The following is a 144,179-nucleotide window of genomic DNA, read 5'->3' as shown; positions in this document are numbered from 1 at the left end:
CAGCATGGTACTGGTACAAAAACAGGCACATAGACCAATGGAACAGAATAGAAACTCCAGAAGTAAGGCCACACACTTACGGCCATCTGATCTTTGGCAAAGCTGATAAAAGCAAGCAATGCAAAAAGGCTCCCTATTCAATAAATGGTGCTGGGATAACTAGCTACCCAGTTATGCAGAAGATTGAAACTGGACCCCTTCCTTATACCATATACAAAAATCAACTCAAGATGAATTAAAGATTCATATTTAAAACCTAAAATCATAAAAATCCTGGAAAATAACCTAAGAAATACCACTTTGGATATAGACCCTGGCAAAGATTTCATGTCAAAGACGCCAAAAGCAACTGCAACAAAAATAAAAATGGACAAATGGGACCTCATTAAACTAAAGAGCTTATGCACAGCAAAAGAAGCTATTAACAGAGTAAACAGACAACTTACAGAATGTGAGAAAATATTTGTAAACTATGCATCTGACAATGTCTAATATCCAGCATCTGTAAGGAACTTAAACAAACTTAGAAAAACAAACATCATCATAAAAAAGTGAGCAAAGGACATGAACAGACACTGTTCCAAAGAAGACATACATGAGGCCAATAAGCATATAAAAAAAAGCTCAACATCCCTGATCATTAGAAAAATGCAAATGAAAACCACAATGAGATACTGTCTCACAGATGTGGAGAAACAGGAATGCTTTTACACTGTTGGTGGGAGTGTAAACTAGTTCAACCATTGTGGAAGACAGTGTGGCGATTCCTCAAGGATCTAGAACTAGAAATACCATTTGACCCAGCCATCCCATTACTGGGGATATACCCAAAGGATTATAAATCATGCTACTATAAAGACACAAGCACATGTATGTTTATTGCGGCACTATTCACAATAGCAAAGACTTGGAACCAACCCAAATGTCCATCAATGATAGACTGGATTAAGAAAATGTGGCATATACACACCATGGAATACTATGCAGCCGTAAAAAAGGATGAGTTCATGTCCTTTGCAGGGACATGGATGCAGCTGGAAACCATCATTCTGAGCAAGCTATTGCAAGGACAGAAAACCAAACACTGCATGTTCTCACTCATAGGTGGGAATTGAACAATGAGAACACTTGGACACAGGGCGGGAAATATCACACACAGGGGCCTGCTGTGGGGTAGGGGGCAGGATAGCATTAGGAGAAATACCTAATGTAAATGACGAGTTAATGGGTGCAGCAAACCAACATGGCACATGTATACATATGTAACAAACCTGCACGTTGTGCACATGTACCCTAGAACTTAAAGTACATATTAAAAAAAAAATTGGAGATACCATCTCACACCAGTCAGAATGGCTATTATTAAAAAGTCTAAAAATAACAGATGCTGGTGAGATTGTGGAGACAAGTAAACACTTACATATTGTTGTTTGGGAGTATAAATTGGTTCAACCATTGTGGAAATCAGTGTGGTGATTCCTCAAAGAGCTAAAAACAGAGCTACCATTCAACCCAGCAATCCCATTACTGTGTATATACCCAGAGAAATATAAATAATTCTATCATAAAGGCAAATGCCTGCAAATGTTTATTGCAGCACTATTCACAACAGCAAAGACATGGAATCAACCTAAATGACCATCAGTGACAGATTGGATAAAGAAAATGTGGTACATATATGCCATGGAATACTACGCAGCCATGAAAAAGAATGAGATCATGTCTTTTGTGGAAACATGGGTGGAGATGGAGGCTATTATCCTTAGCAAACTAATGCAGAAACAGAAGACCAAATATCACATGTTCTCACTTTTAAGTGGGAACTAAATGATGAGAACTCATGAACGCATAGAAGGGACAACAGACACTGTGGCCTACTGGAAGGTGGAGGGTAACAGGAGAGAGAGGAGCAGAAAAAATAACTATTGTGTAGCAGGCTTTGTACCTGGGTGATAAAATAATCTGTATAGCAAACTCCTGTGACATGAGTTTACCTATATAACAAAACTGCACACGTGCCCCGAGCCTAAAATAAAAGTTAAAAAAAAAACAAAAACAAATAAAGAAGAAAGAGACTATCTTAATAGCAAATGTCCAGAAGAATGGGTTCTTCTGGCTCTCAAAACTCTGACTTTTGCCAGCTGACCCACTGAATTGTTGATAGAAGTGCAATTGTTGGCCACTATGGGTGACTGCATCCTTGGGGTAGGAAAAGGAAAAGCAATCCTTAAGAGGTAAAGGACAGCTGGAACTGTGAGGATGGTGCAGGCACCTTGGGAAAGAAAGACAAATCACTAGGAATAATCAGGCAGCAATGACTGAGGATTAGTTTCCATTGTGTGATTGTGTTGATATTTGAAAATAAGAAGGTATTTATTTTACACGCTGCGGTAATTAAGCAAACAAAAACGTATACGACCAAAAAGTGAAGATTGATACATGCGTTCATTGAGAGCAGGGAAAATTACACTCGCAGAGGAAAAGATTCCATATGTTCTCCAATACCTAGGCACAACTGGGTGCCGCTTTAATGACTTTCCAAATGCACCCCGTTGCTCTTAGGTATTGAAGAACATATGGCACGTTTCCCCTTTAACTGTGAATTTCCTTGCTTTTGTCAGTTGGTGTCTCAAGCTTAATGTATTTTAATGCAGCTTTTGTGGGTGTGAATACAGTCCGAACTTGTTATTAGAGAGGCCATGTTAATAGTATACGCAGATGTTATCTCTTAGTCTTCCCCAAATATGCTGCGAAAATCTAAATATACAGGTCTAACTTTGAAATTGTTAATAAAGGCCCTCAAGAGTTTCCAAATCATTCTTCTCAGCTCCAAACTTAGCATGGATGATAAATGACCATTTAGTTGCCAATATAGCACAATATTTCAATTTCCTGCCTTCCCAAAGGTATTTGAAAGGTTGTATGAAGTTCATACTCACAGTATGTGTTGTCTACAATGCTGTGATCTCCGACTGGCTAACTTTAACCAAAACCTTTTCAATTAACTCAACACATTCCTGGATAAAACCAGCCCACTCTAGGCTCTGTACAAATATGTCTTTATTGATTTTCTTGGCAAAGACTCCCTAAATTATGGTGAAATCTGTTCTTTCAGGTGATATAGAAAAGGGAACATTGGCAGTATAAGGCAAACGCTAAATGAACAGAAGATGATCAACATTTTACATCCGAAAATACAGATTTAACTGTCTTGTGTTTTTTGTACAAGCAGCCTCTGAGAATGTTAATGAATCTCTAAAGGAAAGGAAAAACAAATCCTCATTCATAGTCCTGCCACCCCCCGCAAATCAAATTGTTTTCATTTTTTCCTCATCCCCGTCTAGTCCTTGTCAATATGCATACATAATTTTTACATAATTACACTTCCAGTGTAGAAGAAATTTTGTAATCTGCTTTTTTTGTTTCTTGTTTAAAATTATAGCAATAGGGTTCTAAGGAAAGCTATATAGCACATTCTTGTGGACAAATAGAGCAGAGCCCATAGCAGAAAACTGAAACTCATATACTGAGGTTTGCTGGGCAAATAAAGCCCAGCATTTCAAAGTATAGAAAGTTCCCTGAGTAGACTAGGTTGGCTCATTGTTTGCTTTTGAATCCTCATTGTAAGTGGGGGAGCCAGAAGAGGGCTGCATAAGATTGTCCCATTATTCTGAGAGCCAGGCCGCCCAGAGAAAGGAGCCCAGTGCAGGCCAGTCGACAACTCCATTGGGGGCTTAATATCATCCTAATAAAAGGAAACAAGGCTGATTTCTGGTGATCCACCAGAAGGCTGACTACAGAACGAGCATTTTTGAAGTGTGTCACTTACAGAAAAGCTATTCCTTTCTGTTGACTGAGGACCTTAAGCTCACTGCATTGAGGCCAAGGCTGTGAGGCTAAGGCTTATTTTAGGCATACTGAATATCAACAAACACACTGATTCCTGTTGCAGATGGAAATTATGATCAAAAAGTGATTGGAGTGACAGAAATCCTAAATAAAGGTTTATACATACAGCTAAACCTACAGTTAGTGGATGTAACACTTTTAAAAAAGGATATAGTTATACAAGTTTAAAAAATCATGTGTTTCAGTTAAAACTCAAGCTTTGCTTAATATTTATTGGTTGGCTAAGTCAAGCAGTAGTTCACTTGAGGCAGAGCAAGAAATTTCTAATGTTTTCATAGAATTGGGAATATGAGAGGAATAATTAGTATACAAGTTTGCAGATTCTTTCTGCAAGTCCACATCACTGAACCAATTCTCTCTGTTCTCATTGCAAGATTTAACATCAAGTAATCCCTTCTGGATAATAACATATCCCGTCAGCTAACTATGATGTTAGCCAGAATGTAGATGGCAGCTGTTGGGCTGTGATTATTACCAGGGCTATGATTATTACCAATGTCTGGAATATCAGATTTGGTAGTCATTGCTTAAAGAAATGTAGCCTGTATACTATTTTTTCCAATTTTGATTAAAAGTCTAACTTACTCCAGATTTATAAGCAAAAGCTAGCTGACAAGACTATTGTTTGTGAAGTCATGACAGACTGAAATGTACATAAGAATTTAGTGAAACTTTCGAACAAGATGGAATAACCCTATCTGGGACATAATATTGCAGAGTTTCTTAAACTCCCCCTCCCCAAGTGTCCCTAACAACAGAGGAGTGTGAACACTCCAGGGGCTCAGAAGCTGTCTGTTAAAAGCTTGAAATTTCTTTGAAGATTCTGTTTTATCTTAAAACATCACGGGCCTTTGCATACTACTTCATGATATGTTCATGTTTGTTTTGATTTTAAAAAATATTTTACATTGTCACGCAAATTATATAACTTTTCCTTCCCAATCTTTAAGGAAAATAGATGTTCGAGGAAGGTGTATTATGTTTATTCTACGGCTCAAACTGGTTGCATGTGTCTGTTGAAAAGCATAACAGAACTATTTTAAGATCTTATTTTCCAACCATTAAAAGTCACTTTAGAATTCATTAAATACCAGGGAGCAATTGTCGGAAGCATTTTACCACTGAACTTCAGTCCGCCAGATTACTAATATGAGATAATACATGAGAAAATTATTTCAAACAGTCCTTGGTGCTGTATTTGTGTTAGGTTCTAGCATTTGTTGATTTCTTCTTCCTCTCTCTAGAGCTGTGTACTTCAAGCTTCCCCAGCTAATGCATTTGCCTCTGTGAAGTTTTCATGTTAGGGTTTTAAAATGCACTTTGAAGTGAAACAGGCCTACATTCAGATCACACCTCTGCCGTTTCATAGCCTTGTCAAGTGGGAATCATAGTATCCATTTTTGAGGGTGGTTGTGAGGATTAAATGAGGCAATGTATTTAAAGAGCATAGTATGTAGAAGGGGTCCCAATAATGCTAGTTCCCCTTCCTATGTACCTGATTGTCTTATAGTACATGTGAGCTGGATTTACTAACAACTCTTGCTCCTGATCTCTGTGAGTTGGTATAGTTGGGTAGGGAAAAACACTCTAGGTATCTTCTGCTAGCATTTTCATTGCTCTCCTGTCTCAATGAGCGGTGTAGGATACTTTGTTATTTGACAGCAACTCAGATATCTGCACCTTTTTCATTCAAAAAACAAAGGCAATCTAGGTAAGAGATGTATCTTCCTAACCACATTCTGTGCCATTTTGAAATTCTCAAGATTCTAGGATTTTCTTTGGTTGATGAATTTTTTATATTAGAATATTAAATGTTCCTTATCTGATCAGATTTTGATAATTTCTTCAGAAAATGTAGATTCTTTGCTTGAGATGGATTTAAAGATTTCATTTGCAGTCCAAAAATACTTGAATCACATAATAATATCAAACACTGACATTGTCCTAGACACTGTTTGAAATTTCCTATGAGGCAGATGGTCTTACGTGTATGTGTATGTGCATGTGTGTATGCTCACACATACTATTTTTTGAACTATCTATTTTTCTATGTATCCATTTGCACTAATGTCCTAGGTAAATGGTCTCTTTGTTTTCTCTTTTTCTTAGTGTAACATCTGGTGTCATGCTGTCAGTGTTCAAATCCCAGCTCCATTATTACTTAGCTTCACCTCAGTTTTCTCATTTATAGAATGTGGACAATAAGAGTGCCTACTTTTGCCAGCCAGGTTTCTTGGTTGCAAGCAACAGCAACCAACTACAGTTAGCATGTTCAAAACAGAAATTTCTTGGAAAGATATTAGGAAGGCTGGCAAAACAGGTTTCAAAAATGGTACAAAACAAAGGAACCTGCAAAGGCCAGTTTAGGTACTAGACCCTGGAGGCTATTTTTTGGTACCACGACCACTGATCACTCTGATCACTTGATGTTCCTACTGCTGAAAGGCATCAGTTGTTTCAGATGCCAAGTCCTCTATGGGATTATTCAATTGGCCAACTTTAGGGCACTAGCTCATGATCACTACAGTAGCAGGATCTGGCATTTGGAATGGGAGGTAGGACTTCCATAAAGATTCACACAGTGGGTTGGATGCAGTGGCTCACACCTGTAATTCCATAACTTTGGGAAGCTGAGGCAGGAGGATTGGTTGAGCCCAGGAGTGCGAGTTCAGCCTGGGCAACACAGTGAGATTCTGCCACTACAAATAATAATAATAATAATGATAATAATAATTAGCTAGGTGTGATGGTGCATACCTTTGGCCTCAGCTACTATGGAGGCTGAGGTGGGAGGATCACTCAAGCCTGAGAGGTCAAGGTTGCAGTAAGCTTGGTTCCAAGTAAGCTTGGCACTGCATTCCAGCTTGGGTGACAGAGTGAGACCCTGTCTCAAAAAAAAAAAAAAAAAAAAAAGACTCACACCGTGGTGGAATTTTCAAACAAGGGAAGAATGTTCAGGTACTAGACTACCATAAAGCAAGTCAAAACACAGTGAAACAAACAAACATTACTGGGGAAAAAGTCTACAATCCATCTCACAGGTTGTTGTACAGATGAAATGAGTGGCACATAGTTAAGAACCCTTTAAATTTTACCTATTATGATTACGTAGGGGAGAAAAAATATCTTTTGCCTTCTACCTTTCTAAGTTCTCAGCTGGGGCACCTGTAACAAAAGACAGATTAACAAGAGAAAAGCATACAAACTTATTTAATATAATTTTTATATGGCAAGATAGCCTTCATAAAGAAATGAAAACACTAAGAAATGGTTAAACCTGAGCATGTTTATGAGGAGGGAGAAACTGGGAAAATTTGATGGAACAAACAGGTATGAGCTAAGAGTAGTAAACTGGGGAAAACTTAGCAGGGCCTATTCATTCATTCAGATTCCTCTCCACATCCCTCTGCCTTGGGAGATAAGGGTGTTCCTTTTGTGTGGGTATAGGGAGGGCACATCTCATATAAGGGTCTTATGACCAGCTTCAGGGAAAGATCAGAGAGTCTTAAGTACACCTGCCATTTCTCAAATACCTTCAGCTTAAAATATTCAACTTGCCAAGTTGCCATATTTGGGGGTAGAGTGTCCTGAGCCCCATAAATTTTTCTCATATACTATTTTGTAGTAGGTTGTAGTATAGGACTCTCTTTTCACATGTGAGTTTCTGCCTTCTGGTTCAATGGTTTCCTGTGATCATTTCTAATGTCCTTAAAACATTTTTATATTTGATCCTAATCTTACAAGTAAAAATAGTTCTAATAAGAAAAGTAATGGTGTTATATTTATATAGTTCAAAATTTTTTAAATTTATAGCATCTCATTTAATCATCACAACAGCCATATGAGAAACACTGTAACAGCCCAATTGAGAAACACTGTAACAGCCCACTGTAACACTGTAACTGTTACAATTGAGGTCAATTCTAACAGCCCCAAAACTCCTCCTATAGTTCAACATTGTTAGTACCACGTAACTATGCTTTTCCAAAATCTTTTGTGTGGTTATCAGTTAGATTGTAAACTTCTTGAGGATTGTGATTAGTTTCCCACAATGACTAGCACAGGGCCATGAAAGCACATAATAGTGGCTTAATTAATGCTTGTCGATTAATTTCCCTGGATCATTCAGAGGAAAGGCCAATAAAAATTGCTGAATAATACTCAACAATAAGAAAACAAACAACTATACCAAAAAAATGTTCAAGAACCTTAACAGATGCCTCATCAAAGATGATATACAAATGGCAAATAAGTATATGCAAAGATGTTTTATATCATGTCATCAGGGAAATGCAAATTAAACAACAATGAGATACCTATACACTTATTAGAATGGTAAGTCCAGAACACTAACACCACCAAATGCTGGCAAGAATGTGGATAAACAGAAACTCTCATCCATTGCTGGTGAGAATGGAAAATGGTACGGCCACTTTGGAACTCAGTTTGGCAGTTTCTTACAAAACTAAACATATTCTTAACATATGATCCAGTAATTGTGCATCTTGGTATTTACCCCACGGAGTTGAAAACTTATGTCCACACAAAAACCTGGACATATATGTTTATATTTATATCAGCTTTATTCATAATTCCCAAAATTTGGAAGCAACCAAGATATCCCTTTGTAAGTGAATGTATAAACTGTGGTACATCTAGATGACAGGATATTATTGAGTGCTAAAAAAAATAGTTATTGAGCCATGAAAACACGTGGAGGAATCCTAAATGTATGGTACTGAATGAAAGAAGCCAATCTGAAAAGGCTACATTCAGTAGTATTCCAACTATATGACATTCAGGAAAAGGCAAAACTGTGGAGACAGTAAAAAGATCAGTGTTTTTCAGGGGTTGGGGCATAGAGGGGAAAGGAATGAATAGGTGGAGTATAGAGGAGATTTTAGGGCAGTGAAACCACTCTGTGTGATATTACAGTGGTGGGTACATGTGATTATGCATTTGTCCAAACCCATAGAATATAAACATGAAAAGTGAACCCTGATGTAAACTATGAATTTTGGGTGGTAATGATATGTCAATGTAGGTTCATTAACTGTAACAAATGTACCACTATGATGGGGGATATTGATAATGGGGGAGGCTGTGCATGTGTGGAGACAAGGGGTAAATGGTAAATCTCTGTACAGTCCAATTATGTTGTGAACCTAAAACTGCTCTAAAAAATAAATACATTTTAAAAAGGACAAAAATATTTCTGTGTAATAATACCATATTTTGGCCTATTTTTCAAAGCCCCTTCGAAGTGTAATGTTATGATAATCATATTACCCCCTGTGAGGAAGGCATAGAGTGTTTTCAGTTACGTTTTAATGACTGCAGAAACAGCGAGAAAGGGCTTTCTTGTTTTTATTCCATTCTCCTGTGCTTCTGGGGGGTTTGTATTACCAACTTCCCATGCTGAAATTTCCCTATGAATAGACCTGGTTCTAACTACGCAAACAGAGAAAATTTGATCATATGGTCTTTAATTAGCGTTATATATAAAAGGGCAGGGCCTAGTGTTGAAGGAGTCCTGGAAGTGAAGGATCCATAAGTACCTTCAGCAATAATTCTGAGCCTCAGTCTCCTTTTGCGTAATGGAGAAGATCTTTAAAAATATTTTCAGATCTGCTCTTCTGTGACTTGGGCAGTGTATTATTTAGGATACTACTAGCTGCTATAACCAATAGATCCCAAAATTCAGTGCTGTATTAGTCCATTCTCACACTGCTATAAAGAACTACCTGAGGACGGGCACAGTGTCTCACGCCTATAATCCCAGCACTTTGGGAGGCCGAGGCGGGCAGATCACCTGAGGTCGGGAGTTCGAGACCACCCTGAACAACATGGAGAAACGCTGTCTCTACCAAAAATAGAAAGTTAGCCAGGCGTGATGTCACATGCCTATAATCCCAACTACTTGGGAGGCTGAGGCAGGAGAATTGCTTGAACCTGTGAGGCAGAGGTTGCGGTGAGCCGAGATCGTGCCATTGTACTCCAGCCTGGGCAACAAGAATGAAACTCCATCTCAAAAAACAAAACAAAACAAAACAAAAAAACAACAAAAAAAAAACAAACAACAAAAAAAAACTGAGATTGGGTAATTTATAAAGGAAGGAGGTTTAACTGACTCATAGTTCTGCATGTCTTGGGAAGTCTCAGGAAACTTACAATCATGGAGGAAGGCAAAAGGGAAGCAAGCACCCTTCTTCACATGGTAGCAGGAGAGAGACAGAGAGAAAGAGAAGGTCCCACACAGTTTTAAACAACCAGATCTCATGAGAACTCTATCATGAGCCAGTACTAGGGGGATGGTGCTAAACCATTAGAAACTACCCCCATGAGCCAATCACCTCCAACCAGGCTCCACTTCCAACACTAAGGATTACAATTCAATGTGAGATTTGGGTGGGGACACAGAGCCAAACCATATCAAGCGCCTTAACACAACAGAAGTTTATTTATTGGTTATGTAATGGTCCAATATAGGTATTCCCAGTCTGTGGTAATAATGATAGGGCTCTGTTTTATGTAGTCATTTTAGTGACCCTGGTTGCCCTTCAACACGGGGTATCCAAGGCTGTACTAGGGGTCAGCATCTGGCAAACGGGAGGGGAAAGAGCATATAAGATTGTGTTTTAAAGGCCTGGAAGTGGTGCACATAACTTTTGTTCATTTTTTATTAGCCAGACATGACTACAATTAATTACAAGGGAAATTTGGAAACATACTGTAGCTGGGTGCCCAGGAAAAAGAGGAGAACATGGATATTGATGAATTAGTCTCTGCACACATAATAATAACAATTATCATAAGTAACATTTTAGAACACTTATTCTGTGCCAGGTTCTGTGCAATGTGCATTTACATGCATTATCTTATTTAATCTTTTCAACCTTAATGAGGTGAGCACTATTTTTGAGGTGAGCCCAGTTTTTCAGATGAAGAAACGGAGGTTCACATAATCCAGCAAGTCAACTCTAAAGCTATGCTTTAAACCTGGGTCTACTTGGCCTCAGAGTTGGATCCCTTAACGTCTATACACTTATAACTGCCCTATATGATTGTTTAATGTTGGAATATATTCTATTGAGTTCCAGCCTAATGGAAACACAGATCATTTAGTAAAACGCTTTCTTTAGCTCTTTGGGTGTTTATATCATGTTATAGCTGGCCAATGTCCCAGTCATATTTTAGCTCTCCACAGGTGAGCTTTCAGAATATGTCCATAGATAAAATATACTGCCTCAATCAGATTCTTATCCACAGTTTCTCTTGGAATGTTGTTCACACGTGGTATATGAAGTGTTTATGAACGTAGGGAATGATGATTGGAAATGAGGTTGGAAATCTCAGGAGCTACTTCTCTGATGAGGTTTCCAGTTCCCTTTGAGTCATGTGGGACATTGATCTAACTGTACTCTTGTGGTACTGGGAGAGTTCTGCTTTGGGTCTTGGCCATCATCAGAAGGGCTGGGAAGTGAAGCATTCAGGGATGCAAATTAGCATGGATCTGTGGCCAAGGCTATAAAGAATCCAGACTGCCTGAGGTCAGAAACCTTACACACTGAAAGCAACGGGCCTTTCAGGTGCATATTTTGCGCGGGAGGAGAATGCACCTGGAGAAAGCAGAGACCGGGGTATGGCAAACTCCATGCTCTGTGAAGGGTGGAGGTTGCAATCAGTCATACCGATTGAGGAGAGATGGTGGCCTGACTGAAGAAGTTTAAAAGCCTGCTATGAGGCTAACCAATGTGTAGAGGACTATGTGCTCGCAAACGAGGCGTTCCCGATAAGTCCTGCTCTTGCAAACGAAGCAGGGCGTTGGAGGCTTGTTTATGTGTAAACATCTTGAAAATCCAGAAAGTCAGGGAAAGGTCAGAAAAACAACAATGTGTCTTGTGACTTGGCAACATTCCACAAACGACTGTATAAAATAAAGCAGAGCATGCCATTCGAGGCGGCCGCCATGTTTGTCTTGTCTTGTGTTGTCTTGTGTGTCCTTTGTTTAGGAAACACGCGGACCCCAATACCAAGGTTGGAGAAAAATATATAAACTACACATAATGGAATCTTTTGAGTGTTTGATTTTCAACTTGTTGTTTTGATATCTTGTAAATGCACTGGTTTTCCTTACGTATTTTTACTCACTCAGGCTTTAAATTCTGAGAAACACTACTCTTTCAATTAGGTTATGTGACCCAGCCATAACATGCAATTTAAGCTATTCCTCCACTCTCTGTCCCCACCTACTTCCCTCTTAAGTTGGTTGTGATAACTAGAGGTAGGAATTTTTTGTTTGCCTTGTAAAACAGGGAAAACAAAACAATGTTTAGCATACATGTTCACAGTAGTTCCTCAACACAGGCAGCAGGGGCAGCAAGGGGCACAGCAAATTCTGGTGCCGTGCAGATAGCTTCATTTCAAAGGACTTCAGGCCTTTTGCTCTAACCATTTGCTAAGTAATGGTTTGCAGTTAGTCAAAGGATATCTGCAAGAAAGCCTCGGGCAATGTACTAGGCCCTGAATACCCAGAAACAAAATAGACATTGCTCTTGGCCTCAAGGAGCTCACAGTCTAGTGGGGGACAAGACAATGTGATAAAGGTTAGACTGGAAGAAGGAAAGGACGGCAATAGTAGCAAAAGGGGTTGCCCTTAGGCATTGGAGATTGTGATGTTTAATATTGAGTGTCAACTTGATTGGTTTGAAGGATGCTGTTCCTGGGTGTGTCTGTGAGGGTGTCTCCAAAGGAGATTACCATTTGAGTCAGTGGACTGGGAGAAGCAGACCCACCTTCAATCTGGGTGGACACCATCTAATCAGCTGCCAGCGTGGCTAAGATAAAGGCAGGCAGAGGAACATAGAAGGACTAGACTGGCTAAGCCTTCTGGCCTCCATCTTTCTCCTGTGCTGAATGTTTCCTACCTTGGAACATCAGACTCCAAGTTCTTCAGTTTTTGGACTCTTGGACTCTTGGACTTACACCAGTGATTTTCCAGGAGCTCTCCGGCCTTCGGCCACAGACTGATGGCTGCTCTGTCCGCTTCCCTACTTTTGAGGTTTTGGGACCCAGACTGGCTTCCTGGCTGCTCAGCTTGCAGGCGGCCTATTATGGGACTTCACCTTGTGAACGTGTGAGTCAGTTCTCCAAATAAACTCCCTTTCATATATACACCTATCCTATTCGTTCTGTCTCGTTAGAGAACCCTGACTAATACAGAGACCTAGGCTGTTAAAAGTACTAACACTAAGGTGACCTATGGTAGCGAGTCCTATAGAGCCAAGCCCCTCCACTAATTCTCAAGCAAACTTATAAAAACTGTATTTTGCACAGTTGGAAAATGAGTTTCTTCCTCTTTTTCTTCACCGAGAAATGCTTTCCATCCCTTTTATAAATACTGGCTTGATACGTACCATGGGCCAGACACTGTTCAAGGGCTATAAAGATCTGTGACATTAATAGGGATTGGACGTAGAGGACAGAGGGCTAAACAAATAATATGGCACATGGAATGCTAGAGATATGCACAGGGGATTATGGGAGCACAGAAGAGAGGTGCCTAAATCTAGCCTAAGTATAGAGGAGGGAAACCTGGTGGTCTGTCAAGGTTTTGTGGAGATGTGCGCCTGAGCAGAATCTTCGGGAATAAACAGGAATTAGCCAGGAGAGATAAGAAAGGGCATAGCAGGGGGGTGGCACATGGCACCCCGGTAGAGGCAATAGTGCAAGTATGAAGGTCAGATTTTAATATGATACAAAAATCACTATAACCATTCAATTTTGTTAAATGGATTTTCAATTAATATATGTTTCTGATAAATGTATTATTATAAAGATAAAACAGCCTTTTGTGTCAAATTTTGAGAATTACAGACATACTCTAAGAGAAAAGTAGAAATTATTCTGAATGCCCTCATTGTGAGGGCACCGCCATTAATATTTTGCAAACTGTTTTCTTCCACATAAGTTATGGTAATTTTCTCAAATCGTTAAATAATCTTTTAGGTCATGATTATTGGTGTCTACATAGTATTCCATTGGATTTACTTAAGCGAGCCCCTATTGGCATGTGTTTATGTTATTTACACTTGTACACAAATATAAATCCTGCTGTACCTGGTATCCTTTCATAGATATCATGGCATAGGGGTTAAGAGTAAAGACTGTTGGGTTTAGATTCTAGCTCTGCCACTTATAAGCTCTGTAAATCTTTGGCAAACTACTTAGCTTCCACGTACTTCCATGTTCCCATATATAAAATAGAGATAGAATAGTAGCAGTCTCAGAAAGTTGAGAGAATTAAATGAGTTAATGCTAGTAGAATTCTTACACAAAGCCTAATACCAAGTAAGCACTTGTAATATTTACTATTATTGTTAAATGTATGCCTCTCTGATCATTTACTGAGGGTCAAATCTTGCAGGTAGAATGGCAGGGTTAAGGAGTACGTCTATATTTAATATGCTTAATGCTTCTTTTCAAATTCCTCGGCAGAAGGGGTATACCAATTTACTGTCCTACCAGTGGTGCACGACAGTGCCTTTTGTCTGAAGCTCTCTTACCACTTTTCCTTCTCCATCTCCATCCGAACACTTATGAAACAAAGCCCATGTCTAATTCACCAGCACTTATTACTTAATGCAGTGCCTGATAAGTAATAGTTGCTGCAAAAATATTTCTAGAATTAAGAAAAATATGCCAACTTGGTATTTTTGTTTTAAAAGAGTGGCTTATTTTAAAGTATATATTTTCTCTAAGTTTATTATTTGCCTCCTAATTTTGTTTATGGAATTATTTTTTAAATTTCAACTTTTATTTCAGATTTAGGGGGTACATGTGCAAATGTGTTACATGGGTGTATTACATGATGCTGAAGTTTGGGGTATGATTGATCCTGTCACGCAGGTAGTAAGCATACTAACCAATAGGTAGTTTCTAAGCCCTTGCTCCCCTCCCTTCCACCTCTAGTAGTCCCCAGTTTCTATTGCTGCCATCTTTATGTCCATTAGTATTGTTTAGCTCCTGCTTACAAGTGAAAATATGAGGTATTTGGTTTCCTGTTCCTGTTTTAATTATCTTAAGATGATGGCCTCCAGCTGCATCCATGCTGCTGCAAAGGACATGATTTCATTGTTTTTATGGCTGCATAGTATTCCATGGTGTATATGTGCCACATTTTCTTTATCCAATCCACCATTGATTAATACCTGGGTTGATTCCATGTCTTTGATATTGTGAACAGTGCTGCGATGAACGTGTGAGTAAATGTGTCTTTTTGGTAGAATGATTTCTTTTCCCTTGTGTATGTAACTAGTAGTGGGATTGCTGGGTCAAATGGTAGTTCTATTTTTAGTTCTCTGAAAAATTTCTGAACTGCTTTCCACAGTGGCTGAATGAATTTACATTCCCACCAACAACATGTAAGTGTTTTCCTTTTCTCTGCAGCCTCACCAACATCTGTTATTTTTTGACTTTTTAATAATAGCCTTTCTGACTGGTGTGAGATGGTATCTCATTGTAGTTTTTATTTGCATTCCTCTGATGATTAGAGATGTGGAGCATTCTTTAATATGTTTCTTGGTCACATGTATGTCTTCTTTTGAGAAGTGTCTGTTAATGTCCTTTGCTCACTTCTTAATGGTGTTATCTGTTTTTTGTTTGCTGAATTAAGTTTCTTATAGATTCTGTGTATTACACCTTTGTCAGATGCACAGTTTGCAAACATTTTCTTACATTCTGTAGGCTGTCTGTTTACACTATTGATAATTTCCTTACTTTAATTAGGACTCACTTGTCAATTTTTGGTTTTGTTGCCATTGCTTTTGAGGACTTAGTCATAAATTCTTTGCCAAGGCTGATGTACAAAATGATATTTCCTATGTTTTCTTCCAGAATTTTTATAGTTTTGGGTCTTACATTAAAGTATTTAATCCATCCTGAGTTAATTTTTGTATATGGTATAAGGAAGGGGTCCAGTTTTATTCTTTTGCATATGGCTCGCCAGTTATCACAGCATCATTTATTGAATAGGGATATGTCATTATTTTAATGTGCAATTATCTGAGTAGTAATGAGACAGAACATAATTTTCTCATGTTTCTTGGAAATTTCGTGTGTGTGTGTGTGAATTGTGTGCTCATATCATTTGTTTATGTTTCCAATAAGGTGTTTATCCTCTTTTGATTTTAAGTATTTTCTGTGTATTATATAGTCTTTTTCATATATGACGTAATTGTATCTTTGATTTTGTTATTTGTCTGTTAATTTTGTTTATGAAATTATTTTGATATGCAGAGTATTTTTATATTATATAGTCAAATTGTTTAATCTGTATAGTTTGGTCTTTGCTACCATGCCTAGAATGCCTTCTTTCCTCCAAGATGGTATTTTCTCCTAGGTTTTATGACTTCAGCGTTTACATTTAACTCTTTAATTCATCTGGAATTAATGTTGGCTCAATTTACTCCCAAGGAGCTAATAATTGTCCCAGCATTTTCCTTTCCCCCATGGATTTGAAATATCATCTTTACCATATACTAAATTTATATGTACATCCGGAACAGTTTCTGTGCTTTCTTTCCTTATCTGTTAATATTGCCAGTCTATTCCTATACTAGTATAATATTGTTTTCATTATTGTTGCTTTAAGAGATAATTTAAGTATTTGGCAGGGCAAGCTCTTCTTCCTTATTCTTTTTTTTTTTTCTTGAGACGGAGTCTTGCTCTGTTGCCAAGGCTAGAGTGCATTGGCACGATGTTTTGGCTCACTGCAACCTCCACCACCTCCACCGTTCAAGCAATTCTCTGCCTCCACCTCCTGAGTATCTGGGATTACAGGTGCCCACCACCATGCCCAGCTAATTTTTGTATTTTTAGTAGAGACAGAGTTTCACCATCTTGGCCAGGCTGGTCTTGAACTCCTGACCTCGTGATCCACCCACCTCGGCCTCCCAAAGTGCTGGGATTACAGGCGTGAGCCACCGCGTCCAGCCTACTCATTTTGTTTTAAAAAATATCTTGGTTATTAAATAAATAAGTAATTATGTATATATCTTCAGAGATTCACAATTCCCCAAAATACATTTCTTTTTTTTTTTTTTTCCAAAATAATGCAGATATTTTTATAGATGGTGGTCCTAGAAGGCTGCTACACTTGAGGTATATATTTTTTTCTCTCTAGGAAAACATTTACAGTCCCTTATTCTGCATAATATTGCAGATTTTAAGCTAGCAGGCACCTTCAAGATTGTGTAGTCCAGCTACCTTATTTCACAAATGAGACACTGAAACTTCAGCAGTCAGGCAGCTAGTTTAAGGCAGGGGTAGGGAGAGAATGAATGGTCCCTGACTCTTCATTCTGGAACACTAGCACAAAAAAGATAGTAATGAATAGTTATCATATCATCTCATGCAGTAACATCCATGAGAGCATTTAACATGTACCCTTTGACACAAAATTCTCTTGAAATTAGTTTTTTTTTTTCCCTTCTCTTCCCCACACCCCAATTGAAATATCTAAACAAATCTCTTTCTGCCTTCATCATAGACTTTACAAATATAAATGTTGTATGTAGTACATGGTATTTTACAGAAAACTACAATAAGATAAATTTAGACTATGGTTTGAGCATATAATTATAGCATGCCATGAAACAAAGAGAGTTAAAAATACAAAACTAAGCCCACAGCAAATAAATATTGTATAAGACACTCACTGCTTTATGGAAATTCAAAAGAATTTGTAAAATCTCTTTTTGAAGCACTTCACTCGAATTTGTAGTGCAGACTCATCAAATTGAGCTATGCTTTTGGATATTCCCAGACTTTACCTATTAAAGTAAGTGTCAGCAAGTAAGGAGGTTAGATTGCAGGACTTTGGGAATAGATATGTAGCCTAAATATTTAGCTTTCTTGACCTAAATCATCTCTGACCAGCAAAGACCAAAAATTAACTTCACCTCAAATGTACATGTTGGCCTTATGAGAAATGTTTGGATTGTAACATTTACTACTCTGAGTCCAAGTCATATGGTCAGACTCCAACAACCTGCAGACTCAGAAATAAAGATCTTTGATGGAAGTTCCTGCCAAGAAGTCAATATTGAATAGGCAGAGATCATGCAAAGTTGAGAAGTAATTACGTAGCCAGGATTTAAATTGAAGTAGAAGATTTGGAAGAGGATGGGGACCTATGATTCTATTCCTGTTTGAAAAGATCTGATACATAAGTGCACATCAGCATTCAAGAATGTTTTACATCTCTCACAAGGGGAACTGTTTATAGTAATGGATGAGGGAGACCCCTGCCAATCTTGGAAAAGAAATTGCCTTAATGGAAGAAAGTCATGCACCACTGAATTCCTACTATTGGGTTATATTAAAACGTTATGCCCCTCATTCTCATCAGTAAATAATTGAACTCCCTTTGGGTGTGTGCCATGCCACAAAGCATGATGAAAGCTTATGGATTTGGGACTAGGCTCCAGGACGCAATGGTAAGAAGTTAGGCAAAGTGAGTTTTACTTCCAGTTCAGCCACTATGTGTCTGAGCAAATTACTTTCCCGCCTTGGGCCTCAATTTCCCCAAATGTTATACTTCCTGAGTCATGGACACCCCTGAGAACCTGATGAATGTTATGGATTGCTTCAGAGAAATGCATACACATACATACACCACTGCCCCAACACACACACCAGGTTCAGAATCTCTGATTGATGTGATAGCCAGATCTCTTTCTAGTCTACAAGAACCTCTGCTCAAAAAGCTACATTTACAAAGAAATTATAGGTGGGAATTCATAAAAAAATGAGGTTGGTCTTGAGTTCATAAAAGTGAAAAATATTCTCTTAGTAGTTACATTTTTAATGGTAGGCTTTTCCACACTGTGTGTATGTACACATGCATACATGTGCATATGCAAAATGGCAAATGACCAATATGAAGTACTTAGCAACCTCTCACTAAAACCACCACTATCCTCTCATTATAGGTAATTTTGGTAGTTGGTCTTTATTTAGAAAGAAGGTATATAAATGACTTAAGTCCAATTGTGAGATTCCTATGGTGCATCACTTTTGAAATATCCTGCTTTTGCCAGTATTATATAGATATACATTTGTTAATGAGGGATACAGTATATCTGCTGTTGAATTATATTTAATTGGGGAATTCTCTAGGTTTCTTGTTTCTTCATTAATTTATCCATTTTGAAATATGGTAATTAATAGGAAAGCTGAAATACGTCTAGATTTTTAGGGGCCTGAGATAAGACTAGGGTTTTAATCCTGGTTCTAACTCAGTTTCCACCTATCACATAGTTGCCTCTATTTTCAGCCACAAATTTTCCTACATAATGTCTTCCTGAAAATTTAGGTGACAGTCCAATATGCAGAAGTCAAACAATTCATTTGGATGCTCTAAGTGTGGTTCTGTTCTTGGAAAGCTAAAATATATTTATTTGATAATTATATTTTGCCTTTCAGACATAATCTTCAATGTTTGATATGGCCAGAATTTTCCACATGTTTCTAAATTGAATTTTAAAGTCATCAAGTGAACCTGCAGTTGGTCAATTTAAGCCTAATAAACATCACAAGGAAGTTAAATATTTGTTACTTTGGGCATGATCTTTGTCACAATTAGGTTATGGTTATGAGACTCATTTCTATTTACAGTCATTTTTATAAAATAACAGAACAAAATGCAATAACACATTCGAATGATTGCAAAAGCACTGATGGCCGTACAAAGATGGTGAATCAGCTAAAAATGGATAAAATCTAACATAGGAAAGTCCAAAAGCACATTTAAGTTGTAGTGAAATCTAACCTTTGGCAAAATCAACAGTCATAATTAACCCCTGCATAGCCCTAGGAAGAAACCCTAATACATAGATACACTCCACTATTTTTAAAAATATATGTATTTTAAAATCAAAATGTGTACAATAAGATTTTTAAAGTCCAAAATGCTAAAAGTCCTTTAATAAAAAACATCAGTTCCTTGGTTTAACCTGCTCAACTTCATTCCCTAGTGGCAACCTCTTTCAAATCTGTAACTATTTCATCTGATATTTATGTCTATTTTCCAAAATGTTCAAAACACACACACACACACACAAAGGGTTATTGGATCAAGTTTAGACATTGTCTATTGAGTATTATTATGTCAAATCTGGAGTTTTGCTCACATACATACTCTTCTCTATTCCATCCCACATCCTTCTAATATGTCTTACTTTTTTGTGGAAATATGTATTATAAATTTACTACTGTGTCTATGCAGTATAATTCAATGTTGAGCCAATTAGTGAACTATGAATACATTTACTTTCTTTTTCAATTTGCTTTTATTCCTAGAGTTACTTATTAACTAACTTTTGTGTTACTTTTTTTTTTTTTTTTTTTTGTTCTGAGATGGAGTCTAGTTCTGTCACCCAGGCTGGAGTGCAGTGGCACGATTCGGCTCACTACAAGCTCCGCCTCCTCGGTTCACGCCATTCTCCTGCCTCAGCCTCCAGAGTAGCTGGGACTACAAGGCACCTGCCACCATGCCTGGCTAATTTTTTGTATTTTTAGTAGAGATGGGGTTTCACCATGTTAGCCAGGATGATCTCGATCTCCTGACCTCGTGATCCGCCCGCCTCAGCCTCCCAAAGTGCTGGGTTACAGGTGTGAGTCACCACACCTGCCCATTTTGTTTTACATCTGATGAAGTCTTCTAACATAGTTCAATAGTTCTGTAAAGAGATTTATAACAATTTTCCATACCTTGTCAGATGACATAAATTTTAAGTTTCAGTAGAAGGTAAATTTCAAGAGGGCAGAAACTTAATTTTGTTCATAAGTATAGCCTGAGTGCCTCTAACAGGCTCTAAAGCATAGTATGTTCTCCATAGATAGCTGTTGCATGGAAAATGAAAAGAATAATTTGTCATTTTTATTTTTCCCTGGAAGCATTCCCTCTGAAACCTTCCAATCTTTTGCTCCAATCTGGACTGATTGCTTGCTTCATAGCTGACATCCTGGGACTTACCTTCAAGTATTATGTGGTTTTTTTTTGAAGCGGTCTGGCTCACCTTAACCCAGGCTGGAGTGCAGTGGCGGATCTCAGGCTCACAAGCTCCGCCTCCGGGTTCCATGCATTCTCGGCCTCAGCCTCGAGTAGCTGGGACTGGCGCCCTTCACCGCGCCGGCTATTTTTGTATTTCTTAGTAGAGGCGGGGTTTCACCATGTTAGCCAGGATTGATTGTGAATCTCCTGACCTCGTGATCCAGCCATCTCGGCCTCCCAAAGTGCTGGGATTACGGAAAAGCGGGCCACGGCGCCCGGCTATTATGTGGTTTTTCCTGGATCCTATGTCTTCTATTTTCTTGGTTTGCACCCTCATTTCATAGAATATATCCTTCAGAAGCTTCTTGAGTATGAAAGTTTTTATGGAAGATAAATATTGCACTTGCACATCTAAAATTATTTTTGCCATATACTTGCTTGATAATTTAGTTGCATATCAAATTAAAATTTGAAAATGGTTTTTATGCAGACTTTTGAAGCATTTCTCTATTGTCTTCTGTCTTCCAGTATTGATTACCATTCCATCACCCTTTGCAGACACTTGAAAATCCAGAAACAAACTCATATGATATATGGTCTGGCTCTGTGTCCCACACAAATCTCATCTTGAATTGTAATGCAAATTGTAATCCCCACGTGTTGGGGAAGGGACATTGTGGGGGGTGATTAGATCATGGGGGTCCCCCCATGCTGTTCTTATGATAGTTCTCACGAGCGATCTGATGGTTTTATACCTTCACACTGCACTTCTCTATCCTGCCACCTTGAGAAAAAGGATGTGTTGGCTTTCCCTTCCACAATGATTGAAGTTTCCTGAGGCATACCCAGCCATGCAAAACTGTGAGTCAAATCTTTTTCCTTTATAAATTACCCATCCTTGGGTATGTCCTTATAGCAGCATGAGAACAGAATAATACAGTAAATTGGTACTGCAGAAGTGGGGTACTGCTATAAAGATACCCAAAAATGTGAAAGCAGCCTTAGAACTGGGTAACAGCCAGAGGTTGGAACAGTTTGAAGGTCTCAGAAGAAGACAGAAAAATGTGGGAAAGTTTGGAACTTCCTAGAGACTTGTTGAATGGCTTTGACCAACATGTTGATACTGATATGTACAATAATGTTCAGGTTGAGGTAGTCTCAGATAGAGATGAGGACCTTGTTGGGAACTGGAGTAAAGGTCACTCTTGCTATGCAGAGAGACTGGCATCATTTTGCCCTTGCCCTAGAGATCTGTGGAACTGTGACCTTAAGAGAGAATATTTAAGGTATCTGGCAGAAGAAATTTCTAAGCAACAAAACATTCAAAAGGAAGCAGAGCATAAAAGTTTGGAAAAATTGCAGTCTAAAGATGAAGTAGAAAAGAAAAACCCATTTTCTGAGGAGAAATTCAAGTTGGCTGTAGAAATTTGCAAAAGTAACAAGGATCCAAATGTTAATCACCAAGAAAATGGGGGAAATGTCTCTAGGGCATGTCACAGACCTTCATGGTAGCCCCTCCCATCACAGGCCTGGAGGCCTAGGAGGGAAAAATGGTTTCCTATGATGGGCCCAGGGCCCCCCTGCTCTATGCAGCCTTGAGACATGGTGTCCTGTGTCCCAGCTGCTTCAGCTCTAGCCATGGTTAAAAGGGGCCAAGGTAGAGCTCAGGCCATTGCTTCAGAGGTGCAAGCCCCAAGTCTTTGGGGTTAACACATGGTGTTGGGCCTCCAGGTGCACAGAAGTCAAGAATTGAGATTGGGGAACCTCTGCCTGGATTTCAGAGGATGTGTGGAAATGCCTGGATGTCTAGGCAGAAGTTTGCTATGGGTTGGAGTCCTCATGGAGAACCTCTACTGAGGCAGTATAGAAAGAAAATGTGGGGTTGGAGCCCCCACAGAGAGTACCCACTGGGGTACTGCCTAGGGGAGCTATGAGAAGAGGGCCACCATCCTCCAGACCCCAGAATGGTAGATCCACCTACAGCTTGCATCGTGTGCCAGGAAAAGCCATAGACACTCAATGCCAGCCACTGAAAAAAGCCAGGATGGGCTGTAGAGGTAGAGCTGCCCAAGGCCATGGGAGCCCACCTCTTGCATCAGCATGACCTGGATGTGAGACATGGAGTCAAAGGAGATAATTTTGGAACTTTAAGGTTTAATGACTGCCCTATTGGATTTTGGACTTGAATGAGGCCCTTTGTTTTGGCCATTTTTCTCCTATTTGGAACAGGTGTACTTACCCAATGCCTATATCCCCATTGTATCTAGAAAGGAACTAACTTGCTTTTGATTTTACAGGCTCATAGGCAGAAGGGACTTGCCTTGTCTTAGACAAGACTTTGGACTTGGACTTTTGGGTTAATGCTGAAATGAGTTAAGACTATGGGCAACTGTTGGGAAGGCATAATTGTGTTTTAACATGTGAGAAAGATGAAATTTGAGAGGGGCCTGGGGCAGAATAATATGGTCTGGCTCTGTGTCCCACCCAAATCTCATGTTGAATTGTAATCCAAATTATAATCCCCATGTGTTGGGGGAGAGCCCTCATGGGAGGTGATTAGATCATGGAGGTGGTCCCTCCATGCTGTTTTCATGATAGTGAATGAGTTCTCATGAGATCTGATGGTTTTATAAGGGACTTTTCCCCACTTTGCTCTGCACTTCTCTCTCCTGTCACCTTGTGAAGAAGGACATGTTTGCTTTCCCTTCTGCCATGATTTTAAGTTTCCTGAGGCCTTCCCAGTCATGCAGAACTGTGAGTCAATTAAACGTCTTTCCTTTAAAAATTACCCAGTCTTGGGTATATCCTTATAGCAGCATGAGAATGAACTAATACACCATGCATATGTGGTTAACTGATTTTTGACAAGGATTCCAAGACCATTCAATGAGGAAAGAGTAGTCTATTCAACAAATGGCATTGAGACAACTGAATAACTACATGCAAAAGAATGAAATTGAACCCTTGCCTCACACCAAATATAAAAATGAACTAAAAATGTATCAAAGGCCTAAATGCAAGAGTGAAAACTACAATAAGATCCTTAGAAGAAAACATAGGGGTAAATCTTCATTATCTTGGATTTGGCAATGAATTATTAGATATGATACCAAAAGCATACATGCAAAAAGAAAACATAAATGAATTTAACTTCATCAAAATTTAAAACTTTTGTGCTTCAAAGGACACTATCAAGAAAGTAAAAGACAATCCACAGGAGAAAATATTTGTAATTTATATATTTAATAAGGGCCTTGTATCTAGAATGTATAAAGTACACTTACAACTCAATAAAAAATAAAAAAGACAACCTAATTTGAAAATGGGAAAACAATCTGAATAGACATTTCCCCAGGGAAGATATAGAAATGACAAATAAACACATAAAACGATGCTCAACATCATTAATTATCAGGGAAATGCAAATCAAAACTACAATGAGACATTAATGTATATCCACTAGGATGGCTAGAATAAAAAAGATTGATAAAAAGATAATTGCTGACAATGTGGAAAAACTTTGTCACTTTCATGCACTGCTGGTGGGCATGTAAAATTGTGCAACTGCTTTGGAAAACAGTCTGGCAGCTTCTCCCAAAATTTAACATAGTGGTACCATATAACTCAGCAATTTTATCCCAAGGAATCTACCTGAGAGATTTGAAAATATATGTTAACACAAAACTTGTACATTTGTAGGCATATATTATTTGTAATAGCCAAAATGTGAAAACAACCAAAATGTCCATCAACTGACAAATTATTAAAATATGATATGTCTATATAATAGAATATCATTCAGTCACAAAAAGTAATGACATTCTGATAAATGCTACAACATGGATAAATCTTGAATACATTATGCCAAGCAAAAGACATGAGTTTAAAAAAACTCACATATTATATAATTCCATTCATGTGAAAGTCCAGAATAGGGAAATTTATAGAGACAGAAAGTAGATTGTTGGTTTCTTGGGACTGAGGTGGAGTGGGGGAATAATCTTGTAACGGCTGAAGGATTCAGTATTTCTTTTCAGGTGATGAAAATGTTCTACAATGGATTGTGGTGATTGTTGCCCATATCTGTGAATATACTAAAAACTACTGTATTGTACACTTTAAATGGGCAAATTGTAGAGTATGTGAATTATATCTCAATAACGCTGCTTAAAAAAGAGGCCAGAGACTGACTTCATCCATGAAATAGTAGTTGCAGTTGTACATTCCCACTGGAGATATTCAAGAAACTCAATAAAGCACACCAAAAGAGAGAGACTCAGCTCTGGGAGCACACCTTAGTCAGGGTATACCAAAAACAATTTGTAACCAATCAGCTGTGAAAGACTGGGCTTTTCTCCTCGTTCCCCCTTCACCTTGGGTCTGACCTTTGATGCAACATTCATGTGGATATCTGAGGGAAGTGTTTTTTAGGCAGAGGGAACACTATGTACAAAGTCATAAGATGGGGACATATATGCTGTGTGTATGGAGTGGAGCGAGTGAAGGGGATAAGGGTGGGAAATGAAGTGGAGAGGGGCAGTGAAGTCAATATTAAAAAATGACCATGAATTATTCTCCTTTATGCATCCCTGCCCTTGCAATTGTGGGGCAGTGAGGTCAATATTAAAAAATGACCATGACTTATTCTCCTTTATGCATCCCTGCCCTTGCAATTGCATGCAATCCATGCAATAGCAAATGTAATCCATGCCATTTCAGTTCTTCCCATCAAAAGACAGACTCTATTTCTTCACTCCTGAAATTTGCCCTGTGACTTGCTTTGGCCAATAGGACATTAACAAACATGACAAAAATAGAGTTTTGAAAAACACTTGGGCATTGGAGCTTACTTTCTTGCTGCTCTTAGAATCCCAGGCAGCCATGTGAAGAAACCCAGGCTAGCTGTGTAGATAACTAGAGACGCATGAACCAGTTCCCTTTGTTATTTGAGCTGACACCCAGCCAACCATCAGACATGGCTATTGACTATAGTTAATAACAGGTGCATGGATTAACCTAGCCAAGACCAGCAAAAGAACCACCCAGCTGAACCCAGTCCAAATCACTGACCCACAGAATTGTGAGCTACATAGCTATTGTTTTTAGCCATTACACTTTGGGGTGGTTTGTTACATAGCAAAATCTAGCTGATACAGTAAACATAAAGGAGGCTTCTCAGGCACACCTCTGCCCCATGCTCAAAGCTAAAGGGGGAAGAGGGGTTCTCAGATTTTCATGTCCTAAAGCCCAGCTCACAGGATTTGGGGCTCAACTCCCAACTAACAATAATGGGTTCGTGTTTTCTTGGAGTGTTTTTTGTGCTGCATGGTCTCCTTGGAGACCAAACATAGATTAAGTGGGAAGCACCCGAAGTAATATGTGGATTACAGCCTTTCCCCTGGGAGAGGGTGAATTCTAACAATGAAAATGACATCAGCTGCCATTTCTTGAGGTTCTGGTATAACCTGGGGGCTTCCATTTGCATTATCTCCTTGAATCCTCATAATCACCACGGAAGGTAGACATTATTGTTGTTCTCATTTTACAGACTGAGATTCAGAGAAATTAAGTGACTTGTCCAAGGTCACACAGCTGGGAGGGCTAGGATTCAAATCCTGATCTGCCTGACTCAATAACCCAAACACCTAAGCACAATACTACACTGTCACTCGGTTGAGACATAACAAGCTCACCCTGAAGTGTGCAATTGCTGACCTGGTTTACTTCCTGGGAGACATCAGGCTGGATGATGGCCAGTAGATGAGCCCACCCCATGCACTGCAATTCAGCCCCATGCCTTGTTCACTCATTTCTACCTTTGTATCATCTGCAGCTGGCCTAGGTCCTCCCATTTCTGCAGCAGTGGAACAGCTGCGTTAACCCTTTCCTTCAGTAGGGGATCTCGGGGGAGAGTATGAGCCAAGGGTTGCTCCTGGAGAGGCCTGGCAATGCTTTTACTCTTCATTAAAAGTTTATGTGCATTATACACTTCATTATATGCAATTGGGTTTCTTATATGGCACTCCAGTGCATAAATGACTCCCTAGACACATTTGTGAGTTTCCATTGTTATAATATAAATGCTGGCCAAGTCACAAGGCAGACATGTTTTAAACTATTCAATTATTCTTGGTATAAGAACCAAATCCGGGGGAGGTTTTACTTTACAATCCCTCTACAGGATTGCTTGCTGGACAACATCAGTATTTCTATTGGTCAAAATCTTTCAGTTTTGATTCTGAGTAGTCAGGAAAATGGGAAAGGCCATGTGTAGAAAATTATGCTCATTTCCAATTTATTATGAATTCAATTTATTGTGAATTGACTTATGTGGTGGGCTACTTTATAAAACATAAATGTAGATCCTAGGAAGGCTAATATTTTTATATTGAGAAAATAATGAAGCCATGAGTATTGTGTAGCTTTAAGAGCTCGTAAAGAGATACACATACATTCATTCATTCACTCACTCATTTTTTTTCAACTGACATTTACCAAGCATTTATTGTATACCTAGCACACAGAGCTAGGCACTAGCTGTGTAGAGATGAATATAAGACACGGTGTTCACTCTGAAAGAACGTACCTTCTGGTGGAATGACAGAGAAATGTACAATTTTAGTGTAGTATAATAACTGTTATGAGAGATATATGCCCAGAGTACTGTGGGAAACCAGATTAGAGAGTGGTACATGAAGAGAAAATGACTGTCGAATAGAGTTCTTAGCAAAAGGTATGTGGCTTCACAGAAGAGGGTTTTCAACTTGCTGGAGTGGGGGTAGCTCCCAGAACAACATGGAAACTCACATGTTGCAGATTGCAGAGCCACTTGTCAGTCTGATGCCCTCCATGGAGGATGGCTGATCTGCCTGTTTCTCCAGGTGTTCACTGCTATGTGAGGCAGAAACAAACTTCTCCTTCAAAGAAGTTTGAACCATTATGCACTTCAGAATTTGCTTGTTATAGTAGTTAGCCCATCCTTGCCCAATACAGTCACAATGTCCTGCCTGTTTTCATATCTCAATGAAATAGAGATGGCCCTTCCTCTCTGTTATCTCTACCACCATTTAGGTCCTCAGTGTGTCCCTCCTGCACCACAGCAACAGCCTTCTAATTGCTTTCCCTCCTTTGCCTTGAGCTCTCTTTGCTAAGTGGAAGGATAATATGTTTTACAGAACATGCTTTGAAGAAACAATACTTTAGGCCAGAGGAATAATATTAAAGAAAGGTCTGCCAGAGTGGTGGTGGTGAGGAACTCTTCCAGTGATAGGCATCCCTCAGATGTTCATTATATGCAGGCAGTCCCCTCCTCTGCCTCTGCTCAGGATAGTTCTCATAAAAGCCCATAAGCTGGATGCCAGCAAAAATGGCTCTGCTTTTCTCTCTTTTAGGAATGTCTTATAACATTTGGTGTTAGACACTAGAGGAATAGATCTGAGAGTATGAATGGTTCAGGCAGATTCATCTCTATTACTAGCAAGAGAGCTCAAGGCATCATGGCTCCTGATTTGGTGGGAGGGTCAGGGTGAATGATATTTTCATTCCATCTCGACCACTTGTTAGTTGTTGAAAACTTGGGCAAGTTACTTGACTCTAACTTCAATCCTTTTCAGCTGTACTATGGGAATAAATAAAAAATTAAAATAAATTGAAAACCAAAATGAAAAATTAAAATGATAAAAAGAATCTCAAAGAGTTGTGAGATGATGAGATGATAAATACAATGCCCTTGGAATAGTGCCTGGCACCTCATAAATTCTTAAATGTTTTTATTATTATTGCTTTTAACATTAAGTAGAAAATAGAGTAGTTATCATTAATGCTATTTTCTGATTTATTTTTAAAAACAATTATTTCCATATTAAATATTTCTAGTAATGTTTTAGAAAAATAAAGTTATCAAGTAGCCAAAGACTTCCATGCAGGGTACAAATTCTTCCTGACTTGGAAACACAGCTCATTCTATTGCTAATATACTTAAATGTGTTTCCAAATGACTTTCAGTTATGGCAAGTTCTTTCCCAGAGTTTGGTCATATTTAGAAATGTAATACAGTACTTTCCCTTTCTTTCCACAGCTGAGGAACAGACATAAACAGATATTGAGGACAGTTTTCAGGGAATTCTCTTTAAAGCTCTGTTAGCTGAGGCTGTGGCCAAAAGGAATATTGAGGCTTCTGAGGATGTTTTAGATCCAACACAAAGTGGTGTATTTTGTGTCAGGTTCTCTCAGAGGACTCCTACCTTGGATATTATTTGTTTTGTGTCCTCTGAAGCATCTTCATCACCTGCACTTTCTACTAGAAGTGATTCATGTTTTTTGGTGTGCCTTTCAGATCTGAGAGGGAGGCATTCTGATTCTCCTATCTCACCTTTTCTAAAACAAGGGCAGGATGAGTAAGGGCACAAAACATAAGCTGAAGTCGCCTCTGGGATTTCTGGGTAAGGAAGATGGGAAACAGCCACTGCCTCATTTTTATGGACCCACCTCTGGTGAATTGATGGTGAATAGATGCTGAGACAAGTTTAGCTAAAGACAGAAAACCACCAGACCTTCAAAATATGAATACAACTAGCTCCAAAGAAAGAATAGTGTGGCCCAATTAGAACTCTGCAATACAAAACCTTAGAACACAGGCCAGCAAACTTTTCCTGTAAAAGGCTAAATAACCAAATATTTTAAGCCGTTATGAGCCATATGATTTCTGTCAGAACTACTCAACTCCGCTATTGTAGTGGGAAAGCAGTTATAAGCTGTACATAAACAAATAGGGATGACTGCATGCTAATAAAACTTTATTTACAAAAAAAAAAAAAAAGGATTTGGTCCAAGGGCTATCTATAGTTTGCTTACTTCTGGTTTACAGATTAATGGAAGTCCAGGCTAGGACAAGGAAATGAGCCAGCGGTCTTGCTTGGACCTAACTGAGCTAAGCCAATCTAGGATTCATATTGTTTCTAGTTCCATGAAACTGGGACAGGCGTAAGACTCCTTCAGATCCCAAGGCGGAGAGGTGAGGGGCACTAGCATGACCCTTCAGTGAAATCCACAGGGAGATAAAGGGAGTAAGGACAGAGTCTGTGGGTTCCCATTCCTTACAAACTTTAAAGAGATGTGGGTAGGGTGAGGGGAGGGGCATTCTGGCTAATCCATGATGATTTACACTTTGGTATGTCATCAGAAGGGTTCAACTCAAGGTGAGGTAATGGAACTACCATGACCTATTGACCTTGTTATGTCATCAAAAGGAACAGCTTTTGACCAGAAAATGGTGGGTTTCTTCCTAGTGATTCACATATTACCCAGAAGCCTCTAGCTTGTTGTAGTATTTCATAAAATTCCAAATATGTCAAAAATAATTTGATAATGCCACAGTTTGTGTGTGTCTGTGTGTTTAAGCTAGCACTTTGACTAATTCCTCTCTTTGTTGCCTTGGGACCCAATTATAGATTTGTCAATGGGAAGGGGGCAAGTTTGTCTTAAATGTTGTGGTCATTAGTGTGCATCCATTTGCACAAAGGAGGCCAACACCCAAGTGGGAATGACTGAAAAGGAATCTGATGTCTCATGTTTTTGGATGAAATTCAAAATGCAAACCTTTGCCCATAGTTGTTGGGAGAAGCTAAACAATGTAATACCCTGAGTGTTGCCTACTTTCTGAGGGGGTGGGGAGAGACACCATGTATTTTGCAGAGGCAGACCTTTATTTAATTAGCCCTGATGTAAAGATTTCTTGTCTTTTGCAGCTACACAGCTTTAAGAGAGTGCTGGGTACCTGAAGGCCAGCTCCTACTGGGACTAATTCCATCCAGACAGCTCCAAGTATGTTCATTAGGCGCTGATTAGGTTTCACACAGGTGGGGAAGGTTAGGGGCACAGATAGAGAGGCGGTGCTGATTGTGTTAAGCATAAAACACCATCTGTTTCCCAAGTAAGAAAAGGAACTGCATCCACACTTCTGGAGAGATCACCAGGCCACTGCTGAAGTTGCTGCTCCCTCCTTCCCTTTCTTTTATTCTCCAGCTACATTTACAGGTCTTAAAACAAGTTGGTAAAAAATAATGAAAAACAAAATAATATATCTGAAAGCTGTTGAAGAAGATGCTAACTAATTATCACATTCAAGCTTGCTGATTAGAACGAACGGGAGAATTTTTCCCCCGATGCAGGCGTTGTACTTGGCATGAAAATAGAATACTACATTGCCTCCTTTTCATACTAAGGACTTTTTCTTCCCCAAGGCAAGCAGCCTGTCCAGTTAGCCCGGCTCTTCAATGCACTTTAATATGGTTTTGTTTGGGACCAAAGAATGCAAATGAGCTGACATGCAGATCCCCCTTTTCTAACAGAAAATAAACAGCCTGGAGGCGCATGGGGGAGGAGAGGCAGCAGTTGGTGGAGTGAGCTGATAAGCACTTGAGTTCACCTGATAAGGGCTCCGAGCTACTGTTCTGCTCGCCCACACAGAACCAGAGGCTCACAATGCTGTCGTCATTCCATCCAGCCTCCCAGAGCAAACCACCCCACCACCTGGCCTCTCCCCATTCACCATTCCTCTTTCCTGCCAAGAAAACTTTCCTACCCAGCAGGTGGTGGCAGGCAGGGCAGTGGGGGGATGGGGGGAATCCAGAGCAGGGTGCAGAGCTTGTCCCCCTCCTAGTCTTCAATTAATGACCTCACTGGTAAAGAGTCCCATTTTTATTATTGTTAGAGCTCAGCAAAGCCAGCTGGAAGCCAATCAGTGTGACTCCTATCCCCCACCCCAGGCACGTGAAGGAGCAGGAGGCTTTACCCTATAGCCATGGCCAGCAAACCATTCTGGGGCGCTTGCAGTAGACTTCAGTTCTGTGGGTGCAGTGTGAGATGCGCAGCCTGGAGCTGGGTGATGCCTACTTTCACTGGATTCTCTGGGGTAGCTTTGTTGGAATTGTGGGGGAGTCAGGCCCCAGCATGCAGTGAGGATAGCTCCGGTGGGGGAAGGGCAACCTATCACTGCTGTCAGACACAAAGGGCCCAAAGACTTCCCAACTCCGGAAGCTAATGCAGGATAACTAAACTCCTTCCTTCCTTCAGCCCAGTAGTCCTGACTGCTGCTTTTTAGTGGGCACTTTATATATATGAAAAGCATGGCCTCAGCAGAGATGTCTCCTAAATTGGAAGTCAGTTTCCTGTAAGGGGACCCCACTGACTGCTCTTTGCCAATGACTAGTAATGTTAATTTTAACTGGGCACTCAAGGCCCTCCACCATCCAACACTCATCCAACCCCCAATACCTGATCTCAGAGGGATCCAGACTGAGTGCCTGGCTCTCCACTGTGCTGAGAGCATGCTCCCACCCCAACATTTGCACAGATGTCATTTTTCCTGACTAGAATGACCACTTTCTGTTCTTCTTTCTATTGTGTCTCAACGTATTCTTCAAAGGGCATTGGAGCTTTCCCCAATTTTGTCAGTCCATTTAGACCTATTTCTCTTCTGAATACTTCTGGCAATTACTGTATGTCTTCTGGGATTCTTAATGTGTGTCTCTCATGGTTTTCTTGCCTCTACCAGTAGTTTGTAAGCTCTCTGAATGCAGAGCCTTTTGCTTCTATTCCTCCATCTCCCCTATAAAATGTAGCACAGAGCTTGGCAAATAGTAAAATTTACTTGGCTTAGTAAATGTGAATTCATTTGACAATTTGTCGATTGATAACCCGTGATAGCATTGGAGCTCAGAAAACTACACCCCAGAATATGGTGTTTTGACATGCTGAACTAAAGAAGCTGCCTCAAGATCTCTCTGACCTTCCCCCATTCCTGTCCCTCAAGCCTCTGTCTTTCTCAAAGCATAGGATGAGGCTGTTCTCTGAAGTACCTTTTTCTACCTAGTAACCAGGCCCCCAAAGAGGAATTGCCTTAGATCCCTTCCCTGAAATTTTGTTAAACAGAGAAGATTAAAACTTATATCACAGAGGAAAAGACTGAAAATTAACCACCACACCTAGAGCACAATGAACTTCAAACTTTGTCCCAAACCATTGTTTGTTCTCCAGTCCTATTCGATTTCCAAATAGAATCACTCACAAGATAATGTCTGCTTCCCAGGTCCATTCATTGTCCCCTAAAAATCATTTACTCCTACACTCCCATCTCCCTTACCCTATGAAGAAGGGTATATAAGCATCTGGACCTCATTGGGGTATTGGATAATCATTCCCCTGCAACGTTAACTAACTTTGTATACCTTTTCTCCTATTAATCTGCCTATTGGTTCATTTTCAGTGGACCTGCAGAGGGCAGAAGGGAAGTTTTCTCTTAGTTTCTACAATAGCATGGGTTAATGTTTTTTTGTTTGTTTGTTTGTTTTTTTACACTGGGCCTGTGCCTATGCTAAAAGAAAAAGAGAAACTAAGGTTTTTGTGTGTCTAATGTATGGTATATGTGTACCTATGTACATGTGTGTATATACATACACTTGTCTCATATTATTTCCTTCAACAATTTTGTGAGAGTTGTTATCCCAATTGTATAGACAAGGAAAACTGAGGCTCAGAGAGCAAAATGATTTGCCTAGATTTACACTTTCAAGAAGTTACATTGTTAAATTTGAGCTCAGCGTGGTTTATCTTCAAAGTCAAAGTGTTTTTCATTATTATTCTGCCTCCTCACCTCTCCAGTGCCAGGGCCCCAGTGGGGTGTGAGCTGGGGGGATTGTGGTCTAGAAACAATGGGTTTAAATTTTTCATTAATCAACTGAATGTATTCAATAAGCACTTAATATTTAGTAAAACATTTCATACATACCGTTTTGGATGCTGTGGGGATAGAAGATCAAGAGAAAGTCCCTGACTGCTAGGAGTTCACAATCTCATAGATGAAAAAATACCCATTGAACCAAATTCTGATTAAAAAAAAAATTTATCTGGCAAAGATCTGTATAGGTTTTTGAGGAAAGAAGATACAGATTGATTCTGACTGAAATTGTTGGAGAGGTCATTGTGGAGAATGTGTAATTTTAGTTGGATTTCAATGGGAGGATCAGATATTTACAAGTAAACATATAGATAAAGAACCCTCCAGGCTAGGGGAAAGAGACAGCTGGGAGAACCCCGTATGTATGTGTGGAAGGGATTTTCTTTGGAGCCCAGCACCATTGGCTGAGTAGTGTTTTGCTCACAAAATTCTGTTTAGAGAGGTGCTGTCTTGGTCTCATACTATGCCTGGAGTACAAACCATCCATAAATGAGTAAGACTCTCGGGCTCAGTGATGTCAGTACTTGGAGCCTTCAACTTTTGTGATCAAAAACTCATGGCAGTGGCCCATAGACCTCTTCCCTTTTGACTCAATGGATTGTCACAGGCTCATGATTCAATAAAGACACTATGTATCTTTTTTGTGCCATCTTGATTGCCATTGAGAATGGTTATGAAAGGTAAAACACACAATTAGAAGTCATTCAACAAGGCAGAGTACATAATTCCACAATTGATTTTCTTCAAAGTTCATGGAAAATGTTCTTTGGGGTAAATATGTATGTGCCCAAACATTTCATATCATCAACAGAAGTCTCTGAGCAAAGGTCAACATGAAGGAAAAGAGATCTGGCTTGTTTAGATAAAAAAATTCTGATTGCTCTTTTAACTGCCTCTCTAGAGACAATAGGATGCTCTGGAAAGAGCACAGGCGTTGGAATCATTCAGCCATGTGTTTAAATTCCAGCTATGCAAGTTAGTATCTCTGTGATCTTGAACAAGCTGCTTTACCTCTCTGAGCCTCCTTTTCTTCATCTGTAAAATGAGGATAGTAAGACCCACTTGCTAGGTTACTGTGAGAATTAAAATAGATAACACATACATGGTATCTGGATCTGTGCAAGTCACATAGTAAATCCTCCACATATAATATTGTTATTTTGATGATATTTAATCAAATTTTTCAGCAGAAAAATGCCCCCCCCCCCATTTTATTGTAATGTACATGAAACCTAGAGACCATGCTTATGTTATCTAGCACCTAACATATTGCATTGATATAGTGGGTACTCAGTTAAAATTTGCTGGATGGATATAGATGGACAGATCAATGGAAAAAACAGCATTTAGCAAAGTGCCTGACACCAAGTTGTCACGTCATATTTAATTGTTAAATTGACTTGCAACTAGCCTGATTGGGTAAGAGAGAGGGAAGCAGAGGGTCCAGAACTTTCAAGTATCCTTAAGAATCATATTAGATCTTTTCTTCATCAATCTTTGTGAATACAGGGTTATGAGTTTGCCCTCTCCATCTTTTAGTGTCCTGGTCCATAGTCCTGTCCAAAACAGAAGTAAACAAAGAGTCAAAGGCTAAATCCTCAATTGACAGAGTAAAAACCGGCCGCAAGGTTTTCCCTTTAAAGGCAATTGCTTGCTGCCAAGCTCTTAAAAGGAGCATCTCCTGGGAGGCAGAGAGGCTAAGTTGCTCACTGGTTACATGAGAGACCTGAAACTTGCTTGTTGTCCAACAGAGAGGAAAGGATAATCTTGTGTTCCAACAGAGAAAAAAGGATAGTGTTTAATTTGTTTTAAATGAAAATATAAATCTCTACTTCGGAGGCTGTTTTTTTCCCTTTGCCCTTTCTATAGTTTGAAACCAAATCCTTACCACTTACTTTATGCTCACTGTACCAGCTAATATTTGCATAAAAGGTTCAGCCTTCCATAAGACCTAGCTTTGTGTTTTCATTTAGCACATATTTACTGAGCAGCCTCCTAGGACCTAGCACTCTTCTACTGGCTCACACAAGTTTGCTGAATGTATCTTTCTGGCTAAATGGCATCACAGTCTTTGTGTATTAAATTTGACTCCAAGATTTGTAGAGATATTTCCATCTTATTCATGTAAGAGTGGGCAGCTGCTTCAATAGCTGCATTAGAGGACATGAAAAACAGATTTACTCTAAGACACTTCTTTTTCCATTCTCATGCTCAAAATCTCTATCCTTAACATCACCAACACACCAGTAAGGCCATTAGCAAAGGAGGAAGCATTATCTTCCTTTTAGAAGGCCCCAGTTGACAAAAATATATTTTATCATTCCTATTGGCATAGTGGCCAAGGTTCTGTGGTCTACCGAGCTGGGTGGAAGCTTGGGCTTTGGAGGGCTTACCTTCAGTAGGGCAAGATGGTTCATGCCATCTTAGTGGGGAGCTGGAGGATAGAATACTTGAGTGAGCTACTGTGAGATAAAGGAATGAAAAAGATGCTCATAGGGTGGAGCCAGAGACAAATATGCTCTGCTCCATAATTTTGCCTCCAGATGACCCTGTGGATGAGTTCCTCTTGCAGAAAGGCAAAATGTAGTCTGCATAACTTCATGCCAAAATTTAATGAAATCCATGTCTTGGAACCATTGTCTGATATTTTGTTTGAATTAATTTTTTGTTACTGTTGTTTGCTTGCTTGTTAATGATGTAAGTGGATTAGTGGTGCTCTCCTTACAGAGATCATCAGCATTATCCCCTAAACTTAGGTTCAGAGGTCAGCGCATCCCTAATACACAATATATATAAAACTCTGCTAAACATCTTCTCAGGTCTAGAAGAACCTCTCTCTCAAAGTTCTAGGGAGAAAATTTTCCTTAATCTTGGATTCATCTGTATAAACTGAGAGACTGAAAATGGGCATGACTTACCCTCTATTATCAACCTGTCCGCCTTATCCCATCTTCCTTGTCACAGCTTTAAGGGGTATAAAAAGGTCAGAGTACAGGACAGAGAAAGGGAGAGAAAGCCAGGAGAGAGAGGGAGTAGGGAAAGAGAGACAGAGACAGAGTAAAGGGACAAGATAAGGAGTGAGAACCAAGAAAATGAGGAGAACTATGAAACTATATATGCCAGGCTTTGTTAAAGGTTCAAATGACATAGCCATGAACAAACAAAATAGGCACAACCCCTGCCATCATAGAGCGCACAGTACAATGGAGGAAGATAGACAGTCAGCAAGATAATGGAGTGAAACACATAATAAGTCACTGTTAACTGCAATGGCAAAAAATAAATTTGGCCAGGGGAATAACAAGCATTGAACAAGGGCTTGTTCTTTTAGGTATAGTCAACAATGAAGGTGTCCCCGAGAAAGGGATATTTGAGTCACTTTCTCAGTCATTTCTTAACCCATAGTTGTTGATCAGGGTGATGGCCTGAAATTCACTGTGGTGGCATAAAATTCTAGGATGTGAGTTGATGAGGCCCATGGAAACAAAAATTCCTATGATGACAAGGGTCCTGAGGGGTCATTTCCACCAGTCTCTGCATTTGCATATGGTGGTAAGTGACTTGCCCAAGCACATAGGCAAGTAAGGAACAAAGCTAAGAAAAGAAACCAACTTTTCTGACTCCCAATTCAGTGTCTTTTCCATCTACTTAGGGGTACGAGGACACAGATATGTTTTCTCATGCCCTTCAAAAATGAAAAATATGGATATTGCTCCCAAAGTCAATTGTTCTCAACCTTGAAGATGTGAGTGAATCTCCTGGGAAGTATGCTATAAATAAAGATACCAGGGTTCACCTCTAGAAAATTCTGATGCAGATAGCCCATGGGTCTCACGTTGAGAACCGAAACTAGGCCATTGAGCAGAGAAGTAGGGTTTTATCAGAGTTTTGTCTTGACTTCTTCAGATCTCAATTCCCTGCCAAAAGTTAGTTTTAAGTCATTCCGTTTATCCAGTGAGTCTTGTCATATTTTGTTTAAACAAGTCACCATTCTTCTAATCTCTTCTAATCTGTGTTCTCTTAGAATATTTTCTCTTCATTGGGCATGTGAGTATCCAGTTTAGAAATGTCTAGAGCATAGGGACTGTGAAAAAATATGTAGGTGAAACCTAAAAAGAGATTCAGAGGTGATAGATGATAGAGGAAATTTAAGGTCAGGCCAAGAAATTCAGATTTGGGCCTATAGAAAATGAACATTATTTGTAGACTTTTCAAGAGAGAGGTGATGTTATCAGACTTGTTTTTTGGGAGACAATAAGTCAGGTAAGATTGTGTAGGATAGATGATAGTGAGAAACTGGCGGCAGGAGAAAAGTAATTTTAGGAGGATATTTTAAGATTGCAGGCAAGAGGAGAAATGGGACTGTGGCTGTGGATGTAAGGATGAAAACAGAAGGGGCATAGGTATGCAAGCCATTGGAGACGTTTAAATCCACAGGACTTGATGACTGATTGGCTTTGCATGGTGAATAAAATAAAGGAGTCAAAATGACTTCAAACTTTCTTCTGAGCTAGGAACAATTGCAGGAAGAGCAAGTTTGGCACATGCAGATGTAATGACTTTGGTTTGGGCCACGTTAAGTTTGAAGTGTTGGTAAAATAACCATAAGAGTGTGTGTATTCAAGAGAAAGATTAAGTGTAGAGATCTAGATATGGCACTGATTATTTCATAACTAATAGTTCCTTTATTCCACAAAATTTATTGAACACTTACTATGTTCCAGGTATCAATCCAGAGGCTTAATGTATGTGAGTGTACAGATAAAATTCCCTGCTTTCATGGGGCTGACATTCTTGCAGGGATGAAGTAGGGAGTGGGTAGACACCAATAAACATAATAAATAAGTAAAATATAAGTTAGAACATAGTAAGCGTTACAGAGAAAACTGGTATCAAGGGAATGCCAATGATAGCCCAGAAAGAAAGAGATAAAAGTGTAAAATCCAGAGAGAGGGCTAAGGGCAAACTCTTTGGAGCATTGACATTAAGAATTTGATAGAGATATAACAGTGATTAATCAGCAGAAGAAATAAAAAGTGAAATACGAAGGCTGAGAGAACCAGGGTGATAGGAGGAAAATGTTTCTGTCGGAGAGTGAGCATAGGTGTCAAATGTTGCCAAGGGGTGAAATACACTGAGGGCATCTATAAGGCTATTGAGATTGAAAACTAAGAGGCTATTTAGTGGAGTTGCAGAGGCAGCTCCTAGGTGTGACATTTACTTTATATTAGGATACACACTTATAGGGAATTAATAAGAGAATGGATGATTTACAAAGTAGCAACGATGAATAAGGGAATTATTTTTAATGTTTATAAAATAAAAAATAAGGTTGAGATTATATCTAGAGTGAATAAGAAATAACATTATGAAGAGCATTTTTGGTTGAGGGTTGATGATTAGTAAGGGAAACATGAGAGTGTGTGTTGGCTGAGAGAAAGGACCCAATGGGAAAGAAAAGTGTTGCAATTTAAGAAAATGGAAAATTGATGCATCAAGGTCGAATGAAGAGCATAACAGAGATTTATACTCTAAGGTTAATAAAATTGTTGGGATTAATTTTGAAATGAAGATATAACAGGAAAAAAGGAAAACAGATTGGATGAAGATCTGGAAAGACTTTGTGATGGAAAGGAATGGGAACTGAGGACATTTATGTTTTATAACATGACAGTTTGAGAAGCAAAGAAAGGGTCAGAAAAGCATTTGTCAGGAAAGAAATAAGAGCATTGAGCAGCAGTGTTGCAGGCCCAACTGAAGGTGAATATGTGAGTATATAGTGGGGCCACTCAGAAGGATGAGTTGTGTGTGTGTGCTCACTAGGATCTTTATAGATGGGGAGGAGTAAAACAATAACTATGGGTGCACCCAGGATTCAGTTTAGCACAGTAGTCTCAGAAAAAGATGACATTAGAGAAAATGTATTATTATTGAATTTAGAAGTGATTAACCATGGTCTCCCGAATGGGTAGAGATAGAGGTGAAAGCACCTGGTGGTAAGAATAGGGAGGTATACAAGGAGGGGAAAGTCCAATGTCCAGTGGGGGTAGGAGCGTATGTTTAGTGGGACTGAGGAAAAAGAGAGCTTGGAGTCTCTTGCAGACTGAAGTAAGAGAGGGAAATTTTGAGGTTTAAGAATTTAGGGTAAGAACAGTTTCAGATGACAATAAGGTCATGATATAGCCACTAAGATGATTGGTAAGATAGAATACAGATGAGGGTCATTGGAATAAAGGGGATCAAGGCCAGTGTCATGAATTAGTTATCTACATGAAGGTTGAAGTTGTTCAGGAGGTAAGAGGGGATCTGGTGGAAAAAAGATGATAATCTGGGTTTCAGAATGTTTAGTGAATGAAGTGGAAAGCCTGGCAGAGAGATCTGAAGGTGACTCTGAAAATTTTATCCGTCAAATAATGAAGGCTTCAAAAGAAGAGGGGTTATTGATGAAAATAAGCCTAGAAGAGTCTGGAATGGGGAGTCTGGAAACTCTTGTCAGTCTTTTTACCCCAGGATGTATGGAGTGTGGATGAATGAAGGAACTTTAGAGCTTTGCTAACTGAAGTGCGGGTGTAACAGCACCCAGGATCATCTGGGAGTTCATTAGAAATACAGAATCTCAGGTTAAACCCCTGACGCACTGAATCAGAATCTGCATTTTATCAAGATTTGCAGGTGACACATCTACACATTAAAGTTCAAAAACCACTGCTAAAGTGGTTATGAAGGAAGTGTCCCTATCAGAAGAAAACTAAATTTTAATGAAGGGGTAATAGAAACTTTACAAGAGATGTGTTAACAAGGCCTAGGGGTGGGTGGAGCTGAACAGAGTAGAGAACTAACCAGTTATAACTGGAACTAAAGTGTGAACCTAAACTGCTTAAGAGTGGAATTGGGTGTGGTACATTCAGGCAGGTGATCTTTGTCTTGGTCTAGCTTCATGTGGTGGAGAAAACTGGGTTGGCTGTGGCTGTTCAGGTGGTTGATGAACCTTTCTGAAAGGCTCTTCTTAAGTAAGAAGAACATCTGTGCTCATTGTCTATAGCTTGGGTTGTGGCTCATGCCTGGTGGAATTGCTTATAATAACGAGGCTTCTTGCTGTGAAATTGAATTCATGTTGAAAGGCAATGTGAACATTTCCTGTTAGTTGATGAGATGGAGTAAATCCTTCATGAGGCGATGTGTTTCGAGACCATAGCATGCAAGCTAAGTGTGCAGTGGTGTTGCCAACCAAAATCTTTAAAGGATTTTTGCCCCAGATATTTTGAGTTGGGCCTGGGAAAAAGTTGACGATGTCAACAAATGCCAGAAGACAAAGGAGCTTCAAGCTGAAAACTCGGCAAAGTTGCCTTTAGCTTTTCAGACTTTTGTTCACTGCTTTGTCTTTCTGTATTTATTTTACTAGCCTTACGATTTCGCCTTCCAAATAAGAGGTGAATATTAATCTAGGCAATATTAATTAAAATAACCTGAAAGCTTACAGCCATGGCTATAACATATACTGGCTGAACATATGTGCATGTAATAGTATCAATATTGAAAGCCCCTGCTGTGAAAAGCCATAGCAAAGAATTTTTAGCAGACTTACTTCTGGGATCACTAATGATTAATTAGTGTGTATCATAATGTAAAGCAAATGTCACCCTAGCTACCTGGGGTTGCTGTCATTTGAGAGTGGAGCAATTTCCTGTTGATCACCAACAGTAAAATGAAAACTGCCTGCCATCTTGTGGAAGATGGGAGGTATCTCATGCCCAGGGAAAAAAGCGAGTGAGCCTTCTAGACCCTTCTTGCTTGTTCTCTTGGAAGTTTTCATAAATGCATTGTCTCTTGCAGAGAAACGTAATAAGAATTAAAATGGAAATGAGCACATTTCAATTAAAAATGCACAATTACGTTTTCTTTCTCATTATACATTTCAAAATTAAGGCATCTAAGTCTAAACAGTAAACAGAGTCTTTTCATCAGGTGGCTGTTTCTTGAAGAATTGTGATTTGGCCTGACCTGCTCAGTTTATTGGCTAGCCCCAAGAGAAATTGTAGCTGAATAAGTATTTCAGATCACTACCTGAGAAGCAAAGTGCAGGCTATGAAATGGTGAACTGAATGCCAAACCAGCAGTTCATGGATTTTTTGATTTAAGCAGGATTCTTAGAGCACTCAGGAGTTTAACCTGCTCCTCGGTAGCCTTTAAATGGTTCTGCCCAGGGCAGTCATCAGCCCAGTTGATTACTGTTACTCCCTCAATCCCAGGAAAATTTGTGTCCTGGGGAACAAATAGTTATTTCCTAACTCCAATCACAATTGAGAAAACAATTGAACCAGTAAAGGGCTGCTTAGAGGAGACAGGTGAGTACAGCAGTAGAGGGAATTGTTGTTTGGAAAGATCAGGAAAATAAGACTGTCTCCAAGTTCCTTAACAGGTGGTTTTGGTCAAATTGAGGTAGGGGGAGTTAAGTGGCTATTTCATTAAATTGACTGGTCAATTTAGTCAAAATGGACAATTTGGTAAGCTTCTATAGACCCAGTCAGAGTCTTTTTCGGAGGCTCTTTAACAACGCGGATCCAATCCAGTCCATGTGTCCAGTCCCCAGTAGTGAGTGTATTTTCTTTTTTTCTCTCTCTGTATCTAAGTATCATTTTATGTGTCTATCTATGTATTGACTTTAGATATCAAATTTGACTTCTTGGTTTCAAGTACATATATATATTTCTCACTTTCTTGCCATAGTACAGGAGCTCATTTAGTGACATCAAAATTTACTTTAAAAATATGGTCTCCCCCGACAACCACGCTTGACTAGCTTCGCGTTTACGGCTGGGCGCAGTGGCTCACACCTGTAATCCCAGCACTTTGGGAGGCCAAGGCAGGTGGACCACGAGGTCAGGAGTTCAAGACCGGCCTGACCCATATGGTGAAACCCTGTCTTTACTAAAAATACAAAAATTAGCTAGGTGTGGTGGTGTGTGTGGCAGACTGAGGAAGGAAAATCACTTGAACCCAGGAGGTGGAGGTTGCAGTGAGCAGAGATGGTGCCACTGCACTCCAGCATGGGCAACAGAGCGAGACTCTGTCTCAAAAAAAAAAAAAAAAAAAAGGAAGAAGACTATGCATTTAAAATAAAAATAATACATATCTGTTGATGGATGACTTGGAAAAGTTTTCAAGAGAACTTAAAATGGTCTTTGCTATTTTGCAGCATATATTTTAATTGAAGGGCATCCATGCACACTTTCCATAACAAATAATTATAGAGTAGTCAAACACAATAGAACACTCAAACATTTATTATTCAGTAACCAGGTTATATACGAACAGGAAGCCAAAACTTCTCCAGTGGTTAGCTACTTGTAACTCTATAATTAGGTACATTCTACAATTTCATATAGCACCTAGTTACTGAGTAAATATTCATGCAAGTGTTCAATTATTTTTGAATCGCCCTATATTGTCACAGTTACATGATCAAAAATGAAAGGAATCAAAAATATTACATGCAAGCTGTAGAAAATAGATCATTTAGTGGCCTTTCCTTCATACTTTTATTTCATTTCTTGTGAGAATTCCAAAATGTATCCTCTTCTTGTAAATTCTGATTCAAGCATTCTTTTTTTTTTTGAGACGGAGTCTCGCTGTGTCACCCAGGCTGGAGTACAGTGGCCGGATCTCAGCTCACTGCAAGCTCCGCCTCCCGAGTTTACGCCATTCTCCTGCCTCAGCCTCCCCAGTAGCTGGGACTACAGGTGCCCGCCACCACGCCCGGCTAATTTTTTGTATTTTTAGTAGAGACGGGGTTTCACCATGTTAGCCAGGATGGTCTCGATCTCCTGACCTCGTGATCCACCCGTCTCGGCCTCCCAAAGTGCTGGGATTACAGGCTTGAGCCACCGCGCCCAGCCTGATTCAAGCATTCTTATACCTACTAGTTAACCAGAACTGAAAACTACAACTCCCAAGAAGCTCAGCAGCATCCTAATAAAATGACAGCTGGCAGTAAAGAAAACAGTTTAAATATTTTGTAGTGATATTATTCTCTCTTTGGATATGTGGCACAATAGTACATTTTTTTTGTTACATAGTAAGCATAAAACCTGATAAGCAAGCTGAAATCAAACCAATGAAGGAAAGTTCTCATTTTCAATTATGCTCTTGACAAGATGTGTTTTATTTTGCTTTTTAATCATTTATTTATTTTTTAAGGATGTGAGTTTTAAATGTACACTCTTTTAAAATATGAATGTAACCATGTATTTTACCTGTAATAATAAATGTCACCCACGAGCATTTCAATTTTTTAAAGGCACTTAGAATTTCACAAAGAGTTGGAATTTTGAATACCAAAATAAGAATTCATGTTTTCCAGCTGAGATAAAGCTTTCTGATGGGTGGAATATATTACAGGACCAAAAAATGCAGTGGCGAGAATAAATAAAATAGATTGCTTCCCAACTGCTGTCTTAGTGTTCTTTCCCCCAGCATTAGATGGTATGCATCGTTTAATAAGAGCAAGCCCGTTAAGTGTTTTTGCTCTTTGTAATATCAGGCTGCTGGTGATGGACAGAACTGTGTTATAAATATGGAGTAGATGTGGAAGCTGTTGTTATAAAATCACTTTTTCTCCACTCATTGGAAAATAAGTTCACTTACAGTTGTGCTACCATGGGGTAGTTAAACTTTTAACTCATGGAAACATTCTATTAGACCTGACAATATTATGCATTTTATTTGTTTATTAACATAGTGTTTAAAACTACATGTTTGTTACTAAAGATTACACGCCAAACAGGAGAGATACAGAAATAGCCTCCTTCTATATGTGAAGGATGAGAGATGACAAATCCATCTGCAATTTAAATTTTCTTCTATAGGTATTATCTTAGGTCCTCTTTGTGTGTTTTCTCCTATTTTTCTTTGTGTTAGCTCTCTCTTTCTTTGTTTTAGCTGGCTTGTGCAATGTGAAGACTCTGCCTTGCTTATAGCCCCTCAGTGGAGGCAGCCTTAATAACATCAGTGCATTTTGTTTCTCCTCCTGATGTGCCTTTGTTTGATAGGCAGTTTCATTTGGTGTCATTGTTTAGCTTAAGCAGTTGGCACCTGGGAAAGTCTATGGAAACCTTCAATTCATCAAATCAGGACTGACTGGCAAAAATATTGCTTGCTGATACAGACAGTCCCATATTTGGTTACTCAAAAATTAAACATGTATTTCAGTCTTGATTGGAAAGGAAGTCTTTGGAAGACATGCAGCTGCCAAGGTAGGGGGGAGGTGCAGAGAATGGCTGGAGAGGTTTAGGTGGGGAAATCTTCAAACAGGGATGACTTAAGGTATCCAATATTTGTAATCTTTAAAAAGGGGGCATTTGAGAAGTGACAAAGAGCCTGATACCTTATGGGAAAAGTGGACACTGATTATACAGAGCCCTGATTATATAAGTACTAAAAAATTGACTCAATCCGTTAAGTATTTTCAATTCATGACATCAAACAACTGATCTGACCATCTCCACCCCACCTCAAACCCTAAGGTGATGAAAAGGAGTGGTTGTATATATAAACTTTTATCCCACTGTTCTCAGGTTTTATGCCAACAGCCACAGGTCAGGACATGGATGTAATTGCATCTAGCGACATCAATGTGCTTTTTGATTTATTTGGTTTTTGTTTATTTGTTTACTTTGTCAATTCAGACAAAAGATTCAGCAACGGAGCAGGAAAAAATACCACTCAAACCAATCATTTGAGACTGTTGACTTCTTTCCATTTCCTGGCAAGTTGCACAAAACCAACAGCTCCAGCAACACTACATAGACATAGCTTGATTGTGCCACAGGTGGCAGGCACAAAGACAGGAACAGGAACTGGAATTTCATATTTGTTAGCAATAAATATTGACAACATGACTCAGTTGGCAGAGACTCTAAGGTGGATTTAGGTTCAATTTTTCATTCATTCAGCCACAATATCTCATCAGCATATACTATGTGGCAGTCACTCTGCTAAAGAGGAACAAGAAAGATCAATTCCTGGAATATAGAGGCATTAAAGAAGAAAATTTCAACACAGTGTAATAAAAGAAAAAGTGTGACTCTGCTTTCCACCATGTGAAAAACTGCTTCCCTTCTTTAACCCCTGTTTTCTCTGGCAGGAGGGTTAGTGCTTGCTTTCTCCACCTTCTCCCATCAGGCGATGCTTTGAAATTCCAAAATGTTCCAACAGTAGCACTTCTATGCTATGTATCTGCACTTCACATCAACTTGAAACTGCCACCGAGTCTGGGAGCATACATGAAGGATTTCTCTGTGGCTAGTTCCACAAAGGAAATCAATTGTGCTCCAGCTCTGCACCTGTGGGATGGCTTTGCTTGCAGAATATCGTCCTGCCTGTGAAGTGCAAAAGGACCTCTAATGGGCAGGCTTTCTAGCCACAGATGGGGAGATAGGTTTGCTCTTTCTCTTCTCCTGCATCTGCACAATGCATGCAGATACCCCAGCCATGTCTCCCCATTAAGCACAGCTTGAGACACTGTAACAATCATTGCTACTTCAGAAGTCACCAAGTGGGTGTGCCCTAGTTTGTGTTGAAGTGTCACCTCCAGGGGCAGTTTGACAAAGCAAAGACCTCCTCAATTCAGTCAATCAAAACAGAAATATTATCTTTGGCCAATTGTAGAAGTAAATTGTCAACAGGATCATCTTCAATAAGATAAATTGCTCTCTTTATCTCTGTATCTCTGTACTCTGTCACACACACACACACACACACACACACACACACACACACTGGCACACACATAAACACACTCAGATTTTTCCTTGAAGACTGTGAAACCTTCCTGATTTGGCCCTCAGTAATCTCTTCCTCTGACCCATTTATTGTCCAAGTCACTACTAGACAGTTTGACTCTAGTTATAATGTTGCTAATACAAGTCCCATTTTCCTCTTGCATCCTACATCTAATCTGTAAGTAAATTCTTTTGGCTCTACCTTCAAAATATATTCAGAGTTTGACAACTTCACACTATCTCTGCAGCTACAATCCTGGTCAAAGCCACCGTCACCTCCCCTGAATTACTGAAATAATTTCCTAACTGGCATTACTGTTTCTATTCTTGACCCTTTATAATACATTTTATAAACAGCCTCCAGAATTATTCTTTTACAACATAAAGTAGATTATGTTATTCCTTGCTCAGAATGTGCTCTTGCCTTCTCCTTGTTCTTAGACATAAATTATTAACTATGGCCTCCAGGACCCAATGTAATTTGTCCATGCCTAGTTTCTCATCCAATTTTGTATGATTTCCTCTCTGTCACTAAACTCCATCCAGCCTTGTTGGTCTTCTTTTGGTTTCTCAGGGCCTTTGTACTGGTTATTTTTCATGTCATTCTGAAACTCACTGCCCTCAGATTTTCTCAAGGCTTATTTTCTTGCTTTACTTTCATATCAGCTCAAATGAACCATATCCTTCTCATCACACAGGTTGCAGTTCAAGAAACACCTCCTCAGAAAAGGTTACCCTGACTGCCCTATGTACGGTAAATTTCCTCTTCAATCTACAAATCACAAAAGCCAATTACTTGTTATCCCATTACTATTTTATTATCATTACATTACTTATAACTGTGTGAAATTTTCTTGTTTATTTATTCCTTATTTATTGTCTCCCCAGCCATTTTCTACTATGTGCATTTCATGAATATAAAGATTATGTCTACTTTGTTAATTACTGTATCCCTAACACCTAGAACAGTTCATGGCATACAGTAGGTATGCAGTCAGTAGTGTTCAGTGAATAAATAGATGCAATGTAGAAAGCACAATTATGTTGATGTTTAAAAAATTAGATTAATCAATAATTTGAACAATGTTTATGGAAATGTTTCAAAGTGAGAATTTCCTTCTGTTTTGCTAAAGTATAGCAGAAAAAGCCAGAAGATGAACTGCAGTGGGTCACCACTGATACAGTTTGGATTTTTGTTCCCTCCATGTCTCATGCTAAAATGTAATCCCCAATGTTGCAGGTGGGGCCTGGTGGCAGTTATTGGATCACGGGATCAAACCCCTCATTAATGTCTTCGTTCCATCCACTTGGTGATGAATGAGTTCTTGCTCAGTTCATTCACATGAGCTCTACTTGCTTATTTATTTATTGTTCCTTTATTTATTTATTTATTTTTGAGATGAAGTTTCGCTCCTGTTGCCCAGGTTGGAGCGCAATGACAGGATCTCGGCTCACTGCAACCTCTGTCTCTCGGGTTCAAGTGATTCTCCTGCCTCAGCCTCCCCAGTAGCTGGGATTACAGGTGCCTGCCACCATGCCTGGCTAATTTTTGTATTTTTAGTAGAGATGGGGTTTCACCATGTTGACCAGGCTGGTCTTGAACTCCTGACCTCAGCTGATCCACCTGCCTTGGCCTCCCAAAGTGCTGGGATTACAGGCATGAGCCACTGTGCCTGGCCTTTATTTTTATTTTTTAATTTTTTATTTCCATAGGTTTTTGGAGAACAGGTGGAGTTGGGTTACGTGAATAAGTTCCTTGGTGGTGATTTCTAAGATTTGGGTGCCCCCATCACCCAAGCGGTATACACTGTACCCAATTTGTAGTCTTTTACCCCTCACCACCCTCCCATCCTTTCCCCCCGAGTTCCCAAAGTCCATTGTATCATTCTTATGCCTTTGCATCCTCACAGGTTAGCTCCTACTTATGAGTGAGAACATACAGTATTTGGTTTTCCATTCCTAAGTCACTTCACTTAGAAAAATGGTCCCTAATTCCATCCAGGTACCTGCGAATGACATTATTTAATTCCTTTTCATAGCTGAGTAGTATTCCATGGTATGTATATACCACAATTTCTTTATCCACTCATTGATTGATGGGCATTTGGGCTGGTTTCATATTTTTGCAATAGTGAATTGTGCTGCTATAAAAATGCATGTGTAGGCTGGGCACAGTGGCTCATGCCTGTAATCCTAGCACTTTGGGAGGCTGAGGTGGGTGGATCACCTGAGGTCAGGTGTTAAGGCCAGCTTGGCAGCTGTCTTGGAGACCGGTAGTCACCTGAGGTCAGAAGTTCAAGACCAGCCTGGCCAACATGGTGAAACCCCAGCTCTACTAAATATACAAAAATTAGCCAGGTGTGGTGATGTGTGCCTGTAATCCCAGCTACTCGGGAGGCTGAGGCAGGAGAATCGCTTGAACCCAGGAGTTGGAGGTTGCAGTGAGCCGAGATCGCACCACTGCACTCCAGCCTGCGTGACAGAAAGAGACTCCATTTCAAGAAAAAATAAAAAGAAGGAAAACTGCATGTGTAAGTATTCTTTTCACATAATGACTTATTTTCCTCTGGATAGATATCTGGTAGTGGGATTGCTGGATCAAATGGTACTTCTACTTTTAGTTCTTTAAGGAATCTCCACACTGTTTTTCATAGTGTTTGTACTAGTTTACATTCCCACCAGCAGTGTAAAAGTGTTCCCTTTTCACCACATCCCCAATGACATGGTTTGGCTGTGTCCCCACTCAAATGTCATCTTGAATTTAACTCCCACAGTTCCCATGTTATGGGGGTGAGTCTTTCCTTCACTGTTCTCATGATAGTGAATGAGTCTCAAGAGGTCTGATGATTTTAGAAACGGGAGTTTCTCTGTGCAAGCTCTTTCTTTGGCATCCATGTAAGATGTGACTTGCTCCTTTTTCTACCATGATTGTGAGGCTTCCCCAGCCATATGGAACTGTAAGTCCATTAAACCTCTTTATCATCCCAGTCTCATGTATGTCTTTATCAGCAGTGTGAAAATGGACTAATACAGTAAATTGTACCAGGAGTGGGGTGCTGCTGAAAAGATACCTGAAAATGTGGAAGTGACTTTGAAAATGGGTAGCAGGCAGAGGTTCAAACAGTTTGCAGGGCTCAGAAGACAGGAAAATGTGGGAAAGTTTAGAACTCCCTAAGGAGTCCAAGCTGAGGTGGTCTCAGATGGAGATGAAGAACTTGTTGGGAACTGGAGCAAAGGTGACCCTTGTTATGTTTTGGCAAACAGACTGGTGGTATTTTGCCCCTGCCCTAGAGATTTGTGGAACTTTGAACTTGAGAGTGATGATTTAGGGTATTTGGCAGAAGAAATTTCTAAGCAGCAAAGCATTCAAAGGGTAACTAGGGTGCTGTTAAAGGCATTCAGTTTTATAAGGGGAGGACAGCATGAAAGTTTGGAAAATTTGCAGCCTGAGAATGTGATAGAGAAGAAAATCCCATTTTCTGAGGAGAAATTAACCCAGCTGCAGAAATTTGCATAAGTAACGAGGAGTCAAATGTTAATCTCTAAGACAATGGGGAAAATGTCTCCACGAGGTCTTCATAGCAGCCCCTCCTATCACAGGCCCTGAGGCCTAGGAGGAAAATATGGCTTCGTGGGCCAGGCTCAGGTTGCCCATGCTGTGTGCAGTCTAGGGACTTGGTGCCCTGTGTCCCAGCCACTCCAGCCATGACTAAAAGGGGCCAAGGCACAACTCAGACCATGGCTTCAGAAGGTGCAAGCCCCAACCCTTGGCAGTTTCCATGTGATGTTGAGCCTGCAGGTGCACAGAACGATATGGTTTACCTGTGTCCCCACCACCCAAATCTCATCTTGAATTGTAACTCCCTCAATTCCCACATTTCATGGGAGTAAGCCAGTAGGAGGTGATTGAATTATGGAGTTGGGTCTTTCACGCACTGTTCTTGTGATAGTAAATGAGTCTCACAAAACCCTGCACAAGCTCTCTCTTTACCTGCCACCATCCAAGTAAGACGTGACTTGCTTCTCCTTGCCTTCCACCATGATTGTGAGGTCTCCCCAGCCATGTGGAATTGTAAGTCCATTAAACCTCTTTTTGTTCCCAGTCTCGGGCATGTCTTTATCAGCAGCACGAAAACAGACTAATACACTTGCCATATGATTGTATACCTAGAAAACCCTAAAGACTCCTCCAAAATGCTCCTAGAACTGATAAATGAATTCTGCAAAGTTTCAGACTATAAAATTAATGTAGACAAATCAGTAGCTCTGCTATACAACAACAGTGACCAAGCAGCGAATCAAATCAAGAACTCAACCCCTTTCACAATAGCTGCAAAAAACACAAAAATATTTAGGAATATACCTAACCAAGGATGTGAAAGACCTCTACAAGTAAAACTACAAAACACTGCTGAAAGAAATCATAGATGACACAAACAAATGGAAACATCCCATGCTCATAGATGAGTAGAATCCATATTGTGAAAATGACCATACAGCCAAAAGCAATTTTCAAATTCAATGCAATTTCCATCAAAATACCACAATCATTCTTCAAAGAACTCGAAAAAAATCTGAAAATTCATAAGAAACCAAAAAAGAGCCTGCATAGCCAAAGCAAGACTAAGCAAAAAGAACAAATCGAGAGGCATTACATTACCTGACTTCAAACTACACTACAAGGCCATATTCGTCAAACCAACATGGTACTGGTATAAAAATAGGCACATAGACCAATAGAACACAATAGAGAACCCAGAAATAAAGCCAAATACTTACAGCCAACTGATCTTTGACAAAGCAGACAAAAACATAAAGTGAGGAAAGGACAGTCTATTCAACATATGGTGCTGGGGTAATTGGCAAACCACATGTAGAAGAATGAGACTGGATCCTCATCTCACACCTTATACAAAAATCAAGTCAAGATGGATCAAAGACTTAAACCTTAGACCTGAAATGATAAAGATTCTACAAGATAACATAGGAAGAACCCTTCTAGACATTGGCTTAGGCAAAGACTTTATGACCAAGAACCCCAAATCAAATGCAACAAAAATAAAGGTAAATAGATGGGACTTAATTAAACTAAAAAGCTTCTTCACAGCAAAAGAAACAGTCTTAAACTAAAAAGCTTCTTTACAGCCAAAGAAGCAATCAGTAGCATTAATAAACAACCCACAGATTGGGAGAAAATTTTTGCAATCTATATATCTGACAAAGGACTAATATCTAGAATCTACAAGGAACTCAAACAAGTGAGCAAGAAAAAAACAACTCCATCAAAAAGTGAGCTACGTACATGAATAGACAATTCTCAAAAGAAGATATACAAATGGCCAACAAACATATGAAAAAATGCTCAATATCACTAATGATCAGGGAAATGCAAATCAAAATCACAATGTGATACCACCTTACTCCTGCAAGAATGACCATAATAAAAAAATGAAAGATATGGTTATTTAAAAGAGTGTGTCGGCCAGGCGTGATGGCTCATGCCTGTAATCCCAGCACTTTGGGAGGCCGAGCCTGAGGTGGGCGGATCACAAGGTCAGGAGATCGAGACCATCCTGGCTAACAAGGTGAAACCCCGTATCCACTAAAAATACAAAAAAAAAAAAAAATTAGCCGGTCCTGGTGGCGGGCGCCTGTAGGCCCAGCTACTTGGGAAGCTGAGGCAGGAGAATGGCATGAACCCCAGAGGTGGAGCTTGCAGTGAGCTGAGATCACACCACTGCACTCCAGCCTGGGCGACAGAGCAAGACTTCCGTCTCAAAAAAAAAAAAAAAAAAAAAAAAAGACTGTGGCACCTCCTGCCCTACTCTCTCCTTTTCTTTCTCTAACCATGTGACATGTTGGCTCCCTGTTGCCTTCTGCCGTGATTGTAAGATTCCTGAGGCCTCATCAGAAGCAGATGCTAACACCATGCTTCCTATAAAGCCTGCAGAACAATGAGCCAATTAAACTTTTTTTCTTTACACAGGCTGTTGTTTCTTTATAGCAATGCAAGAACAGACTGACACAGAAAACAAGGAAGGGGACATTGCTATAAAGATACCAGAAGATGTGGAAGCTGCTTTAGAGCTAGGTAATGGACAGAGTTTAGAAGAGTTTGGAAGCCTCAGAAGAAGACAGGACGATGGGGGAAAGTTTAAAACTTCTTAGAGACTGGTTAAATTGTTGTGACCAAAATGCTGATAGAAATATGGGTTGGGCATGGTGGCTCATGCCTGTAATCTCAGCACTTTGGGAGGCTGAGGTGGGTGGATCACCTGAGGTCAGGAGTTCAAGACCAGCCTGGCTAACATGGTGAAACATGATTTCTACTAAAAATACAAATAATTAGCCAGGCATGGTAGCATGCACCTGTAATCCCAGCTACTCAAGAGGCTGAGGCAGGAGAATCACTTGAACCCAGGAGGCGGAGGGTGCAGTGAGTCAAGATCATACCATTGCACTCCAGCCTGGGCAACAGAGTAAGACTTGGTAAGAAAGAAAAAAAGAAAAGGAAGGAAGGAAGGGAGGGAGGGAGGGAGGGAGGAAGGAAGGAAGCCAGGCTGACAAGGTCTCAGATGGAAGTGGGGAAGCTGTTGAGAAATGGAGTAAATGTTATCCATGTTATGCTGTAGCAAAGAACTTTGCTGCATTGTGTCCATGCCCTAGGGAATCAGTGGAAGTTTGAACTTAAGAGGGATGACCTAGAGTATCTGGCAGAAGAAATTTCCAAGGAGCAAAACACTGAAGAAGTGACATGGCTGCTTCTAACAACCTACAATCAGAGACAGGAGCAAATAAATGACTTAAAGTTGAAACTTATATTTAAAAGGGAGGCAGAGCATAAAAGTTTAGAAAATTTGCAGCTGAGCCATGTGGAAGAGAAAGAAAAAAGCATTTTCAGGAAAAAAATTCAAGCAGGCTATGGAGCAACCACTTGCTACAGTGATGGGAGGGGCTGCTGCAAGGGTGTCTGAAATGCCTTCAAGGCGTTTTCCCTGTTTTCTTGGCTATCAGCACTGGATTCCCTTTTAGTTATACTGGATCCCTGTTGCCTTCTGCCATGATTGTAAGTTCTCTGAGGCCTCATCAGAAGCTGAGCAGATGCTGGTACCATGCTTCCTGTACAGACTGCAAAACTGTAAGCCAAGTAAACCTCTTTTCTTTATAAATTACCCAGCCTCAGGTATTTCTTGATAGCAATGCAAGAACAAACTGACACAACCACTGATAATAATGTTAAGAATTTCACTGTGACAGCATGCCAAAAGCTATTGGTATTCTACCTACCATCAATTAAATGGTCCCTACAAAGTGGTAAGTTCCCTAAGGAGAACCCTGAAACTTTTCCCCAGTGCCCACTTTTCTACCTCTTCTGAGACTGAGCTCACTTCTCTGTAAGTGCCAAGTTCTAAAGACAGACATGGCATGACATAACAGAATAATTTGTTGTGGGAAAACCCCCTCCAGTTAAGCCCCATATTTACTACTCCTTTGTCTTAATTCCACATTACCATCACAATAAAGCCAAAAAGGAGGGAGATTATAGTGGGTGCAGTCACCCAAATTCTCCATTCAGTACTGAAGGAATCATTTTCACTACTGCTGAGAATGTTGGCTGTTAATAACTCACCGCTGAGTCCCTCTCTGGGAGCTGGCCTCATCTGAAGAGAACAAGCTCACCCAGAGTTGTATCCTCTTTCTGAAAAGGAGTCCACATCTAGTGACTGTGATGTAGGACTACAGCTCCTGGCTTCCTTGCATCAGTTTAGGACAAATTTGAAGGGTTATCCCAACTCCAAAACCCCCTAAGGAACTGGCTGAAGCCTCTGCTGCAACTACATGTTAGTTCAAAACTTCTCTGTATCTAAATATTCTTTCCTGATTATCTTAGAAATCTTATTTCTGAGAGGACTTCCTGAAGAAATCTCATTCAGATATTCATTTTAGAGGGTATTTCCTGAGGAATATGACTTAAGACTGGGTTCTAGGAGTAGACCTAGAAAGAAAACTCTATAGTGGCATTTTGGAGGTGGATTATCCATCAGCCAGCTTGGAGTGGGAACCATTTCACTGGGGGCAGGTGGAATACTAACTGCTTTTGGCATTCTGTAGGCAGTGAAATTGTTTATGCATTTTTTGGCAGTGAACTGGGATGGAATACCAGAGAAAGAGAACACATTGGCAAGTACAACATCTTGTATGTTTGAGCATTTGGGTGGAGTAGTAATTATGAGGACTAGGGATTGAATGGCTTTTGCTAGATGCTGTTCATGCTTTGGACAAAAACAATGAAAGGATAAGGAGGTCTAGTAATTGATTTAAGATGGAGTGTGAATGGCAAATATCTTTGCCAACATACAAAGAGGCACTCATTTCTTTCAGCTGGAAGGCAGAAAAAACTGGTGATCAGGCCCAGGACTTAATTATAAAGCATCTCAGAGTCCAGAGAAGGTTGAATTTTCAACCATGGTTAGTCAGCTCTGCCAAGGTCAGGGTACTGATTGGGAAGAAATGGGACCTGAGGCATGGGATAGGTGCATCTGGGTCAATGGACTCTAAAATCTTGATTTTCAAGATTCTCCTGATTTCTCTAGGGCTGCAAAAGTTAAAATCCTCCTCCTTGCTAAAATCTAATGCTCTATCCTGTTTGGAAGATGTTAGATATTTCTGCTTTGGAAAAAAAAGTATCCTTGCTGGGCACGGCAGCTCACTCCTGTAAGCTCTTTGGGAGGCTGAAGTGAGAGGATCACTTTAGCCCTGGAGTTTGAGGCTGCAGTGAACTACAATGTGCAACTGTACTCCAGCCTGGGCGACAGAGCAAGACTCTTTCTCAAAAGAAAAAAATATACTCTCCCTATGACAGAAAACATGTATCATCTTTCAGAATCCTCACTTCACTTCCTTGCCATGAGACCCCAAACTAAAATCAAGTAACAACATTACCCAGTTAGGGAAGTGCTGGGCCTCTTAAGAGAGGAAAGGGACTATGTACCAAAGTAGTGGCAGGATCTAGTCAACATGATTAATTGGAGCCAGAACAGTATATATAAAACGGGATCCTGTGTGTGCTGGATCAAAAAAACAAAACATAAAGTTGGATAAATGTGAATTTTCTTAATATGGATTACTTTCCCATGATATAGGATTTACTTGGTCGAGGACCCTGGAAGATAGGGCTAATATGCTTCTAAGGTTGTTTTTGGAATCTTGGGAAAATGATCATCCACAAAAAGTGAAGTAAAAACTGCTAGAAATTGCGTGAAAGATGATGGAGAAATAAATCAGAACTCTCCAGAATTGGTCATGCCAGGGAAAGGACACACTGCAACTGGAAAATCTGCCAGCCAAATATTTTCTGAAGAAAGGCTCAGAAGACATTCTATTTAACCAAAGCAATAAAGAATGATGTGCTGGCAAGAGAGACACATCCATTACTGAGAAACTTGCTGTCCTATACAGATCAGGGATAACACTGGGAAATGCTATAATAAAACTGGGCTACTTGATGGCAAAGGCGATGATAGGATCTGGAAATAATAGAGGCCAGATGCAATGATTTACTATCAGGAGCAACGTGGGCACAATTATTGTAGTGAACAGCAGGGTCAGAGTGGCAGCCAAGGGGTCCTGACCTGCAGAGAACTATGCAGATCGTTAATAGAACATAGTTTTCTAGGAGCAAGATAGATGGTAACCCAACAAGATTTTTGCCTAATTGACACAACCAAAAAAAAAAAAAAAGATGGATGATCAGAAAGGGCAGCTTTCCCCAATAAAATATATGATCTCTTGCCCAATTTCTATTCCTAAGCCTGTTGTCATATCCAACACCAAAGCAAGCTGAAAAGCCTATAATGTTTTCTCCAGTCTCTCCCTGAAGCGACTTAAGATTATCTGCTTGAGTAACTATACACTGGGATAAAGGAAATACCTAAGTATTTTGAAGTTTGTTAGGATCAGTTGACATTGCTAACAGGACACCAGAAGTGTTATTGTGGCTTCTCTGTTGGAGTGGCAGTATATATAAGCCAGTTAAGTGGAGTCCTGGCTCAGGTTTAGCTCACAGTAGGTCCACTACATCTATAGATTCACCTTGGGGTCGCTACCCCAGTCGACAAATGTATAATTAGAATGGTTATACATGATACTTGGAAGAATCCCAACATCAGATCTTTGTTCTGTGGAGTAAAAGCTATCATAGTGGGAAGGCTAAGTGCAAGCCTCTGGATAACTCCCTCCTTCTCTTATGCCCAGTCAAGACAGTAAATCAAAAATAAAATTACATCCTGGAAGAATGACAGAGATTATTGCCTCCCTTAAAACTCTGAAGGATGCAGAAATGGGAGTCCTTACCATATTCTCATTGATTTACCATTCTGGCTTCTATAAAACCAACTACATACTGGAGGACTAAAGTGGATTATGGTAAACTCAATTAGGTAGTATCCCCAATGACAACTGCTGATCTAGATATTGGGGTATTTTTACTAGAGCATATTAACGTAACTTGAGGTACATGGTATAGGGGAAAATTTGGAACTCCCTAGAGACTTGTTGAATGGCTTTGACCAAAATGCTGATAATGATATGGACAATGAAATGCAGGCTGAGGTGGTCTCAGATGGAGATGAGAAACTTGTTGGGAACTAGAGCAAAAGTCACTCTCTTGTTACGTTTTAGCAAAGAGACTGGTGACATTTTGCCCCTGCCCTAGAGATTTGTGGAACTCTAAACTTGAGAGAGATGATTTAGGGTATCTGGCAGTAGATATTGCTAAGCAGCAAAGCATTCAAAAGGTGACTTGGGTGCTGTTAAAGGCATTCAATTTTATAAGGGAAGCAGAGCATAAAAGTTTGGAAAATTTGCAGTTTGAGAATGTGATAGAAAAGAAAATTCCATTTTCTGAGGAGCAATTCAAGCCAGCTGCAGAAATTTGCATAAGTAACGAGGAACTGAATGTTAATCCCCAAGACAATGGGAAACTGTCTCCAGGGCATGTCAGAGGTCTTCATGGCAGCCTCTCCCATCATAGGCCTGGAGGCCTAGGAGAAAAAAATGGTTTCATGGGCAAGGCTCAGGGTCCCCATGCTGTGTTCAGTCTAGGGACTTGGTGTCCTGCCTCCCAGCCACTCCAGCCATGACTGAAAGGGGCCAACATGGAGCTCAGGCCATGGCTTCAGAGGGTGCAAGCTCCAAGCCTTGGCAGCTTCCATGTGGTATTGAGCATGTGAATGCACAGAAGTCAAGAATTGGCATTTGGGAATCTCTACCTAGATTTCAGAGGATGTATGGAAACACCTGGATGCCCAGGTAGAAGTATGCTGCAGGGGTGGGGCCCTCATGAAGAACCTCTACTAGGGCAGTATGGAAGAGAAATGTGGGGTTGGTGCCCCCACACAGAGTCCCTACTGGACAGTGCCTAGTGTAGCTATGAGAAGAGGGCAACTGTCCTCCAGACCCCAGAATGGTAGATCCACTGGCAGCTTGCACTGTGAGCCTGGAAAAGCCACAAACACTCAACACCAGCCTGTGATAGCAGCTGGGAGGGAGGCTGTACCCTACTGAGCCACAGAGGCAGAGCTGCCCAAGACCATGCAAATCCACCTTTTGCATCAGCGTAACCTGGATATGAGACATGGAGTCAAAGGTGATCATTTTGAAACTCTAAGATTTAACTGCTCTGCTGGATTTCAGACTTGCATGGGGCCTGTAGCTCCTTTATTTTAGCTAATTTCTCCCTTTTGGAATGGCTGTATTTATCTAATACCTGTATCCCCATTGTATCTAGGAAGTAACTAATAAACCAAAAAAAAAATAAATTTGACTTACAATCTCAGGTGCTGTGGTTGAATTGAGCTGCTCCATGAAAATTATTTCTTTCGTATTTAAATATGAAATTAGTATTCTCAGACATTTGTTTTTCAGATAGTATTTTTTAATTTAATGTAATTTGCAAAATAACAACTTGCTTCTGGTTTCAAAGAAGATGTTTCCATGTGTCTTTTATTCTAACAAAAATAAGAGAAAATTTTTATTATAAGCTTGCCTGTAACTTGCTGGATGATTTTACCAAATTATATTTATCTTCTGTGCTTGATATTACCTCTCTTTATAATGAAAATAGCAGAGAGGCAGAGGACTTTAGGAATACTTACAGAGAAACTTTAATTTCCAAAAGTATCTGAGGATAAATTCAAAGACTATTATAAACCCAAGATTCTAGAACAGAAACTAAAAAGACAGATAGTCATCTATAGATAGATGACAGCATGTTGAAGCAAATATCAACCCTTTACATAAATATAGTGCTTTATAGATTATAAAGAGTGTTTACGTACCAGTGATTGGCTAGGTGGATGCTATAATCATTCCTCTTTTTCAAATAGGAAGGCTGAAGCTGAGAGAGGTTAAGATTCTTAATCAATATCTCCTGGGTAATAAAAACATAACTGGGAACCTAGGTTTTCTGATTAGAAAGTTCAGCAATGTTTTCACTACACTAAAGTTGTCTTTTGAAATGCAAGCAGGAAAGGTAAGTTTCAGTTAAGTTTCTTCAACATAAGTGAGTTAAGGAACATTTCAGAAAACATTAGGGAAGAAGAAAAATATCTAAACATATTTTCATAAATGAATGTAGTTTTGAAATGTTTTTCTCCTTTAAAAATGTTGGCTGACATTTATAAAATGATTTGATCATCCTAAATTCTTTTTTCAGAAAATCCAAGGCAACACAGAAGTAATATTTATTGGGAGCCCACTTTGTGTCAAACACTGTGCAAGGTGCTTTACAGAGTAAGTGTATGCAATTGTCATAGTCACCCTATTATTTTACAGATAGGAAAATTGAGGTTCAGAGAGAATAAATTACTTGCCTAAAGTTCCAAAGTTTATAAGGAGCAGCACTGAGATTTCAGCCCAGGTTGTCTGACTCCAAAGTCCCTGTTAAAATTATGAATCAATCATTTAATCCAGAAGTATTTAAGGGGCACTAATTATGAGCTCAGCATTTTGAGGATCAACATAAGAAATATAAGATAGAATACCAGTCCTCAGAAAATTGACAACTTATCTGGAGAGAAAAAAAGGGATTAGAACAAATTGTTGAATTATGCAGTATAGACTTGTACTAAAAAATATGGTCCCTGCCACCAAGTAGCGTGGCTCATGCCTGTAATTTCAGCACTTTAGGAGGTCAAGGCAGGTGGATCTCTTGAGCCCAGGAGTTTGAGACCAACTCGGGCAACATAACCAGACTCTTTCTCTACAAAAAATACATTAAAAAATAGCTGGGTGTGGTGGCATGCACCTGTAGTCCCAGCTACCCAGGAGGCTGAGGTGGGAAGATCACCTGAGCCTGGGAGGTTGAGGCTGCAGTGAGCTGTGATCATACCACTGCACTTCAGCCTGGGTGACAGAAAGAGACCCTGTCTCAAAAACAAAAACCAACCAACCAACCAACCAACCAACCAACCAAACAAAAATATAGTCCACGGATCACCTGCAGCAATTTTATCAGCTGGAAGCCCAATAGAAATACAGAATCTTAGGCCCTCTGCTCAGGTCTACCCAATTAGAGTCTGCATTTTAATAAGAACCTTGAGTAACTTGTATGCACAGTAAAGTTCGAGAAGTTTGTGTATGAATTATCAATTCCTGCCTAGGGAATAGGCAAGAAAGACGTCAAGAAAGAGATGCTGCAACTGGGCTTTGAAGGCAGGTGTGATGTGACTCTCCTTATCTCCTTCAAGTTGTCTCATCTCCAGTGGGTCTGGCAAGGCTACTCTGAGAGTAGTGATAGGGGAGAGAAGGGAAGGTAGGAAAGGATTCCAGGGAAGTAGTATAAGCAACTGAAAAGTGAAGGAGTTGGTGACGATAATCAGGGAGTTCAGTTTCCACCAATAGGAAGAGAGAATGTAAAGGTATTATTTACACCCTTATCCCACATCACTTCTCATCCTCTCCTCAGGTGGTAGGTTGGAGGCAGTCTGGTTTGTGTGTTGCTGTATGTCATTGGATGTGTAAATACATGCATAAACCTCCACCTCAGGACTTCTTTAATGCTATAGGCCTAATTGGTGCATTTCAACAATAAAGTCTTTTTTCAAATAAACTCATATCCTAAAGCTGTATTTTCTTTTGTTAAGCTCAGCCACAACTGGTCCTCGATAAAATTTACATTTGCTCTAGGGACTAAGAACATTAAATGTCTTTCTCTTAACTGAGCACCATTCTAATTAGGGAGAAATTGCATTAGGGAGCCATGTGACTATCTGAGAAGAACACATTCATTCCTGATTTTGATATTTTAAAATATAGCAGATTGCAGAAATGCAGATTACGATGTGGATATAGTGTTAAAATTGCTTTTGCCATTATAAGGATAAAAATAGCTCTTGGCTCAAATTTCCTGCTGCTTCTTTCTAAATGAAGGAGTTAAATACTGAAAGGCAGGTGGATGCTGACGCTTCTTTAGAAAGAGATGAATAGGGTTGATGGCAGGAGCTACAGGGAAGCTATTGAGGCTGCAGATGCATATGCTGCCCTTACTTCCCACAAAGTTCAAAGTGGGGTGAAGCTGCCTGGGTAATTGGCTATGAAATAGCAAGCCCTCTGGATGAAAATGGCCCTTGTACTTAATTGCCCACATTCTGGGCAGTGGGTAGCCACCTGGTTGATTAGTGACCCTACCTATATTTACAACCACCCAAGTTTAAGTGCGAGTATGATTGTTAAGACACTGGCACTAAGTTCAATCGGGGGCCTTGGAATTTCAATCAGTTCTGACCACTTCAGGTCCAAGTCCTTCACCTTCCAGACCCAAGCAGATGGTCCTACAAAGCCCTAAGGTAAAAGCCCATTTTACAATTGAACAGAATGAGGACATGCATATTTGTAAAATAGCAAGTACAATAGCAACAACTGTGATGAGAAAGAGGCATTTTATTTGTATAGCACTTAGCAATTTGCCAAGCACTTTTCTTGAAATTCTTATTCTGGTCTTTATAAAAAGCTTGTAATGGAGGGTTTATTGTGTCCATTTTTTAGATGGATAAATTAAGATCCAGTGAAGCTAAGTGAGTTTTGCAAGGCTGCACAACTAGTAGGCAACGTAACTGGCACTCATATTTGGATCTTTTGACACAAAACCCAATCTCTTTTTGACAGCAGTAATTTACCTTAACTGTATCCACCCTCACTGTTCTGCAGGATCTAATTTATGTCTGCTTTAGCCACAGAACACCTTTGGGTAGGAGATACCCACGTGTGAAACATACACAGGTTTACATTGGCTTCTGGTGAACTGGCCAGTCACAATGCCTGCCTTGTATTCCCTAATAGTCAAGTTCTATAGCCCATTCTAAAGTAGTAACAATGGCTAATACTTACTGTGTGCTGAGTGTTGTGCTAAACACTTCACATTTATTAACTCATTTAAAGCTTTACCTTACAACAACCCTACAAGGTAGGTATTGTTTTGTATCCACATTTCACAATTGAGGCATCTGACGCAGAGAGAGGTTAAGTAATTTGTTCGTAGTGGAACTCCCTAGTGTGGCCCGAATCTATGCTTTCAGCACTATACAAAATCATCTGTCTATGGCAGAATTCAGAAATCCATGGGTACAAGACATTCACACTCCCAGATCTTCTCCAAATCAATCCTGCTAATGCCCCAGAGCTGTGCATTCCCTTTATTGAACTGGGAGTGGAAAGTGTGAGGCTAGATGGCTAGGTAATTGCTATGCCGAAGTGAAAGGAAGAGAAGAAACTAAAATTACAAAAAGAAAAACAAAACCCATTTAAAATGGCACCTCTATGGTACCAGGTACTATATTAGTCAGTTCACTAATGTTTTCTTCTTTCATTTTTACCAAACTATTATAAAACCTATTTTTCAGGTGAGGAAATAGGCTCAGTGAGGTTAAGTTGCCTAACACAACCTGTAGCTCCATAACTGCATCCCAGACAGTCCAATATCAGAGCTTGAACACTGAACCACTCTATCAAAATTACATAATGACAACCATCAAACATTACCACTTAATGGGCACATACCACGTGCCAGGCACTGCCTTAAATGCTTTCTCTATAATGGGTCACTTAATTCTCAGGACAACCCTATGAGGCTGGTCTTATAATTATCCCCATTTCAAAGAAAGACAACCAACTCATACCCACTAAGCGTTGAAACCAGGATTTGAACCCACTTCTCTTTGTTATCAAAGCTCTTTCCAATATAGGAGAAATGGAGAAAGCCGAGCTTTGCGCATCACACGGGAATGTACTCCCTGTTTAGATTGGTCAGAGATGCTGCTGGCTATTTGCCTAACTAATCCCGAGGCTTCAAGGGAAGACTTGAAAAGCAGAGGCTTGGATTTTTTCCATAATGTATGGCTTAGAAAAAAAGCAGGGGCTACTACTTCAACATAACCCTCCTATTAACACACGACAACTCACCTTGTACCCATCTCTGGGTCCTCATGGCATCTGAGAAATCTTTGCATCCATGGGTATAATAAAATTTATAAATATAGACATATAAGTGAAAGTGGGCATACATTACTCTTATCTGGTCCTTAAAGCAGATCTAAGGATTTCTACTTACTAGTTTTATTTTATTTTGTGTAATTAAAGAAATTAAGCTTATTCTCTACATAGCAGAACAAAACAATACTTTCGAGGTCAATCTTTTGATTGATTCAGTCAAATCCCTGCATAATTAGTAAGATTTTTCTGTATTTTGCTTTGTTTTGTGTATAATGTATGCTAAAGTTTACATTTGAAATTAAAGCACCATCAACGTGGAAACCTGGAAATACAATAGCAGTGTTTCCAACAGTTTAAAGTTAAGACATACGTCCTAGAACCAGATTTTCCAGCTTCAAATCCCAGCTCTGCCATTAGCTGGATGACATTGGACTGGTTACCTACCCTTTCTGTGCCTCAGCTACCCATCTATAAAATGAAAATAATGACATACTGGCCTTATAGTGTTGTTATAAGTATTGAATGAGTACATATAGAGTGCTGTAAACAGTGCTTTGATGTTCAATATGTGTTACCTATTATTTTATTGGTAGAGGCCACAGGAAAGAACAATTTGAGAGGTCCTAAAGTACTGGATCAATGATGTTTTCCTTTGATGGAGGACAGGTGAGGGTAGGTTGAAGACAATGAAGAGGGGTAGATGGGTTAAGATGAGGCTTGGCTAGGTTGAGATAAAAAGTTGATCTGTTATGTCTCTTAGATGGGAGAATGGCCTTAAGGTGCCAGTCACTGTCTAGGAAGAATGCTACGTTCTAGAATAGTTGCATCAGGGTTATTGACTTTGCTGTTGACCAAAGAATTGTGAGACCTGAGATCTAGCATAGGTTCTGACACAGACTAACTGCACATTACATCGTGAATGAGTGATTGCATTATACCTACAATTTATTTAAACACATCAGTTAATAAATCAGAGTACATATTTTATTTTTTACTAATGTCAACATCATGAAAAATACTCAGTCTCTATCTAACATGCCATCTATCTAATTGAGAAAATGACAGGCTTATAGAATTTAAGCCAAATCCCAAGATGAATTTTTAAAATTTTTTAATTTTTAATTTGTGTGGGTACATACTAGGTGTGTGTATTTGTGGAGTACAGGAGATATTTTGATACAGGCATGCAAGGCACAATAATCACATCATGGAAAATGGGGGTATCTATGCCCTCAAGAATTTATCCTTTGTGTTACAATCAATTTTACTTATTTTGTCATTTTAAAATGCACAAACAAATTATTTTTGACTCTGGTAACCCTATTGTGCTATCAAATACTAAGTGTTATTTATTTATTTATTTTTTACTCATTAACCATCCCCAATTCCCCCAACCCCCAAACTCCAACTACCCTTCCCAGCCTCTGGTAACCATCCTTCTACTCTCTGTCTGCATGTTTTCAATTGTCTTGATTTTTAGATCCCACAAATAAGTGAGAATATTCGATGTTTATCTTTCTGTGCCTGGCTGTTTCACTTAACATAAGACCGCTAATCCCATGCACGTTGTAAATGACAGAATCTCATTCTTTTTTATGGCTGAGTAGTACACCATTGTGTATGTGTACTATATTTTCTTTATTCATCCATTGATGGATGGACACTTAGGTTGTTTCCAAATATTAGCTATTGTAAACAGTGCTGCAACAAATATAGGAGTGCAGATATCTGTTCAATATACTGAAACCCTTTATTTTGGGTATATACCCAGCAATGGGATTGCTAGATTGCACGGTACCTCTATTATTAGTGTTTGGAGGAACCTCCAAACTCTTCTCCCTAGTGGTTGTACTAATTTACATTCCCACCAACAGTGTACGAGGGTTCCCTTTTCTTCACATCATTGCTAGCATTTGTTATTGCCAGTCTTTTGGATACAAGCCATTTTAACTAGGGTGAGATTATCTCATTGTAGCATTGATTTGCATTTCTCTGATGATTAATTATGTTGAGCACCTTTGTTTAACTTTTATTTCAAGTTCGGGGTGCATGTGCAGGTTTGTTACATAGGTAAACTTGTGTCATGAGGGTTTGTTGTACAGATTATTTAATCACCCAGGCATTAAGCCTAGTACCCATTAGTTGTTTTTTCTGATCCTCTCCCTCCTCCCAACTCCACTCTTTGAAAGGCGCCAGTGTGCGTTGTTCCCCTCTATGTGTCCATGTGTTCTTATCATTTAGCTCTCCTTATAAGTAAGAACATGTGGTATTTTGTTTTCTGTTCCTGTGTTAGTTTGCTAAGGATAATGGCCTCCAGCTCCATCCATGTGGCTGCAAAGGACATGAGCTCATTCTTTTTTATGGCTGCATAGTATTACATGGTGTATATGTACCACATTTTCTTTATCCGGTCTATCATTGATGGGCATTTAGGTTAATTTCATGTCTTTGCTATTGTGAGTAGTGTTGCTATGAACATACGCATACATGTCTCTTTTATTGTAGAATGATTCATATTCTTTCGAATGGTATTTCTGTCTTTAGGTATTTGAGTAATCACAACACTGACTTCCACAATGGTTGAACTAATTTCACTCTCACAGTGTATAAGTATTCTTCTTTCTCCAGAACCATGTCAGCATCTATTAATTTTTGACTTTTTCATAATAGCCATTCTGACTGGTGTGAGATGGTATCTCTTTGTGGTTTTGATTTACATTTCTCTAATGATCAGTGACGTTAAGGTTTTTTTTCGTATGATTGTTGGCCACATTTATGTCTTCTTTTGAAAAGTGTCTCTTCATGTTTTTTGGCCCCCTTTTTTATGGTTTTTTTTTTTTTTTTTTTTTTTCTGGTAAATTTGTTTAAGTTCCTTATTGATGCTGGATACTAGACCTTTGTTGGATGCAGAGCTTGCAGAACTTTTCTCCCACTCTGTAGGTTGTCTGTTTACTCTGTTGATAACTTTTGCTGTGCAGAAACTTTTTAGCTTAATTAGGTTTCATTTATCAATTTTTGCTTTTGTAGCAATTGCTTTTGGCATCTTCGTCATGAAATCTTTTCCTGTGCCTGTGTCCTGAATGGTATTGCTTAGGTTGTCTTCCAGGGTTTTTATAGTTTTGGGTTTTACATTTAAGTTTTTAACCCATCTTGAGTTAATTTTTGTATATGGTATAAAGAAGGGGTTCAGTTTTCATCTGCAGATGGCTAGCCAGTTATCCCAGCACCATTTATTGAATGGGAAATCTTTTTCCCATTGCTTGATTTTGTCAGATTTGTTGAAGTTCAGATAGTTGTAGGTGTTTAGTCTTATTTCTGGGTTCTCTATTCTGTTTCATTGGTCTATGTGACTGTTTCTGTACCAGTACCATGCTGTTTTGGTTTGGTAGCCCCCAAACTATATGGTAGTATAGTTTGAAGTTAGGTAGCATGATGCCTCCAGCTTTGTTCTGTTTGTTTATGATTGCCTTGGCTATTCGGGATATTTCTTGATTCCATATGAAATTTTAAAGTAGTTTTATTATAGTTTTTTGAAGAATGTCATTGATAGTTTGATAGCAATAGCATTGAATCTATAAATTGGGCAGTATGGCCATTTTAACAATATTGATACTTTGTATCCACGAGCATGGAATATTTTTCCATTTGTTTGTGATATCTCTGATTTATTTGAACAGTGGTTTGCAGTTCTTTTTTTTTTTTTTTTTTTTGAGACAGAATCTCGCTCTGTGGCCCAGGCTGGAGTGCAGTGGCCGGATCTCAGCTCACTGCAAGCTCCGCCTCCTGGGTTCCTGCCATTCTCCTGCCTCAGCCTCCCGAGTAGCTGGGACTACAGGCGCCCGCCACCTCGCCCGGCTAATTTTTTTGTATTTTTTAGTAGAGACGGGGTTTCACCGTGTTAGCCAGGATGGTCTCGATCTCCTGACCTCGTGATCCGCCCGTCTCGGCCTCCCAAAGTGCTGGGATTACAGGTTTGAGCCACCGCGCCCGGCCGGTTTGCAGTTCTTGTAGAGATCTTTCATCTCCCTAGTTAGTTGTATTTCTAGGTATTTTACTCTTTTTGTGGCAATTGTGAATGGAAGTTCATTCCTGATTTTGCCCTCAGCTTAACTGTTGTTGGTGTACAGGAATGCTAGTGATTTTTGTACATTGGTTTTGTATTCTGAGACTTTGCTGAAGTATTTTATCATTTGAAGAAGATTTTGGGCTGAGACTATGGGGTTTTCTAAATATAGGATTATGTCATCTGCAAACTAGAATACTTTGACTTCCTCTCTTCCTATTTGGATGCCCTTTATTTATTTCTCTGGCCTGATTGCCGTAGCCAGAACTTCCAATACTATGTTGAATAAGAGGGGTAAGAGAGGGCATCCTTATCTTGTGCTGGTTTTCAAGGGGAATGCTTTCAGCTTTTGCTCATTCAGTATGATGTTTGCTGTGGGTTTGTCATATATGGCTCTTGTTATTTTGAGGTATGTTCCTTCAACACCTAGCTTATTGAGAGTTTTAAATATGAATGGATATTGAATTTTATTGAAAGCTTTTTCTCCATTTACTGATATTGTCATGTGGTTTTTGTCTTCAGTTCTACTTATGTGATGAATCCCATTTATTAATTTGCATATGTTGGACCAACCTTGTATTCCAAGGAAAAAGCCTACTTGATTGTGGTAGATTAGCTTTTTGGTGGAGCATCTTTTTGTATCCCTGCTTGCCATTTGTATGTCTTCTTTTGAAAAATGCCTATTCAGGTCTTTTGTCCATTTTTAATTGGATTATTACATTTATTTCCTATAGAGCTGTTTGAGCTCCTAATATATTCTAGTTATTAATCTCCTATCTGATGGGTAGTTTGCAAATATTTTCTTCCATTCTGTGGGTTGTCTCTTCACTTTGTTGATTGTATCCTTTGCTGTGCAGACGCTTTTTACCTTGATGTGATCTATTTGTCAATTTTTGCTATGGTTGCCTGTGCTTGTGGGCTATTACCCAATAAATTTTTGCCCAGACCAATGTCCTGGAGAGTTTCCCAAATGTTTTCTTGTAATAGTTTCATAGTTTGAGGTCTTAAATTTAATTCTGCAATCCATTTTGGTTTGAGTTTTGTATATGGCAAGAGATGGGGGCAAGGTTCATTCTTATGCATATGGATGTCCAGTTTTCCCAGCACAATTCATTGAAGAGACTATACTTTTTCCAATGTATGTTCTTGGCACTTTTGTAAAATATGAGTTCACTGTAGATGTGTGGATTTGGTTCCGGGTTCTCTATTCTGTTCTATTGGCCTACATGTCTGTTTTTATGCCAGCCCCATGTTGTTTTTGTTACTGTAGTTCTATGGTATAATTTTAAATGAGGTAATGTGATTTCTCCAGTTTCATTCTTTTTGCTCAGTAAAGCTTTGGCTATCCTGGGTCTTTTGTGGTTCTGTATACATTTCATAATTGTTTTTCTAATTCTGTGAAAAATGTCATTTTTTTGACTAATGAAGTTATTCTGTCTTAAAATCTTTTTAAATTTTTAATTTTTACTTTTTTGGGATACATAGTAGGTATATATATTTATGAGGTATATGAGATGTTTTGATACAGGCATGCAATGAATAAGAATTACATGATGAAAGATGGGGTATTCATCCCCTCAATCACTTTTTCTCTGTGTTACAATCAATTGAATTATAGTCCTTTAATTATTTAAAAATGTACAATTAAATTATTATTATTGACTACAGTCACTCTGTTATGCTATCAAATACTAGGCCTTGTTCATTTATTCTAACTATTTTTTGTACCTACTAATAATCTTCACCTCCCCCTCATTTCCACTGCAATACCTTTCCCAGTCTTTGGTAAACATCCTTCTGCTCTCTTTCTTGATGATTTAAATTGTTTTGATTTTTAGATCCCACAAATACCTGAGAACATGTGATGTTTGTCTTTCTGCGCCTGGCTTATTTCACTTAACATAATGACCCCTAGTTCCATCCATGTTGTTGCAAGTGATAGAATCTCATTCTTTTTTATGGCTGAATAGTACTCCACCGTGTATAAGTACCACATTTTCTTTATCCATTCATATGTTAATGCACATTTAGGTTGCTTCCAAATCTTAGCTATTGTGAACAGTGCTGCAACAAGAATGAGAATGCAGATATCTTTTCAATATACTGAATTTCTTTATTTTAGGTATATACCCAGTGGTGGAATTGCTGGATTGTGTGGTAGCTCTATTTTTAGTATTTTGAGGAAACTCCAAACTCTTCTCCATAATGGTTGGACTAATTTACATTCCAAACAACAATGTATGAGGGTTCCCTTTTCTCCACATCCTCTCCGGCATTTATTATTGCCTGAAATTTGGATAAAAGCCATTTTAACTGGGGTGAGATGATATCTCATTGTAGTTTTGATTTGTATTTTTCTGATGATCAATGATGTTGAACACCTATTCATATGCTTGTTTGCAATTTGTATGTCTTCTTTTGAGAAACTTCTATTCAAGTATTTTGCCTATTTTAAATCAGATTATTAGATTTTTTTTCCTATAGAGTTGTTTGAGCTCTTTATATATTCTGGTTATTAATCCCTTGTCAGATGAGTAGTTTGCAAATATTTTCTTCCATTCTGTGGATTGCCTCTTCACTTTGTTGATTGTTTCCTTTGTTGTGCTAAAACTTTTTAACTTGATATGATCCCATTTGTACATTTTTCTTTGGTTGCCTGTGCTTATGGGGTATTACTCAAGAAATTTTTGCCCAGACTGATGTCCTGGAGAGTTTCCCCAATGTTTTTTGTAGTAGTTTTATATTTTGAGATCTTAGATTTAATTCTTTAATTTATTTTGATTTGATTTTTATATATGACGAGACAGGGGTCTAACTTTATTCTGCTGCATATGGATATTAAGTATTTCCAGTACCATTTATTGGCGCCTTTGTCGAAAATGAGTTCACTATAGGTGTGCGGATTTGTTTCTATGTTCTCTATTCTGTTCCTTTGGTCTAAGTCTCTGTTTTTATGCCAGTAACATGCTTTTTTGGTTACAATCACTCTGTAGTATAATTTGAAATCAAGTAATGTAATTCCTCCAGTTTTATTCTTCTTGTGTAGGATAGCCTTGGCTATTCTGGGACTTTTGTGGTTTCACATAGATTTTAGGATTGTTTTTTCTATTTCTGTGAAATTGGCATTTTGATAGGGATTGCATTGCATCTATAGATTGCTTTGGGTAGTATGGGTATGTTAACAATATTAAATCTTGCAATCCATGAACATAGAATATCTTTTCAACTTTTGTGTCCTCTTCAATTTCTTTCATCAGTGTTTTATAGTTTTCATTGTAGAGATCTTTAATTTCTTTGATTAAGTTAATTCCTAGGTATTTAATTTTATTTGTGGCTATTATAAATGGGATTATTTTAAAAATTTGTTTTTCGTATTGCTAACTGTTGGCATATAGAAATGCTACTTATTTTTGTATGTTGATCTTGTGTCCTGCAGCTTTACTGAATTTGTAAATTCAGTAAATTTTTTCTGTAGAGTGTTTAGGTTCTTCAAATATAAAATCATATCATCTGCTAACAAGCATGATTTGGCTTCTTCCTTTCCAATTTGGATGCCCTTTATTTGTTTCTCTTGTTTTATTGATTTAGCTAGGACTTCTATTACTATGTTGAACAACAGTGGTAAAAGTGGGCATTCTTTTTGCATTCCAGATATTAGAGGAAAGGCTTTCAGTTTTTCCCCATTCAGTATGATACTAACTGTGGGTCTTTAGTATATGGCTTTTATTACGTTGAGATATGTCCCTCAACACCCGCGTACACTGTTGTTTGGAATGTAAATTAGTCCAACCACTATGGAGAAGAGTTTGGAGATTCCTCAAAAAAATAAAACAGAGCTACTATACAAATCCAGCAATTCCACTACTGGGTATATACCTAAAAGAAAGTTTTGTGAGGGTCTTTATCATGAAGGGCTGTTGAATTTTATCAAATACTTTTTCAGCATTGATTGAAATGAACATATGGCTATTATCTTTCATTCTGTTTATATGATTTATCACATTGATTGATTTGCATATGTTAAACCACCCTTGTATCCCTGGGATAAATTCTACTTGGTTATGATGAATAATCTTTTTAATGTATTGTTGAATACAGTTTACTACTGTTCTGTTGAGGATTTTTGCATCAATATTCATCAGAGATATTGGCCTGTAGTTTTCTTTTATTTTAATGTGCCTGTGTCCAAGACAATTCTTATGCCAGAATCAGTGTCAGTGCTCTGCCCACATCTACTCAGGATTCATCTCTATATGTTGGAAGTATTACTACTTTCTTTATTGCCAAGGGAGGAGGCTCAGACTGCTGGCAGTGCAAACCAGAAGTGGTACAGAGTGAAAACCCTTGGAAACTGCCCCCAAACCATGACAAATGGGGAGTCAGTGGATATATACTGCACCTTCTTGTCCCTCAGTTGGCATAACTCTGAAGAGTATTCTACGCTGTTTCCCAAAGTTCTCCAGATGGACTGAGTTGTAATTGCACACAGTGGTAACTTGTTTGATAATGCAAATTTTATTGACTTTCTTTCCTTTGCTGTTTCAGCTGCCCACTTTCCCATGAATGCTTACTGGGATCACTTTCCACAAAACTAATTACCCCGGAATCCTCATTTCAGGGTCTGCTTTTGTGAGCAGAACTCAAACCAAGATAAAAGAATAACATGTGCTGGAAAATACTTAGAAACTATTTAACTGATACGTGAAAATAAAATATTGATTTCTCTCCCTAAACTCTTTATCCTCCTGTAAAATACAACTGGAGTGTAGCTCTCTCTACATATTGTTTTTTCATTGTTCTTTTCCCCTGTTTCTTGCTCTCTCATTCCTCAGTAGCAAATAAGGCAAGACTTCAAGATTCCAGGCAGCTAGGCAGTTTTCTGGGTGACAGGCTTCTAGTTTTTCATGTCTACTTCCTTGTGGAAGATTTTCCTTGTGGAAGATGCAGAAAAGTTCATTATGTCACTTGGGTCAAATATTATCGTGCACAAACCCACGTTTATGCTTAAGTGCATATGAGGTTCTCCTAGACAAGAACACTGAGATCCAGATATATTTTGGTGAGCAGGTACTTCATCACCATTACACTTACAGTTTTCCCTCAAACACTTAGCTGATTCTGGCACAAAACTCACCTTGAGATTTGGCCTAAATTTCAAAAGATTTGTTGCTTCTTCAAGTTGACCCTCAAGTTAAGTGAGGGTTATTTTTGATGCTAGGTTATTTAGGTAATAAAATGAAGCATTTTGTAATGATGTAGGCATTAGTAATTATTTACATATGTAGTCCAAATACACACAGTCCTGCTCTTCCCAGCTCACATGATAGAAGCACAGTCCCTAAATCTCGGGCTCCCTTGACAAGTTATTTTTTTCTGTCATAAGACGTAGGCATTGAAAACACAGCACAACATTCATGTTTTTCACCTTTCTTCCACTCATTTTCAAAGAATCAATTCTAAATGTATTCCAGTGCATGAGGAAAGGGAGATTAACAGTGATTCCATTGTGCAGCTTCACAAATCTAGTGAAGTTTTCAGCTATTTAGAAGCTGTAGCAACTTACCTTGTATTAATAGAGTCAGGGGGTTCAGCTGTGTCAGTGTATCAAGGGGTGCTGTGTTTCTCCTAAGGCTGTCATATGGAAGAAAGGAAGTACAGATCTATTTTATCTTGGGCTCATAGGTCTGAGAAGGAAATAACTTACCAAATTTGGCTTGCTTTTTATTAGGCTTGTGACTTGCTACCTTTCATATTCCCTGGTATGTTCGAGTAATTTCATTGATTAAAGTCAGGAATTCTCAGTGCTGGGAAGGGCTTTGGATGAGAAAGTGTCTCATGTCCTTCTGAGAAGACAATATGTGGAAACTCAGAGATTTCACCAGTCATTTACATAGGCTTTGTGAGCATCTAGAACTCTGCATTTATGAGTCAACTCCCACTCCTTTAATTTACCTAGTCTGAAAGGATTAAAGAAAGGAAAACCATTGCTCCCTTTTCTTCACTTTACTTCAAAGCTGAAGATAAATGATCAATCAAATGTTTTTTAGCTAATCAGTAACTTCTGCTTATTTCTAATTCTACAGTGTACTTGTTTCAGTGTGGAATGTTGAAAAAAAGGAAAAATTAGTTCATGTTTTGTAGAAGTCTGAGAATGCTTTTGAAAACAAATTGAAAAAGCAATCTTTTAACAATGAAGGAAAAATATTACTGGAAAATACAAAAAAAAATTGCAGAATTTCAGTAACTTAGCATTGAAAGTAAACCTAGAAGTCAGCCAACTCAATGTCTTAGCCCATGCAGGAATCTTCTCTTAGCATTCTGCTTGTTTACTTTCGGTGATGCCATCTTTACCACTTCCTCAAAGTAGCCCACTCCATTTCTGGATTGCTCTAACAGGCAATTATTCCTTATATTGAGTCATTTTTCACATTAATGCACATGAAAATGATAGAAAAACAATCAAGTAAGCAATTTGCTAACATAAGATTCCAAGGAACTGTCTTTATGATGAGCAACTCATGTTAAATCAATTTAATTTCCTTCTGTGACAGAACTGCAGGTCTTGAATAAATAGGAGAGCAATCAATGTAGGATACATCTGGACTTCACTAAAGTTTTGTGGATCTGCAAGGCATTTTCATTAGTGAGCCAAGAAGATCAAGCCTGGACTGTACCATTACATGAGTTATATTCCAAGGGCATTAAACAATGCTTTGGGAGAAACCTAGTACAACATGTTCCAGAGATCACATAGCTTTGTCCCAGAGCTTTTCATTTTTCTTTCCTACAGGATCTAGAATGAGAGAAATGTATATATTCCTACTAAATTTGTGGATGACACCACATTGGGAAATGGAGCTGGAGGGTGGGGGAATTAAAAGCTGAAAATTTCTTGTGAGACAAGAGCAGAATCCAAGGTGACCCTGACCAATTAGAAAAATGATCTGTCAAAAAAGGCTGACATTTGATGTTCAACAGGGACAGTGCTGGGCAATCCATGTGCTCCCCAAATCCAAACCACATGAATACCTGCTGAGGAATGGCTGGTGAAACCATCATTCTGAATCACACCTTGAGTAAATGGAAACAATACAGAACCATTGTTTAAAAGGCTGGCATAGGCCTGGGTTTTGTGAACAGGGCTATTAATGTACAAAAGCCAGGACATAATTCTTCTACTCTATATTCTGCATCAATGTAGACTTTATTAGATACACTCAGGCATTCAGCACGTTGGTCTGCATATAAAATATGGAAGTAGAAAAACTGGAGAGACTATCAAGGTAAAAAGGGGTAAAAAGCAGTCTTCCTGGAGAATATGTGAAAAAAGCTGAAATGACTACATTCATTAGAAGATTCAGTGTTGACTCCTTACTTGCCTTCCTTTCATCCGATTTCCCGACATCCGCCTAATTATAATACCTCTTCTCCACATTGCTTGTGAAGTTCTATCTAAAGCTATTGTTGTCCAGACCTGTTCATCAAGATATTCCATATCTGGCTTAAACTGTTTCTTAAGTTTGGTCACATGCCATGTAGATAAGCCAGATTGGCAGAAAACATTTAGTGCTAAATGACATGCTTTGGCCATAACACTATCATAGCAATCATCACATTGATAAATAATCTATCCTGGCATACATGAAGTACCTTATGACCTATACGTTGTGTGAAGGAATGGGGGAAGGGATTTACCTAATTGGTTATTATTTTTTTAAATCTGGACTTCTTTCTGTCAAAGTGAAGTTAATATAAGAATGTTGTGAGGAAGTGTATGATTAATTATGAGCCAAAAGTTGCCTAAGACATTCAGAGGAATCTCTGGAAGGGTACTTAGAGTGAAGTAAGGGAAATGTAAGTCAATGGCAGCATTATTGATGTCTCTAAGTAGTGACATGCTAATATGATATAAAATGGTTATTTGTTTTCATAATAACTCTTTAATTAACCTGTCTAAATTTGTCTAAAGCATCTTGCATGGTACCTGGTACACACTAGATGCCAGATATATACTAGTTATCATTCTGTGAATTTTTGAATATTTCTTAACTTAAGCCAATTATACCTATATTGATTTCCCTGACTTAGCACTGGCATTGCATGCTGTGCTTTTAACTCTCTGAAAACATACTGTAAGAGCTTACTCAACTCCTCTCCAAAGAATAAAATTTAATGACTATCCAGTTAAGCCATTCTTGCACTGCTGTAAAGAAATAGCTGAGGAATCGTTCCAAGATGGCTGAATAGGAAGAGCTCCGGTCTGCAGCTTCCAGCAGGATCCACTCAGAAGACAGGTGATTTCTGCATTTCCAACTGAGGTACCTGGTTCATCTCACTGGGACTGGTTGGGCAGTGGATGCAGCCCACAGAGGGTGAGCCGAAGCAGGGAGAGGCATTGCCTCACCCGGGAAGTGCAAGGGGTCGGGGGATTTCCCTTTCCTAGCCAAGGGAAGCTGTGACAGACGGTACCTGCAAAATTGGGACACTCCCACCCTAATACTGCGCTTTTCCAATGGTCTTAGCAAACAGCACACCAGGAGATTATATCTCGCACCTGGCTTGATGGGTCCCATGCCCACAGAGCCTTGCTCACTGCTAGTGCAGCAGTTCGAGATCAAACTGCGAGGTGGCAACCTGGGCTGGGGGAGGTGCATCCAGCATTGCTGACTTTTGAGTAGGTAAACAAAGTGGCCGGGAAGTTCAAACTGTGGGAAGCCCACCGCAGCTCAGCGAGGCCTACCTGCCTCTATAGACTTCACCTCTGGGGGCAGGGCATAGCTGAACAAAAGGCAGCAGAAGCTTCTGCAGAGTTAAACGCCCCTGTCTGACAGATCTGAAGAGAGCAGTGGTTCTCCCAGCATGGAGTCTGAGCTCTGAGAATGGACAGACTGCCTCCTCAAGTGGGTCCCTGACCCCTGTGTAGCCTAACTGGGAGATACCTCCCAGTAGGGGCCAACTGACACCTCATACAGCCGGGTGCCCCTCTGAGATGAAGCTTTTAGAGGAAGGATCAGGAAGCAATATTTACTGTTCTGCAGCCTCCGCTGGTGATACTCAGGCCAACAGGGTCTGGAGTGGACCTCCAGCAAACTCCAACAGACCTGCAGCTGAGGGTCCTGACTATTAGAAGGAAAACTAACAAACAGAAAGGAATAGCCTCATCATCAACAAAAAGAACATCCACACCAAAACCCCATCTGTAGGTCACCATCATCAAAGACCCAAGGTAGATAAAACCACAAAGATGGGGAGAAACCAGAGTGGAAAAGCTAAAAATTCTAAAAACCCGAGTGTCTCTTCTCCTCCAAACAATTCCAGATCCTCACCAGCAATGGAACAAAGCTAGATGGAGAATGACTTTGACAAGTTAACAGAAATAGGCTTCAGAAGGTTGGTAATAACAAACTTCTCCGAGCTAAAGGAGGATGTTTGAACCCATCGCAAGGAAGCTAAAAACCTTGAAAAAAGAGTAGACAAATGGCTAACTGGAATAAAAAGCATAGAGAAGACCTTAAATGACCTGATGGAGCTGAAAACCATGGCACAAGAACTATGTGATACATGCACAAGTTTCAGTAGCCGATTTGATCAAGTGGAAGAAAGAGTATCAGTTATTGAAGATCAAATGAATGAAATGAAGTGAGAGGAGAAGTTTAGAGAAAAAAGAGTAAAGAGAAGTGAACAAAGCCAACAAGAAATATGGGACTATATGAAAAGACCAAATCTACATTTGATTGGTGTGCCTGAAAGTGACAGGGAGAATGGAACCAAGTTGGAAAACATTCTTTAGGGTATTATCCAGGAGAACTTCCCCAACCTAGAAAGGCAGGCCAACATTCAAATTCAGGAAATACAGAGAACACCACAAAGATACTCCTCGAGAAGAGCAACTCCAAGACACATAATTGTCAAATTCACCAAAGTTGAAATGAAGGAAAAAATGTTAAGGGCAGCCAGAGAGAAAGGTCAGGTTACCCACAAAGGGAAGCCCATCAGACTAACAGCAGATCTCTCGGCAGAAACCCTACAAGCCAGAAGAGAGTGGGGGACAATATCCAACATTCTTAAAGAAAAGAATTTTCAACTCAGAATTTCATATCCAGCCAAACTAAGCTTCATAAGTGAAGGAGAAATAAAATCCTTTATAGACAAGCATATGCTGAGAGATTTTGTCACCACCAGGCCTGGCTTATAAGAGCTCTTGAAGGAAGCACTAAACATGGGAAGGAACAACAGGTACCAGCCACTGCAAAAACATGCCAAATTGTAAAGATCATCAATGCCAGGAAGAAACTGCATCAACTAATGAGAAAAATAACCAGCTATCGTCATAATGACAGGATCAAATTCACACAGAACAATATTAACCTTAAATATAGATAGGCTAAATGCTCCAATTAAAAGACACAGACTGCCAAACTGGATAAAGAGTCAAGACCCATCGGTGTGCTGTATTCAGGAGACCCATCTCATGTGCAGAGACACACATAGGCTTAAAATAAAGGGATGGAGGAAGGTCTAACAATCAAATGGAAAACAAAAAAAGCAGGGGTTACAATCCTAGTCTCTGATAGAACAGACTTTAAACCAACAAAGATCAAAAGAGACAAAGAAGGCCATTACATAATGGTAAAGGGATCAATTCAACAAGAAGAACAAACTATCCTAAATATATATGCACCCAACAGAGGAGCACCCAAATTCATAAGGCAAGTCCTTAAGACCTACAAGAGACTTAGACTCCCACACAATAATAAAGGGAGACTTTAACACCCCACTGTCAATATTAGACAGATTGGTGAGACAGAAGGTTAACAAGGACATCCAGGACTTGAACTCAGCTCTGCCCCAAGCAGACCTAATAGACATCTACAGACATCTATAGATTCAATGCTATCCCCATCAAGGTACCACTGACTTTCTTCACAGAATTGGAAAAAACTACTTTGAATTTCATATGGAACCCAAAAAGAGCCCGCATTGTGAAGACAACATTAAGCAAAAAGAACAAAGCTGGAGGCATCACGCCACCTGACTTCAAACTATACTACAAGGCTACAGTAACCAAAACAGCATGGTACTGGTACCAAAACAGAGATATAGACCAATGGAACAGCAAAGAGGCCTCAGAAATAACACCACACGTCTACAACCATCTGATGCTTGACAAACCTGACAAAAACAAGCAATGGGGAAAGGATTCCCTATTTAATAAACGGTGCTGCAAAAACTGGCTAGCTGTATGTAGAAAGCTGAAACTGCATCCCTTCCTTCCACCTTATACAAAAATTAATTCAAGAATGATTAAAGACTTAAATGTTATACGCGAAACCATAAAAACCCTAGAGGAAAATCTAGGCAATACCATTCAGGAGATAGGCATGGGCAAGGACTTGGCAGCAAAATCTAAAAGAGACAAACGGGATCTAATTAACCTAAAGAGCTTCTGCACAACAAAAGAAACCACCATCAGAGTGAACAGGCAACCTACAGAATGGGAGAAAATTTTTGCAATCTACCCACCTGACATAGGGCTAATATCCAGAATCTACAAAGAACTTAAACAAATTTACAAGAAAAAAATCAAACAACCCCATCAAAAAGTGGGCAAAGGATATGAACAGACACTTTTCAAAAAAAGACGTTTATGCAGCCAAGAGACACATGAAAAAATGCTCATCGTCACTGGTCATCAGAGAAATGCAGATCAAAACCACAATGAGATACCATCTTACACCAGTAAGAATGGCAATCATCAAAAAGTCAGGAAAAAACAGGTGCTGGAGAGGATGTGGAGAAACAGGAATGCTTTTACACTGTTGGTGGGAGTGTAAACTAGTTCAACCATTGTGGAAGACAGTGTGGCGATTCCTCAAGGATCTAGAACTAGAAATATCATTTGACCCAGTGATCCCATTACTGGGTATATACCCAAAGGATTATAAATCATGCTGCTATAAAGACACATGCACACATATGTTTATTGTGGCACTATTCACAATAGCAAAGACTTGGAACCAACCCAAATGTCCATCAATGACAGACTGGATTAAGAAAATGTGCCACATATACACCATGAAGTACTATGCAGCCACAAAAAAGGATGAGTTCATGTCCTTTGTAGGGACATGGATGAAGCTGGAAACCATCATTCTCAGCAAACTATCACAGGGACAGAAAACCAAATACCACATGTTCTCACTCATAGGTGGGAATTGAATAATGAGAACACTTGGACACAGGGCAGGGAACATCACACACCAGGGCCTGTCATGGGGTGGGGGGTGTGGGGAGGGGTAGCATTAAGAGAAATACCTAATGTAAATGATGAGTTAATGGGTGCAGCACACCAACATGGCCCATGTATATATATGTTGGAAACCTGCATGTTGTGCACGTATACCCTAGAACTTAAAGTACAATAATAAAAATAAAAAAATAATAAAACAAATAGCTGAGACTGGGTAATGTATTTTTAAAAAGAGGTTTAATTGGCTTATAGTTCTGTAGGGTGTACAGGAAGCATAGTGTCATCTCTTTCTGGGGAGTCCTCAGGAAGCTTACAAGCATGGCAGAAAGCAAAGGAGGAGCAGGCACATCAGATGATCAGAGCAAGAGAGGGAGTGAGGTGGGAGGTGCCACACACTTTTAAACAGCCAGATCTCAGGAGAACTCACTCACTATTGTGAGGGCAGCACTAAGGGGATGGTGCTACACCGTTCACAAGAAATTTAACCCCATGATCCAATCACCTCCCACCAGGTCCTACCTCTGACATTGGGGATTACAATACAACAGGAGATTTGGGCAGGGACACAGATCCAAATTACATCAGTTTAACCCTTGAGAACTATTCAACTTGAAAATCTACTGAGACTAAGATTCTCTGAGCCAACTTCAGGGAACCTCATCATTAATCTTTCTCAAACAATGGAAGTCAATACCTTCTTCACATTTCTAATATTAGAAGATACTAGAACTTTTGCATATAGTAGTAATCTTTAACTAAAGAACTTTCTGATATTTTTATAACTATCTTGGGTACCTGTGATAAAGGTACTCATTCAAGGTAAGGCTTTCCATTGATGATAATGTAAATCAGTAAGTGAAATTTTTAGTTGAAATTTTTAAAAAGATTGGATGTTTAGTAATGTAAATTTCAACTAGATTGAGTCCCATAGTTTTTTTGACACTTGTGTGAAGTTGTTTAATTGTGCATGCAAATAAATATGAGCAGATGATTGCAGATGTAAATGGCCAATCAGTACGAAAGATTCATTTCCTCTACCACCACATCCTCCCAGATCTGGGAGGCTGGGTGAAATTTGGCTCAGTTTATTTCCAGAAAAATGAAAGTTCCTTGATCAGTGGTGGAATTATGCTCTGCCAATAAAGCTCCAGATGAGAAATCAGAAGAGGGGATTTCTGTTTTTGATATGCCACTTTTTCATTCTGATACAAGAAGCAAAATCTTCAGATGCCCTGCATTTTCAAATATTTGTAATTGATCACTATCCCTGGGAAGTTCTGAGCAGAATGAGTATGACATTTAAAAACTTCATCAAAAGACATCACAGTGTACGTTCTCGAAAAGAAACTTTTATTTTTTATAATTTCAACTTGTATTTTACATTCAGGGAGCACATGTACAGGTTTGTTACATGGATATAGTGTGTGATGCTGAAGTTTCAGATATGAATGATCCCATCACCCAAGTAGTGAGCATAGTACCCAACAGTTAGTTTTTCAACCCTCACTCCCACCCTTCAAGTAGTCCCCAGTGTCTACTGTTACCATCTCTATGTCTGCAAATACCTAATATTTAGCCTTCACTTATAAGTGAGAATATGCAGCATTTGGTTTTCTGTTCCTGTGTTAATTCGCTTAGGATGATGGCCTCTAGCAGCATCCATCTTGCTGCAAAGGACATGATCTCATCCTCTTTTCTTTTTTTTGTGACAGAGTCTTTCTCTGTCATCCAGGCTGGAGTGCAGTGGTATGATCTTGGCTCACTGCAACCTCTGCCTCCTGGGTTCAAGTAATTCTCCTGCCTCAGTCTCCCGAGTAGCTGGGATTACAGGTGTGGACCACCATGCCAGGCTAATTTTTGTATTTTTAGTAGAGACAGGGTTTCACCATATTGGCCAGGCTTGTCTTGAACTTCTGACCTCATGATTTCTTCACCTTGGCCTCCCAAAGTGCTGAGATCACAGGTATGAGCCACCATGCCCAGCTGATCTCATTCTTTTTCAATGGCTTTGTAGTATTCCATGGTGTATATGCACTACATTTTCTTTATCCGGTCTATCACTGATGGGCTCCTGGGTTGATTCCATGTTTTTGCTATTGTGAATAGTGCTACAGTGAGCATACAAGTGCTTCTCTCTCTTTTTGCACATTTTGCAATAAGTCTTTCAATATAATGATTTATTTTCTTTTGGATATATACCCAGTAATAGGATTGATGCATTGAGTGGTAGTTATTTTTTAAGTTCTCAAAAGAGACATTTTGAAATGGAATTCTACTGTGCTACTCAGGGTGACCACTCATCCAGGATTCCTCTGCAGTGTCCCAGATTTAGAACTGGAAATACTGCCTCCTGAGAAGCTCCTCATTCCTAGGCAAACCAGGACAGTTGGTCATCCTGTGTGTTCATGAATGAACCTATTCCTACTGACTTTCTCAAAGCGTGGTCCTGGCCACTTGCATCAAAATCTTTTTTTTTTTTCTTTTTCTTTTTTTTTTTTTAAAGCAGTTTCCCTGGTGATTCTTAGACACACTATAAAGTTCAGGACAGTATCAAGAATTTAACTCAAGAATGCCTTGGAAGTCTGTATATATGGTATGCTCTCATTATCTCGGAGTATTTGCATAAGCACTTTCTTCATATCTGACACCCTTTCTTTGACTGAGTCCTCCCTACTCCCAAGGCAGGATCTGGTGCCCCATTTTTGTGCTCCCATCCTAACCATCTCCACAACCCTTTATTGTGGCACTCACTGTACTAGATTATTTATGTATCTGCTTTCCACACTTGACCTCCTTGAGGTTGGGGTCTTTCATTTCTATACATCTATAGAAGATACATAGTAGGCCCTGTAATTAGTTTCAGGAACAAATTAGTAAATGAGTCGTATCATCAACACTCATTTACAAAAATATTAAAGTACTAATATTGATCCTGAACTTCTACCATTTACACTTTTCCACTATTTGTGCCTCCTATCCTATTCTAAATTTCTTATTATTACTGATAATTTGCATTTATTCTATAGATATTCTTTCCTCTAATAACTTATTAGAGATTTTTAAAAGATAGCCTATTAAAAGGACATTTTTGAAATGTTTATTGTTGCATTAGTTCTAAATATTAAATAGGAAAAGTAACTTTGACTTGTGGCCAGAAAACAATCAAAGTCCTCCTTTTTGATGATTTGTGTGTGCTCTTATATTGGTTCCTACAACAATCTAGATTTGAGTTGGTGATAGCAGACCTCAAATAAAGTATACAGGGATGGAATCTCAGAGAAAGATTATATTAGCAGCAATTTCCAACTCTATGGCAAAGTGCATAAATTCATGGACTGGCAAGGAAAATTGTCTCCCTTGACTCTTTTGTGGTATAATGAGGACCTTCTACTTATTTTTAAAATGAAACTGTTAGAAGCTAGCAACAAAAATGGATCATTTATATTTTTATGAACTGTTTTAAATCATTTTTCCAAGTTGGAGAAGATTTTAATATTTTTGCAGCTTCAGTTTTCAGTCTTCTCTGAAGTAGATGTGCTGTTCTCTGTGAATTAAAGGAAGGTATATAAATGCAAATGTTGCAGATCATAAAATTGTATAAAAGGACTGTCTGCTAAATTGATTTCAAGGCTATATGGGACATTGTATGCTTAGACAAAAGAGAATTGGAAGTTAACAAAAAGAAGAGAGATTTAAGTAAAGAACTTAATGCAGAGAAGTGGGAATAGGTATGTAGCTTAATAAAAATGGATTTGTGTAGAACTCAGACATCAGATTATTCAATTTAATTATCTGCTATCCTTAGTAATTTTTACTGTCAAATTGCACCAACTATATAAAATATCATTCTTTATTTCAAATGTGGGACAGTGTGAGTGATAGTAATACAGAATAAAGTATAACAGAACTCCATGGTATACATATTACATTAAGAGCACATTCAGTGTTGATGAGGGTATATATACTGATTTGAAAGTTCTACATATTCAAATCAATCCTGTGCTGTTAGAATTATTAAGATTATGCTGATAGAGAAGTATCATTTAAAAACTTGTCAGAGGTCTCATTTGAAGGCAGAAGGTGAAAACATGGATTAAAAAGAAGAGTGATTAGTTTCAGGGAGTCCTGATAAGGTTTAGAAAGACAGTAAATATCAGTTTATCTAGAATCTGGATGCTTTAGTTTCAAATTGTCCTCCCTCTTCCTTCTCCCTATCATCAGTGTTCTGGAAAGAGGTATTTGGTTCATTTGTACTCTCTCTTTTCATTTATAAATGGGAACCCAATGTGGGATCTAGACTTGAAGCATTTTGGAATGTGAGAGTAATCATTCGAACTGAAAGCTGAAGACAAGTTATTTCTCCTGGCAGCAGATTACACAACCAGCTCAAACCCATCAGCTCGCCATTTGCCAAATGGAGAGTTCCTCATAAGAGAACACATATGTTTTGGAAGAAACCTATATTAGAAAACATTACCCAAAGTTCATGTCCTGATGGGAGTCAGTAGCACCATCAGAAGTAATGATCATGATGAGCAATTATCACATGAAAAACACTACACTAGCTGGCACTACACAGGCAGAGGACACTGGAATGAATGAGACAACTGCCCTCAAAGGGGTTAACAGCAATATATAGAGGAAGACATGTTTCAGACTTTTATGATGGAGTGAGTTGAGTTTGAGGAGGGAAGAGAAGTATGAATTTATTGTGGAACTAAACTTCCAATACCCAAAGTGAAATATTGGTGGGGTGGTATGCTCTAAGCATTGGTGTCATGATTGTTCTAACTCCTCCCAATACCAGTGTAAATTGGCTGTATACTGTGAAAAAATGATATCCTCAGATGCTTCTTAGTAATGTTGATAGTCGAGTCTCTTTGTCAAACTAGACAAACACAATTCATGTTTGGTTGGGAGTGAGTCATAGTAAAGTTCCTCTCTGGAACAATGGAAATGTACTAGGAAGCCCTGGGACTATATATTTCTTTCTCCATTTCAAGTGTAGGTTAATAGCCAATAATCCAGAAGTTTTTTTATTTCTTTCGAATAGTAACTTCCACACCCACAGATTTTTCTTGTGGTTTTGTATTCAGCTAGCCTCCCCATCTTCATATTGTAGCCAGAAAATGTCACAAAGAGATTCAGACGTATTTATTAGCTTATTAAGCCAATATGACTACAGAGGCACATTTTCTAAGAACTTAGAAATGCCTGGAGTTGATTCCAAGATGGCCGAATAAGAACAGTTCCAGTCTACAGCTCCCAGTGAAATCAATGCAGAAGATAGGTGATCTCTGCATTTCCAACTGAGGTACCTGGTCCATCTCATTGGGACTGGTTGGACAGTGGGTGCAGCTTATGGAGGGCTAGCCAAAGCAGGACAGTGCATTGCCTCACCTGCAAAGCACCAAGGGAAGCCATGAGTGACTGTACCTAGAGGAATGGTACACTCTGCCCAAATACAGCACTTTCCCCATGGTCTTCACAACCAGCAGACCAAGAGATTCCCTACCATGCCTAGCTCAGCAGGTCCCACGCCCACGGAGCCTTGCTCGCTGCTAGCGCAGCAGTCTGAGATCCAGCTGGGATGCTGAAGCTTGGCTGGGGGACGGGTGTCCACCATTGCTGAGGCTTGAGTAGGGGGTTCTATGCTCACAGTGTAAACAAAGTGGCAGAGGAGCTCGAACTGGGCGGAGCCTACCACAGTTCACCAAGGCCTACTGCCTCTCTAGATCCCACCTCCGGGGGCAGGAAATAGCTGAACAAAGGCAGAAGACAGCTTCTGCAGACTTCAACCACCCTACCTGACAGCTCTGAAGAGGGCAGCGGTTCTCCCAGCATGGTGTTTGAGCTCCAATAATGAACAGACCACCTCACCAAGTGGATCCCTGAACCCTGTGTAGCCTGACTGGGAGACACCTCCCAGTAGGGGCCAACAGACACCTCATACAGGCAGATGCCCCTCTGGGATGAAGCTTCCAGAGTAAGGATCAGGCGGCAATATTTGCTGTTCCACAGCCTCTGCTGGTGATACCCAGACAAAGAGGGTCTGGAGTGGACCTCCAGCAAACTCCAACAGATGTGCTGCTGAGGGGCCTGCCTATTGAAAGGAAAACTAACAAACAGAAAGGAATAGCATCAACATCAACAACAACAACAAAAAAGTCCACAGCAAAACCCCATCCATAGGTCACCAACATCAAAGACCAAAGGTAGATAAAACCACAAAGATGGGGAGAAACCAGAGCAGAAAGGCTGAAAATTCCCAAAACTGGACCGACTCTTCTCCTCCAAAGGAACCTAACTCCTTGCCAGCAAGGAAACAAAACTGGACCGAGAATGAGTTTGACCAGTTGGCAGAAGTGGTCTCAAGAAGGTCGGTAATAACAAACTTCTGCAAGCTAAAGAAGCATGTTCTAACCCATCGCAAGGAAGCTAAAAACTTTGAAAAAAGGTTAGATGAAAGGCTAACTAGAATAAACAGTTTAGAGAAGACCTTAAATGACCTGATGGAGATGAAAACTACAGTACCAGAACTTCATGAAACACACACAAGCTTCAATAGCCAATTTGATCAAATGGAAGAAAGGGTATCAGTGATTGAAGATCAAACTAATAAAGTGAGATGACAAGATTGAGAAAAAAAGTGAAAAGAAACGAACAAAGCATGCAAGAAATATGGGACTATGTGAAAAGACCAAATGTACGTCTGATTGGTATAACTGAAAGTGATGGGGAGAATGGAACCAAGTTAGAAAACACTCTTCAGGATATTATCCAGGAGAACTTCCCCAACCTAGAAAGGCAGGTCAACATTCAAATTCAGAAGATACAGAGAACACCACAAAGATACTCCTTGAGAAGAGCAACCCCAAGACACATAATTGCCAGATTTACCAAGGTTGAAATGGAGGAAAAAGTGTTAAGGGCAGCCAGAGAGAAAGGTCAGGCTACCCACAAAGGGAAGCCCATCAGACCAACAGTGGATCTCCCGGCAGAAACCCTATAAGCCAGAAGAGAGTGGGGGCCAATAGTCAACATTCTTAAAGAAAAGAATTTTCTTTTCTGTAGAAATTTCATATCCAGAATTTCATATCCAGCCAAGCTAAGCTTCACAACTGAAGGAGAAATAAAATCCTTTACAGACAAGCACTTGCTGAGAGATTTTGTCACCACCAGGCCTGCCTTACAAGAACTCCTGAAGGAAGCACTAAACATGGGAAGGAACAACAGGTACCAGCCACTGCAAAAACATGCCAAATTGTAAAGACCATCAATGCCAGGAAGAAACTGCATCCAGTAATGAGCAAAATAACCAGCTAACATCATAATGACAGGATCAAATTCACAAATAACAATATTAACCTTAAATGTAAATGGACTAAATGCACCAATTAAAAGACACAGACTGGCAAACTGGATAAAGAGTCAAGACCCATCGGTGTGCTGTATTCAGAAGACTCATCTCACATGCAGAGACACACATAGGCTCAAAATAAAGGGATGGAGGAAGATCTAACAAGTAAATGGAAAGCAAATAAAAGCATGGGTTGCAATCCTGGTCACTGATAGAACAGACTTTAAATCAACAAAGATCAAAAGAGACAAAGAAGGTCATTACATAATGGTAAAGGGATCAATTCAACAAGAAGAGCTAACTATTCTAAATATATATGAACCTGATGCAGGAGCACCCAGATTCATAAAGCAAGTTCTTAGAGAACTACAAAGAGACTTAGACTCCCACACAATAATAATAGGAGATTTGAACACCCCACTGTCCATATTAGACAGATTAATGAGACAGAAGGTTAACAAGGATATCCAGGACTTGAACTCGGCTCTGCACCAAGCAGACCTAATGGACATCTACTGAACTCTCCACCCCAAATCAACAGAATATACATTCTTCTCAGCACCACATCACACTTATTCCAAAACTGACCACATAGTTGGAAGTAAAGCACTCCTCAGCAAATGTAAAAGTGTAGAAATAACAACAAACTGTCTCTCAGATAACAGTGCAATCAAATTAGAACTCAGGATTAAGAAACTCTCTCAAAACCTCACAACTACATGGAAACTGAACAACCTGCTCCTGAATGACTACTGAGTAAAAAATGAAATGAAGGCGGAAATAAAGATGTTCTTTGAAACCAACAAGAACAAAGACACAATGTGCCAGAATCTCTGGGAGACATGTAAAGCAGTGTTAAGAGGGAAATCTATAGCACTAAATGCCCACAAGAGAAAGCAGGAAAGATGCAAAATCAAAATCCTAACATCACAATTAAAATAACTAGAGAAGCAAGAGCAAATACATTCAAAAGCTAACAGAAGACAAGAAATAATTCAACATCAGAGGAGAACTGAAGGAGATAGAGACACAAAAATCCCTTCAAAAAATCAATGAATCCAGGAGCTGGTTTGTTGAAATCAACAAAATAGATAGACTGCTAGCAAGACTAATAAAGAAGAAAAGAGAGAAGAATCAAATAGATGCAATAAAAAATGATAAAGAGGATATCACCACTGATTCCACAGAAATACAAACTACCATCAGAGAATACTGTAAACACCTCTATGCAAATAAACTAGAAAATCTAGAAGAAATGGATAAATTCTTGGACACATACACCCTCCCAAGTCTAAACCAGGAAGAATTTGAATCTCTGAAGACACCAATAACAGGTTCTCAAATTGAGGCAATAATTAATAGCCTACTGACCAAAAATAGTCCAGGACTAGATGGATACACAGCTGAATTCTACCAGAGCTACAAAGAGGAGTTGGTGCCATTCCTTCTGAAACTATTCCAATCAAAAAAAAAAAAAAAAGAAGGAATCCTCCCTAACTCATTTTATGAGGCCAGGATCATCCTGATACCAAAGCCTGGTAGAGACACAACAACAAAAGAGAATTTTAGACCAATATCCTGATGAACATTGATGCAAAAAACCTCAATAAAATACTGGCAAACCGAATCCAGCAGCACATCAAAAAGTTTATCCACCACGATCAAGTCAGCTTCATCCCTGGGATGCAAGGCTGGTTCAACATATGCAAATCAATAAAAGTAATCCATTACGTAAACAGAACCAAAGACAAAAAGCACATGATTAGCTCAATAGTTGCAGAAAAGGCATTCCACAAAATTCAACAGCCTTTCATGCTAAAAACTCTCAATAAACTAGGTATTGATGGAATGTGTCTTAAAATAATAAGAGCTATTTATGACAAATCCACAGCCAATATCATAGTGAATGGGCAAAAACTGGAAGTATTCCCTTTGAAAACCAGCACAAGACAAGGATGCCCTCTGTCACCACTCCTATTCAACATAGTATTGGAAGTTCTGGCCAGGGCAAACAGGCAAGAGAAAGAAATAAAGGGTATTCAATTAGGAAAAGAGGAAGTCAAATTGTCTCTGTTTGCAGATGACATGATTGTATATTTAGAAAACCCCATCATCTCAGCCCAAAATCTCGTTAAGCTGATAAGCAACTTCAGCAAAGTCTCAGGATACAAAATCAATGTGTAAAAATCACAAGCATTCTTATACAGCAAGAACAGACAAATAGAGAGCCAAATCATGAGTGAACTCCCATTCACAATTACTACAAAGATAATAAAATACCCAGGAATCCAACTTACAAGGGATATGAAAGACCTCTTCAAGGAGAACTACAACCCACTGCTCAATGAAATAAAAGAGGACATAAACAACTGGAAGAACATTCCATGCTCATGGATAGGAAGAATCAATATTGTGAAAATGGCCATACTCTCCAAGGTAATTTATAGATTCAATGCTATCCCCATCAAGGTACCACTGACTTTCTTCACAGAATTGGAAAAAACTACTTTAAATTTCATATGGAACCAAAAAAGAGCCTGCATAGCCAAGACAATCCTAACCAAAAACGATAAAGCTGGAGGCATCATGCTACCTGACTTCAAACTATACTACAAGGCTACAGTAATCAAAACAGCATGGTACTGGTACCAAAACAGAGATATAGACCAATGGAACAGAACAGAGGCCTCAACACGTCTACAACCATCTGATCTTTGACAAACCTGACAAAAACAAGCAGTGGGGAAAAGATTCCCTATTTAATAAATGGTGCTGGGAAAATTGGCTAGACATATGTGGAAAGCCGAAACTGGATCCCTTCCTTTATACAAAAATTAACTCAAGATGGATTAAAGGCTTAAATGTTAGACATGAAACCATAAAAACCCTAGAAGAAAAGCTAGGCAATACCATTCAGGACATAGGCATAGGCAAAGACTTCATGACTAAAACACTAAAAGCAATGGCAACAAAAGCCAAAATAGACAAATGGGATTTAATTAAACTAAGGAGCGTCTGCACAGCAAAAGAAACTCTCATCAGAGTGAACAGGCAACCTACAGAATGGGAGAAAATTTTTGCAATATATCCATCTAACACAGGGCTAATATCCAGAATCTACAAAGAACTTAAACAACTTTACAAGAAAAAAACCACCCCATCAAAAAGTGGGCAAAGGATATGAACAGACACTTCTCAAAAGAAGATATTTATGTAGCCAGCAGACACATGAAAAAATGCTCATCATCGCTGGTCATCAGAGAAATGCAAATCAAAACCACAATGAGATACCATCTCACACCAGTAAGAATGGCAATCATCAAAAAGCCAGGAAACAACAAATGCTGGAGAGGATTTGGAGAAATAGGAATGCTTTTACACTGTTGGTGGGAGTGTAAACTAGTTCAACCATTGTGGAAGACAGTGTGGCGATTCCTCAAGGATCTAGTACTAGAAATACCATTTGACCCAGCAACCCCATTACTGGGTATATACCCAAAGGGTTATAAATCATGCTACTATAAAGGCACATGCACACGTATGTTTATAGTGGCACTATTCACAATAGCAAAGACTTGGAACCAACCCAAATGTCTATCAATAATAGACTGGATAAAGAAAATGTGGCACATATACACCATGGAATATTATGCAGTTATAAAAAAGGATGAGTTAATGTCCTTTGTAGGGACATGGATGAAGCTGGAAACCATCATTCTCAGCAAAATTTCACAAGGACAGAAAATCAAACACCACATGTTCTCACTCATAAGTGGGAGTTGAACACTGAGAACACATGGACACAGGGAGGGGAACATCATACACTGGGGCCTGTTGGGGAGTGGGGGCCTGGGGGAGGTATAGTGTTTAGTAAAATACCTAAATGATGAGTTGATGGGTGCAGCAAACCAACATGGCACATGTGTACATATGTAACAAACCAGCATGTTGTGCACATGTACCCTAGAACTTAAAGTATAATAATAATAATAAAAAAAGAAACTCCTGCAAGCTTTGGGAACCCACAGAATGCATGGCAGGATTTCAACTTTTCAGCTAATGGCACTGTAAATATCACTGATTATTCTCTTTGTTTATAAAAGAGCAGTATTAATGACTCAATCAACCAACTAACTGAAAGGAGAAGTGATAGAATGGGTGACTTGCTGCATTGTTAAAGCTCTGCATAGTGGCTCAGAACATGTTCAGAGAACACTTTTCCTAATGAGCAAAGTGTCAAACCCTAATAGCTGGTTGGTTTTGATATGATAATCAGAACTGAAATAATTAAAGGAATTGTTAATTTAAAAAACCCTGATTAAGGGTCAGGATAAGACTTGGAAGAGATCTGTAATGACAGTGTGCTTTTGGGCAATGTGCTTGCCTAACATAATGGGTTATCTATTAGTTGCCATTGTCACACTTCCTTTGGTGTTGGAAGTGCATAGTGACTTCAATATTTAAAAAACAGAAGGATACTATTTGTCAATGAAATAACAGATAACCTTTTTAAAGTGTTAATTTCAGGAGTATGTTGGGGGGTTGTGGTGCGGGAGCAGTGGCAAGACATAACAGTATGGCATATGGAAGTAAGTCTTTTGTTCCAGAGTGATCTTGCCTTGAACATGCTTCCTAATTAACTTTCCTATCCTGTTTGACCCATTTGGCAGGAACACCACACACATATGTCAAAGCTAATCTAGAAAGAAGGAGGACTAAGAGAGGCATTTTACTACTTAACAAGAGTGATTCTTCAATTTTTGGGGGAAAGGGTAAGAAAAGCACTCTTTCTATTTCTCTTGTCTTTCAGTGAGTTTGATAGGAGTAACTTTTGCTGGTTTTCCTAGTCAGTCTCTGGAAGCAGTTTATTTAAAGCTGTGCTTAATACAGTGCATGCCACACAGTAGGAATCAAGAAAATTTGCTGAGAAAATGAAGGTGGTATGAAATGTACAATAAGACAAATGGTCTATGGACTTATCTGAAATGAAGAAAATCAATGGGAAGTCCATGGTATCTCATCCTGCATTCATATGTTTTCAAGATACGTATGTGAACAGTGCTATTTGTCTAGAAAAACTGCAGTCTAGGCATGGTACCTATAGCTATCACCTGCTAGGGTAAATGGAACTGATCATATGAGTAATGTAGTGTTTTTTGGCTCATGTGGGACACTGGACCTATTTCATTAAAATGTTAATCACCAGACCCTTTAAAATAACCCATCTTGGGCTCATTTGTTTTTTGGGAAATTGATCCATTTAAAAAATAGCATAGATTCTTAGTTTCAAATCATAGACTTTCTGTCATATATAAAGGTAGATATAACCAATTCATCACCATATCAGTTCAATCATCCATTCATTTACTCAACATACACTAGACATCTACAATGATGAGTTATTGTGCTAAGAGCAGTGGGATAGTTTCCTAAGGGCAGAAACGTTGTTTAGTTTTTCTACATTGCATCCCTAACATCTAGCATTGTAGCAGGACGAGCCACAGACAAAACTCCTCAGACACCGAGTTAAAGAAGGAAGGGGTTTATTAGGACGGGGGCATCGGCAAGACTCCTGTCTCAAGAACTGAGCTCCCCAAGTGAGCAATTCCTGTCCCTTTTAAGGGCTCACAACTCTAAGGGGGTGCACATGAGAGTGTCATGATTGATTGAGCAAGCAGAGGGTACGTGACTGGGGGCTGCATGCATCGGTAATTAGATTGGAACAAAACAGGATAAGGATTTTCACAGTGCTTTTCTATACAATGTCTGTAATCTACAGATAACATAACTGACTAGGTCAGGTGTCGATCTTTAACTACCAGGCCCAGGGTGTGGCACTGGGCTGTCTGCTTGTGGATTTCATTTCTGCCTTTTAGTTTTTACTTTTTCTTTCTTTGGAGGCAGAAATTGGGCATAAGACAATATGAGGGGTGTTCTCCTCCCTTATTCCCCCACTTTGAGACTCTCACTCAATAGTGGGAGTTCTCACTTTCGTTTTTACTACCCATGTCTTCTTGCAAGACAGATCGATAGTGATTCATATAGTACACTTGTGCTGAAGCATTTTGGTGAACTAAGGTAACGATGAAGCTTTTTATCATTTGAAGAAGTACAGGTTGCAAACAAGGGAGCAGTAAGCAAGTTCTTATTACTATTATAACTCTTATTATAAGAGTTTTAAATCCTCTTAGCACTGGGAACCATTTTCTAAACATGGCCCCAGGATTAAATCTATGCCACACTTGCATGGGCACGTGTGCCAGTTTTGTCATATCTCTAACTATGTCTTCAACTATTTGCCCTTGATTATCTATGTGTAGGCAGCAATTAGTAAGGTTACATTTTCTACAGACCTTTCCTTCAGCTGCTAGCAAGTAGTTGAGAGCTAATCTATTTTGATAGATAGCATTTCTCATCTGAGTTTTTTGCCGGGCCAGAATAGTCAAGGCGTTTCCAGTTTTATTAGTGATTATTTTTAAGACAGCTTGTAACCGTATGATTTGGTTGATCATATAAATGGGGGTCCGGTATCCCCATGAGCCATCTTGTGCCTAAGTAGCAGGCCTATAATATTGCATGATTCTCTTAGGGGGCCATTTATAATTTTTTCAATTTCCTATAGCTATGCTTCTCTTTTCGCAGGAAGCATAGACAGGGAAGCCTAGGAGTTCCCCTGTTTTTATGGGCAGTAGGAAGAAAGATGGTTTAATAGTGCCAATAACACAACTACCTGCCTACTGGTCAGGTAATTTGGTGTAAGCTCTATGCCTACATATCCAGTATAATCCAGTGGGGACTGTCCAGTCCTGATGGGACTCTGGGTGAGTCCACATGGTTTGCAACTTTGGGAATTTACTAAATGGATTTCTCTCTGTGTGATTTGAACTCCACCAAGTGACTGTTTTTGTGGTACCATTATACAGTTTCTGTCTCAGACAACTAAGTCTTCCTACGGGGTGAGTGAATAATTTCCTTCTCTAGTTATGCAATATTGTCTAATAATTGAGGCCATTAGGACCCAGAAATTGTCAGGGTGATTCTTTTCAGCAGGGAATTCATCAGGAACTGGGTCTGTAGGTATTAATTCTCAGGTTTCCTATGGCCATTGATCTCTTATTATAGTTCCTCCACATACATAACATGAAGTGATATTGAGAGACTGGGCTACATGCTTGGCTAATTGCAAAAACAAATTTCTTGTTTTTCCTGGAACTTCTGGTACTAGCACATTTAGTTCATCATAGAAAGTTTGAAACACTGGCTCAGGAGAGTGTTTGCAAACTTTTCCTTGAACCAAGATATTTACTCGAGGATCCAGTCCGGCCCTGTCAATTCCTAAGGTCATGTGCTCCTCTTTTTTCCAGCGAGGGTCAAGGGGATTTGTTATTACTAACTCTAAGGGGTTACATTGTCCTTTAGTACAAGAAGGGCCATTTTTTTCTTTTCTGAAGGTGGACTGGATCCTTTTCTTTTCTTTTTTTTTTATCCAAGTGGCCTAAATGACACAAGACCAGTATTTACATTTATTTCCACACAGTCCTAATTTATGACAGATGTATTTATTTTCTGCCATGTAGCCTCTTTTCTAATTAAGAGAACCATACCTTATTCCTAACTTATTACTATTAATGACAGCACAGGCATCAAATTTTAAGGTGACTTGTTTGGGCACCTCTTTTTCTTCTGTTTTGGCTAACACTTTACTCGTATCATTTATGAACCCCCACCAGTCCTCAGTCTTTAATCTTATTTTAAAAACTGTAGTCATGGAAGGGTCAGATGGGTCATAACACACACATCAGGTTGGTCATTTCCTGGGCTACATACCTTGTGTAGAATAACGTTATACAAACAAGTTCTTTTTAGAGTTCCGGTACACTTACAATAACCATAAAATAATAGGACTGTAGCAGCTTTTTGTCCTACCTCAGTGACTTGATGTATACACTGGGAACAGTCCTCAGTCTGAGGAAGGTCTGTTGAAGTCCTTACTGTAAAAGTCTAAATTTTAAGGAAAATGAGTCCTGTGATGAGTTTTCTCATGCTTTGGCTGTGAGTGGACCAGTCAGCTTCCGGGTGTGACTGGAGCAGGGCTTGTCATCTTCAGAGTCACTCTGCAGGGGTTGGTGAAGCTGCTCCGGTCCATGTACTGCTCACAGTCTACTGATGTTTAAGGATGGTCTCGGAGGTTGAGCCTGCTAGAATAAACTGAGTCCAACACCTCTACACAATTACATTCAACTGGGCTCTCTGATACCGGGAGCAAGGTGGTGGGGTTTAGGGTGTTGCAAACTTCAATGGTTACGTGGGGATTTTCACATAACAAGCTTTGGTACTTGGTTAATCTAGTATTTGTTAACCAATGACATCCTTTGGTATTTATTAAAGTGATCGCAGCATGGGGGGCCTTTATATTCAGGTTTTGCCTAAGGGTTAGTTTATCTGCTTCTTGTGCTAACAGGGCCATTGCTGCTAGTACCCTTAGACCTGCGGGCCAGCCTTTGGAAACCCTGTCTATTGTTTTGAGAGATAGGCCACTGGCCTTGGCCAGGCCCCACAGTCTGGGTTAAAACTCCGACGCCATTTTTTCTCTTTCTGACACATGGAGTATAAAGAGTTTTGTCAGGTCAGGTAGCCTCAGGGTTGAGGCCGACATGAGTTTTTCTTTTAACTCATGAAAACCTCGTTGCTGTTGGTTGTAATAGATGTAGTTTATCTATTCTACATTTTTATTAACTGCCACCCACCAAAATATTGACTTAAATCCTGCAGTTATTTGATTTCAAGCTTTAAATTGATCTGGTATTCCTCATGGGACTCCAATTGGGTCTAAATAGACATGAGAGTCAAAAGACCCATAAGGGCCTTCTCTCGCTTTACGATGTCTTTTTTTTTTTCCTTCTGGTTGATGAAATGCCAGGGTGAAAGGGATAGCCAATTGCATTAAAGTACAAGTGCCACTCCAGTTATTCAGCAGAACGCCCAGTAAAGGTCCATCACAGTACCACCACACATCCGCTCGGGGATGAACAAGGGCTGACTGATTGATAAGCTCTTGAAAATTCTTAAGCTCATCGCATCCCTTCAGGTCTCCAAGGAATGCTAAGTTTCCTCCCTGTCGTGAGAGACACGAAGTGAACTTAGTGTTGGGAGACGGAAGCTGGATGGCCCTCGGGGGCTGACCCGCAGGGTGCCGGATTTTGGGATATAGCAGAGAGAGCTTGGCATGACTTATTACTCTAGGCTGTAGAATCTGGAAAAGAGCTACCATGCAGCCTATGCCTGGTCGACTGGAGGACCACCTTAGTGGAAAGGGGACAGTCTGGGCCTCTGGCCTGCCATGTGCACAAGCATAACAATTGCTTTTGTTTAACATGCAGATGGAATATTTGATCCATTTTAACCAGGCATTTGTATCTTGGTATCCTGTCTTAATTGCTAAAGTTTGTTTTAAGTCTTTAACTTCTATTATCCCCTAGTAAAATGAATGTATGGTTTTAGGAAATTACAAAAACCAGTTGGGGCAGTCCATCCTTGCTCTTTAGTGGTCCACAGAACACTGGACCAACTATAGCATGAAGGCTCTACACCGGGGAGCAACACTCCTGGTTGGCATTGGGATCTTTATTGGAATCTCCCTGAATTAAAAGGTCCTAGTTTACTAATGCCCAGTCTGAGGAGAGTCAGGAGGGACGGAAGTACTTTTCTGAAGTAGAGAACTGTCTTTGACTTGTCAAGTCCTCACAGGGTATAACAAGGCAAGCATTAAAAGCAATAGTTTGAGGCAAAATTGACTTGGTCGTGTTAATAACTAGATGGTCAGCAATAGAACGAGGAAAGAAGAAAGAGTAATAGAATAGATGAAAAGAGTTAAATTTTTCTTAGCTTTAGTTTCGTAGGGTTTCCCTCTGGGACTATGGCCCACAACTCTGGAGGGGTGGCGCTTTCTTGACTCGGGTGTGATGAGTCCATCCTTTTTTGCTGTACAAACAGTAGTCTTGGTGGTTAGCAGCACAAGGTAGGGTCCTTCCCAGGCTGACTCAAGTTTTTCTTTCTTCTACCTTTCGATGAGAATGTGATCTTCAGGCTGGTGCTGGTTTACCGGAAATTCTAGGGGTGGTACATGTGCTAAAAGACTTTTAGTTTTTGAGAGAAAGGAAATTGGAAGATAAACTAAGTATATAATTTCTAAGAAATTGACCTTTTGCTTTAAATGTGGGGACCTTGGCAGTGGACTTTATAGTCTTCAGTGCCTTTTTACTGAGAAATTTCCTTTAGCACCTATTTTTATTAGTTTTTAGACCAAAGAAAGCTAAACACTATTTTATATTTAATAATGCTTTTTGCATGATTTTTGTACCAGATAAGCTAAATTTTATGTTTATATTAGTGTGTTGTTAATGTTAAACCTAATTGTAATAAAACCTTGTAGACATATTTATCTAATTTTTAATGTTTGACTATAAGGTAAGATTTTATAGACTCTTTTTAACCTTTTATAATTTTTGCTAAAGAGCAGGTTGGTGCTTTAAGAAAAACTTGTTATGCTTTTACTTTAATGTTCAGTTCATAGAAAAACTGGATGATACTTCTTTAACTTTAGCTAATATGTTTACACACATAATTTTCTTTACAATTAACAATTTAAAATTTGCTTAAACCTTCAAAGCAATAATTTTTTTAACTTTTTAATGTAGGTAAAAATGTACATTTTTATGCCTCCTTATAATCCTCTTACTAAAGGTATATTTTACTTTTAAATTATACATTTTTTGCATAAATTCTTTTTTTAACACACGCTTTTTATAACCTTTTTTTTTCTTTTCACGACTTTTGCAGGCAATTTTTCGACATGCCTTAACTTTCTGACTTATTACAAACAGTTCTTTCTTTAAACAACCAGTTAATTTATTTCAGGACAAGAATTTACCATATAACACTTTTTTATACAAATTCTGCCCCCCGCCCTTTCTTTTTCCCTTTTTTTTTTTTTTTTTTGAAGAGGATAATCGTTCTTTTCCAAAGCGAACCCTTTTTTATGTCTGTGGACTAGACTGTCTAAGGCCACAATAATAGAAGTTACTATAATACATGTTACACTGTTAACTTTCAGCAAACTTTACTTTTGTTGAAAACCTTGTAAGTTTGGCATTTTAATTATCCTTTGCTATTAATAACGCCTTGTTTTGTCCAAATTAGAATTGATATAGATGGCTTTCTTTTTTTTTTTTTTTATTACCCAGGAGGAACCATCGATTGTCCTGTCCTGAAGGGAGTTCCTCTTAGGTCTGGTCAGACCTTCGTATGGTAATTAAGATTTAGATCTCCTGTTAGGAAACCTGCTGGGTTAAGGGAATTTTCAGTGGTTAATGTTAAATCATATTTCTTTCTCTCTCTCTTTGACTTTCTCTCTCTTTGACTTTCCTTTTGCCTCGGTCTCTTTCCCTCTCTCTCTGCCTCTCTCTTTCTTTCTCTCTCTTTTTTCTTTCTCTCTCTCTCTCCTTGACTACCTCTTTGTCTCTTCCTCTCTGTCTCTTACTCTCTCTTTTTGCCTCTTTTCCTCTCTGTCTCTTTCTTTTCTCTCTGCTGGTCTTTCCTTGCCTCTGTCAGCCGCTTATGCTGCTGTTCTCTCAACCACTGTGTGTTTGGGGCAGGGGGTCTAAAACCAGCTGTAACCAAGTGTCTATGTACAGGATCTGGTCTGGGTGCCCTGACTTACAGGTTGCCTTGTGCCATACCTTTGAAACAGGGGACCTGTCCAGGCTTCTTTCTAATGGCCAACCTACCTCTAATTATGCCAGTCTATCTTACACAAAGTTTTAAGTTTTTCTGGTGTCATAGTACTCCATAGTCTCCCTTAAATCCTTTTTTTTGAAAATTTTCAACATAGTTCCTAGTGGGGTGGGCTTACTTTGTGCCTCACCCATGTTTACTCGAGACAAAACACCACGCTCACACCACACACACCACAAAACAAAGAACGGGTGAAAAGGGCACACACACACTTTTGCAGTTTGCACCAAACTAAAATCAAAACTAAAATCAGAGTATCCAGAAATCCAAGCCAGGTCAAAACTAAAACCAAAGTATCAAGCAATCCAAATCAAGTCAAAAAACGAAAACCAAAGTGAGGGTACAGATACACCGTGGGTGATCAGGCCACGCTTCCACTAAAATGGAGTAGGCAAGTTCCCAAGACCAATGGTGTCATGCAATTCAAACCAAGCCAAAACCAAAACCAAAGTGCTGATAAAGGCATGCCATGGGTGATCAGGCCACGCTTCCGCTCAAATGGAGTGGGCAAGTTCCCAAAACCGGTCCTGTCAAGCAATTCAAACCAAGTCAAATCCAAAACCAAAACCAAAGTGCCCATAAACGCACGCCATGGGTGATCAGGCCACGCTTTCACTCAAACGGAGTGGGCAAGTTTCAAAGACTAGTCTTACCAAGTTTTAGAGGTCCAGATTCCAAGTGCCCATTCCTTCCCGGTGTTCAGCCACTGTGCTGATCCTCTACGGGGGCCTGCCACACACTGCTCTGGCGAGGTGTCCCACTGGGGCAAATGCCTACCCGGAGCGCTGTCAGGATCCGACCCACTCGGGCTGGTCGGAGTTCCCGGCAGGGATATTCCACGGGGCAGGCTCAAGCCGCCTAAGGAGCTGCCTCAACCACAGCCAATCACCTCGCTTCTGGGTCAGGGAACCAAGAAATGTAGCAGGATGAGCGGCAGACTAAACTCCTCAGACACGGAGTTAAAGAAGGAAGGGGTTTATTGGTGGTGGTGGAGGGGGCGGGGGCATTGGCAAGACTCCTGTCTCAAGAGCTCCTGGAGTGAGCAATTCCTGTCCCTTTTAAGGGCTCACAACTCTAAGGGGGTGCGCGTGAGAGGGTTGTGATTGATTGAGCAAGCAGGGGGTACGTGACTGGGGGCTGCATGCACCGGTAATTAGATCGGAACAAAACAGGATAGGGATTTTCACAGTGCTTTTCTATACAATGTCTGTAATCTATAGATAACGTAACTGATTAGGTCAGGGATCGATCTTTAACTACCAGGCCCAGGGTGTGGCGCTGAGCTGTCTGCTTGTGGATTTCATTTCTGCCTTTTAGTTTTTACTTTTTCTTTCTTTGGAGGCAGAAATTGGGCATAAGACAATATGAGGGGTGGTCTCCTCCCTCAGCATAATATATAGACTATATAGCATATACTTAATTGATTCTTGATGACAAATGAATGAATAAATAAGAGAGGAGACAGATACATACAGAAGTAATTATGCCAGACAAAGTAAAATAAGTGGTATAATCTACGTATTGTGAGCACCAAGGGAAAGATGCAATTAACTCCCCCTTAGGTGACATTGGTCAAGAAAGGCTTCTGGTAGAAGATAACTTTTGAATTAGTACACACACAGTAGGGAGGGCACTCCAGGCTATAGTAGTAACATCACACAGGTTGTAGCAGTGTTAAGATGCGTGCCATGTTTTGGGAATGGTGAGAGTGCGGGGTGATTAGAAGAGCGTGGTGATGGATGGGGCTCAAAAAGAGGAGCAATGGCAAATCACAGAATGCTCCAAATGTCCTAGTAAGATGATTGTGGACCATTGAAGGTTTTAGAATGATAAGATTCAATCTACTAACCAAGGCTTTATTAAGCATCCATTAAGTGCCTATATTGTATTGTAAGGAGGACATCCCTTTACATAATACGGTTTGGATTTGCAGATAACTGTCATTTCCTTTAGCAAGGGTTTCCTGCCCTAAGTCCATAGCACTCTATATTTTCCTTATCATAACATTTATTACAGCGTAATGTAATTGCTTGTTTAGTTTTTACTTTTCTCCACTGGGCTGAGAGCTTACTGAGGGCTGGAACAGTATCTAACCTGTTCATCATTTAATTCCAGTGCCCAGAACAGTCTCTGGCATGTATAATAGTAGGTATTCAGTGAACACATGTTGAATAAACAAATAAATGAACAAGTAAATGAGTCGTATGGTTAGTTTGATGTATCTACAAAATACAGAGGGTCTCTTTATTGAACATTTCTACTGTTAGATGGAGAGAATTTATTTATGAGATTGGGGAGTCTGTGTCTGTTAAAGATAAAAGGTCCTGAGAAAGTACACGTTTCTGTGCATCTGTGCAGTACTGGGAATTTAGTTACAAGTCACGAATTTCTATGTATTTAGTGTTAGGATTTCTCCAGGATCCTTTTTTTTGAGACAGGATCTTAGTCTGTCACCCAGGCTGGAGTGCAGTGGCACAATCATGGCTCACTGTAGCCTCAGACTCCGTCTGGGATTCTTTAAGTCACAGGGTGGGCAGAGGAGACTTTAGTGGATATGTGTTTATCTCTAAGATGGTGAGATGATGTCATGAGAACAAGATTTGCAGTCTTTCAGGAAGTTATTTTTTGAGGATAGATTTTTTTGGCAAGTTGCAAGGGACAATTCAATTGGACTAATGTAACTTTGAAGTATGGTGCATCAATGCAATTGTGACCTATGCAAAGTATAGGAGCCCCATAAATATTTGTAGAACCAGTGAATATTTGTTGAATGCCTATGTTAATGTATTGTGGCAGATTGTATTTTGCAGGATGGTCCCATCCACCTATTTATTGCATCATTTTGGCCATTGGAGAGGTACAGTCTCTGTTCTTTCATCTTGAAACTGAGTGAATCTTTGTAACTGCCTTCACCAGTAAAATACAGTAGAAATGAAGCTATGTGAATTCTGGCTAGGTCAGAAAAGATGACAATAAGGCTTCTCTCTCTCTCTCTCTCTCTCTTCCTCTCTTTCAGAAGGATCATTTGTTGAACTCAGTCACTGTGCTGTGAAAAAAGCCAACATTTCCAATGAAGAGACCACATGGAGAAACATGTAGAGAGGAACCAAGGCCCCTAGCTGATAGCCAGCATTAGCCATCAAGCATGTGAATGAATGAACCTTCAGATGATTCCTGCTCTCTGTCATTGAGTCTTCCACTTGTGACCCCAGACATGGTAGAGGAGATACAAGCCATCTTCACCGTGCCTGTTTGGATTCCTGAGTCACAGAAGTTGTGAAAGATAAGTGATTATTGTTGCTTTAAGTCACTATGTTTTGTGGTAATTTGTTACTCAGTGATAGATAATGAATACACTTGTACTTGGTAGACTGGAGCAGTGACTTGTAATGTATATATTTTTAAATCATAGATTCATTAGAAAATTTGATGAAAACTGAAGTGACCTCCATGACCCCCACATTCTGGTGTTCATACCCATGTATAATCTCCTTCTCTTAGGTGTGGGCAGGACATTTGGCTTGCTTATAACCAATAGAATATGGCAAAGGCTTTGAGCTGTCACTTCAGTGATTATGTTAGCTTATATAAGACTTTCTCTTGCTAGCAGACTCACTCTAGCGTCTTGCTTTCCTGGTTTGTTTTGATGAACCAAGCTGCCATGAATCTTACAACCACAAGGAAATGAATTCTGCCAACACCCAGAGTAAACTTGTAAGCAGACCCCAGTTGAGCCTGAAGATGAGAACAGAGGCCTAGCTCACACCTTGATGGCAACGTCACAGAGAACATTGCTAAGCCATGCATAGACTTACTGACCCACCTCAACCAACTGTGAGATAATAAATGTATGTGTTGTTTTAAGCCATTACATTCATGCTAATTTGTTATACAGCATAGAAAACTAACACAAAAGTGATGGATCCTCTCCAAGAAAAATGTAGAGACTTACATATACCTAGAAATCTTATGCAATATTTTTGGATGTTGATGGACCCCTGATTTCCATGAATGGTGCCTAGTTTAAGAACCACTGCTCTAGAATGTTTGTCCTGCAGTAACATGCAGAAGAGTGCAATGCCTAGAAAATTTCCTTTGTGATGTTTTATATTAAATATTTTATTTACCTGCTTAATTGTTCAATATCTTATCACTGAATATTTTCCACTTGAAAATTGAATTTCTCTTCTGCATCTTTGGAGGTAGATCATTGGAAGAGCATCATATTATTTTTCCAGTCATAGAAGTAATCCACTCTCAGTCACTTTCCCCACCTCCCACTCCTCTCTTTCAGGAGAAAAAACTAGGTGGAAGATCAGCAGACATCAGTAAACAGTAGACAAACAGGAACAGTAGATAGAGTGAGGCTAGTGAGTTAATTATTGCATGGATACTAATGAATACAATTCAGTAAATGGTTTACATTTTTTTCTATTTTTCTTTGGAAAGTTAAACTTAAGATACAACAGTTATTTCTTTTGATCATAATTGAAATGCAATGCAAATGAAAATCTTTCTTCCAACCTCACTGTTAAAGCAAGTGTTTTCTTTACTGTCTTTTTTCATTAACAATTGCTGTGCTCTAATAAAATTAGAGGATATAGAAAATAATACTTATTATGAATTCTTTAACACTGGCATGCAAACATCCTCATTAAAGCCAGTGATCTATGTTTTGTTGCTTGGATAAATGTCTGTATTCTTGTCTTTTATCCTTACAATCCATTTCTTTGCTGAAGAAGCACAATAAAGCTCTGACAGCATCAACTCCCATTTTTGATGATACTTAAAGGAAGGACACATTTCTCTCTAAGGGCCAAATGGGATTGTAATGGGAGCTCCAAAGTAGATAGAGGCATAGTACATAATGACTTTCTGCCTTCACATACCCTTCATTTATTTTGTGAACATTAACTCAGGGAAGGTGACAATCAAGTATCTATGTGGCTCCCTGGAACCAGCTTCTGCACTAGGAATATCTGACTTGTGGAGATATCCATGTCTGCCCCACACAGAGGGAAGGCAACTTGCATCTCAGCAAAGTGTGGATGGCATAGAAGAGTTCACTTGCTTGCTTGGTAAATGACAGTGACACAAGTCGCATGCAGGCATGCCAACTGACTTAATCTTTCTCTACCTTCCCAATCACAACTTGGCTTTGCCTATTTATTTTTGTAGATACCATTAAAAGGAATACCATAGCTGATGTTATATCAGACCCAATTACCCTAGTGAACTGCTTCTATTTTTTTTTTCTTTCATGCTGTGGCATTTCCTTTTCCCTGAAAACACTCTTTCACTCAGTCTAGCAATTAACTGCTTGAACAGTATAATAAGGAAGCAATTAAGAGGTGACAGAGAAAAATTAACACTCCATTTCACATTAAAGACTAAGTGAGTATCCTTGCCATTGTGAGTTAAATGTGTCTTTGAAAACCTGTAGTTTGGATGTATTTTCCTTTTGAATAAGGAGCCCAGCTCCATGTTTTTTGTCTAGCATCCCAATCTGAAAATGGATGATAACTAATTGGGTGCTGTCTGCTTAAACAGGCTATATTAATTGCAGTTTGTTCTCCTGTAAGTGTCAAGGAAAACAAAATCTTTGTAATGTGTAGGCATAATGTACGGCTGCCTTCATTTGAATATTCAGGCCATGTCCTAGTGCAAATAAAGCAAACTCCTAGATGCAATGTTGCCATGGCAGGCAACATTTGCATAATAAATAACAGCTATCATGAGACTTTCTTTATGAAGTTCTCTGTTGTGTTGTCAGCTGTAAGGACCTCTACTAAAGCAGCCAATATTGAGGAAGTAGAGTGTGTTTTGCTTGCAAATGCAACACCACAACCCAAGTCACTGTCAAGAATACATCATTTTAGTGTTGCTGGCTAAATGGGATGGATTGTGTTAAGTACGTACATGGAATACATGGTGAACTATATCAACACACATCCACAGGATGATAAGAATATGACTTAACCCCAAGACATTTGGTTGGATTAAGTCAGGAACATATCAGTAGCTTACTCTCTGTGCCACGGTCTTTCAGCACAATAGTGGTATGTGCGATCTCATCCTCTGTCACTTAAGCCTGGGTCAAACGAGTTAGAAAATTCCTCTTATTTCTGGCTGTAGGGATTGGAATCTCATTTATAGTGGAGGTGGTTTTCAAAAGCTTTATCCTGTGAGGTTTATTCTCACAGTATCTTAAGGCTACTAGAACTTTTCTGATGATTATTTGGAGGCTTTCTTGAGGGCACTAGGTGAATTTACTTTTAGTTAGTATTAGCACAGGAGACTGGCAAAAAAGTCAGGTTATTTTCACATTGACTGTTATTTTTTTCTTTCCTTTCCCACTTTCAGAAACCCTTCTTCACTGCATATTCTCTGGGTCTCAGAAGGATGGAAGTTTAATTGTGTGTAGGTGTGTGTGTGTATGATTCCCAATCTTTAACTGCCGTTCATGGAATGAGATTAATAAGAGCCTTGACTTGCATGAATTTACACATCCTACATATTTCTTTGGCCCAGATGAGATGCTATAGTTTTATTCCTGATGGGGTTAAGAACATTCTCCCCAAAATATGACATCTTGGCATTTTGAATATTTTAAGCTGAAGGAATTTGAGAAATGGCACGTGCAATTAGGACTCTAACCTTCCCCTGAAGTAGGTCAGAAGACCCTCACGTGATAAGTGCCCTTCTTATACCTGGAGGAAAGGAACATATTTTTCTCCCAAGACAGAGGGAAACAGAAGAATTTGCATGAACAGGCCTTGTTAAGTTTTCCTAAGTTTAGTACTCTTAGCTCATACGTCTTTCTGTTGGATCACATTTTTCCATGACTCTATACTCTTCATCAAACCCAGCATAAAAATGCTCAAGTTTAACTTTTTCCTTAGGTCTTCATTTCCTTATGAAAGTTCTTAATTAGGTAAAACTTATATTAAACATAATTGTGTGCCTTTCTCTTGTTACTCAGCCTTTTGTTACAGCGACCCAGCCAAGAACCAAAAAGAACGGGATTGGATTTTTCTTCCCCTACATTCCCATGGAAAGAAATCACAGCCACCACCATCACTTTTGCTACTACTTATTGTGCACCTACTAGGCACCTGACACTGTGTTTAAATGATTTTGTGTACCTTATCTCATTTACCTTTACAATTCTCATAGTTTTTATTTTAAGCCTGAGAAAACTGAGGTTCAAGGTCCTTCAGTAACTTAGTAAGGGTTGGAAAGCTTGGTGGAGCCAGGATTTGAATGTTGTGCTATTTCACTGCAAATCTTGTGCTCTTTTTCACCACACTTAGTGCCCATGCCCCAAGGGTAGGATTTTAAGAACCGAGCATTAATGAAACTGTCTTTAAACAATGCTATTTTAATGACTGCAAGAAGCACCGTACTTTTTTTTCCGCTCAAGCCAGTGAAAACAGCAATATTCATGACTATAAAAGAAAGGTGCAACAAATCTGGAGCTGATTCTCACCTCTTTATAGCCTGACTTATGAGGGCAAATAAGTTAGAAAGAACCCTGCTCTAGATGGAGGCATAATAGGTTGTCTTTTATTTCCTCCAGAAAAGAGAAAAAAACAACAGCAAAACTTCAACAACTCATTTTCAACTTTTAAGAGCTCAGAAAGGTAGTCTAAGCTATTAACGATTATTTATTATCTTTTAAAAAACATTTTATCACCTTAAAATTTCCTTGCTCATATGAGAACTTGCTGTTCAGGTGTCTTTATAGAGCAATTTCTTTCGCCAAGTTAGACGTCTTAAAATAATGACTATAATGGAAACTGGCCGTGAATTGGCTACAGCATTAGCTAAAGATCACCATTAGAATATGCTGTATTATAGAAAATAAGCACTTGGGCACTTCAGCTTTTAAAATTAAATCCTTAAAAGCAAGGTGTCTGTGGCAAATGCAGTAATAATAATAATTGTGGAGAGAGTGGTGAAAATGGCAAAAGTGACCAAGCGTTTAGAGAACATGAAAAGGTTATGTAGTTAAGATCTGTCCATCTTCCAGAAGGATTTAGGTATGAAAAATAATTTCCTGCAGCTTAGTTTTCTTTACCTTCTTTGTAGTTCTCATTATTTCTGATCTGCTGTCTTGTAAACCATGGGTTGGGAGGCAAGTTTTACTTCTTTTTGATATTTCTCTTAAATGAACGTGTCCTTCAAGTTACATCATTGCCTATTAATCAAGTCATTCTTGGATTATTCGAGTTTCTCTACTCTGCCCATTGATGGAGTTATATTACCAAAGAGCCTGACTATTCTTTTACTCTTGAAAGTAAATCTTTGCAAAAATAAAATCACTATTCTTTTTTCATTGCTCTGACAACAGGTCAGTTTTTTTTTTTTTTTTTTTTTTTTTTGGTGTGAAGCAGTAACAAATTCACTTAATTATTAGTATGTACCTGTGCTCTTTTACCGTTAGTGGACTGCGAAGCATTTTCTCAAGTCTACATAATGCCTACATTCTGGGCTCTCTCACAACCACGTCTCAATAAATTCTTCAAAAAAGTAATTACAGTAGTACTCATTTGGTACCACTGCTACCTTATAAGGAACTTGCACAGAGAAGTTCTTCATCTGTTCACCAAGAGGATAAGTGGAAATAGGGATGATGAAAGAGAAAGCTTATGTAACATATTTCAAGTAACCTCGCTCATGTCAGAGACCCAAGTGCTGTGTGTATATGGATCTTTAAAAGTATGTACATAATTACTTTCCTTCAGCAAGCATGGGAATTGTGCAAAATTTTCAAAGGAGAGAAAGGCCAGGATTCTGTGACAAGGTTGCCTCCATGAATTCCAAAAGATGGGAGCTGATGGGACATGACTCTTTGTGTATTCTAATGCTCTCTAAATGGGAGAGACTTTCTTTTTGGTATTTGTTCCTGTTTACTCTCCAATCTGCTGCTCATGGCAATACAGACAGCTCCCGAGTCTCTCAGTCCTTTTCACCTTCTCTGCCTGACTCTGGAGATACCGGGCTTTCTAAAGTTCATCACATCCATCACCCCAGAAAAAGAAACAATAGGTTCTCCAAGAAATTCTGTCCACCAGCATCTCTAAATGTTTCTTAATTTGTCAAAAACATTGCAGCCAATGCACTAAGGCAATCATTTACCAAGGCATTTTCTGCTAAACAGGTCCATTGCTGCTACCTAAGACATAAAAACAGAGTTCCCAAACATTTCCGGAATGAAGTTCTCTTTTTAGAAATGTCAGGTGATCTGGAGATCGATAAAGTACAAAACAACTAAACACAACCATAAATCAAGAGTGTTTTTAGCTGGAATTTTGTTTTATGACTTGCAAAGGGATAGACATTGATTTGAGAAATGAAAAACGTGACAAATAGCGATGCATATGTCTGTGAGACACATTATATATATGTCTGCATATTAACGCATGATGAGTATTTCTTCCAAAGTCCCTGGTTCTTAGACTCAGGATCATTAGATTAAAGGAGTTTTCCTCTTTAGTAGAAAACTGGGAGGCGCTCTTATCCTTTTGTTCTCCTGAATGCCACTCACCTCTAGTGGTCAATATCCCTTGTATCTCTACAGCCGTTTACAGAAAAAAAAACTGTACTTCAGGGCATGGTGACCGTTGTCAAACCCAAATATAATATAGATGGATACATTTGTAATTTATCAATCTGTGATATTACAGTCCAATTTTCTATGGCTGGATTTAAAAAAAATTGACTTCTCGATTTCTATTTTCCTCAGCTATGAGTAGAAAGAAGAAGTCAGATCCTTTCTACTGACTTTCTCCATAGTCATCTACCTGCCTTACTTACTTAACCCACCTCCCTCTGTACCCTGCATCCCGCACCCATGCTGGTAACTTTCTTTCCTAAATCCCACACTCTTTAGCTTGTGCCCAGCCTGTGACGAGTTCCATGACCTTTTTTACCCCATGACTTTCCAGACAGAGCTTAATCCTTTCAGACACTCCTCTTTCTTAATCAGATACCTTAAAAAGTGCCTCTCGGCTGGGTGTGGTGGCTCACGCTTGTAATCCCAGCACTTTGGGAGGCTGAGGCGGGTGGATCACTTGAGGTCGGGAGTTCCAGACCAACCTGACCAACGTGGAGAAACCCCGTCTCTACCAAAAATACAAAATTAGCTGGGTGTGGTGGCACCTGCCTGTAATCCCAGCTACTCGGGAGGCTGAGGCAGGAGAATCGCTTGAACCTGGGAGGTGGAGGTTGCAGTGATGTGAGATTGCGCCACTGTACTCCAGCCTGGGCAACAAGAGTGAAACTCTGTCAAAAAAAAAAAAAAAAGGAAGAAAGAAAGTGCCTCTCACTCATTGTACTGGAAACACCTCTGTTCAGTCCCCGTGGGATGAGGGTGAGAGGGCAATATAAGGCAGAGGAAAAAGCCTTCATACTTCTACCATAGAGCCATCTTTCTAACCCTCAGATGTCTTCTTCCCCTTTGTTCTCTTTCCTGCCACTCAAATTCTATCTCATTAAAGATGAATGTTTCCATGTGCCCACATTTACATATAACATCTATAAGACAACTTTCGTTGTCTACTAGAAAAATGGAGGATAATTACTTTTCACATATAATTGAAAATCGGGGTTGTTCATCACACACATGGAAACCTCAATCAATTATTTGTAATTTGTCTTTGGTCCTCACATCATCACCTTGCTGAAGCCCTGCATTGAATGTGAACATCACTTACCTTGTCAAATAACTTTCTGGTGATGTTTTTGTATTCATTACGTAATCACTGGGACCAGTATAGAATATTTAGTTTTCTAATTCTGATGCTTCCAGTAAAGCCTCATAGGGAGCTAAAGCAGAATTAAAAACACAAGTAGTAAAGACCTCAGATACGAAAGGCAAAAAGCCAAGGGGAAAACCAGAGTTAACTGGCCTCTGTGCCCTTACTGAATCCTATGTTGTGTTATCACAGAGCTTGAGAATATCTTCGCATTTTAGAGCTGGGTGAAACTGAGATCATATAGTCTCACATTCTAATTTTGCAAGTGGAGAAACTGAGGCCTGGAGAGAGAAAACTCACCTCAAGTCATATGCTAGTCAGTGGCAAAAGGAGGATGCAATTCCCAGATATCAGTCTCTGGACTATAAGGATGTAGGGGCCTTTTCCCTACTGTCATGAAAATGCAGGAAACAAGGTACTAAATATAGCTAAAAATTAACCCTAGAGATGTGGGTAAAATTACACAATTAATTTCAACACTCTTACTGTCCCAACACAGCAAAAAAAAAGAACACAGAAGGAAAAAATATACATAGCAGATTTGTTACTTACAGTCACTAATACTTGCTTCTATGCAAAAGTGTTTCTTAAGATTTGTAACCCCAGATCTAATCCAGAAGCACAGCATGTGTCAGTTTGCACTGCGTCATGTGACATAAAGCTTCTTAATATAACCTGAGGCAGAGTGACATTTCTATTGCTCTGTACTGCAGTAGAAAGAAATAACGATTCTTTCTCAAGTGGGTAATTATCTCTGTCAGTTGATATTGTTTTGCTATTTGCAGGTAGAAATGGAAAGTAGGTATGTTCTTGAGAGTGCATCTTAAAGACAAATACCAAGATAAGAAACTTGTGGGAAATCTATTTGATAGGGTCACAGGAGTTCAGGCAACGTAAATGAAAGAAAATATTATGTTTAACGAAAGATATAGGTTTACATTGAGAAGCAGTCTGATTGGATGGCAAAGAACAAAAAACTTATATAGGAAACAACCTTAATAAAGTGAGATTGTAATTGCAAGCTAAGAAGAGCTAGTTGAAAGTAAAGGGCAAATTTCTAAGCCTTCCTTATAAAGATATACATAAGGAAGTTACTGGAACATAGAAAGATAAATGGTTTGACAGGAAAAAAAGTCATTAATATTAATATCACACACTTACTTATAGTGTAAACATTAAGCACTTTATGTGTCTTAAGTCTTTTATTCATCACAACTACAGTATGAGGAAGTTACCTTTTTTTTTTTTTTTTTTTTTTTTTCCTCGAGACGGAGTCTTGCTCTGTCGCACAGGCTGGAGTGCTGCAGTGGCGTAATCTCGGCTCACTGCAACCTCCGCCTCCCGGGTTCAAGCGATTCTCCTGCCTCAGCCTCCTGAGTAACTGGGATTACAGGCATGTGCCACCATGCTCAGCTAATTTTTTGTATTTTTAGTAGAGACAGAGTTTCAGTGTTAGCCAGGATGGTCTCGATCTCCTGACCTCGTGATCTGCTCGCCTCGGCCTCCCAAAGTGCTGGGATTACAGGCATGAGCCACCACGCCGGGCCAAGGCAGCTACTATTATACTAATTTTACAGATGAGGAAGCTGAAGCCTGAGAGGTTAGGCTTCTTAGTTTGCAGGGCTGCTGTAACAAAGTACCACAAACTGGGTGGGCTACATAATGGGAATTTATTGCCTCACAGTCTTTCAGTCTAAAAGTCTGTGATCAAGGGACTGGCAGAGTAGGTTTCTCCACAAAATTATGAGGAAAGGATCTGTTTCAAGCCTGTATCCTTGGCTTGCAGATAGCCATCTTTTTTCTATATCTCTTCACATTGTCTTCCTTCCATGCATGTCTGTCTCTGTCCCTAAATTTCTCCTTTTTATGAGGATATCAGTCATATTGGATTAGAGCTCACTATAACTTTAACCTGATTATCTCTGTAAATATCCCAACTCCAAATAAAGTCACACTTCAAGGTACTGGGAGTTAGGATTTCAAAATATGAATTGGGAAGTGGGTGCAACTCAACCCATAACACTGAGTCATGGGTCTAAAGTCACTAGTAAGAGGAGAAGCTGCAATTTGAAACCAGGCAGTCTGCTCCAAACCAGTACTTTACAGCATCACTCAATTTTGACATCAATATCAATATCAGTTTTATGCCAAATGGAAAAAAAATCTTGAGAAATCTGTGAGGTCCGATGATGTAAACATGTTTCCTTTTAATCCACAAGTGACTTAAGTAAGATTGAAACAAGGCAATGGTCATGCCTAGAACAATACCTGATGAAAATGATCACCTGGGAGTCAAGAGACTGACTTTGCTTCCCTGATTGATCTCCCATTATCTACTACACAAAGTTGTCATTCTAAACATAATAATTGCCTCGCCCTGAACACTTTTACCAGCACGTTTCCATTTTTTCCTAGCCCATTTGTGATGCTGTAACAAAATACTCCAGACTGGGCAATTTATGAACAATAGAAATGTATTCTTTCCCAGATCTAGAGTCAGGAAAGTTCAAGATCAAGGGGCCAACAGGTTTGTTGTCTGATGAGGACCCCACCTCTGCTTCTAAGATGACGACTTGAACACTGCATCCTCAAATGCTGTGTTCTCACATGGCAGAAGGAACAGAAAGGCAAGAGGGGACAAATGCTGTGACTTCACATAGCAGAAAAGCAGAAGGGCAAAATAGGACTAGTTAGTTCCCTGTAGCACTTTTATAAGGTCACTAAACCTATTCATGAGGGCTCTGCCGTCATGACTAAATTACCTCATAAAGGCTCCACTTTTTAATACTATGACATTGGGGTTTAAGGTTCAACATGTCAATTTTGGAGGGATGCATACATTCAAACCACAGCACACCTCTAGGTTTTTACCTCTGCTGTTCTTTCTATTTTGAACGCTTTCAACATCCACTGGTGAACTTTTTGGATCCTTTGGAGCTTATCTCAAACCTCATTTATCTCTTGGGATTCCCAACCATATGTGATCCTTCCCTCTTTTGAACTCAGAAAGCTATCGTAGCACTTCATATCATATAATGCTTCTTAAGACACTTACTTTTATGAACTGAATGTTCATGTCTCCCTAAAATTCATATGTTGAAATCCTACAACATGATGGTGTCTAGAAGTGGGGCCTTTGAGAGATATTAGGTAGTGAGGATGAAGCCCTCATGAATGAGATTGTAAGAAGAGATATGGGAGCTTGCTGTCACTCTTTGCTTTCCACCATGTGAGGACACAGCAAGAAGATAGTCAAATATGAACTTGGAAGGCTCTCGCCTGACACCAAATCTGCCAGGACCTTGATCTTGGACTCCTCAGCCTCCAGAACTGTGAGAAATAAATATTGATGTTTTAGCCACCCAGTCTATGGTATTTTTGTTATAGCAGCCTGAGCTGAATAAGACACTTAACATATCTGTGCATCTTAACCTTTTAATCTTGCCTTCTTTCCATCCACACATTCCTACCATAACACCTTTCATCACCCCTGGTGATTCTGATGTGAAGATGAAAGGTCTGTGCCCCTCTAAACAGTATGTTAAAATTGTCATGTATAAATGACACTGGAAGGGTAAACAGTGTCATTTCAAAGTCCTTATCCTAAACTAAATATCCCTCATTATCATGTGGCTTGATTATTTCAAATAGTGCACATTATAAACTTGAAATATTTTCTTTGTAACAATAACAAATGGCATCAGCAATGAACTCCTTCATTCCAAATATCCTAAAAGCCTTTCTTGGGAGGAGGATATCTTCTGGTTGATAAGCCCTGTAAACTTTGAATTATCTCTTCACTTGATTTATTCACCATCAGTCTTGGAGCTCCTTGAGAGAATAATATTGCCACCCCCCCTTTTTTTAAAAGCATTTATGTCATTTACAGTTACCAGCATAGGGCCTTGCACATAATAAGTGTTGAAGAAATGTTGGTTGAACGTTTGACACATCATCCTTAGATTTCCTGATGAGGAGCTATAATTTTTATAGTTCCTCATCAAGAAATCTAAGGATGGTATGTCAAAAAATCCCTAATGTATTATTGCCTATAAATAGAATGGTTTAAATTCGCAGTGGCATGCATTGACACTTCCCTGAGGCAAAACTTACAACTCCACATGTTCACACTTGCTTAAATAACTGAGGTTAAAAACTGAATGAAGCTACTCTGGAGGGTGAGGCAGGAGAAAAGCTTGAACCTGGGAGGCGGAGGTTGCAGTGAGCTGAGATCACTCCATTGCACTCCAGCCTGGGTGACAGAGCAAGGCGCCATCTCAAAAACAAACAAACGAACAAACAAAACAAAAGAAACTGGAACAAGGCATGAACCAAAATAACAACTTGTGTTTGAATTCGTGAGTCAGGTCTAGCCTAGTCATTTAAGTCATATATTGCAATGTCTTCCAGAGGAATGGTCAGGACTGGCTGTGTTTAACTACAAGTACATGGAACATGGTCAAACCAATACATTCTTCTGTTGATTGAGTCAATGGTTGATTGATTCTTAGGCAGCTGTCAGTATGTCGGGGATAAAGGTGGGGTTATGGGAGGACTATTAGAGTGACCTGTGGAGCATTGCAAGTTAAACCCACATCCAGACGTGTTCTGCTCCTTGAGAGCATGCCATACTGCAGGATGAGAATGCCCTAGAGAAGTATATCAGAATTTTGAGAGCAGGAGCTAGGGTTTCATAGCCCAGATGAAAAGGTTGAAAAAGTTTCCCATGGATTCTGATACCATCCTCACTGCATGCTTCCTGTTGAAGACCACTGTTGTAAGACAAGCTGAGGAGTGACTGCTGTACCAATGGATTGTTTGCCCAGACTCTACAAGGATTAGGCTGTTGTTTGTTTTGGCCCACCCATACATATCATCTGGGCCACAAACAGGGGAGCTGCATATGTTTGTGCAGGTACTCACTGCACAAGGGCTCCAAGTGAAGGTGGTGAATGGGGGCTGAAATTTAGTCCATGCTCTACACTGTGTATTCTACATTGTGTCTAGATCTCTATATCTTTAGACCGAATGGTGGTCTAACTCACTTCCAAGAGGAAGTATTTAGGTTCTGGTGTTTATTTGTTTGTTTATTCATTCATAATTTTTATATCTCTAGAGGTTGTGTGAAGTCCAAATACTTTTTTTCATAGCATCTTGAAATTCCTAATAAAGAGCATATTTGCAGTGAATCAGAATGTTCATTTAATTATATATCAGACTCTGTATTGAATATTGAGGGTAAGATGCAGTCCCAGCTCTCAAGGAACTTCTAAACCAATGAAGAAAGCAGAGAAATAATCACACCACGGTAGGAAGTGTAACAAGTGCCAAGACAAAGAGCTAACATGGAGGTTTTGAGAGCATCAGGGAAGAGCCCCAACCCTGTCTGTTTCTGGTGTGTATGGCATGCATATATGCATGCTGGGGAAAGGACTGTGAGGCTTCCCTGATGGAAGGGGAGGATTGAGTTGAGTCTTGAAGGAGGAGGAGGAGTTCAAGTAACCCTTCAAATATAAAAGTAAGGTGGAGAGGAGCCTTCCAAGCCGGAGAGATCTACAATTGGCCTTCCATATCCATGGGTATGAGTACTTCAACCATGGATCAAAAATACTTGAAGCTGACACGGTGCCTTGCACCTGTAGTCCCAACTACTTAGAGGCTGAAGAGAGAGGATCACTTGAGTTTGAGGCTGCAGTGACCTATGATTGTGCCACTGTACTCCAGCCAAGGCAATAGAGAGAGATCCTGTATCTAAAAAAGTATATTTATATATGTACATATATATTAAAAATAACAATACAACAATAAAATACAACTAAAAATATAGCCTAAAGCATTCACATTGTACTAGACATAAGTAATCTAGAAATGATTTATGTATATGGGAGGTAATGTATAGGTTATATACAAATACTACACCATTTTATATAAGGTACTTGAGCATTTGTGGATTTTGGTATCTGAGGAGGGGTCCTAGAACCAATCGCCCACAAATACCAAGGGATGAATATATCTGAAAACAGAAAGACCTTACAGAATCTAAAGAGTGTATGTGTGTGCATGTGCATGCATATGTATGTGCATTGGAAGGGAGTTGCTGGGGATTGATGATGAGAGTCAAACTTGAAGAGGTTTGTGAGGGTGTGAAGGGATAGGGAACTACAGCAGGGTTATAAGCAGGGGGAAGAGGGAACTTTGCTACTGCTTCTCTGTGGGTGGTGGATTAGAGAGAAAAGTCTGAAGGTAAGGAGATGGGTTAGAGGGTTGTAAGAGTAATCCAGGTGACAGTCAATGAAAGCTTCCATTAGAGCAGGGGTCAGCAAACTCCAGCCCGTGGGCTAAATCTGGCCCACCATCTGATTTTGTAAATAAGGTTTGATTGGAACACAGCCATTCCCATTCATTTATGCATTATCAATGGTAGCTTTTGCTTTACAACAGCAGAGTTGAGTAGTTGTCACAGAGACCATATGGCCCACATAATCTAAAATATTTACTACCTGGGGCTTTACAGGAAAAATCGGCCAACCTCTAAAACAGAGCAATTATTAGGAATAAAGTGAAGTAGATGATTCTAGGCATATAACAGATGGACTATTTTCCTTGTATTTATTTACTTCTTATTTATTAAAATTTTCAAATGCAGAAAAAGAGCGAGAATAGTATAGTGAGTATCCATCATCTAAATTTATCATTCATTTATATTTTTCTTTCTTTCTTTTTTTTTTTTTTGGAGTCTGGCTCTGTCGCCCAGGCTGGAGTGCAGTGGCCGGATCTCAGCTCACTGCAAGCTCCGCCTCCCGGGTTTACGCCATTCTCCTGCCTCAGCCTCCCAAGTAGCTGGGACTACAGGCGCCCGCCACCTCGCCCGGCTAGTTTTTTTGTATTTTTTTTTTTTAGTAGAGACGGGGTTTCACCGTGTTCGCCAGGATGATCTCGATCTCCTGACCTCGTGATCCGCCCGTCTCGGCCTCCCAAAGTGCTGGGATTACAGGCTTGAGCCACCGCGCCCGGCTCATTTATATTTTTCTATATATGCATCATCTATTTTTCCCTGAGGGACATAATATACATTACAGATATTTAACCCATAAATACTTCCATATGACTCTCTAAAAATATTTAAGAGTATTTACTCATATAATAATAATCTACTTTATACATCTAACAAAATTAATATTAATTTCCTAATATCATTTAATAATCATCAATTTTCAATTTTCTGAGTTCCATAAATGCTTTTTATAGCTTGTTTGCTTACACCAGGTTGAGAATCTAATTTAATAAGAAAAATAGGCCAAGTGCAGTGGTTCACACCTGTAATCCCAGCTCTTTGGGAGGCTGGGGGCATGGATCATGAGGTCAGGAGTTCGAGACCAGCTTGGCCAGCACAATGAAACCCTGTCTCTACTAAAAAAATACAAAAATTTAGACGAGCATGGTGGCACGCACCTGTAATATCAGCTACTCTGGAGGCTGAGGTAGGAGAATTGCTTGAACCCGGGAGGTGGCAGTTGCAGTGAGCCGAGATTGCACCACTGCACTCCAGCCAGGGCAACAGAGCAAAACTCCATATATATATATTTCATATATATACACACACACACATATATATGTGTGTGTATATAGATATACATGAAGGAAAGCAAACCTATATAGAACTTTTATTAATTTTCTTATGTAAGACTCATGATGCAAATGGGTTTCAAGAACTAGCTCCTTGAAAACACGTATCAACCTTGAGAAATATATATTAATATCTTTTCCATTTTACAGACATAAACTTCAGTACTCAGATAAGTTTCTTTCTTTAAATTACATGGCTGGTAAATAGCAGAGCCTAGATTTGCACCCAGGGTTGTCTTTTCCTAAGTACTATGCATTATACCGTATGCTTAAAAAAAAACTTTGTGCCTAATTGTGAGTTGTGAAGGAGAGAGTAGAAATTAAAGATGAAGTCCACAGTTTTGGATTAGAGACTCAACAAAAGAGGTAATTCAGAAAAAAAGAGCAGTTTTGAGGGCCAATGATGGGTTCAGTTTTGAAACATTTGAGTTTGAAGTGCAGATGTGATATTAATATAAGTTTTAGAAGGAGCTCTTAGGGGCAGGATGAGAACAAATTGTAAGACAGCAAAGACGGAAGTAAGGAGACTAGCTAGGAGGCCACTACTGTGCTCATAATGACAAATGGTGGGCTCTGGACTAGTAGGGTAGAGTTGGAGAGAAATGGATGGCATCTGCATGGCACTGTAGTTCCATTTGCTTAGATGGGGAACACTGGGAGAAGAAAATCAAGACAAAGTGAGAGTGAGCAGGGTGTGAAGCATGAAGCAGAGGGTGATGAAAGAAGAGGCTGGGGAAATTGCAATAGCAGTCATGAGTTTAGACTTTGTTATAAGGACAGTCGGAAGGTATTGACAGGTTTTAAGGAAGGATTTATGGTTTTACAGATTCACCCTGGCTTCTATACGAAAAGTGAATAAGACAGGGCGGGAGTGGAGGCAGATAGACCATTTAAATAATGGTTGCAGTGCTCCAAGTGAGAAAAGACAAGGCCCTGAACTAGAGCAATGCCAGAGCATGTGGAGAGGAGGGAACAGTTACAAGAGGTGTTAAGGCGTTATAAACAAAAGGGGCCATGAAAGAGGACTGTGGCAGTTGAACAAAATGGCCACAATTCTTGGACACTTCTCTCATTGATAGGTGGGATCCTCTCCTTAAATCTAGGCGTGCTTGTGGCTACTTTGATCCATACAGTATGACAGAAGTGATACTAGGTAACTTCTGAGACTTGATCATAAAAGACCAAACCGCTCTATCTTGTTCTCTGAAGCACTTGCTCTTGGAGTGCTGTGCTGCCATGTAAAAAGACAGACTACCCTGAGACCAATATGCTGAAGAGGACTCAGGTAGCCTTTCTTAGGGATAGCCCCAGCTGAACCTGTCCTACAGCCATTTCAACCCAGGCTTAAGACATGTGAGTGATGAAGCCATCTTGGAAGTGAACCCTCTGGCCCTCAGGGGTTGTAGCCCCCAGCTGTTCATGTTACCCCTCCAGTCAGTTGAATCAAGGAGCTGAGCCTCCAGCCTCATGAAGTAGAGAAGAGATGACCGTGCTGTGTCTGTTCCAAATTCTGGATGCACAGAATCCATGACCATAAGAAAATGGTTGCTGTTTAATGCCACTAAATCATGAGATTGTTAGCAGCACAGCTATCAATAATTAGAACATAGCTGAATATAAGATATATAAGATATGGTCTTTGCCTCCTAAGAGTTTATAATCTAAGGGGGGACATGAGAAAAATACACACACAAAAATTCTTAGAAAAATGTTAATGTTTGCATAAGGCATGTGTGATAAAAATGCTGGGCAAAAGCAATTAAGAATAACAATGGTTAAATTTATGTTAGTGTTCTGTAGGTATTTTATATATTAAATGAATAAGGTCTCATGCATTTACTCCTCAAAATAGGCCTATGAGACATAGCCACTTATTGAGCCTGTTTTCAGATAAGAAAAGCTAAGCCTGATAGAGAGGATAAGTAACTTACTTTACTTAACAACTTGCACACATATTCTTGGCTTCCAGAGTTTTTCTTATAGTAACTCTAAGGCCTGTCACTGCTTTTAGCCATGGGATATTAGTCATTGGCTAACAGGGGAAGCTGAGAACATGTGTTCATAGCCCGTGCTATCTCCTATAGAAAAGTTTAGATTGGTCTTTCATTGACAGGCTATTATGGAAAAATTCAATCTTCAATGTGATTTCATTAATTATACCAAGTCACCCAAATTCTTTCTTTCTTCTTTTATGTTGCATGGATTGCCTCTTCACATTTCTTGTCTGTCTTTAGTTAAAACTCCGTATTTTCTTTCAGAACAAACTTCATCTGGTGGCCCTCAGATTCTGCACTGATGCAGAAAACGAATGGAGGGTTTTCCTGAGACCAGAATCCTGCAGCTACAAAGCAGCAGCAGCAGCATCTTGTGGATCCTAAAGTGAAAGGCACTTTGAGATTATTCCATGCATCTCCTCTTGCTGGATTCTGTCCACTAACCTGCCTTTCTAGAACACTGGTCCCTGATCTTGAAATTGATTCTTATTCTTGGCCTAAAAATACTGCTCAACCTGAGCAGACTCATTACTTTACTGCCGTTGCTGCTCAACAATCTTTTACTTTATTGAATTGGATGTCCTAGGACGCTCCTGCCAGTAACCATTTTAAACTCTCCTGCTGTCTCACACGTGTAATTCCACCCCTCATCTCCTTCTGTATGATGACACGACCTTCCTCTTTCACCACTTCAATATGTCTCTCCACCTCCCTGGCCTCTCTTTGCTTCCCACTCATCTCAGAGGAAGACGTGATTCTGCTCTCAGAGGTTCCCTATCCCCCTGGTGCTCCTAAAGCCCTTGTGTTTCACCACTTACAAAATCATGCTTCTCCAGTGACCTCCTTTGTCAGCTACCTTCAGTCCCTCCTGAAAAAAGAAAGAACAGGTCTCCTCTTTTTTTTTTTTTTCCAGCCCCCTGCCCCAAACCCAGGTCTTCTCTTTTTTGAAGAAGACAAACAAATCACATTTTCCTTTGATCCCACTCCCCAAGTTAGTCATAGGTTTATTTTTCTCATTCTCTCTCAACCCCTTTTAGCCTATGTTGCCTGTTTATTCCCTCCCGCTCCATACCCCCTTACGACATGATTCCTGATCACTCTCCTCTATTTGTACAATCTGAGTTACCATGACCTCCCAAACTCCAGTTACAGCAGTCCTTACTGCCTTGAGCCATCAGCTACTCAAGCACTGGTGCCCTCACCTGAAAACTCTGCCTTTTCTTACAAATCTGGGACTTAGAAGAAGACTGATTCTCCTTCTGTGTCAATGACATCTCCTTCTGTGTCAATGACATCACCTTCTGAAGTACTTCCTTTGCTGCCTTTTCTCTGCTCTTAGATACACCTAACCGTGGCCATTTCCTGAGATTCCATTCTAGGCCCTCTGTAGATGATATAGAACCTGTCTTCCCGAGGGACGTTTTCACTTGAGTTGTTCCCTCTATATCAACTCCAACTCAACATGTGTGAAACATTGTCCTCCCTTAAACTACTTCTCTTCTTAAAAATGACTCTGAACTTTAGAGTCACCTTTGACTTTTTCCTCTTTCTGCCACCAATTATGTACTTGAGGTATAGAAACCCATGCTAATATTAGCATAAGAAAAAGTAATTAGGAGGGCACACCTGCCACACATACACACAAGTCATGTAGTGCATTTTCAGAACCAAATATAAGTGATTTGGTGGTTATTTACTGTTACAGCATAATACATGCTCAGGCTTAGATTATTGAGAGTGTACATTAACAGCCCCTTCCAGAATTATTGCCTGGCATCCTAATAGGGTTACATTGTGGAACAGCCATTTTATTTAATGGTTTAAAATTTGGGATCCTCCTTTCTTTTAACCCAGAAGAAAGCAATGATCAAACCATGTTAATTGATGTGTTTTGATCAAGAAGAAACCAAGGTTAGTATGAGGCTTATTTCCGTAGTGACTAAGTGGAAGAGTCAACACATCAGTCTTTTCGAGCCCACCACAGAACTCTCATTTCCATTCTTCTATCCAACAACTGACACTCTAAGTAGCTCAGATTCAAATGCAAATGCAAGCACAAGAATGCAGACACACTTTGAAATCAATAACATCGTTTTGTCAGGCAATTCATTTAGTATTTCTAAAAACCAGTGAAGTTTAAAAAACAAGGGAGTTGAAAGCTTGCTCTCCTGTTCCTCAAGTTTTAATGAGCCTATTCCTCACTCTGGGGCAGAGAAGCCCTCATTATAACTTGTCAATAGAACATTAGCACCCAAGATGGAGGGAGCCCTATGATCCTAGTTAATTTTCTTTTTGTTTTTCCATCTGGATATAGTTGAAAAATCTTCTAATGGGAAAACTATCCATTTATTTGAACACTTTTCTAAATCATAGATTTAGCTACTTAAGAATAGGATGTGACTCTTACCATGTTGGTAAAGACGTTTTTGACTGAGACTTTCTCTTCTGGGATAGTGTGCATTCATAAATGATATGCAGTCCTTGCTTCTCTCAAATGAGCTCCATGGGATGGCTTAGAGACATTGCAGGCTGCACACTGAGCACTCTGTGATGCCTGGGCACTTTCGTGCCCCCTCTCTCCCATACTGTACCTTAGCCTTCAAAATGAGAAAATCAGATTCACGTTTCCCCCATTTTAAGAGGAGGCTTTTGGAGCTAGAGATAAACACAGGGGGAGAATCAGTGGGGGGTAGTAACTTGACTTCCCCTTTGTATAACTGCATCTGTTTCACTTGATGCAGCAGCCCTTGAAACCATGAGCAAATGGTGAGACAAAGAAAAGTGCAAGTCACCCTTGTTTTCTTTGCTGTGCCTGATAGGTGGCCTCATATGCCGCCATGTTATCCAAGTCAGGTTTTGTTGTTTTTAATTACCTGGTCTCATTGATCATTATGTATTGTCAAGATGTAAAGTTTTAGAAAAAAATACGTTACCGCTTTTTGTTTCCATCTTCAGTACAGCCCCCAATTCAGGTCAATCTATTGCATGTAATAAACCCTTTAATCAGATAATACTCTTTCACTCCCCAGATCCTTCACTGCACTTCCAAGAGTCGAACCTCGTTTCAAATCTGCATGAATCAGGTTCTGATTCAGTCTCTTCAGGAGAATTGTCTGAGAGATCTCTAGAACCTGAACTGCATTTCGTTATTTATTTCCAAAAGTTGTTCATAGTAGTAAACAGTTCCAGAGACTTGAACTTTCATGGTCTTTCAGATTCTACCAACAGCCCTATTTGGTTTCATTTCTAGGATGGTTATAAAATCCAATAGATTTGACTACAGTGTATTTATTTCAGCACACAAATATTCTGTTCCACAGACCTTTTTATTAACACCCATATGCATCAAGCATTGTGCTTGGCACAAGGGATACAAAGAGAAAATACATATTCTTTAGGAAAATTGTATTCTGCCTAAAAGGAAATATTCGTGAACAAAAAAATTAAACACTGAAATACGGTAAGTACTCAAACAGAAGGAAAAACTGAAAAGCTGAGTGACTAACAAACAACACAGGGCTGTCTTCTCTCAAATTATTTTCTTTTCCTTTAGTTCTTTTTATCTTCATTGATTTTAGGCAATTTCAGGTCAGAACACTTTACAACTTGTGTCTTGGCAACAGAAATCTCTGTGTAACAAAAAGATCATCACGCTTCATGCAACTAGCCTGCTTAGTGATACGATATCCTGCACTACAAAATTGGATTCTGTTTGTTACATATGCAGAGGTTTTTTGGTCCTAAGGAGAACCCAGGCTCAGCAAGGTGCTCTCTATTAAAGTTTAAAATACAGCCTGGCAGGATACTTAAGAACACGCTCTTGACTTGGTACTTTCTTCTTCTTTGCCTCATTCTAGAAGCAGGATGACAAAGGGGCTTTATAGTCAGACAGCTGTGAGTTAGAATTCTGACTCTGATTCTTTCTACTGTGCAGCTCTGAACAAGTTACTTTGTCCATCAGTTTCTGACTCAGTAAAATAGAAATAATGATAGTCCATAATTTCCGAGGATATTGTGAGATTTAAATGAGCCAATGTATGTAGAGAGTTTAGCATACTAAGTGCCCAGCATATATTAGCTCTTATATTCATCATTCAGTGTCCTTGCTTAAGAAAATATACAAATGAAAATAGTGTCTAGGTTCCAGTCCTGGCTATGGAGCTAGCTAGCCCCATGACTTTGAGTAAGCTGCTAGGGCTCATGTTTCCATCTGCATAATAATGGAAGTTTTAGTAGATGACTTTCAATGTTTCTTCTAGTGCTAAGAGTCTATGTTTGGCTTGTTGCTTGGAGTGACATTGTGAGCTCCTGGGCATGACAGTCATACTGGATGTCCTCCAGGGTCTAGAAGCACCCTACTTCCTGTGCAGTATAAAGATAATGCTCTGCTTCCAAAAAGAGGTACCAAAGGCAGTAAAAATGTCCCTGAAGATCTGGTAATGATTTGTTACCCAGAGTTTTAAATGGAATATGTAACTGCTGAGGAGTCCAAGTCTTCTATTAACCCCATAGGGGTTCTCTTAACTGTGTAGAACTAAAGAGACTGTCATTCAAAAGAGGTCTTAATTCTAGGGTTTATTCAGTTATGCTTCTTTTTTCTCTAGCATAGATGTTGAAAATGGAAAAAAAAAAAAAAAAGATCAAGCATTTTGTCATTACTGTTCAAAATTTCTGTGAACTTGTTAACCCTGTGGTATTCTCAGAAGCATTTCAGTGCTCATTACAAAACTACTTCGCATTTTTATTACACCTTGAATATAAGCAACTCTAAACTCTTTACAGACATTATGAAATCTCACCCTATCTCTGAGCAATTTCTCTGCGAAGAAGCCAGCACCATGTCATCCATGAGTTAAATTAGCCACTTTATTCTACTAGCCATAATGGATCCCATCCCAATCATACTTATCTCCTTATTGCCAACACTACTTGATGTTGTTGGAATTTCCATGAGGTGTGAGGCAAAGAGTATTGTACATTAGGAATCTATTTGATGGCACTCCTCTGCAGGATTCCTTCTATCTGCCAAAGTCAGGGTGAGCTAACCTTTATTTGGCTTTTTAAAGGACATACATGAAACAAGAACTGGGTAGGGTCTGAGGGCCCCCAAGGGAATTATATTATCCTACTTTCACAATTCATCCCATGGAGATGCCTTCCACACAGTGGTGTTCATATAGTGAAATGAACAACTGAGTGGTTGTGTGAGAACAGCTCTGGAAGGATACTAGTTTCAAACCAGTTATTCCAAAGCTGTGTCCTGTGTATACATCTCGTCTGACTGAATTCAGTTTTATTTCTATTTTTTTTCAAAACTACTTCCAGCCAACAACCAGGATCTCATGATCAAATGGTTGTAACAGCCTCATGATTCAGCTTAGCCTACCATTTCACTTTCTCCCTAGCCATGCCCCATACTCACACTCCATCCCCTAAGTGGACTGAACTTTTGGTTTCTAGAATAAGTTATGTTTTTTAAACAACTCGGGACACACACCCACACACACACATGCACATACACATGCACACTCCATGAATACTTATAGTTTAGGTCTCAACTTAAATGCCACTCCAGGAAATCTTTCTTTCCCATAATCCTGGTTAACTAGTCTGGTCTGTGCTCTCAGGGCACCCTGTCCTTTTACCAAACTTAGCACTTACCACACTGTGTAATCAATCACTTTATTGTTTCTTCCATTTGACATGCAAGCACTCTGAAAGTAAGGATGTGGTTTACTCACTTTCTGTTGTGCCACTCATGCTTAGTAAAAACGTGCCACAGTTGTTTGTGGAACAAATGAGTAAACTGATTGGACATTTTAATTTCAAATGTTTATTCTGGCATTTCACAGCCTCATCAAATATCACAAGCTTTGTTAGATAATAGCCCATACGTGTGTAATTGAGTCTTTTATAAATCATACCTACAGAATCTTGGTCTTTTGGGGCCTTTATATTCTAATCGCATTACCATGAATGTATAGTACAAATATTTTGATTTTTATTCCTTGTACTTCAAGGTTGAAACGTATCCTCTGTTTAAATGGTAATAATACTAAATGGTTGCATATCTGCTTTAGATTCCAACTAATTTGCCAGGGAAATAATAGAAATTATCCACTAAATGTCTTGTATTATGTAAACATATCTCCCTATATAACAAATGCATATGAACATTAATAAATTCCTCACTTCGCTACTGTTACCACTGCGTGCTTTCTGATGAATGTAAAGATGCTTGTATTTATATGATGATAAGCTGTATTTACTATTAGCTTTGTTGTCTTGGAGTTGACTCCTGAATTTCTAGAATGAAGACATATTGAACTTGTTTCCAAATCTAAAGGAATATCTGCTCATCGAATTGTTACAAATATCTGTGTTTGTGAATATTGGGGGCAGTTATAATTTCAATGGAGAAAATGTAAATAGAAATGGATAAAAATATAAACTCTGAACCATATGCTTGTCATCCATCCAAACCAGTCCACGCAAGAGAGGAAAGAATATCTGCCTTGCTTTCTGCTCAGCTGGACGAACAGATCTGACTTTCTGTGCCTGTTACTCCTCATTTAAACCTATTAAAATTCTATCTTTTAAAGTTATATCAAATGTATCTGCACTAACAGCCCCCACCACCACCATGGAAAGAGATGTCAGTTTCACAAAGCAGTTCCGAGCTCACCTAATTCTGTGGTTCTCAACTTTACTGACATGTTAGAATCACCCAGGGCACTTTATAGAAAATACTAAAGCCTAGGCTTGAGTTGAAATCAATTTAATCAGAATCTCTTGGTCTGAGGTACATCAGCGTGTTTCAAACTGTGCCAGGTGATTTTGAGGTGCAACCAAAGTTGATAGTAACTGTCCCAAAAGTTCAGTGTGGCTGGAGCATAGAGGGTGAGGGGTAGGGGTGGTGGCAAGGAGAAGAGGCTAGAAATATTGGTAAGGCTCAGCTTTGCAGGCCTTATAATCTATCCCAAAGAGTTTGGCTTTTATCCTAGAGGCCATGAGGGTCAAAAAGGGGTTTTGCCTGGGAAGCAACATAATCCATTTGGTGTTCAAGAAATTAAAGTTCCTTCATTTCGCGGGGCTTTCTTTTAATCATCTGCATCTCTTTGAGAATTTGAAGAAGGCCATAGGCCACTCTTGACTTCTGCAATGATGGGAATATTCCATGTTTTCACCATCCAATAAGATAGCCACACCTGGATATCATTAGTCACCTATAAAGTGCAGTGAGTGGACTAGATGACTTCCAATATCCCTTCTCATGTAACGGAAAATTATTGGCACAGTCATCATTTCTAACCTAGAATGCTTACTATAAACAGAGGCTTTACATCTTTCCCTAAATATAGGCCTTTGCAGAAGATAGTATTTCTTTTAGAGGGCAGGCTCTCTGAGGGGATTTTTAGAGGGGATGCCTGCTAATGACCAGCTTCTACCTCACGGAGGAATTGACCTTGATGGAATGGAGGGCCTGTTAATTAGCAGACAAAGCCTTGCAGGCCAAAGCTAACAGAAATGTTTTTCCTTACTCTGGAAAGAGAGACTGGCAGCTGTGGGAAACTAGGCCCAGACCGTTCCCTGCCCTTACAAGTATGGGTCAGGAATCCAACATGGATATTTGTTGAATTGAATTGAACACTGCTTGTTAAAATTATACTTGAAATAATTGTAAGGGGACAGGTCTTTATTTTCTGACTCTCTAGTTCTTGGTTATATCATGGGTAAATGAGGCTCCCAGAAATGTGACCTCTGGATGCAGCATACAGTGAATCTGCATACACCTAGCTATATTTAGAAAGACATTTAGCCATTTATTATTTTGATTTTTCAAAGGGCTAAGGAAACATTACCATCTGAAACAGTGTAAACTGAATCTGGTTGAGCTGTTTTCAGTGGCATTGCTGGTCACTATTCTTTATTGTAATAATGCCCATCATTGCCTTACGTTGCAGAAATAGTCTGCTTCATAGGCATCAGTGGTGCTCGTCAGCCACTGCTTGGCCATGGGCAGACTTCCTCTTGATACAGAAGGAGACATGTATGTGGACCCAGCTTAGAACGTGTTCCAGAAATCCACACCATATGCATTTAAGGGCTGGAATCCTATCTTCCCTTCTCCAGCCAGTGTCAGCTTCTTTATCCTCTTTCTGATTCATGGAAAACCAGCACATCTGTTTGAAATTGTATTTACTTTGCATTGTCATTGGGAAGAAAAGGTTACTGCTAATGAAGCTGGTGAATTAATATGGATTACTTGGGAGTGAATATGATGGATACTCTCAACAAACACCTGCACCATTAAAAGCAATTTTCCGAGACCAAATGCTGTTTTAGGGGAGATAGAAGCTACTGTAATTGAAGTCTTGGGGAAATGTCACCCCTTATGCCTTCCCTTGCACAGAAATCATCACATGTTGTTATGTTGAGGTAAGCATAAAATTTCAATTACATTTTGGAAGCTGAAAATGAGAATGCCCTACTTTGCCCCCACTTAATTCTCTGGCCATATCAGCTGTTTACCCCTTCCTTTCCTCGGCAAGAAAGAATTAGGGATTTAAAAAAAAAGAAATCACCAAAAGCAAGAAATCTTAATCCATGTAATTACTCTAATTGGCTAATAGGAGTCTTTTCTCAACAGCAGATAATTCTTTGCAGTTTACAGACATGTGTGTACATGTTAAAAAGATTCAGCAAATGGAGTTCACTTTCCTGTCTCTCACAACACGGATGGGCAGGAAACATGGCTCAAATTCCTGGCAAAGAGATGCACCTTAAATTTTCCTCCAAACAACTTATTTTTTTAAGTTTTCCTTCACTTGTTTGTTGAGATGATGGTTAATAAAGTATTCATTGACAGTAGTGTCACTAATAAAACATAAATCAAATTGGGCTTTACATACGATTCATATGCTTGAAGGAGGCAGCAGTGTGAGCTGGTGCGTGTTTCCAGCTGTTTTCTTGTCATTAGCTTTTAATTTCAACAGCTACCTACTTGGGCCACCCCTCTCTTTTCTCAGCTCAGGTATTTGTGCTGTTAGTGTGATTGTCAGTCCTGTTCTGCTTGAAAGGTTTCAGTGTATGTTGCTATGGTTACAGGTGCCAGAATTGGAAAGAAATGAAGGGGGTATCGGAGGTTTGACGTAGCTGTGATGAAGGCTTAGTGCTAAAATGTTAGCTATTACTTCGGCAGATTCTATGTTATTTGACAATGAATCCATTTTAATAGAATATTTAAATGCATTCTTGAATATATGGCACATGAAAATGGAAATATGGGTAACTGGATTTAAAGTAAATAAATATTTGAAAACAATTCTGAGTACAAACCCTATGGGACACTTGGGAACTAAGTGAACACTGTGAGTGTAATATGCAGTATCACCTGAGTCAGTAATATGGGCAATTTTATTAGATCTCTGTGTCTTCTCTGAATGTTAGTGTCTTCTTGTTTTCTCTTTATTTGTTCTCTTATTTTCCTCAACAGCAGAATGAAATTCTATAAATTCGGTAATAAGGAGATGAGTGCTTTAGTTGTTGAGGTGACGGGGAAGACAGGGCTGGTTCTGAGGTTTCCCACAATTCCCCTTCTTGTTTTCTGCTGGAAATATTAGAGGATAGGCCTGGGGGATTGGCTGTCTCACCCTTTCCAATGGGGGACAGTCAGGGAAACTGATTATACAGAGGCCACCTTTGGCAATGCTCTAATACTTTCTCTATGTGCCTATCTAGCTGCTCAAGATGGTCAATCCCCCTTAAAGAAATTGTAGACGCTGCCATTCCTGGTTTCAACCCCCTCTCCTGCATCCTTTGCTCTCCAGAGCACTGCTACTTTTCTCTTTGGTTCTGCGATCTCCAAGGCTGGAGATCCAGATGAGTCACTCCAAGCTTTGACCTGCTCATTGTGCTTAGGATCCTCCTCTTTTCACTCAGTGACTTGAGGGAATAAAGACACTTGTTTCTTTTGTAAAAAATAAATTTGATTTTGACAAGTCTTGAGGTGACCTTTCTGTCTTCTTAGCACTCTCCACATCAGGAAAGACCCTCTGTTTCCACTGTTGATGTCTACACCATCCTTGGAATAGAGCATTGTGGTTAATAACATGGACAGGACACTGGAATCCAAATGCATGGATTCAAATCCCAGCTCTGCCACTTACCAGCTCTGTCATTTTGGGTGTATTATTACCTAATTTCTATGGGCTTCAGTATCCTCATTTGTAAACTGGATTAATTGCAATTAGTCCACAGAGTTTTGTGATACATATATGTAGAGAGAGAGGGGGGGGGGAGAGAGAGAGAGAGAGAGAGAGAGAGAGAAAGAAAGATAGTCTCAGAATATTAGGCAAGCATATCCATTAGGTACTACATAAGTGTTTGCTTTTATTCAACATATATTTGTTTTCTACTCTGTGCCAACCTCTATGGATGGCCCTGGAAGTAGAGCTGGAAACAAAATAGATGTGATCCTTGCTCTCATCAAGTTTATCTGCAGTGGAGAAGACAAGCAGTAAGAAAGTAATTACAATAATGGATGATGAGAGCTAAAAATTCTTGCAACCCACAGTTTTCAGAGCTGTCTAAATATGTAATCTCATGAAAAACACCTGTATAGCCATGACAAGGAATTCTCTGCTGTCTGAAGTGTTTCGGGTCTACCCAGGCAGATCTGTGAATGAGGAAAGGTAGTTGGCCTTTCAAGAACTCCCACAGAGGGCTCAGACTGGAGGGACCGTGTGACTGACAGCAATAAAAGTTTCACTTCAGCCAGAGTCTGGCCGGGACTTTCTCGCTTTTACAAACAACACAAAGGATCTAATTCTCTCTAATAAGCAGAGCTACCAACAGCAGTCTGTACAATAACTTTTAGCAGCCTGACCTTGTGACCCAGAGGCCATCCTGAAACCACTGCACCCGTTTCCCCCCTCTTCCCCATCACTCAATAAACGTCCAGGCTGATCTATTGTCCCAGGGAAGAGAAGGCCCATGAAATAATTAACAATCCCCTCTCTGTTCTGCAATACTTACTCCAAACGTTGAGCATTCAGAGGCTCTGGAAAGACTAAGCAAAGATGAGGTTCTTACCAGGTGATTAGATGACAAAGAGCCCACTGCCAGTCTTCCGGAACGCTGTTGAATGCAGACCATGCCTCAGCATTCCTGGAAGTAGCATAATTAAGAGCTTGCCCTTGTTAAAGGACTAACTTCTTCCCACCCTAGCGGCTTGTCTGGTTACAACGGGACTACTAAGAAGGGAATTGGGACTTTGACGTGTTTTGAGTCTCTTTTATTAAATTATTTAAAATTGAGTTGTGCTAATAATACTTCTAGTTGCAAGGGAATTGTTTATCAGTCAAAACACCACTATGTTAACTTTTTTTGGAAGAAGAATAAGCCTTATTGTGTAGGTTAGTGGAACTTTTTGCTTTTAAATTGTTCTTGCAGAAATTTCTGAGCAGCAATTTGATGGGTGGGAAATAGCAGGAGCTGAAGTTCAGAGTTCTAAAACGGATGACTTGAGCTTTGGTCCTGAGTGCCTACATTGGGTAAAACCACATGGACCGTGGCCAGAGTGTGATGGTAAAACAGCTGAGTTGGACTGGGAACCTCCTAGAGCAGCAGAATACACCTGAACAGCAGCAGGAACCACAGGCAATGACCACCAAGACGACAACCATCTTCAGAGACATAGTCAAGTGTGAGACCACAGTGAAGAGTTGAGGCAAGAGGTCAGCAGTTGAGGATGGAGGGACAAAGAGACAGAAGAAACAATGATTAAGATCATGTCCTCCAGAGACAGGCTTCCTGGGTGGTTGTAAATCCTGACTTTGCCACTTCTTTGCTGTGTGACCTTGGTCAGTTACTTAACTGATCTGTGTTTGTTTCCTCATCTGAAAAATGTGGTGGAAAAGGGCAATGTTACCCACATATGCCATCAATTCACCTGTTTTGTCTTAGATTGATTTTCCACCTTCCCCCTGCTCTCCCTGTATGGCAGGAGAACTGTCCCTGTAGGCTATGTTTCCCAGTCACCTGTGTGAGCAGGCTTCCCACAGCGTTTGGCCAATGAGAGGTATGGGTGGGAGATTCAAAAGGAGGAAGAAAGGAGAAACCAGGGAATTTCCCCCTATCTACCACAAATAGGTGCCTGGTAGCTCAGACAGGTTACTGGCAGCAGCTGTGGTTCCTACTGGAGCGTGCCTTCCCTCATGGTCCTAGCCCTCACCATAATTCCAGCCCAGTGTGGTCCAATAGAAATATAATGAGAGTCACATATATAAATTTAAATTTTCTAGTAGCCATATTAGAAATATATAAGAAATGAGTAAAATCAGTTTAATAGTTTTAGTTAACCCAATATATTATGATTTCAATATGTCATCAATAGAAACATTAATGAGATATGTATTTTTCTACTAGTACTTGAATTCTGGTGTGTGTTGTCCACTTACAGCACATCTCAATGAGGACTAGACACATTCAAATGCTCAATAGCCACATGTGGCTAGTGGCCACCACATTAGACAGTGTAGATATGGACCCTGCTGGCTGGTCCTAGCTCCATATTCTGTCTTACCATTTCTTGTTACTGTCCCTCTTGATCTAGGGAAAGTTGGAACTCCTTGCTTTTGTTAATCACCAAATTACATAATTGTCCTCTCAGATCTTTAACTGGTCATATTACCAACTTCTTGCATTAAATTCTCTTTTCGAAATACCTAGAATGTTGTCTGTTTCCTCACAGGCCCTGACTAATCCACTGCCTTATAGGATTATTGGGAGGACCAATGAAACTTTTGCACATAAAGCCTTTGGAATAGTGCAGACACAGAGTAAGTGTTCAATATGTGGTGGTACTTGAAAAGTAAAGGTCTGAAAAAGAAGTGTAAGACTTCTGTGTAAGCTGTGAGCCAAACGATGTGAGCAAATATGATTATGAGATGAAAGATGGGGTGACAATGACATTGTTCCCCACTACCTCTAGGACCATGTTCAAACAGCCTTCTGAGCAGACGTCCTCATGGCCTGCAAGTGTACCTTTCTGCTGCTGCCTCACAGAGAAGAGCCTGGACAGAAAGGAAGAGATGGTTCTACAAAGTCCCCAGGTTCTACGAGTAAGGCCTTTGCCTCTCGCTTTTTTGAGGGTACCACCATCACCCTCTCACTGGGAGAGCACATAACCGGTACAGGCAGCAATCCAAAAACATTTTACCACAGGAGATATGTGCTTTGAACAGATTATGTGATGTAATACTGAGTAGACGGCATGCATCTTTAAATTAGACAGAACAGGATTCATATCCCTGCACTGCCACTTTCTGGCCGTATAACCACTGGCAAGTCATACATGCTCTCTGCCCCTCAATTTCCTCATCTTTAAAATGAGTGATAATAATGCTCACTGGGTTGTTGTGAGGATTAAATAAAATGTATGCATAAAGAAACTGGTACATTGCTTGACTTAGAATCAGTGCTTAACAAATGCTAGTTTCTAGCACTCTTTCTTCTAGGTAAACGACACATGATTTTATAACCTCATTCAACTCAGGTTATTTAATGTGGGCTAAAATATCACGCATTCTTTTCAGTTCTCCCATTGTTTTATCTGTTGGCCACTTGGTTTTTCTTGCTGGTTTACCTCCTTGTCCAGGACTAAGTTGTTTAGCACATCTACTTGGACCTTTGGCAAAGGGCACTCCTTTTTTGTCTGTGCTCTGACTGAGTGTGATCTAAATCATCATGTACAGAGAGCAAAAGTAAACTTGGGCCCATCCAGGCCAGTGTTACTGCCCAAGGAGGCCCAGTAGGGCACAGCAGCAGGAATTCCAGTCACTGTTGACTCTTGAAACGAGAGGGCATAAAGTAGTGCAGGTGAGTCTAATTTAGCTGGAGCAGGACCCCAGACTGTAGCTGGAAAACCTGGAATAGAGTCCGCCCTCTTGGGATGAAGGCTAACAAGGGCATGGCCAGGTGTTTTGGCTTTAGCCAAGTGAGCTACAGGTCAAGATAGGCCACACTGCCCAGCAAGACTATACAAATTGATAACTGAGATGGTTACATTGATTTATGGATTGGGAATATGTGGCAGTGGGTGGGATTTAGGCATGGCAGTGTCTGAGCTTAGGGCAGCAAGCCCTGCCTAATACTAAGCCCTGCCAACTGGTAAGGCTAAGCCTTCTGGGGACCTTCCAAGTCCAGGGGCTGTGTGGGTGGTGCCTATAGTTGCAAGAGCTGGAGGAAAACTTTTAATTTAATTTTATTTTTAATCGCCAAGTAGTATAGTGATTGTATATATTTGTGGGGTAAAATGTGATGGGGTATATATATATTTACATTGTGAACTGATTAAATCAAACTAATTAATATATTCATCACCTCAAATACTTTTTTCTTTTCGTGATGAGGACCGTCATTCATTAGACCAACCAATAGCCTATGAGGTGGCCTGGCATGTGTATTCGTGTTGAGTAGACAGTTCTATTCAATAGTTCTATTGAAGAGAATCATGAGAAAGGGACATTTGCTTTTTTTTTTTTTTTTTTTTTTTTTTGAGACGGAGTTTCACTCTTGTTGCCCACAGTGAATAGAACTGTCTACTCAGCATGAACAAGATTGACCAGTCAGGCTCTTGCTATGGAAAATATAAAGACAACTAGATACCAGAGGGAATCTAAGGTGTGAAAGGTGCAAGTAGAAGCTGTCATGAGGGCCCATGAGCAAGCTGAAGTCACAAGGAAGCAGAAACTCAGAGTAGGCTGTAGCTATGTCACGGAAAAAGAAATTAAGCTGGACCTAGTTGTTCATGCCTGTAATCCCAACATTTTGAGAGGCTGAGGTGGGAGGATCACTGGAGACCGGGAGTTCAAGACTAGCCTGGGCAACATAGTGAGGCTTGTCTCTACAAAAATTTGGAAAAAAGAAAATTAGAGAGGCGTGCTAGTGCATGCCTGTAGTCCTAGCTACTCGGAAGGCTGAAGTGGGAGGATCACCTGAGCCCCTTGAGTTTGAGGCTACAGTGTGCTATGATTGTGCCATTGCACTCCAGCCTGGGTGACAGAACAAAATCCTTTCAAAAAAAAAAATGGAAAGGGGAGGGAAGCCAGATAAGAAGAGAGAAGTGAGAAAGAACCCAAAGAAAGAGCAGGTTATATTACATTGCACTATAAAATAAAAACGTCTTATTTTTGTCTCTGGATGTATTAGTTAAGTGATGGCTGCCTGGTGTAATAAATCAACCTGCATTCTTAGTGGCTTAACACAATATTTCTCACACACCTCACAGTCTAGTACAGCTGCTTCCATAGAAGTACCCTTTCACATGTAGTCATTCAAGGACTCAGGTTTTCTCCTTTTTGTGGCTCTGCACTCTTCTAGGTCCTTGGAGTCTTCTCTATTCAGCTGGTGGATGGGAAAATAGATCATGAGAAAGGGACATCTGCTTTTTCTTTTTTGAGACGGAGTTTCGCTCTTTTTGCCCAGGCTAAAGTGCAATGGCGCAATCTCAGCTCACTGCACCCTCTGTCTCCCGGGTTCAAGTGATTCTCCTGCCTCAGCCTCCCGAGTAGCTGGGATTACAGGGATGTGCCACCATGCCTGGCTGATTTTGTATTTTTAGTAGAGACGGGGTTTCTCCATGTTGGTCAGGCTGGTCTCAAACTCCTGACCTCAGGTAATCTGCCCGCCTTGGCCTCCCAAAGCGCTGGGATTACAGGCGTGAGCCACCGTGCCCGGCTGGACATCTGCTTTTTAGCCACTTTTTTCCTGTAAATGACGCACAGCAGTTCTCCCACATTCCATTTATGAAAATTAGTTTCAGGGCTTTACTGGGTCAAGTAGGATGGGAAATATATTTCCTGACTTGGCAACCACACTCCACGATATTCTACACTGTGGAAAAGGAAGGCCAATCCTTGTCAGCTGATTTTCCCTACCACAGACTTCTTGGATTCCCTTGAACCCTCTGTCTCCTGTATTGCTCCACATCTATACGATCTCCTTTCCCTACAGCCCTTACATAAGTTAGCTGAATAAGTCACTCTTCTTCACAACTGATGAGATAAGTTAAAACAGGTGCCTTTGGAGGAGAGCACGTCTTTCCCTCTGTCAGTGGAAGACTATCTACATATTGTTAGTGACTGCAGAAGAATGTTACTGAGCAAGGAACGTGTTCTATTGGCTAGGTTCCTTGTCATTAGAACTGAAGAGGGCAAATGATGTTGTCTCTCACTTCTTGGGCTCTTCTGGGACCTTGGGTCCTGGATTTCATTCCTCCTTTTTGTCTGCAAGTTAGAAACCCACCAACTCTTGAGAGATCTTTCACAAAACCTGAGTTCTTCCAGGGTAGGTACCCACAGCAGGAAGGGGAGTTTCTCTCAAGGCCAAAGAGTGGCATTGCCATGCGTATGGGGGTGCTGTCATTCCAAGTTCCTCCTCAACCTATCAAGCTAGGTTTATGCTCTGGGATATGCTAACTTACTTGGGAAAAGTCTAAGGAAGAAGGCTCTTAATCAGAGTCTTCTGAAACAGAGTATTCTTCAACAAGAATATTATTGGGGTCACTTTTAGTTTCATGTTGATATTGAGAGTCTCTCCACCAATTGTATCCTAGTTTTGTAAACCAGGCCAATGCTGGATGGGAAGAAGAAAGGGGAAGGCAAAGGAAAAACCATAAAGTTGAGATTACCCACCTGAAGTGGGGTAAAACTGGATCAGAGATCAAGTAGCATAATGATTTTTAACTTTTTTTTTTTGACAAAACTAAAAGTTTTCACTTTCACTTTTTTAAAGCGTATCAGTTCAACACTATCCCATTCATTGAAATGTCAACAAAATAGAACAGCCAATATAAACCAGAAATAAAAGGTGATAAAAAAATAAGCAGTTTTACCACAGATCTCCTTCAGGAAATATAGGACTATGCCTTCTCTAATATGTGTATTTCCAGTTTTAATGACTTGAAAAAAGTTTTAAGAAGTCTCCTGTTGCATTTCAAATGGCAACCCTGTTTTTATACTCAAAGTCTCTCCTTGCAAAACAGCATTACTTCCCATAAACTTCCCTCCTGTGGTCACACCAGAGCTGTCCCACTTCAGTTGGTTATGTATTTAGATTTTCTGTCAGTTGTGAACTGAACATATGGGCATGTGCAAGGCAGTGATATGCGGTAATCCCAGAGCAGTGCAGGCACCATTGATTAGAATTTCTGAACGCTACTTTTGAGGGCACCTGGGATGGGCTAAGTCAGGATTACAGCCAAGTAGGACAAGCTTAGCATTTGTTTCTTGAAGGGCTGGTGCCAGGGCAGGGCCCTATTTGAGGTTTCTGGGAGTGGAAAGAATCATAGGGTGAATCAAAGCCAAAGTCCTTAGTGGCTACAGGGGGTCAAGTCAGAAAAACTAGGTACCAGATGCTAAGTCTACAGGGGTAATAGTAGGGCTGTAAGCCAGAGACCAAGCTGAATCAGAATCTTTGTGAAAATAAAAGAAGAATAAATTCAGCCTGGCAGGGAAATAAGGAGGGGCCTGGGCAAGTCTTGGGATTCATTTATTTATTCAATCATTTATTTCTCAAATATTTACTAAGCATCTATTATGTACCAGGAATTTGTATGTGACCTGATTGGTAGTTGTTTACATAATCAGCCTCATTTAAAATTGTAGATTTAAGCAAGACAAACTGACTGTAAATTCTGGCTTAGCAACTTACTAACCACATAACATTAAACAAGTTAGATAACTTTTTTGTGCGTCCGCTTCCCATCTATAAAATGATACATAGTAAGAGAAACCTACCTTATAGGGTTGCAATGAAAATTAAAAGAAAATTCTTGTAAAGCACTTAACACCTGATATATGACATATATACGTAAATGTTTGTTAACTAAAATAGAGTTGGAGAGGATACCCTGTTATCAATCTTGAGACTGAGCATCAAGTTGAGGGTGGGGTGGAGATTAGGCTAAAGAATTATTTTGTATTGTATGAAGAAGGGATTTGAAAAGCCAATTGAGTGGCATACAAAAAATTTTAGAAATAATTTTCTACCCAGAAACTGAACATAATAATTTTATTTTATTTATATACATGTTTTGTGCCTTGCTTTTTGGCCACAAAGTGCTTTAAGTGGCTTACAACAAAACAGTAGTCACACTGAACTAATAACTAAGAAGATAAAAATTGAAAATCCAGTTTAAGAAAGGAAAAAAATCCCTCAAATATTTCAATCATGAGGTCAGTATAATTGTTATGGTTTAGCTTCATACTGAGTTCTAAACTTTTGAGTGGTAAAAGGCATAGAAAGAAACACAATCAATTGGGTAACTCTTGATATCAGTAAATCAGAAGCATACCCATTCCTTATTGGAAACCAAATATGTTCCTGCAATCTTTCTAAAATATATTTTTCGTATCAGACTGTATATGATGAATGTGGAATTGAACATAGATTTGGAATCAAGCAGATCTGACTTCAAATTCCAGCTCCATTACTTATTAGCTTTGTGATCTGGGGCATGTAACTTAAGTTGTTTGAGACACTGACTTACCTGTAAAATGGGCATAATAATATCTCCTATATCTGAGGACTTCGATGAGAATTAAATGAGATATAAAGTATTTAATATAGTGCCTGGAACATACTAATCCCTCAATAAATGGAAGCTCTTCTTTTCCCTCTCCACTTCCTTCTCTTCCTCCTCTTTGTCCTATTTCTCTTTTTCTCCTTTTCTTCTTCCTCTTTTTAATCTCTCCATCCTCCTCCTCCTCCTCCTCCTCCTCCTCCTCCTCCTCTTCATATCCCCACTACCTGATATGTTATATTTGGCAACATCACTTCAATATTCATTCTGTGTTCAATATTCATTCTGCATTCATTCAATATTCAATATTCATTCATTTTGTCATTTATATGACATTGTATGACATTGTAACAGCTATATAGCACTTACTATGTGCCAGACATTATTCTAAACACTTTACTTTCCTTGATTCATTTAATCTTCAATTAATTCTTGAAAAAATCTAGGCCAATTATGTGCAAGGGTAAAAGCTATGAGGATTATTTAAAGGAAAGTTGTATTAAAATTCAATGAGATATCAGAAAATAGATGGTGTCAACTGAGTTGCAGGACTTATTGGGTATATTTTCTTAACAGGTAAATGGACTTACTCTCATATGCTTATCTTTCTTTTTGCTAAAAGGTAGAGTAGGAGCCCAAAAAAGAAAGGATTCCTGGCATTGATGGTATAGGCCAATTGAGATCTAAGCCTTATATATAAGGGTTCTCACTTTCCTTGGCTCTGCCTTCACTTGTAGACTGTCTTACTCAATCACAAGCATCAGACTCAGAGACTTAGTCAAGAATATTATTCTAATAGCAGTTTGTACCCTAGGAACAATTTACAAGACCCCCTTGGTGTCTATGCATGGGCTTCAAGGGGCCTGGGAACCTTGTGAAATTGTATGTATTAGCCTGTGTTTATATGTCTATCTTCCTGGGGGTGGTTGTTAATGTATTTCACTAGATTCTTCAAGGGATCTATGCTCCCTCAATGTCAGAAACTACTACTGCAAAATACAAAAAAAATTAGCCGGGCGTGGTGGTGGGTCCCTGTAGTCCCAGCTACTCGGGAGGCTGAGGCAGGAGACTGGCATGAACCTGGGAGGTGGAGCTTGCAGTGAGCCGAGATGGTGCCACTGCACTCCAGCCTGGGCGACAGAGTGACACTCCATCTCAAAAAAAAAAAAAAAAAAAAAAAAGAAAGAAAAAGAAAAAGACAAGGAGAAGACTCATCTGTAGTTCAGATCAGCTCACCATAGTTGGATCACTTTTTGATGTGGAAAATTTGGGAGAGAGATTTTGAAACCATACATTGTATGTCCTAAGAAATTATAGCAATGATATGTGGCTAGACAGTAAGTCAAGGATATCAGCATTTGGGGATTCTGAGATCTTAATGAGGCCACTACTCTCAGTACTGACAGACACTACTTTAAATATTTATCTTTATTAAGAAATTTAATGTCAGAAAAATTTTATGAGGTACGTATCACTATTCTGCCCATTTTACGGAAGAGGAAACTGGAACACAGAGAAGTTAAGTAATTTAATTAAAGTCACACAGTTGGTAAATGCCATGACTGGGATTCAATCCCAGGCAGTCAGTGTGACTCCAGGGCTCATGCTCTTAACCATTAAACTGTATTGCTTCATTCACTTGGCCATTAGAACATACTGTTTCATTGGTACCTGTCTCCAGTGAGTATGTCTTGGATCATAAAGATGCAGATTAACCTTCACATATCTTTTGGGTTCCTCTCTGGACATAGCACAATGTATGTGCTAATAGGTCCATAACAAATACTTGTTGAATGAGTGGCCTGGGGCACAGACCCACTGGGTAGCTATGGAGTCATTGTCAGTAGTCTGTGACCCCATGAAAAGGCACTGAGCATTGTCTGGTGATGAAATCAATAGGGTATTAATTACACATATTGTAATTTTTTCACAGATATGCAGATCCTCTTATTATTCATAAAATACAAATTCATTTAAAAGCATCTTAGAGCTCCTAGTAGCTTTGTGTTATGATGAATTACCTTCATCAATGGCAACCTTAAGCACACCTACTATTATTTGTGATTTTTTTTACAAAAGACTCATATTCAAAGAGTAACCACTGAGTTGACACCATGATAGAAAAAACATGTATTAGTTATGATATGCTGAGTTATGTTGGGGTAACAAACATACCCCAAATCTTTGTAATTTCAAACAACAAAGATCTCTTTATTGCTGACAGCACATGTCACAAGGCAGCTGGAGTGTCTGTTCCACGTCATCTCACTCCAGGACACAAGATGATGCAACAGCAACCATTTGGAACTTTGCCAGTTATTGTAGCACAGAAAAAAAGAAGGGAATTTATAATTTCTGCTAGAAAGTACCACACAGTACTTCGATTACATTTTACTGACCAAAGTAAGTTTCTTCCCCACGTTTGAGTTTAGATCTGGAGGGAAGTGTCATCCTATCAGGTGCCTAGAAAAACCACTAGAAATATTTGGTAAGCAGAGCCAATAACTCTCACACATGTGAGTTTTACTTTGTACCATGACTGGGTGAAAAGCAAGTTGATGTCGTCGTCTTCCAGATGTTTACTTTTTGAGAGAATCCCAATAGTTCGTTAATTTTGTAATAAAGCAAAGGCCCAACTCACAATGCAAATAATCAAGTCCATCATTCCATCCTCTCTTAAATATAGACTTTTTTGTAGTTTATGCCCATATACAAGTTTTTAACAGATGATGTGGCAAGACCTCCAGAGAAAAAGTCATCAAGAAGGAGAAAAATGAGGACTAGGAGAATCAAGTAAAGGCAAAAGTGGTACCACTTATTATGCCTTCTACTAATGTCACCACAGAATGACGTTTGACTCCATCCAGAGAAGGCTGGCCAGATTGTCTGTGTTTGGAAGGATCACCTTTCTTGGCCTCAGACCGTCTGTGTAATATGGGTTAAACTTTTTGAATATTACTCTGTGTCTCTGCTAATAACCATAAGAAACTGTGAGGCCAGGTGCAGTGGCTCACACCTGCAATCCGAGCACTTTGAGAGGCTGAAGCAGGTGGATCATGAGGTCAGGAGTTTGAGATCAGCCTGGACAACATGGCGAAACCCCATCTCTACTAAAAATACAAAAATTAGCCAGGCATGGTGGGCACCTGTAATCCCAGCTACACGGGAGGCTGAGGCAGGAGAACTGCTTGAACCCGGGAGGCAGAGGTTGCAGTGAGCCGAGATTATGCCATTGCACTCCAACCTGGGCAACAAGAGCAAGACTCTGTCTCAAAACAAACAAACAAACAAACACTATGAGGTATGAATCTGTTTTTTATGCCAGATATTTAAAAGTTGAGAGGGAAATTCATTTGATGTTAAATTAATCATTTAAAAATGAATAAACTAGTGGCATCCAGTACATTCAAAGTGCTGTGCAAACACCATTTCTATCCAGTTCCAAAATTTTGGGTGATGTTTTTTTCATCACCCAAAAATGAAGCTCTGTACCCATTAAGCAGTAAATCCTTGTTCCTTCTACCCTTCATTCCCTGGAAACCAGAAATGTGCTTTCTGATTCTTTGTATTTACTTGGATATTTCATATAAATGGAGTAATATAATATATGACCTTTTGTGTCTGCCTTCTTTCACTTAGGATTATGTTTTCAAGGCTTTTCTATATTGCAGCATTCACAGATACATTCCGTTTTATGACTGAATAATATTCCTATATATATCTCACCACTTGTTTATCCATTCATCTGTTGATGGGCATTTGGTTGCTTTCACACTTTGACACTTTGGCTAGAGTGAATAGTGCTGCTATGGATATGTGGGCACATGTATTTGAGTATCTATCTTCAATTCTTTTGGATATACAAATTGGAGTGGAATTTCTGGGTCTCATGATAACTTTCTAAGGAACTGTCAAATTGTTTTCCACAGTTGCTGAACCATTTTTGCATTCCCAGCAACAATGTACATATATTCCATTTTTTCCACATCCTCACCAATATGTGTTAATTTCCATTTTTTAAATTGTAGCCTTCCTAGTAGGTGTGAAGTGGTAACTCATCGTGGTTTTTATTTGCATCTGCCTAATTACTAATGATGTGGAGGATCTTTTTTTTTGTATCTGTGGTCGTTTGTAAATCTTCTTTGGGGAAATGTCTAAGTCCTTTGTTCATTCATTGATTGGGTATTTGTCTTTGTGTTGTTGAATTGCAGGAGTTCTTTATATATTCTGGATACAAGATTTTTATCAGGTATGTAATTTCCAAATATTTTCTCCCATTCTATAGGTTGTATTTTTACTTCACTTTCTTGATTATGTACATTATTTTTTAGAGACAAGGTCTTGCTCTGTCACCCAGGCTGGAATGCACGGGACAATCATAGCTCACTGCAGCCATGAATTCCTGGACTCGAGCAATCTTCCCACCTCAGCCTCCCAAATAGCTAGGACTACAAGCACATACCGCCACATCCAACTAACTTTTAAATTTTTTTGTAGAGACAGGATCTGCTATGATTGCCCAGTCTGGTCTCAAACTCCTGGCCTTAAACAATGCTTCTACCTCAGCTTCCCAAAGCACAGAATTACAGGCGTAAACCACCATGCCTGGCCTTGATTATATCCTTTGCTCCACAGAGATTTTCTTGACTGTCAGGAGTTAAGAGAGAATGAATGAAAAAGAGAGAGAGAGAAAGAAGAGGAAGAGAAGGAGAAGGAGGAGGATGAGGAGAAAGAGAAGGAGGAAAGAAAAAAGTAACAACACCTCTACCAGTCTTTGCAGATTAGCTCTGTGCTGGCCACTCTGTCAACACTTAACCAGGCTGTTTACAACTCTGACTTACTTTCATTTCTTTGCATTAAGCCTAGAAATCACCCAGAGTTGAAAGCTTAAGATGTTCTCAGGTCTTCCCTGAGCATCTGAGCATACATTGTGCCCTGGGCATGCTTGTGACTTTCTAAATTCCCCAGGACTATCACTGGGACTTTTAAATACCTTAATATCCCCCCCCACCCCGAAAAAAAACCTCTCTCCCCAGCTGTTTCTCCCAGGCTTCTGGTGGCTTATTGTTTGCCTTTGTCATAATCTTTTTCCTCAGGCAGCTGTGGGTTATTCATTTGCCTTACAATGCTTTCCAGCAAAGCCCACTGTTTTTAGACCTGAATGAGTTCCATGTTAGGTGAAGGAAAGACAAGCACTCTGCATCAGTATTTCACGGAACCCCCAGACATGGTAGAATAGATAAATGCAGTTCTTTGAGAACAAGGTCTGCTCTGCTTTTCCTGTATCCAGGCCCCAGCGTTCCACACTGGGAAAACGAGCTGCTGTCTTCAAAACTGCCGCAAATCCAAGGAGGCATATAGGGCAAGGAGAAAGCAAAAATGTCACGAAACTTTTCTACTCTTCTAAAGTTGCCTCTTTTCTTGATTCAGCATTAGCTTGGTTGCTGTGCCTTTGACTGTTTTGCAGAATTTCTCCAAAGTTGATCATGACAGTTTTTGCTTGATTTTTCAGTTTCTGTGGAGGAATGAGCCTTTGAAGCTACCTACTCTGTGATTTTCCCTGATGCCATTTAGATCTATGCTTTTTATCTCTTTCTTAATTCTTAAGGTTAAAAAGATACCAAAAAAATAAATAAATAAAATGAGTGGGTGGGTGACTTCAGTCTAATGAAATTTGAGGCCTTTTTGGTAAAGGATAACTTGTTAGAAAATACGAAGATGAAACTCACTTAGTAACTGTCTTTTGTACAGCCTTATTTTCCAATATCATTGTTGTGATTTGTAAGGAAGGCATTATTGCATGATGGTTAAGAGCATGGTCTTGAATTAGAAGAATATGGGATTGAATATTGACTGTTATTTAACAACCATATGACTTTGGGCAAGTCACTTAATTCTTAATCTCTCTAAGCCTCAGTTTCCTTATCCGTAAAACGTGAAAACTAAATTCTTACCTCATTAGGCTATAGTAGAGATTGAGTTAATGCATATGAAAGTTGATGGCACATACCAAATTGTGCTTGGCATTCCTTATTTTTTCTCTAGATCTACTCTACATCATTCTCTGACCCTCTTTGTGTCCTGGAAAACACCCACATGGACTATATCAATTGGCTCCCTTGCCCTCTGGCTTCTGATTGGGTTTGGCCAATGTGGGCACCATCAGGAAACTAGAGGGGGAAATGAGAGAGAGTGTTTCAGGAATTTATTTTTCCATTTTCCTCCCTACTGGGGTGCAGTTTGTCAGTGACTGTGTTCCTCTACCTTAGTCCACAATTGCTGTCAGGCAGTCATTTTTCCTTATCTCTAGCTTTCTCCTTTACTGAGTGCTTTACTGGTTGATATCACGACAGCCCACAGAAACCCTTGGATTAAACTCTCTTCAATTACTCCTTTTGACTATACCACCTGTTTTCCCATTGGAGCCCTGCCTGTTCATATGGGTGCTCATGAATTGTTCTTTTGGTGTACTTTTCAAAGCAAAAACAGTTAATGTGGCCATTACATGGCATTTTCCAGGTGAAATGGATGGAGACTGATATCATCATGGTAGAAGTAAGAGCTAAGGTCTCATATGAGTCAGGGAATAAGAGTTGGAACAGTTAGTAGTTACCATAAGCATCACTGAGTACTGAGTAAGTACCAAGGAACACCTAAGTATAAGAGAGACAAGTTGCAGTTCAAAGTCATGATTAGTTTATATTTCAAAGTCAACTGGAAAAAAATGGATATAAAGAAGTATAATGTATTGACCAAAAGCATTAACTTGAAACCAGATG

Source organism: Papio anubis, chromosome X (genome assembly GCF_008728515.1).
Source record: "Papio anubis isolate 15944 chromosome X, Panubis1.0, whole genome shotgun sequence".
Taxonomy (NCBI): domain Eukaryota; kingdom Metazoa; phylum Chordata; class Mammalia; order Primates; family Cercopithecidae; genus Papio; species Papio anubis.
The sequence above is the reverse complement of the archived record's forward strand: the minus strand, read 5'-3'. Positions refer to the sequence as shown.